Genomic DNA, 144,179 nt, shown 5'->3' on the forward strand with positions numbered 1-144,179 from the left:
GCAGGAAGGGGAGAGAATTACCAAATTCCTCTCACCTCTCTTCCTGGACAACTGCAGAACTTTGACGGGAAGGAAATTCCAGTTGAGGGGACTGCAGAATTGGACATTAAAATTGGGCGACACAAGGTGAAACACCCGGTCATAGTAGTGACTCCAGAGGGATTGTGTAAACAAGGTCCTCTGGACCCAGACTAGCCGACCCATAAAATTAAAACAGAGTGTCAACCATGTCAGTTTAAACGGCACATGCCACATGGTTGAACAAAAATCTGACCAAGTAGAATTCCACTTCCAGAATAACCAAATTCCAGACGTGACAGTAATAGCAGTAGGACAACAGACTGGTGATGGGGGGTCCTCTCTATTTCTGAAAATCAACCTCCCTTCCAGTTTAAGGTGGTATTCCACACTGGAAGGAAACACCCTGAAATTCTTTACTAATCCACAACCAGAAACTCCCACTCCTATAGTCAAGAAAGATGTGAAATCAGCTCAGAGCCTGGCTGATATTCAGCAAATTGGAGAGCAGTTGTTCATCCCTGTTCAGTTAAATGATGGGAAGGACTCTGTTCTCACTCGAGTGTGCGTGAACAATGGTAAGAGCTTCATCAGCGACGCCAGGTTTCGCCAACTCCCAAAAGATCCAGCCATTCCCACCTGCAAACTGGTAGACAAATGGGAAATGGACCTCGAAGCACCTAATTCCAAACATCTCCTGCCAAGCAGGTGTATGCTCAAAATCTCCATTGGCAACAAGAGCATAGTCCACAATTGTTGGGTCGTGCGAGACGTCCCTGCCGCCTTTTACTTAGGCAGTGACATTCTCAATCGCTTTGCCATTAGTTTGGACCTAATAAACTTCAAAGCGTGGTCCCGATTAGCGGATAATCCCATGGGCTTTGATGATCCAGAAAAAGCATTTAGGTCAGCTCAATTGCTACCTTATGCAGTTGAAATTCAGATCAAAGAGGAAGTCACCATCCCAGCAAGGACCCGACAATTCTCCCTGGAAGTGAAAGCTAAAAGAGGACAATATTTGCAAAACCCTGATGCTTACATACATCTAAACGCTTCTCTCCAACAGCAAGGGTTGGGCGTAAACCCAACTCCATTAGTCAACATAGAACATGACACCATTCTAATAGAGGTGGATAACAGCGACTTAAAGAGTATTACTCTAGCCGCAGGCACCATTATTGGAATGGCGGTTGATGACCGACATTTTTCCATCGATTTAGGTAATGAACTGTTAGGACCAATCCCCAAGGACTGTTTTGACAGTGACAGTGAGTACAAAACAACACCAGACAGGATTTTTACCCGGCATGGGGGGAACTTCCTGGTGTACACTTCTTGCCCTTACGGTAAGGAAGATGTGACTTGTGACTTCAGGAGGGATGAGGTGATTTTCCAGGTCCATGAGGGCTGCCTTTCCCACCTGAAGCCTCCAGTCCAAATCAGCACTCTGACCAGGGACTTCTCCACCCAGCTGGAGGAGGCTGCTGAAATAGCCAAAGCAGAAGTCTTTCCAGGCTTCAGGCAGATGGTGGAAGAGAGAGTCAACCTAGCTGATGCCTGTGTGACTCTGGAACAAAAGCAAAAGTTGAAACAAGTTTTCTTGGATTTCCAAGATCTCTTTGCGGTAGACTCATATGACTGTGGTCGCACTGACATCCACACAACAACAATCCCCACGGACCCTGGCATGACTCCTGTGTTTGTGAAGCAATATCGCTTGCCTCTCGCATCAATGGAGTCCCTTACTGAAATAATTAAGAACCTTGAGTCCCGGGGAATAATCCGTCCAGTCCACAGCACCTTCAATAATCCGGTGCTGGGAATATTGAAGCCAAACGGCCAGTGGAGACTCTGCGCCGACCTCAGGGAGCTCAACAAACGGGTCCATACTTCCCGATGGCCTCTTCCCTACATTGACCAAGGGCTGGCCCAGATTCAGGGGTCACAGGTATTCACTGCAATAGACCTGACCAATGGATACTGGACCGTGCCTGTCAGCAGGGAGGACCAATACAAACTGGCTTTTACCTTTGGGGGCCAGCAGTACACATGGACCCGGACTCCCTTCGGATACCTCAACTCCGGAAATGAGTTCAATATTTTCCTACATAAGGCCATACCCGACCTGGGTGAGAGGGGTAACCTGGCTTATGTGGATGATGTCCTCATTAAAAGCTCAACTGTTGAGGAACACATAGCGGAGATCCGTTATGTTCTGACACAGTTGAGGGCCGCCGGAGCAAAACTTTCCTTTCAGAAAGCACAGTGGTGTAGAACCCGTGTTAATTTCTTGGGGCATGAGGTTACTCCTCAGGGTCTCTGTCCCCAGGAAAAGAAAGTGGAAGCACTTCAGAAACTGAAAGACCCCACAACTCTGCGGGAACTAAGTAGCCTCCTTGGACTGACTAATTACAGCAGAAAGTTCATTGAGGGCTACGCAGAGATCACCAGACCCCTGATTCATCTCCTGAAGTGGGGGGTCAAGTGGGAATGGGGTCCAGAACAAGCCAAGGCAGTAAAACAACTCAAGAGAAGCCTCTCACAAGCGCCTTGCCTAGCTTACCCTGTCAGAAACAAGGAGTTCTTCCTGGAGACGGGGTTCTCTAATACGTGCTTGACGGCAGTATTATACCAAAAGCATGACAAGGTCAATAAAGTAATCTCCTATGCGAGCAAAACTTTATCCTCTGTGGAGGAAAAATTCAACGATTGTGAGAAGGCACTCCTGGCAACGGTGTGGGCATTGAAGAATTACCGCCCGTTTATCCAGGGGGAACACATCATAGTGGAGACTCCACAACAGCCTCTGCAATATCTCCAAAGTGACAGAATCCGGGCCGGAAATGTGAGTAATTCCCGAATTACTTCCTGGATTCTGTCAATGCAAGGCTTTCCTGTGGAGGTCAGATATGGCCAAAACAAGAAGAGTCCACTCGCGCAAGGTCTGGCTGACTTGCATGATTGTGCCAGAGAAAACTGTCTCGAGGACGAAAGTCTAAAAATAAAGGACAACATGGAGGCATACCTTAATTCCCCCCACAAAGTCTTTGAAGAAGACAAGTGTGAGGGAATGCCCACTGTGTATGTGGATGGATGCTCTTACCATGTTGACAACGACGGGGAGAAAGAACTGGTGGCTGGCGTAGGAAATGCATGGGTGAATGAGTCCCCAGAACCCTCCGCTGGATACAAAATTGGTCCCCGAAGTAGTCAGGTGGCAGAATTGATGGCTGTGCATCAGGCCATCCTCACTGCTGTCTAGCATCAACTCCGCGAACTGGTCATAATCACAGATTCGGATTATGTATGGAACGGGTTCGTGGAGCACCTGGTTAATTGGAAAACCAGAGGCATGTTATGTGCTAATAACAAACCCTTGAAACATGGGAAGTTGATCCAAAACATTGATGATCTGGTCACCTCGAATGAGATGACCATCTATTGGAAAAAGATCAAGGGTCATTCCAAAATAGAGGGACCAGACAAAACTGGAAATGACTTAGCTGATCAGCTGGCCAAAACCGGGGCCATCCAAGGGGATCTAATTGAGATTGAGTCCCTGTTGGGGGAAATCCAGGTCACTGCTATCACTAGGTCCCAGACAAATGCTCACAATGACCTTTCAATTGCACAATGGAGTAAGGAGACCCCTGATGCTGATTTGATTACCACTCAGAAGGGGGATCCAATTATTGATAAGTTTTACCAACACCTTGAAGACCCTGAGAACTTTCCCCTGACGGATACCGATTATATTGGGAAAGAGGACCTAAGAGTGTTGATGAAATGTCCAAAAATGTTCCGAATCCAAGACGGTTTGCTGGTAAGGAAATCCAAAGCTGGCCACGATCAGTGGGTGGTTCCTACCTCATTCCGAAGCCTGATGTTAAGTCACGCCCATGATGCGGCCACCGCCGGTCATAGGGGGTTTCACACAACACTGGAAATCTGAAGAGAGGTTGCATACTGGCCACACATGGGGCAGGACCTTGACCAATACTTGAAGGGGTGTCTTGTGTGTGCGCAATTTCAGCCGACGTCCCTCACACACCGCACGCCTCTCCAAAAGTGGGGGATGACACTGCCATGGCCCTGTGATTCGCTCGTCTAGAGGAAACAAGTACATGTTGACCGTTACGTGCTTGTTTACCAAGTGGGTGGAATGTCTCCCAGCCCCAAATTGCAAGGCAGAAACTGCAGCTGCCCTGATGATTAACCACATCTTTTCCCGTTTCGGTCTACCTCAAAGGATTGAGTCAGACAGGGGTAGCCACTTCACCAGTGAAGTAATGACAAAGATGTGGGAGATACTGGGGGTCAAAAGGAAGTTGCATATTGCTTACCGGCCAGCTTCTTCTGGAGCAGTGGAGAGATACAACCGAACCATTGTGAGCATATTAAAGAAGTTTGTGGCAGATTCTGGGCCAAGTTGGGATATCCGATTACCTCTGGTCCTAATGGCCATCAGATCTACCCCTTCATCTGCAACCAAAATGTCACCATTTGAGTTGATGACTGGGTGCAAGATGGTGCTTCCTCAGCATTTGCTCTACAGGACCCAAGAGCAGACACTGATAAATGCCTCCACAACTCATGAGTATGTGGAGAATTTAAGGAAACACATTCAAAATGCTTTTGCTTATGCTCAGCGGAATCTAGAAAGATCAGCTGATAGCATGAAGACCCACTATGACCTGAAGACTTCCAGGAGGAATATCAGGTGGGGGACCGGGTCTATCTATACAATTTCCAAAGGAACCAGGCCAAACAGCGAAAATGTTTGCCTACATGGAAGGGACCCTTTGTTATATACAAAATCTCCCCTGTGGCCTACAAGATCCGCATCCCCAAAGGCGGTTTGGCAGAGGGGGAAGACAAGTGGGTCCACATTAACCAGTTGAAGTGTTGCCATCCCAGGCACACTCTGCAACAACTGGAGGAATCCTCTGGAATCCTAGAGGGTACTGTCTCAGATTAATTCAGTTCTAACTTAAAATATCCTACATATCGCCTATCAAATTCTAAGTTTCTCAATGTGGGTGCTTTGGTTTTTGAATGCAAAAAGAAATGTGAATGTCCATATGTTTTGACTATAAATTCATATGCCACCCCACTATATCAATGGTGGGGGAAAAATGTCTATGAATAGGTATTGCCGCTCTTCCTTTGTCGTCCTAGGAGAAAGAAAACCTCGAGACTGGCCAAGGAGGACGATCCGGAGACCGGGAGCAGAGACGCGGTGGGCCCAGGGTACCACCCAATATTCCCATCAGGACCGGCGAGGAGAACCGATCGATCAGTACTGGATGGAGGAAAAGATGCTGAACTGTGCCATTTGCAGAATTGGAAGAAGATTATGCGGACAGACCAGTGCGTGGGTCAAAACCCTTGTGCACCCGACTTCCCATCGACTCAAATTCAAAGGGCAGTCACGTGGGGGGATCTGTTGGGTGTCCTGACCCACGTTTGAGCTATCATGCTGCAACATTTGGTGCTGTGGGCTTAGAAAATCCAAGATGGCCAAAAAGCCCACAAGTGCGCCAGAATCCAGGAGAACCACGCAGTTTGTGCGCACACCAAAATGGTTACCTAACTTGCCACCCACCAGTGTAAAGAAAGATCTTTGTTAACAAAATCCACTGTTACTGATGTCAAAAAGTTGCTGAAATCGTGACTCATTGGACCACTTTAAAGATTCAACCCTTTTGCGGGGTTCCACATAACCATTTTACTGTAAGGAGCCCCATCAAAACAATGTTAAGCAAGGATTTACTACCATGTAAGAACCATTCCTGTTTGGAATGCATTAATCCAAGAAAAATCCCCAAAATGGTTGCATTACCAGTACTCACCACCAACGTTCCCTGTAAGGTGCGCGCCTGTGCGGCCGCGCATCTTTGATTTGGGAGCCGCGCATATTGCACATTTTACCGCGCACTTGCTAATTTTGCTGCAAATCATTTTTTAAAATTTTTTTCCAATTTTTTTTTTATAAAACACATTTTTTTGGGGGGCCCGTTGGCTGGGCTGGTAATGTGCTGAACAAACTAGGGTCCGACTAGGAGGAGGATGGCCCTGTCAGCAGCACTCGGCACTCGGCATGAGTCTGCTTCGGTTTCTAGGGCTTCAGGAAGGGGCCTGCTGGCATGGGCGTAGGATACAGGGGGGGATGGGGGTGACAAATCCCCCCCACAATTTTAAGTGGGGGAGATACAATGGCCTTTATCCCCCCCAGTTTGTGTGTCCTGTGTCCATCAAGTCTATGCACTGGTGCGTGCAAACTTCAGACCCTCTCTGAAGTTTACACGCAGCAGGCGCAACCCAACGCTGTGGATTAGATTCCCCATGGCATGATTGATTTTATTCACACTGTACAACAGTGGGGGAGGGGGAGGAGAACGAAGCAGGACCACGAGCAAGAGTTGTTGACAACTCTTGCTCTCGTTCCCCTCCTCCCCCACCCCCAGGGAATACGGCACGTGCCAGTCCAGGCTGGGCTGGAGTGCGCAGTGCACTTCTGCGCAGCTTGCCAGCCTCCTCCTCTCATCTTCAGAATCGGAAGCCAGCAGGCAGCAACGCATGCTGTGGCTTCCGAGACTCTTGATGGTGACGATTTTGTCTGCTTTCTACTTTCTGCTGCACAGGTTAGTTAGTACATATATTCTTGCAAATCTAAAATGAATTATTTATTCCTTCCGTTGTCCCTGACGTTACATGGAAGGAACCAGTGAGGCCCTCTCTGCTGTTGGCCGAAGCTGTGCTCTGGTAATAGTGTGCCCCTCTTCTATCAGGGGCCTGTTGGTTCTCATGTGTCTGCTACCAGCTCCCTGAAGTGCTGCTCTTGTCGTAAATCTTAGCACTACACTTAATTACACAGACCTTTATCTCTTTATGGAAGCAGAAAAGCAGAGGGCACAGAGGCGGGGGTTCAGTTTACAAATACTGCTATTTCTACAGTCGCTCGCTGCTAATGTTGTTATTACACAGTTATTTAAATCCGGAGTATTGGTTCATCAGCAATACTGCCGCCTTTATCCCAAAATGCACAGCAGACATTTCTTTCATTCTAAATTGAAGAGCATCATGACTAGCATAAATTGTTCCAGAGGACTTTATGTTCTGTGTCACAGAGAAGATCCCAAAGACTGCATTGAACGTGTACTTATTGCTAAAGCAACCCCTGCCCATTGAACCTTAGATGTGTAGGGGCATGGCACTAATCAACCCACACATATGCCAGTCACCGTTGTAGATACGCTTCTTGGCACAGGGTTTTATGGGGCCTGTTGGATGAGTAGGGTGCAGGGATCCCTTGTCTGTCTGGCCGTTTGTTTGTGCCCCTCTTCAATCCCTCAAAATAATCGAGCCAATGAGTCAGTGCATACATCCGTAATGGCATGCTTTGATATTTTGGATTTAGAAAGATATACAATAGCAGGAATAGCAGGAAAACCTACAACATGTAGATTGAACAATAACATGCACCTTTCTAGTTGGGCGCAGGGCAACACTTTTACGTATATCCTCCAATACACGCATGCTTTCAGTGAGCAGCAAGACTATTTGTGCTATGCGTTCTTTCTGAAAGGCCAGCGAAAGGTCCTGCAGCCTGTTCCGCTTATCAGCGCTTAAAATGAACAGCTTCTCACACAGGGTGTGGGGGGTCGACTCGTTAGCCGTGGACTCTGGTTGGTATATGTGTAGGGGCGGTGGGTGGGAGCACATATCAGTTGGAGCAATAGGAGGAAAGTGTTTTTGCACCCGAACCCAAAGGCTTTGAAAAAATTATGAATTGCTTTCCTCAACACCTTTTGGGTTCGGGTGCAAATAATGACACGCATTTAAATAGTGCATCCAAAATCTGAAGAGCCTGAGCTAACACAATGTTTGTAATAAAATCAGGTCCAATCGTCACTCGTCCTTAAGCTGATTGTCAAGCATAATACATTCCAATTTCACATGCTCTGCCCACGGAGTATACACACACTGGCAATATACAGACATCACAAACACATAGTTTCACAAACCAAAAATCCACTTACCTTTTTAATTGGTCTCCTCGTAATGGCAGCATGCTGTACACTAGAGCGTGCATGACACACAAACAGAGCGATGCATACGATAAGTGTGAATCCATATAGATATCACGTTGAAAAGATCGGTCTAGCTAAAATAAATGGTTTTGCTTTTTTTTTTTTAATCGAAGGATGTTTGGGGTTTGTAACCACGTACTAGGATTGCACTGTATATTATGTATTCATTAAAAGAAATCAAACTTTTAAAAAAAATGAACTATAAAATGTTAACAATGCAGTGTGCCCCTTCCATACACACATTTATTTATTGTGCATTTGTTAGCCGCTTATACAGTTAGTGAGTACATTGTGTTTCAAAGCGCCCAATAGAAACTGCCTGCATTGGCCAGGAATCGAACCAGGCCTCCCACAGAACCGCCAATGCCTTGTCTGCTTTGAGCTCCAAGTGCCTGCCAGTTTTTTTCGTTTTTTTTTAAAGCAGTCTTCTGAAACATAATGACTTAATTGGAGCTGTAAACTGCTACTGATGTAATAAACATGTCTGAGCCAGGTCTGCCTTCAGCCACTCAATGAGGTCCTGTTAAAAACAAGCATTGGCAAAGCCAACAGTTTTGGCTTGTGGATAAATATTAGACATTTGCCAGGGACTGCTATTATATACCCGAGCACTCTCACCATTTTGCAGCTGCTACCATCAATGGTCAGGTAACACCACCATGACATGGCCTGGCAAATGCATTACCCATGCCTACTCAAAAGTCAAAATGTTTGACATTGCCAGTTTTCTTGCATTATGCAATAGTTGAGTAGCGCTGTAACTTTGTGTTTTGTACTGCTTAGGCAATACAAAACAGAGGTTGTTCAAAAAAGTATGTTTGGCTTTTAAGCATTTGGAAATGGTTTGAAAATACAAAACCAATTAAAAAAGTATATATACCTTTAAATAAATCAGCTCAACAAAACGTATATGCTTCTCGTTGTATTTGTCCCCTATTGAACAGAAGACATAGAATGCACAGTGATTGGGCCCATACAAAAATGCGCTGATTTATGGCGATGTGCAGACACACAATGAACACAATTGGTATAGTTGCTTGCTTGAAGTCATTTTTCAGCACATGAATGCATATGCTGGGCGGAAAATGTCCCAGGGGCTGCTTTTAGCTCCAGGTCAGGGTATCTTTATTCGGATCTGTTCACACGGGTGCGATGGCCATCCCTGTAGCAGAGCACGTTTGCACATGCATGCCCCCAATATGTTTTCTCTGGGCTCAATTTTGTTGAGGAAGGCTAGGAACTAGCGGCGATTTGGGCAAGTTAGTGGGAACTTGGTCAGTATGTGTTGTTGTTTGCACAGGTCTCTTTACCCCTAAGGCCCAGGCGCAGTCGCTGCAGTCTGCAGATTAGTGGAACAAAGAATAGGAGGAGAGGATGGATGGAGAGGGAACAGATTTTTGATAAGCCTGAGAGATGAGCTAAAGTCTTGGGAGGAGAATAGAGCACCCAAATGTCCCTTGAAGTAGAGCTTTTTGTGCCGCAAATTTGCATTCCTCGCTTGCACACTGTGGAATCTGATCACTAAGCCTTGCTCACTGGTGGGGCGCTGCGCCGCCGCAGCCGCTGCGCCACCGCTGACCACCCCCGCTCTGACAGCGCATCACTCAGTTGCGCACATGACTGAAAAACAGCCCGCACACAACTATTCTTTGGCGCACACAGCCCAGAAAAATTAGAGGGAACATTGCTCACCACTATCAGAAAGCCGGCGTTTTAAAACCACCAGACTCTTTTGTGTAAAACTGAATAAATGAACCCAAAGCAGACCAAAGAAAGACTTACTGAGAGGTGGATACAATGTAAAGTTATATTCTGAAGTGACTTGAAGGTTTATAACAAGACTGGCTGAGCTGTGGATTTCAGCAGTTTAAGTAAATTTGGACTGAAAGACACTAAAAACCTAAATGTTTAAAAGAAATGAGTGACCTACTTTTGAGTGTCACATAGGTTTCAATTGTTTAAATGTCATAGTTTTAAACTTAGAATCAGCATTCTAGCTGCACATGTAAAAATGGTTAGTTTTATTTGAATGCAGAAAACTGGGTAACTAAAAGTGACATTAGCTGGGGCCTGGCTCAAGGAACTGAATTCTGCCCACCAGCTACCCCCGACAGGAGTTGAGACTTGCACAACAGCTGTGTTCCCAGGCCTAGCTTCCTTTTGCTATTCCCACCAGAAGGGATATGACACTTCTCTGATTGAATTACCAAGTGACTGCTAGAGACTAAACATAGGACCCAGGCAGAGGGTTTATTGAAGTGGCCATAAATGGCTTCCTCTTGAACAATGGGCCTTCCAGGGCCCAGGCAGATGGTTTATTGGGGGACCGTAAAACAGCTTCCTCTTGGCAGAAGCTGGGAGGGGCAGGGCCTCTGAGCCTGACAGAAACTGGACAAACTGGTTTCTACACCATGTGACTTGGGAAACCACACCCCTGTAGCCAGAATATGGTTTTAGAAAAAGATGAATAACTCATAGTACGGACTTGTCATAATTATTTAAATGATACCATAATTCTTGTGATTTTTCTGCCCACATTTTAAGAGGTTTTTAGAACCGGTGGCATGATCTGGGGGCAAACTAGCAGTTAAGAGGGTATTACTTAAAATGTCTGCATGTGAAAAGTCTGATACTTCATCAATTAATGCCTGCATGCCTTGCACACATTTGGGTAAATTTGAGTAAGAATCTGATATTGGTAACTTGACCAAAAAGTGAAATATGTTGCCATTTCTCAATGCAAGCTCTCAAGAAGAGCAGATTTTAACAGGGTATATCTCATGTGATATGCATGATGGGTGCATGTAATTTCAAACCACTGTGTAGCTATGAAATATGTCTTTTTGATCAAACATAGATTGTGTGTAAAGTTGACAGGGGTGGATTCTCTGTATCATAAACAGACCTCATCATGATGACACTTCATTTCATTCCCCCAATCAAGGGGAAGAGGAGGAAGTGGCCAATGACAAGTGGAGAGGGGCTGGCTAGTGATGCTGCTCACACACCCACTTTCAAAACACATAAAAGCAGACAGACAGGACAGATAGGGACATTCAATTCCATTTGCTGCAACGCGCTCTGCCGGACCACACAACATCCAGAAGATACTAAATTCCACACTTAGACTTTAAAACTCCAAAGAACTTGATTCAGAACTCAAAGCAAGGGCCTAAACCCACAAACTGAGAACTCTTCTCAGTGGGCCTCAGCATCCAGCAAACCTAACAGCGATAGCAGCATCCAGGAGCCGTGCAGATCAGCGCTGGGTCCAGAGAAAGCTGTGCAGAAAGATCCAGAAGTAGAGCTGACCCAGACCGCTGTTCGCAGAACCAGAGAGCTGACCCAGACCGCTGTGCGCAGAGACCGTCCGTGGCGAGTGAAGAAAACCTGACCAGATCAGTGGCGAGGCCCATTCTATTTCTAAATATATTGTGAGTACCTAGCAGAACTGTGCAGAACCAATCTCTTAGTTAAAATAATATAATTCAATCTATTTTAATCTAACCGGAACTGTCTCCTAACTGTCACCTGTCATTTGCAAAGCTGTCACCTGTCATTTCTAGCTGCTAGCTGTCACTTGTCACTTTGAACTTTTAAAATTTCAAATCTGAAAAACGACCTTTACCATATCGCTCATATCTCCATGACCGTTTGTCCTAGAGACTTGCAGTAACTTTCCTCTGAAAGCTGGGAATCTTGGCTTTTCAACGAACCTAGAACCGCATTCCTATTCCCTATACTTCTGCTGCAATCGCGAAAAACGCACTCGCGAATTTGCCGCGATTTGCAAATTTCTCCACGTGTGAAAACAGCAGCTTCCTTGCTTTCCTTGCTAAAAATTCGTTTGCCTCTTAAGAACCATCCCTGAATCATTGCTAGAGTGAGCCTGGACTAATATTAACTAGATACCACTCACCCTGAACCTCTAGAAGGAATTAAAAGCATTTTAGCATATTTTTCACTTCATTGCCAGCACATATAAAAGCATTTTAGCATATTTTTCATTTCATTGCCAGCACATATAAAAGCATTTTGGGCCTGTGTTTCAAACTTCTGTAGTCTAAGCTTGCTGGGGTGAACTGAATTACATTTGATTGCATTTCTGAGAACTGTGTGCTTTCCTTCCATTTCCTTGCATTGCATAAAGGGGGGGGTGGATTGCCAGAGAAAAGTGATTACATTGTTTTGTTGAAATCATATTGAGTATTTTCTGTATTGCATTTTCATTCAACATTGCATCCATCTGAACTTATATAAAGCATTCTCTACCACCTTATTCTTCTGTTCCTATTCACAAGTGTGCTAGTGCCAGACTATCCATTATTGATTACTGATCAGATTAAGTGTGATATTCAATTATTAATTTATTATAAAGTGTGATATATATATATATATATATATATATTGTTTACATTCTCAAATAAACCTTTTAACTTGCAAAACAGAACTACTTCTTGGCTCAGTGGGGTCAGGGGGATTCCAAGAGAGGGGTGCTATATAGGGGTAGTCATCCAGAACGCATGAACTGGACATAAAGATATATCAATAAGGGTTTCCATTCAGTATCCCAGACTAGGCATTGACTTAGCTGTAGTGTTGAATTGAATCCTCTTACAACCTCCACCTGCAAAAGCCAGGGAAATTGCTGCGCGTGCAGAAGCAGGTGTTAACTTTTGCCCAAACCATTTACACTGGGTTTTTACACCTGTTTTTGCACTACAGGAATCCGAAAATGAGACTGACAATGTGGATTACGTTTGAATGTGAAAATAAATGCATGACACATGCGTAGAACAATCAGACTTAAATTTAGTTACTTAACCCCTTAACTGCCAGGCTATTATGCAAGTCTATGCAAAAAGGACGAGCATACTCGTCCTTGGAACTTTTACAAAGTGCAAGTGTTGTTCACTTTAAGTAAATGCCCTTACCTGACAGTGATGGCTCATCGTTGGAGTAGTAGGGCCCCAATGCCTGCTTTGTCCAGACGCCACTGTCATGAAGTGCGTCCTTTAGTTTGGACTGGCAACTACCCTATTCCTAATTGCTATTATTCCTTGCAGGCATGTAATCTGAAATATAGTTTTTATTTTATTTTTTTATTTTTTTTATTGTAAAAGAAAACTACAGTTCAATAAATCAATATCAAACTTTTGTTACAATTAAACCTCTTCCACATCACGTCGGTCCTCCCAAGTCTTTAATCACAGTCTATTCTTTATGATGGTGATAAGTTTGGGTCACTATTGGTTAGACTTTTAATTTTTCTTATCACAAGTTGTATCGCAGAGAATCATGGCTAGATAGTCAATTAGCCTGCATGATAGTTTGATGTTATGGCCGGCGCTTACATATGACCACCAATCATTCATGCAATGGTTCAGAGGTTTGAAGCTATTCAAATGCGGGTTCCGCTGGGTAATTGTGCCTATGCATTCAAGTACCAAATGCTTAAGGGACTCTATTGCACCCGAGTCACAGAATCAACATTTATTGTCTACGGTATCTTTCTTTTTTCTTATCCAGAGCATTTCTCGATTGTTTAGGGCATTTAGACTGAATTTTAGAAACATGTTCCTGTGATATCTTGAAGGACAGTCTAGTAGGTATTTCGGTGGCTTGTGTAATTTGATTTCTCCTAGTCCTAAAGGAAGACCTGTTTTTAGTTTCCTGCATTTTACAATGTTTTGCATCCAGTCCAATTCTTCTAGTTTTTTTTTCGCGTATTGCGGTTGATTGATTAGGTCGATTCGACTTATATTTGCGGCATCCATGATGGCTTCAAGTTTTTGTTTCCAAATTTGGATTAATATAGATTGGGTGTCGTCATTTCTGATCTTGAAGATTTCATATGCTGGTATTTTTTTGCTACAATACATTTTCCTAATGGTGGAGAGGGATTTCCAAATTACTGTCATGTACAGCAAGTTGAGTGCAAGTTCGTATCTCAATGCCAATGTCGAGATGTAGTGGGGAAGCCTCAAGGCAAGTTTCCAGAAGGTACCTTCTAGTCTTTGCCATAAGCGAAAGTCCAAGTTCCAACCGGCTTCCGCTCCAAATACAATGGTTGGAATGACCTTCTGTAGGTAGAAAGTCAATATTGGTGCAATAGTGAATTTCTGTCATGACCACTGCTTCCAAGGAGTCAGGACCAACCCAACACCCTTGGAAGCAGGCTCATAACATATACCATCAGCGCCAGCAAGTCCCAATGGGGACCTTTTGGACCCTGTCCTGGCAGGCTCATAAAATGGACCGGTCCCGGCACAGGAAGCGCCGGGCTCATAACAAGTGTGAAAGTGCTTGGGTGGACCTACCTGCAGCAGACCATGCTGCTTACTTACCAGCAGAATGATGTTTCATTCTCTTCTGGCAGGGACTACTTTTTCTTCTGGGTGGGGCAGGCACCACTCCCTGGATCATTGATGCTGGAACCCTTCTGGAAGCAGGAACTCTTTTTACCTGGGCGAGGCTGTGGAAGGAGACACCTAAGCACTCCTGTGGGCTATTTAAACCACACCCGATTGGTGCAACGTGCTTCGCGTTATTCTGCATCTGCAGCAGGACGCTCACCGTGTCAGCTCCAGGGAATCTTCAGCTCCGGATCCTGTGAATAAGAAAAGTACCTGCTGGAACCAATCTGCAGTCTTCAGCAACTCCTGCAAAAACAAAAGGCACAGGTTAGGCAAAAGCAAGGTTGGCGCTTCAACTTACCCGATCCATCGGCAGCATCCAAGGCCTTTTTTCTGCATTTCTCATCCGGCATCGGGCCTGCAAAGACAAAGAACATTGGTTAGTAACGCTTAGTTGCAAAACGACTTACCTGCGTTACGCTCGCCCCAACTCTGCTCGCGCCGCATTCCATCACCTGTAAAGACAAAAAGAGACATTAAGGTGCATTCTACAGCCCTAGAGCAGCCTTTCTTCTTACGTGCCATCCTATTCTCCATCTTCTTGCTTCGTTCATTGCCACGAACCGGGAGGGCATCTTCTTTGGCACCGGCAGCAACTGAAAAGGAAAAAGACATAGACATTAAAAGAGAGCAATCTAAAAAGAACTTTAATACTTACAAGTCACGCTCGTGCAGCAAACGGCGGCATCGCTCTCAAATCACCCTCTGCAATCAAGAGGCTGAACTCAAATCCAGTGAAGTAACTGGACCCAGCGCCCCTGCACAAGACGCAGGATGGAGAGCCCGGCATTCACCTATTTAAGGTGAGCGCAACTACAACCCAGTACCACGGGGAGAGAGGGAGAGAGGGGCTTGGAACTTCTCCCAACCTTCCAGCCACTAATACCTTGATTTTCCACTTGCAGACACCTCACCCTTCAGGTCAAATTTTCAGTGAAGAAGGGGCCTAATCCGGGAGCCAAACGAATCCTACGCCTAACGCTGAAGACGGTTTCACCGCCCAGTCAAGACCCGCGCCTCCGAGGGAATCAGGTGAGCGTTACAATTTCCCATAGTCATGGTTGATTTTTGCTCCTTGTAAGCCAAGTTTGAGAGTTCTACTGGTCATGTCATTGACCCATGCTGTTTCGCAGATGGAGTTGTTGAACATCACGCCCAAGTATCTTATGGATGTTACAATATTGAGTTTATGACTGGCGATTCGCCATTTGAATTTTTTTTCTGCGTTCTTGTGAGTGTGACTGATACTCATGATTTTTGTTTTGTCTGTATTTATCAGTAGCTCATTTGATTTCATGTACTCGTTCAGTCGTGTCAGAAGGCGCTGTAGGCCGATCTGTGTGTAATCGATTAGTACTATATCGTGTGCATAGATGATGCATTTGATTTGGGTGTCCTTGATCCTCGGCGAAAAACATGGTACTGAGTTTAACCGTTCCGGTAGGTCAGCTATGAAGATCTTAAATAGTTCAGCTGCCAATGGGCAACCTTGCTTGACACCTTTATGAGTTATTACTGGTTGGCTCAACTCACCTTGTTGGTTTAACCTGATCTGTATCGAGGTGTTAGAATGGAGAGCTTTCAGTGGTTCCAGGATTGTTGATGGACATTCCCACTTTTTTAGCTTAGACCAAAGTTTCTCGTGGTTTACTTTTCTCGTGTACTTTGTTTTTCTTCAACGTGATATTCGAAATCTGATCGGGGCCTGCTGCTCTTGAGTTTTTTAACTTCTGTATTGTTATTTCTATTTCGTCACTTTGAGGAGTTATATCCCACGGTAGTTCTGAGACATTTTCTTCAACTTGTATGTCTTAATTCGGGTGTTTATATATTTTCTTGAAGTGCTCAACCCATTTGTTGCCATCAATCGGGTTTGAGATTGTCGGTGTTGCTTTTGTGTTTCCTTTGTTTAGGATGGCCCAAATATCACGCGTGTTTTTTGTGATCAGCAATTGAAGCATCAGCTCCGCACGGTTTTGTTCTATCATTGCTCAGTGCGCTTTTAGCCAGTGTCGGTATTCTTGATGTCTTGTTTTTACTTTAATTGCAATTTTGTCTGGTGGTAACTTCAATTTCTTAATCCGCCGCAAGTCTTTCCTCATAATCCTTTTTGCTTTTGCGATGACATCGCTGTACAGGTGTTTATTTGAGTACCCAATTGCTCTAGAGTTTATGACTTCCGGCCGGCAATCTGTCAACAAGGGAACGTAATTCATGGTGTTCTCTTTGGTTATGTCGGTTGTGAGTTTCCTTATTTGCGAACGGTTGAGCCTCAAGAGATTTCCCTCTGCATTCGATGTGACTTGTAAGTCATATTTTTCAGAAACGTCTCCCCAGTCCGTCTCCAGAACTAGGCGGAGTAGATCATGGTCGCTTTGAGGCATTGGTATGACGTTTAGGGAATTCACTTGGTCAAAAAGATGGCTAGAGACCCAAATATAGTTCAGTGTGTTTTGGCTATATGGGCCGTGCCATGTTGGGTTACATGGTTGGTCTCCTTTGGTTTTCCCATTGACCATGGTACAGTTTCTTATTGCTAGGGCATCAAACCAAAGCTTTCCTCTCTGTTCGACCTCATCGGGTTTCTTCAGCGTATTTGTTTTTGTAGTTTTATCGAATTTGTACCAACTACAATTTAGATCACCACATACCATGATGTTTAAGTTGTTGTATTTCAGTGATGCCTCATCAATTAAGGTTGTCACTGATCCAATGAAACTATTTGATGAGATCTTGGCGGGATTCCAGTATCCATTTATTAGAAGTAGGAATTGTTTCACCTGCGTTGTTGTAGCAGTTATTTGTACCAAGGTGCCTTGAACAAAAGGATTCGGGATTCGGGATTCGAGCGGCGTCAGCCAGTTTTGGATCTTCAATAAAGTGACTAGCCCAGAAAACGGACGACCAGTTGCGTTTTTCCCGGCAGGATTTAGGAATGTGATAAAGCCGTCTCGATTTGGCAACTCGCGTAGCCAAGTTTCCTGTAGACATATAGCGAGGATGTTATCCATAGGCACCTCGAAGTTGTTAAATAGGTGAATGAATCCTCAAGTGTTCCAGGATAGCACAATTTGGTCCGCGTTGTTCTTCTTCAATCATTGTTAATGATGATTACCTTGTTGGAATTGGTTTCCGGACCTACTTCGACCAGGAGAACCACGTGTCTTGTTTCCATTGTGTTTTGCAGCAGGATACGCTAATGATTTCCGCAGATTAGCACGTTGGATGCTTAATCCTACCGTTTTTTCACGAGCATTGTTCTCCAAGGTATTTTGTTGCAATTCGTGTTCGGGTTCCAGCGTTAGATCGAAACCAAAAATTAGTAGGTCTTCTGTAGCTCGTAATAGCATGTTTTTCACCGCTGAAGAGCCAATGTGTAGTAGTACTTGGTCCGAAGTTAACGCAGTTGGGTATTCAACGATTTTTATGTTGTCTGACGATATTGTCTGTAGCACTGGAATGCATGCAAACAATTTCATGACATTTGCTCTATTTAAGTTGACCTCATTGTCGTCAGATTGGATATTTTGAAGTCGTAGTTTCCAAAATCGGTTGTTATGGGTTTGATTTTTGCCTAAATGTACTCTGGATGTGTAACGGGTTTTGGAGTTTCTTTGATTAGACGTTCATTTTGGATTTAGCTTGGATGCGTGTGGTAACATTGGTCTCTCGCCGATCTAGTCACTTCTTTTTGTGGGCCAGACCTGCTTTGTTTTTTTCCCAGCCAATGTTTTATGTTGTTTCTACGTGCGAGATCTCAAACTTTCTTTGGGATGGGATATATTTATTGGCTCACCTATGTCATCACCTTCTGCTGAGTATGTGGAAAGATCACATAGAGCAATTGTCGAGGCGTTCACAGAACTGTCTCTACTCAGCTCTTCGGAGTCGAGACGCCGACGTTTTGTGGATTGTTTGTTAGGCACATAGTCCTGACCTTTATCTAGATCTTGGTCAGGCACGTCATTTGACTTCTGCTTGGATGTTCCCGTTGAGCGGTCGAACAATCGTGGTTTTGTTGGCGTTGTGAGATTCCTTATACATTTTTTCACATTGGGATGTTTTGCCTTTGTTTGTCTTTTTTTATTTTCTTGGAATAGTGGATTGTTTCCTTGCCCTGCCGTTCTGATAGATTTTTCTGTCGTGGAAATGGTTCTAGATGACCCAGTAAATATGTTAAATGAGCTCTTTATGATATTGGAAGGCATTGCAAATGACGTGTTCTCACGATTAGTTGTTGAGGCCGGTAGCATGTGAGCCTCTGTTGTCGATGAAGACTTTTCGGCACCAATTTGCAAGAGGGTTTTTGCATTTGTAGTGACTTCAATGGTTTGATGATGGTTTGTTTCTGGTATCTTGACATCAGTTTTGTCAGCACAGTGTGGATACGACCTTGCTTGAGACTCAGGTTTTTTGCTAGGCGCTGGCAGCGGTTGATTGTCATGGGGGGCATCGCCAGTGGCCGTGAGCTTTCAGCTATTGGGGACGTGGTTGCCAAACTAGGACCTTGAGCCTTTAGGATCTTGTTTCCGCTTTGTGAAAGGGACGTTTTTGGCGTATTGTCTCGTGTCGAAAGGGAGTCGTGCCTTTGGATTTTCTTGTCTACCTCTTCAGACTGGTGACGCATCCATTTGACTGCATCCAGCAAACCTTCGGTTAGGTTGTCATTTTGGCAATGATGTCTTGCAGCCAAATCGCATAACCGTTCCTGCCAACGAGTAGATAGGTCTGCCTGTAATTCAAGTTGTTTTTGTATGAAGCTTGTGAAAGATTCGAGTTCTTTCCATTTTAAGCATCGCTCCTTGGTCACTTATTGTCCCATTCAGAGATTTGTACAGTTTGGTGAAGGGTAGTAACACAATTGAGGAGGCAACTACAACGTTAGTGTGTAATTGGGTTAGAGTATCAGCAGATAAAATCACTTGTTGCACCGGAGAGTTGGTTCCATTAGATGTTTGGTGTGAGTGTTCCATATCAGACTGATCATCTTGAAGTGAAGAGTTTAGGGCTTTTTCAATATTTTTTCGGTTTGAACTGTTTGAGTTTTTGGTGCATGGAGTACTGACGTTTGTAGGTGCTGACACTGAATCGTCGAAGGCTGACTGGTTTTGTTTTAATTTTAATTTGATGATTCGTTGAAGGCGGCAAGCTCTTGAAATGGAGCTTGAGTCCTTGCTTGCCAGCTTCGATGTTGGGCTAAATCGCCTTTGGTCTGGGGCCATCGAAGTACTGCCTGATTTGGCCAGGTTGTTTTCACCTTAGTCTTCGGGGGCTTAGCATGCATATGCGCTTTGGTTTTCACTTTCCTTTCTCTGAATGGTTTTTCGTGTCTCCATGTTTCCGTAGGTTAGATTTCCTGCGAGGTTACTTCGAGTTGCTGGCGAGTTGTTCCCTTTATATGGTTTTTGGACATCCTTATGTGTTTTTTCGGCTTGTTCACTGGGTGCATCCAGCACTATGTTCTTGTTATTTTTAATGCTAGGTTTGGTTCCGATTGTGTCTTGTGGCTTTGCATTTGAAGACAGTGGGCCTCATTACGAGTTTGCTGGTAAAACCATGTTCATTACCGGCATGCCGGAATGAGCGGGTCCGTGCATGTATGAACCCGCCAATAGCGGGTGACTACGAGTGCGCGAGCAAGCGCGTTCCCCCATGCCGGTAGTGGCAATACCGTCATGCCGGTAAAGGGCCTCCAGGCCCCCTATACCGGCATTGCGGGGCCCGCCCATTGCGCTATTGCCTCACATTAACCCGTAAATACCGGCACAGTAATACCAGCGTGGTATTACCGTGTTCGCAAAAAATGGACCCGGAAATTACGTCATCGCACAGGAACGGGAAATGGGCCGGCGGCCATCTTTAAAAACACAATCCATTGCAATCCTCCACAACCAACACTCCTCCCGTGTCGTCGTGTGTCAGGAGAGCATCACCATGTCCAAGGCCAGCAGGAAATCCACCCAGAGGAAGAGGAAGCAGCGGTTCATGGACGCTGAGCTCACCATGCTCGCCAACACACTGGAAGAGCATGCGGACGTAATACGCTGCACAGACCTCAAGCATGCGGCCCAAACCCGCAAAAAAGAGGTCTGGCTCGAGTTAGCGCAGAGGGTGACAGCAGTGGGGTGCGCCCCAAGGAGTGTGCGCGACTGCCGGAAGCGGTGGGACGACCTCCGCCTCCGTGTCCGGAGGACCCTGTCCGAAAATCGGAGAGCCGCAAGGGCGACAGGCGGTGGGCCACACTCCCCAGTCCAATTGATGCCATGGGAGGAGACGGCAAGTCGCTTCATCAACACCAAAAGCATTGAGGGGATCGGAGATCAGGAGGTCGGGGCGCAATCACCACAGAGGAAGGTGAGTGTACCATCACAACCACGTACCACGACACATGATGTGGCCCAACTGATGGGGAAGTTAGAGTGGGCAAGGCGATGCATCAACATACCCATAGATCAATCATCGTCACTTCCCGCACCACATGGACGCAGAGTGACGACCCCAATCCCAACAGAGGTGCCACATGACCCAACCATGCCCATGCACCCACCACACAGAGACCAAACTAATGCTACACCACCAGCCATGCATTGATCCCCCACATACCCCCTCAGTACACCCAAAGCAACAAACCAGAAATGAAATGATGGCTGAATGCATGGACACATCCCACCACAATACATCACAGCCGCCAATTGACCACATCACTGAAGACCCGCATCTCTTTTATCCCCCAGGCACTGACGATGAAGGTAGACCAGTGGACAGGGGTGCGAGCACGTCCAGTGCACAAAAGGGGTCCAGGGACACCCCAACAAAACCGTCCAAGGAAAAGTCATCTGCCAAAGCCAGCATGCCACACAAGGCACCAACCCTGCAGGGAACACCTGCACCCACTGACCAACAACCAAAAACCACACAGTGGTAGCCCTGCCGCAAGCCACCAAGGACGTTGTGTCCACAGAGGTGGAAGAGGAATCAGACATGATGCCTGGCACACCCACCCCAAGCCCAATTGCCAGCCCCCAACCTCTAGCAGAGTCTGAGTGCCTCGACAAACCGTGCCTGTATGATTCAGACCTCAGTGAATCAGATACTGCGCTGTTCGAGGACAGTGCCCCGGAGGATGGCTCCGCGCAGCTACCTACCACCACCCTGCAAGGCACGACTCTGCCCTCCTCCACTCTGCCCTCCTCCACTCTGCCCTCCTCCACTCTGCCCTCCTCCACCCTGCCAGCAACCTGCAGACCTGTGGACGTCACATCATTTGAGACCCGCCTGACAAGGGTCGAGGCCCGGCAGGAGTCCATGCTCCAGATCATGCAGCAGCAGGTAGAAGCAAGCAGAGAGGCCATGAGTGCCATCGTGAGGGCAATAGCAGCCAATACTGCAGCAGTGGAGGCATCCACGCGTGCCTTCCAGGAGTGCATGGGGACACTCACGGAGGCCATCCGTGCAGGTAACGCTCCAATGCAGCGGCCACACCTTGACACAGGCAGTCCATTGAGAATTGACACTTCCGCCACAACTACCCCTGCCACCTCGGCCCAATCCAGTCCGGTGCGTCACATGAGGAGGAGCGCACGACGGCCGGCCATGGCACCACCCAACACCAAGATGCAAAAGAAATGAATGCACGGACAATGACATTGTGGCAGGACACATTGTGGAAGGGAGCACTGTCCGATGCACACATGGGGACACTTAGCATCTGTGTGGAGGGAGAGGGATTTCACTGGGGTGTTTGGAGGGTTTGTTGGTGGGAGGGGGGGTTCACTGGGGTGTTTGGAGGGGAATGTTAATATTATCACATGTATGTGAATAATACACCCGTTGTTTGCAAGCAATTCAATGGCTGGACATTCTTAATTTTGTGCATGTACATTCAATGTGTGATAGCGTAAGGTTGTGAGCTGCTAAGTATACAAGTGTGCATGCCCACATGCAGCCAGTGTGTCACTGGAACATTCCTTTCATGGTCTGTGCGTTTCAGATGTACACGTGGATTAGTGCTTGGCGTACAGCATGGCCATCCCGTGCATCATGTACTGGCAGGGGGGCTCCTTCGCCTCCGTCTCTATCCCCTTCATGGTCACCTGGCCCATGCATGTCTATGTCAGTTGGCAGTGGTACATTCCTCCGGACGCACATGTTGTGCAGCATGACACAGGCCATGGTGATATTTGCCACCCCCTCAGGCCTATATAGGAGTGCACCACCAGAACTGCATTGGCATCGTAACCGCGCTTTCACAGGCCAAAGGTATGCTCAGGCAGAACACGGGTACGAGTGTGCACGCGATTGTACTCCTATCCATGCCAGTTCAGCGGTTACGCATTGGGGTAAGTAGCCACGGCCTGAAGGTATATCCTCCATCACCTGCAGGCAGATTGGAATAGGTGTGTGTCACTCTGACTTGCCAACTTTCAGGGCACTCAGTCATGGCGGCAGCTATTTGCTGTGGGCATGCACATGTCCCTGTACGTATACGCAATAGTCACATAGATGCTATGGATACTGTAATGAGGTGTGGGACACTAGATGTGGTTTGATAGATGATGCAGGGTGTAAACATGCATGCTGAGGCAGATGTGCTGTGTTAGTGCGGCAATGTTTGGCCTCCAATTCATGATGTGTATTCTATGCATGCTCACAATTATGCATGCTCACACTGGCCACATTGCCAGGGTTACCATCCTGTTCAGTCCTGCATTGCTTGACATTGCCATGGTGGCCTGGTTGTGGCTCTTACTTGTCGTCATCCATATGCATAGTTTGGCATTTGTGGCCCAGTGATGTGTCGGGTTCGGTTTGGCTAGTTCAGGTCTGGAGTGTTTGGCTCGGCATGCACTCTCCACTCACTGGCTACTGCCACCCAGGTGCACTATTCCCCCCCTTGCCACCCAGGTGCAGTAGCCCCCCCCCTTCTGCACTGATCAGGTCCCCACAGCACAGCCATGGAACAGTTGTGCAACTCACCAGGCTGCCAGGTACGTGGTCCAGCATGCGTGAGAGTAGTGGTTGCGAAATGCCATGCAGCTGGTCCACTGTGTGTTGGTAGGTGCCTGGGGCCAGGAAGTGTTGCACAGTAACCACCTTTATTGGTGGGGGGATGGCAGTGCGTATCTCGATGTGGCTGGCAATGTCATTCTGTGTCATGTCCACTATGGTGGTGATGGTGTCACGGTCCTATCGGTCCAGGGTGTGCGTCTACTCAGGGGTTGGTTTACATGGGCTGGGTCTGGTGCAAGGGATTGGTGGCTGCCTACGTGGCACTGGTGGCTGTGCTGGTGGTGATTGCTGGCCATGTCTCGCCCTCCTTCTCCTCCTGCGTCTCCTCTGTGCTGCCTGTTGTTGCTGCTGTGGTTGTATCACTATGGGCGGGTCCTCCTGCAACATGTTTGATGGTGCTAGTGGTGGCATTTTGGTGTGGGAAGGGGTGTGGTGTTTCATTGTGCGCCTTTTGTGGTGGCCAACTCTGCATTGGCTACGCCGGGGGGGGGTTGCGGTGTGTGGGCGTGCTCAGTTCATACTGGCACAGCCTCCTTTGACTCCACCTGTGGGGATTGTGTGCACCTGTGGCAGCTGCCTTGTATCTTGGTTGCTGTTTGCGGGTGGTCCGCGATGCCTGTTTTTCCGGCATCATGCAGCCCGTTATTACCGTGTTCGCGATGCCGGTATTTGCATGTTTGCGTGGGTTGTGATTGCCCCCTATTACCGGCATGCCGGTATTTACTACCTGAGGAGGCGCGTGTGCCGTTAATACCGGGTTTGTGGGTCAGAATGCTACGGAACGTTAAATGATGCCGGTATTTACATACCGGCATCATTTTTCCCTTACCGGCATAACTCGTAATGAGGCCCAGTGTCTCGATTGTGGTTGCATATCTTGCCGGCAGAGACGATTGTATAGGAACAACAGGGGCGTTTTTGCTCAGTATTTGTGTAGATTGATTTTCATTTTCGTCAGAGGTGCCTTTTGGCATAGCACCTTTCTCCTGCTTTTGGGCTTTATTGAAGGGTGTTTCTTGGTCCACGATCGGAACATTGGCGGCATTAATTAGCTCAGCGTAGGTGACCTCGATACCCGGAAAAGGAGGGTTGAGATTGCGGAACGGGTCGCCAAGATCACTATTCGTTTTCATGGACACCTTTGTTTGTGTATTAGATGGATTGAATAAATCAGGCGGCGCTCGCTGGATGGAGTGTTTAAGCGCCGGAGGTAGTATTGTTGCCTGGGTTGTCGCAGTTTCGGGTAAATTTGTACTTGTTTCCTTTTTTAATTGCGTTTACTTCAATTGCCAATTGTTGATGATCTTGTAAGGTGGAAAGTGATCGTAGGAGTGGCTGTCCGTGCAATTATTTATGTCTAGATTCGCAAGGGGGGGCGATGGACATACGCCATCGTCACATTCAACAGGTAAGTCCTTTGACAAGTGTGTAGTATTCGGTTCAGTGGTAGATATTTCCTGCAGATGTGCAGAGGAAGGCCAGGGTGCACTTTTACTTACCTTGCCGCCTCCATCCGCGGGGGCTTTTAAGGCAGTCCATGGATTTGCCATTCTGCGGTAGTGGAGCGTCTTCCTCCGAGTCTGGGGGCCTTCAATGGTTCGCGTCATGTACCCAGTAGCACTTTTTTTTTTTTCTCTCGAGCGGTTGCACTAGAAGCCTTGCGGTTGGCAGACGGCAGAAAAGCAGCAAACAGCCAAACAGCAGGAGTCTCAGTAGTCACCCTTAACGCGTCTGGGCTTCACGCCGCAAGGGTTACTGGGCTCCTGTTTTATGCTTCTGCTTCCTGAATGGGTGGAGCTTGCAAAGTGGGCGGGGCTTCAACCCGCGTTGCAGCGGTTTGCTCGCTCGCTTTCAGCCGCCCTCACAGAGAGCGAGGGGCGCTAGGGGAACACGCTGAATGAAGGAGTGTAAGTAGATTTTCCAAGAAGGGTAGACCAGCAGCAGCAACAGCCAAACTGCAGGAGTCTCAGCAGTCGCCCTTAACGCGTCCGGGCTTCAAATATAGTTTTTGCCCCATAGCAGTCCTAGCGAGGACCAGCTCACACTAATCCAGAGGTCTGTGGCCACCAACAGGTGAACACTCTGCAGGAGTCTCAGCAGTCGCCCTTAACGCGTCCGGGCTTCACGCCACAAGGGTTGCTGGGCTCCTGTTTTATGCTTGTGCTTCCTGAATGGGTGGAGCTTGCAAAGTGGGCGGGGCTTCAACCCGCATTGCAGCGGTTCGCCCGCTCGCTTTCAGCCGCCCTCAAAGAGAGCGAGGGGCACGAGGGGAACACGCTGAATGAAGGAGTGTAAGTAGATTTTCCAAGAAGGGTAGACCAGCAGCAGCAACAGCCAAACAGCAGGAGTCTCAGCAGTCGCCCTTAACGCGTCCGGGCATCATGCCACAAGGGTTGCTGGGCTCCTGTTTTATGCTCGTGCTTCCTGAATGGGCGGAGCTTGCAAAGTGGGCGAGGCTGCAACCCGCGTTGCAGCGGTTCGCTCGCTCGCTTTCAGCCGCCCTCACAGAGAGCGAGGGGCGCGAGGGGAACATGCTGAATGAAGGAGTGTAAGTAGATTTTCCAAGAAGGGTAGACCAGCAGCAGCAACAGCCAAACAGCAGGAGTCTCAGCAGTCGCCCTTCCGGGCTTCATGCCGCAAGGGTTGGTGGGCTCCTGTTTTATGCTCGTGCTTCCTGAATGGGCGGAGCTTGCAAAGTGGGCGAGGCTTCAACCCGCGTTGCAGCGGTTCGCTCGCTCGCTTTCAGCCGCCCTCACAGAGAGCGAGGGGCGCGAGGGGAACACGCTTAATGAAGGAGTGTAAGTAGATTTTCCAAGAAGGGTAGACCAGCAGCAGCAACAGCCAAACAGCAGGAGTCTCAGCAGTCGCCCTTAACGCGTCCGGGCTTCAAATATAGTTTTTGCCCCATAGCAGTCCTAGCGAGGACCAGCTCACACTAATCCAGAGGTCTGTGGCCACCAACAGGTGAACACTCTGCTGCCCAATAAGGTAGTCATGGCTGGTGGCCAACAAGAGGCCAGCCTGCTACCATGATGCTGGCTGTGCTCAGAAGCTGGATGTGCACTTTGAAATGGCCTGAAGAGGAAATGTATAGCAATACAAACACCTGAACAGACAACAGGTGTACTCTTTTTGTGTGTGTGTGTGGTGTGTGTGTGTGTTCGTGCGCACGCGCACGTGATGGTCCATGTGTGAGTGTGCAATGATGTTATTTGGCATTCTGTTTTTGTTTTGCCCACATTATATGGAGCAAGATTGTCTTTTGTGAATGGCCACTGTGGCTTCACCTGGCCATGCACTTTAAATAGGCATGCAGCTCCTCGCTGTGCATGTATTTTTCTGAAGCTGGACCTAGGGGACTCATGTTCAGCCTGGCATACCTTGAATGTAAAGCATAAAAATAGGACTTTGAGGCCTTCAATTCATGGTGACCCCATGTTCATCAATTTGTATGGTGGAGATGAGGTGCATAAGGCAACTTGCGTTTCTGCCACCTCCCTTCCTCTCCACCATACAAATGCCGCAGCATTTGAGCCTGCATGCATTTTCATGCCAGTGCAAATGCAAGGGATCCCATTGGAGCTCGCCGGCTCTATGCGGTAGCATACAGCAGGTGGACGCCATAGGGATCCATTGTAAACACTGCCTGCCGTGCAAGCATGGTAGGCAGCGTTTACTCATTTGGACGGTAGAGTGGAAATGCTCACTGAAAAAGGCGGCTTGCTCGCGTGTACACCGCCATTTGGGCTGCACATTTTCACTCTGGCATGCAAATGACCAGAATTTTCCAGTGGGAAGCACCCTACATTTATGTCTACACTTAACAGCTCGCCACCAAATCACGTCATGGAGCAAAATGGGCTCCTATATGTTTCTGTACCTGCAAGATTCTTCTCCTGTTTGCTGTGGATTCCCCTCTGCTCAGATAAGTATGTGCTGCAAATACAGGCTTTAGCAAACCCGTGCATTCATTCATTCTTACGCTCCCGATTCCAGACCAATGTTATATGTTGCTTGACGTTTTCTCCATATCTAGTGCATTAACATCCCATTACATCATATGTAGGGCTTGTCTGCAAATAGGCACGGTTTCGCTGCCAATCACTGTATTCTGCAGAGTCACCTACACACGCAATGAAGCGCACAACAAACTGGTGTTTTGCTATCCCACTTGCCACCTTTTTGTCTACACAATGCACTGGATCCCCTGTTTTCTGCCAACCACTGCGTCTGGGCCTACACCAGGTTATCCCATTAGCTCTCATCCCAAGGGTCGTCCAGGGGTTTACTAGTCTTAGGTGTGAAGCAGTGTAAGGGACGTTATTGAAATCCAAGTCGATCCCAGCTGCCACTCAGCCATGGTCTATTTCCCTGGTCAACCAATCAAAGAACTCAATTAGATTTGTCTGCTGAGTCTCTTCCCCTAGGAGACGGCGCTGCCGCCGCGAAACCCGTAACCCGCTTATTTCGGAGCATGAGACTATTCGTTCCTTCAGAAAGGATTCTATTAATTTGCCCGGCTCTGGTGTCAGGCTGACTGGTCTGTCGTCGCCAGCCTCCTGCTTGCTCCCTTTTGTTGTCGAGTGTGATTAATCCACCTTTCTCTCCAGTGCTCCAGGCGCTGCCACCGTCCCTGGCGAGTGATCGTAGAAAGTTGCCAGTGGCGCTTCCGAAAGCTCGCTGAGTTCATTTGAACATGTGTGCCATCTGCCCCCTGCTTTCCTACTTTCCTCTTTTGATCTATGTGTTTTCTTTCAAAATACATGCATGCTGAAAAGATATAAGCGAAATTGATTGGTTTCAATGTAAACGCTCTCTTCCTTTTTACACTCTGAACCTCCCGCCCCCCCACTCCACAATCATCTTGGGACTTCTTTCTACCCCTTCCATCTATAGCTAACCCTATTTTCCTTCTAAATTTCGGTTTTGTTACAAAAATACATTGTTTCTTTTTTTTAAGGGAACTTTGCTCCTTTTCGTTTTGTGTTTGCTGCCCCGTTTGTGGACATCAACCCTTCATTGTGTTCCCAAATGCATGCACCTGGCCAGCACCCGCCAATGTGCTCATACCTGGCGCCTTGTTCGCTTCCCTTCCTCAGAATCAAACACGTGCATTTTTTTTTCTCTGAAAAAAATACAAACCTTTCATTGAAGGAAATGTTTTGTTGTGCCATATGGAGTGTGCAGTAGTATTGCTAATGCACGGCACACCGTCTATGCCGCTGCTCTTCAAAATAAAAGCATTTTCCATGCAAATTATAGATGTGCAACACGCATTTGAATATTATAATTGGATTAGGATTTTATAATTTCCAGTGTAATTCTCACATCCTGCTCTATTTCGAAGCCACGCCAGTTCAGAAGCAGAGAATGTCCAGCTTTAGTTGAGAGAGAGTCGGAGATTATCCGTTCTGCTGCACGCGAGGCCCACCCGGGGAACGCCGAGCGGAGAACCATCTCCTCAATTAATACTTAGAATTCCGAGCGCAGCTGAGGGTGGAACATGATAACTGGCTCGGGACGAATACACTCGTAATTCGATTGCCACGCCGGGTCTCCCCCTGGAGCCCCTCTGCTGCACCTGGATTTCGGGGGTTCTGGAGGAGGAAGCGGGGGGAGCACTGAGCAGCCACCGGCAGAGCCTGGCGAGCAGTGCCAGCTGTCACCCGTCTAATGACCGACCACGGGCATGAAACCAGCGAACAGGAAGGTAATGGGCAAAATGGCGCAGAGCACAGCTGTCTTCAGCTTGTGTCTTTGAAAGTCGAGGCGGAAAGTGGCTATGCAACCATTTCACTTACTGTGCTTTAATGGATATATAAGGCGTGAGCCCTGAGCGGGCTGAACGGTGTACCTGTCCCCGCTGCAGTCCAGCAGAGTTTAGAAAAAGATTCAACATGCCTCGGCACTTGTGTGTCCAAGCACATGCACTAAAGTGATGGCGCGTGCGAACTCCACCGATTCTCCAAGGGATTTTCATATCCCAGCGCGTTGCACTCATGGGTGAAACCCCATAGCGCTGACAGCCCACACGTGTGCCCTATAGGGAGACAATTCTTCATCCCCTGAACAAAGTTAAACCGTTCACACCGAAACATTGTATCCCCAGCCAGCATACCCCACCTGAGTCTCCATGCTCACCCCTTGAATAAGGAGCCAGGACCAGCTGTCAAGTTGGCAAAGTTACATTTGCTGCAGGATGCTCTATTGAGCCAGGAGTTATCTTACAGGTGATCCGTTTCTCCACCACACCTCGGGATTCTGCACTGGGTGCGGCTTACTTATTCCCTCCCTTCCCCGTCTGGTCCTGAGGATCCGGTCGGTCAGACCTTTCCCCACCTGGACCTTATCATATTTTACATTTTTTATCATCTTTTGTGTTCCTGTTCGTTCTAGCCATTACTCCCGGAGACTTGATTTGTAAACTCCCAAATAAGTGCCCCAGGTTGGTATCCCAGTTGTCCCCTTCTTGCATGTTGGCCCAGGCACTCCCCTAAGCCTGTGTGTTGAACTCCATCAGTCCCCTATGCCCCCTTTCTTGCCCCTACATTGCTCCGACAGAATCAGGTCCTACCATCTGCGTCACCCCTGTCATCCCTCCTTTGCTGTGGGCGTCACTCGAACTTAACCCATAGACTTCCTTCAGCCACTGCCCCCTCTTCTCTTGCTATTTGCTCTTCTCCCCGTCACCCCGCTCTGTACTGTCGCCCTCTCACCGACATCAATAACCCCCTACATGGCCACACTGCTGTTTTGTGCAACCCGCTCCCACCACTGAATACCATTTCCGCTGTGAGTTCCCCAAGGTTACGTGTTCCCTTCTGAAACCATTGCTTACAGTTTCCCCCGCTCCTTGGTTGACAAACATCCTGTTGAATAGCTTCCCTCCTTTGTTTCTGCTTCCATTCCCCTCATGTCTTATCTTACCAACCCATTCCCTTCCATTCTTCCATTTAATTCCATTTCTTCATTCCATTAGTCATAACTTGCGCTTGTAGTCTTTCCCAAGCATGACCAATCGTTTTTGGCCAACACAGACATTGCAGCATAAGTGACATTCTCTTAATGTTTCCCACCCCTCTCCCACGTTGTTGGAGTTGGAAGGACTTCCAAGCCCACTACCCTGCCCTTTTTTACATGCCTCCTCCCAGAGTCTTTTACCCCCACGTCCCTGTCTGCTAAACTGTTGGCTGTACAGTACCCTTGTGGTCCCTGCCAGTACTTGAGGAATACAACCTCTGACTCCACATTGACTTCACTGGGGAGTACCCACCCCAGTCACCTGGTCGTGGCTCAGCGTAATAAATACATTGGGAAATCTGAATAAGGCAACAAACATTTATTCATAATCACACACATACTTTGCTATCGAGCATCAGTACAACCGGAAGGCCCTCCGTCTGTGGACAGTGGCTTGATGAACTGTGGATGGGACAAGAAGCCCAGGCCAACCCCCGAGTGAAGAGGTCTCTGTTGCCATTATTTACTGACCACTCTTTCTCGCGCTTCTATGGCCATGCTCCTTTACCTTCAACCCACTCCCTCGAGGGCACCCATTAATTCCATGATCATTATGGCAACTCCAACGTTTGACAGGTGTATTTTATACCCCCAAATAGCCCATGTGTTCCCATTTTTAAATTCTCTTTCCTCCTAGACTCTTCTATTCCTTTGTGGTAGTATGTCCAATGCCAAGATTTATTTTGTATGATTTCAGACTATAGTAACTCTGTGCCCTGGAAAAAACTGCCCATCTGCGTCAGTTTTCCCAGCATTCTACTCCCTTCTCCCCAGGGTTACCTAGTAATTTCCTCCCAAATGTATAAAGAGCACATCTGGGGGCTCATGGCTCTGCATACTCATGTTCAAGACCCCCGCAATTGCTCCCATAGCAACCCTCTCTGCAATCCACAAAAACTGTGTCCGCGAGAAATACGAATTGCCATCCTGTCTTTCCTTCCTTGCTACCTTTGCTGTTCTTGCAATTAACGAGAGGCCGAAGACCCAACCAAAGGGTAATCTGTGAAGAAATGAACACGTGTTACTCATGATAAGGGCTATTTCCCAATGATTATTGGTCTGCCACTCCCTCCCCCTTAGTGCAATTCACCTAGTCTAGCCTTCTTTCCAGCCCAACCCCTCTGTCATGCCCAACCAACCCCCCTATCACAATCTCAAAAACTGATCCCCTTCCTCCTCTGCCCTCCATCATGTCTAACATACAGCTTACCTCTATCCAAGTCCCATCTACCTATGTCCTTTATTTCTTCATCACCTAGGCCTTCCCTGTGCGCTGTGGTGGCCGCGCCTATGCAAAATGAGTGTGGAGTCTAATGACCTGGGGCGCACCCTGATCTACCTAAAGTCGCCACCATTACTTTCTTAAACTGAAATTGCGTGAGGGGAGAGCTGTCTGTGTGCAAGAAAAGGTATGTTTATGCTTCTGTCCTTAAACTGAGAAATTCATCCATGGCCACCACGAAGCAAAATTCATCCTCGCCCTCTTAACTCGAGTGATCTCCCCTTGCCACCTTGATCATTCTTAAAGAATCTTATCCTTATATATACCGTGCCCCTTCCGATAACCACAACCTCCCTCGACAGTGCCCTGAGTTCGGAATCAGCCCTTGACTGCGGTATCAATTCGCTGACACGTAAGGCCCAAAAAAAGGCCAATGTGAAGCAGGCATTGAAAAGGACACATTCATAAGGTGAATAACAAACCACCCTAAGCCAGGAAAGCATTCTTTTAACAGACCGAAATCAATAGGCAGTCTGTTGTCCTTGCTTGCTGGTATTTCTCTGCCCCAACCCCTCAAGGCTGCTTTCACATGGAAACTCTTAGTAGGGTCCCCCAAACCTGCCAGCTGGCTGTGAAAGGCAAAAACACTAAGGTGTCCTGCCACCCATGACTTTGTTCTTTGTGTCTCCCGTGCCCATAGCAGAAATAACTGACCTTTTCCCTGCAAATTGTATGTCCCCATGTCTTTTCTTGCAAGCAAAAAGATGTTGAAGCTCCTACTGTATCACGCACGGATAGTGCCTGTGCTACCAACCCCCCCATGCCCTTTTACAGTGCAATAAATTCCACAGATTGTCATCAAAAGGAGTCATTGTGTCTTGTGCCATTGGATGAGCCTTTTTTGAACCTCCCCATCTGTGACCGAGAATGTACATCCTCTGCAACATTAAGCACTCCTGGGATATGCCTGGCCTTTATATCAGTGGTTATCAGCAAACATATCTTTACAAGATGCCTGAGCAAAGTCACAGTCTCTGGGCAACATACTGAATGAGTGTTAAACACCTACACCACCGCCAAGCTATCTGACCACACGTCCAGGTGTTTGTTGGACAGTTCCTTGGACCACAAGTGCAAGGCTACTAGTACTGGGAGCAACTCCAGATCATTGATGTTCTTACACCAGCCCTTCCCGTTCCATGCATTGGACCAGTCCCCCCTGCACTGTTCCCTCTCTGGGAGGACTCCAAATCCATGTCTCTCAGAAGTATCGGTGAAGAGCTGCACTTGAGAGCAAGGGACCCAAGGAGCTTGCCATAAGCGCACACCATTGAAATAATTCAAGAAGTTCAGCCACACATGGAGATCCCCCTTTAGTCCTGAACTCAAACACACCAAGTGGCAACACTTTGTAGCCCCTGCAGTCGCAAAGTTGAGATGTCTCGCAAATACCCTGTCTGCAGGAATAACCCTACCTGCAAAGTGTAACTGACCCATTAAGGATTACATACTCTTCAAAGGTGCCCTGCTGGATGTAAAAACCACATTGATGTCAATAATGGACTTGCATATCTTTTCCTGTGGCAAAAGGCACACCACTTCTGCTGTAGCAATCTGTATACCAAAATAAGTCAGTCTTGTGCAGGGGCCCTGTGTTTTTACCCTGTTAAAGGTACACCCAAGTCCTCTATAAAAACGATGAACTTGCTAAGTAGTCATCCACATACATCTGCTTCTCCCTCTCCGATAAACTGGAAATCTTCCAAATAATGTGTTTTGCCACCCTGCTCTCAGCTCATTCAAGGCCCATTCCAAGAAGAAGCTGAAGGCTTCAAAATATCCACAGGATATGCTACAACCCATGGGCATACGTTTATCCACAGAGATATCACCCATCAAAGCCTATCAGGTGAAAACTTGATGGGTGACTGGTAGCAATCTAAAGGCCACCTCAACATCCACTTTTGCCAGCAGTTTCCCCTTTCCTGCCCTTTTTGTCAGGCTGAAGGCTTGGTCAAAGGAAGCAAATGTCACTGATCACGTCCCTTCCAACCAACCATTGACTGAGTCCCCTTGTGGATGTGATAAATTGTGGATTAAACGGAATTTCCCTTCCTCTTTCTTCAGAACAACCCCAAGAGAAGAAATTATTAAGATGATCGATGGCGAGGTCAGGAATGGACCTGCCAATCTGCCTAATGCCCTATCCTTATTGATCTTCTACCTTACCACCTCTAGGAAAGCCCTGGTTGATTTCAAGGTCTCTGCTGAGCGTGCCCCAAGAGGACTACAAACCCCATTGCAAAACTCCTTCTCAAAACATCCCTCTCATGTAATAATGGGTGCAGACCAAGCCGAGAGAGTAGCTTCTGTACTTTAATAGGGGAAGGGTGTAACAAAGTGGTATGGCACATCAACACACCTGAGCTAGCCAGTAAGTTACTGTGGGTTCATTAGTTAAGTAGTAACAGCAGAAACACGGGCACGTCCTTGCTAGCCAGCTCTCCTTCTCCAACTGTCCCCCATGGAACATTCATTCAGATCACAACACTCCATACACAGTGACATCACACTGTAGCTTGCATTCCACACTGACATCACCGCACTAAGGGATGTGGAGGGAGACGTACATTATAACACCTCTCCCTCCCTACATTTCTGATTACCGAGAGCATTTTAATCATTAGTACATTCCTACACAACAAGAACATTCCTACACTATACCATTACAAATAGGTGTGGCCACCACATACCTGCACCAGCAACACCAAGCCACAAATGAACCCAAGAACCAACCCTAGGAACTGTCCACATGGAGCCCATTCACACCCCAAAGGCCACCAATTGACCATAAAGTCAGAATACTCTACACAATGCAAAAAAGCGTACTGAAAACACTGTGCTACAATTATAAAACCGCAAATGGCACACACTAGATGGAAACTCTACCGTGCCCAACGGCACCATCAAAATTGGAAAATTGGAACTCAATTCCAGCCAACAACAACACCATAACTCCACTCCATTGATTCACAAAATCTCACAACAGAGGAACCCACCGACATGTAGTAAGGGCTGCACCTCCCCTCAAATGAACTGGAAACACAACTCGAGGAACAAAGACAAAAAACCAAGAACTCCACCTGTTTCAAGCTGCCCCTTGAAACCTAGGGCCTGCCACACCCAAGTGTTACCCATAAGTTACATTAAACTAACAATCAAAATACTTCAGTGCACCTAGATCCTTCCACCCTGGTCTGCACCCCAGGGCACCAGGGCTGCCACCCCCGGGCACTAACCCAATTTACTGGCAATTCTTTCTCCAATGCTTTTTTGTTTCATAACCGGGGACCGCCGCTCATCTTTGCCTTTTTCGTGAAGTGTTCAATTTCGATTTAGCCCCTTCAGATAACATACGTGACTCAGAACTGGTATTGGGGCTAAGGAAAATCATGGCTTTTGTAATGTTCGCATTTCCTTCAACTGGGCGACCTCACATTTTTGCCATTGCTGTTTCCCAGCCCACACTTCTTGATAAGGAAACAAATTTCACCCAAGATTGCAAGTTCATCCGGCCTGTTGCTGGAGTTCCCTCAACCTCCTCGTCGATTACCCCCTCCTCTACCTGGGTGTGATCGACTTTATTGAGGTATGGGCTTCCTTGCTCAAACATAATGAAGCCTGATGAAAATGGTGAGATGGAGGAGGGTCATGAACTGCTAACTGACTTTGCCTCTTCATTCATCCACCCTGACCTCAGACTGCACCTCAAGGTCCTATGCTTATTTATGGCCCGCAAACCCCCTTCCCCTAAGGCTGAACCTTTATTATCATAGAACCTCACTGTACCTTCGTCCTGAGCTCGTCAACCTGGTCTCAAACACCCGTCCTCTTTGATGTGTATGCAAAACTTTGATCCTGCAACCATGAGAGAGCAAACACACTTGTGAGAATGTTACTATCCCCCTCACCACCACTGAGGTCGCTGATAAACCTCTACCACCCGCCTGAAGAACTTGGAGCACAATCTTTATTATATGCTGTTGTCAATCGCTCGATAGCGCCACCTCTCTACCTTCATCTAACCTGTTTGCCAGTGCTAATTCCGCTGTGGCCTATAACATTGCAATACATAGTTTGCTGACATATTGCGTGGGTAGAGGTTGTAGTGGCACACTTAAGTGAAGGGGCCACTTTTCAGCACAAGCCTTTTGCTCACTGTACCTTTCACAGATGAGAAATAGCCATTTGCATATCAGTCTTTTTTCCGCCCACATGGGCAGTTCAGCACCGAAATGATATGGCAATTCCTCTCTGAACAAGAGTACCAACAGGTACTGAACAGGTTATCATGCCATGTTTTTTCGAGAGAGGGGCGCCTGCTAACTTGTTTTGTATTTTTGGAAGGAACTTGGGGTTGGTCACCCTAAGTTACCTGGGGGTAACCAGACGTGGACTCCCTGCTCACTGTACTTATAGAGGCACAGCTTCACCTCACTGATGAGGCCCAACAAGACTAAAACACGTGTATAGGGGTACTGTTGGTACTCTTGTTCAGAAGAGAATTGCCATAGCATTTCGGTGCTGGACTGCCCATGTGGGCGGGACAAAGACTGATATGCAAATGGATATTTCCCATCTGTGAAAGGTACAGTGAGCAAAAAGCAGATGGCTGCAAACTCTCAAAGTGGTTAATAACCACTTAACAGGTTATCATGCCATGTTCTTTCGAGAGAAGGGGGCGCCTGATACCTTGTTTTGTATTTTTGGAAGGAACTTGGGGTTGGTCACCCTGAGTTACCTGGGGCAACCATACGTGGACTCCCTGCTCACTGTGCTCAGAGAGGCACAGCTTCACCTCACTGATGAGGCCCAACAAGGCTGACCCAAATAGGGGGCGGAACATCTAGAGTCAGGAAGAACACACAAAAAGTGGGCGTGCTGAGGGATGGTCCACACCCAAGCAATCGCACGCCCATACCAACGCAAATACAACCGTATTCATGGATTTGAACTCGGAACACTGCATTGTGAAAAATCACACGCAAACCCCACGACGACCCATATGCCATATAAAGTCCAAAGGCCCATAGGAAAAGTGCGAGCCAAGCGACGATCACACGGGTGACGATACATACAATCGCAGGGATGCACACAAGTTACAAGCACTCGTAACCTGCACGCACTCTGTAAGTTACGATCAGCATCACTCAATTTAAGATCTGCATCACTCAACTTGCATGCCCTCTGTAAGTTACGATCAACACCTCGTAACCAAATTGAGTGATACTGATCACAGCCCCAACACACAACAAAGGCAGAACCTTGGACTGGTTAGCGGATCACAATTGCTCCACAGCCATCCTTAAAAATGAGCCAATCGCATGGTCAGACCATCATGCCATCTCCTTCTACATCCAATGGAAGACACAACCAAACACCCCTCCAGATACTATCCCACAAACCCTCACCAGGAATAACTGCAACATCACCTTGCTGAACCTTCGCCCTCTAATCCACAACATCCTTACTCCCGCAAACTATGCCAACCTAGATGCAGATAACTTGCTGACCATTATAATAACACACTCAAATCAGCAGTAGATATCATCGCTCCTATCAAACTCACTAAAAGTAAACCAGCAGCCCACCTGAACAAATGGTTCACCCCAGAGATTAAAATCCTCCGGAACGCCAAACGAGCAGCAGAAGCCACTTGGAGAAAACACCCAACCATGCCAACAAAACACTACTCACAATAGCAGCCACCACCTACAAAACCTCTATCGTCAGGGCCAAAAAATAGACCTATGAAACAGAATTGAGAATGCCAAATCTAAAACAAAAGAGCTCTTCACCATCCTCAGGGAACTTGAGTCCCCCTCCACACCCTCAGAAACCTGTATGAACGATGCAGACGGGTGTGAGAGGATCCAAAAAGCCTTGGCAGACAAAATTGCAATGCTACAATCCAGAATTGAACAGAAAAAGCTCAGCCTACCCAAAAAAGCAAACCCCCACTACCACCCACCTATGAAACTCCAACATGCCTCCCTTCTCCTTTACCCCGGTGTCAACAAAAGAAGTGGAACACATCATCAAAGGTCTCAATCCCTCCAGATGCCAAGGGCACTCCTGCCCAGCTCCCATCATCCAGGAAGGCGCCAACAATCTGGCCCCTTTCATAACAGCACTAATCAACGCCTCCTTCAAAACGAGCTCAGTCCCTAGCAGCCTCAAGGAGGCCTGGGTCATGCCCCTTCTAAAAAAAACCTAACCTAGACCCCAATAACCCAACCAACTACAGGCCAATTACCACCATCCCCTACATCCTAAGGATCTTAGACAGAGTGGCCTACCTGCAAAACTAGAAGAACCTGGAAGCGAGCAACCTCCTGGGCCTTAGACAATCTGGCTTCAGACCAAGGCAAGGAACAGAGACAGCCCTCCTGGACTTCAATCAAGATGAACGAGGCAAAGGATAAGGGAAATTTAGCCATTCTCCTGCTGCTTGACCACTCGGCAGCCTTTGACCTTGTCGACCATCAGATCCTCACGGAACATCTGATGGCCTCAGCTGCTTTCTCTAACCAGGCGACTGCCTGGGTCCAATCCTTCTTAGCCGACCGAAGCACCCGGGTCTTCTCTCCTGGGGCTTCAGCTCACCCCATCCCCATCCTCTGCGGTGTGCCACAAGGTTTGTGCGTCTTGCCGACCTTATACCGCCTTGATAACCTGGGTGTCACATACACAAATTATGCTCACGATACCTAGGTTCTCATCACCCTATCACGTTGCTATGAAGAGGATTCCACACGGATCAACAAGCTCTACCTGGAGATACAAGTCTGGGTGGCAGAACACAGTTTATGCCTCAACGACGAGAAAACTGAGCTCCTTTTCGTCGGCTCCCAACCACGGCTAAACAAACTGGACTCCTGTTATGCTTCTATCAACATAGACAGTAATCTAATCACTGTGGTCAAAGAAATTAAAACTCTAGGGGTCTATCTAGATTCCACACTCTTGCTCAAAAAACAGGTGAATGCCACAGCTTACACAAATAAGCTCATCAATGAATGCAAACCCTTCCTCTCGCCCTCCAGCTGCATTACACAACCCAGAGCGCTAGTGCTTTGAAAAATTGACTACTGCAATACTCTCTTTCTCAGCTCTTCAGAACGCAGTTTGAACAAACTGCAGGTGCTACAGAATAATGCCCTCAGAGCCGCTCTGAGTATCCCACGACACTCACACATCTCCAGCTTTAGACAAGATGCCCATTGGCTCCCTGTACGAGACAGAATCACCCTCAGATCCCTCGTCATCATCCACAAATGCCTCTCCAATGACGCCCCCAAATACCTGGCAGACAAGTTCTTCAAACACACTTCAACCAGACCAACCAGAACTTTGTACTCACACTGCCTATCCATACCCAAATTCTCCCTAAAAAAAGCAGGCGGCTCCAGCTTCCTCGTCCGAGCTGCCAAACAATGGAACGCTATGCCGCTGAACCTTAGAGCATAACCCTCCTTTTGGACCTTCAGAGCAAAAACAAAGTCCTGGCTCACCAACAAGAATTCCACCACTATCTGACACACTCATTAATGTACTTGTTTCCTTTTTATCGACCACCATGTAACCCAGTCAACTGCACTTACTGTTATTATCTTGTATGTCTATACTCTGTTGTAACCTCCTCTAAGTCTCCGGCGCCCAGTTACCTCAGGGTTCGGCGCACGGTATAGATAAAGAAACTAAACTAAACTAAACTAAACTTACAGAGGGCATGCACGTTGAGTAATACTGATCGTAAATTGAGTGATGCTGATAGTAAATTGAGTGGTACCGATTGTAAATTGGGTGCATGCAAATGAATGGGGAGCGCATGCACTTCTCAGGGGTGCTGGATGGTCAGGTAAAGGTAGGCGCAAATGTTGTGTGGTTTGCGTGAGGGTGTGTTGTGGGTGTTCCAGCTGCGACTTGTGTATACGGTTACTTTGCCTGAACAATTCCATGAATGCACAAAGCACACAGAAAAACATATGCACAGGCTCACGCAGAGTTGTTCTCGGTGCGTGGGATCTGCGGGATCGATGCACCCGTTTCCATGAATAGGGCCCTATATGGTTATACAGACCACGGTAGTTGTTTCCCTTTCAAAGATCCATTCACAATTGTTGGAAATCGTGTGGGGGGGAAGGGTGAAGAAAAAAGAAAAGGAAGAGGGGTATGTCTTCTGTGGTGTGCATGCAGGGGGATCACAGTGCTGACTTGGTTGCCACTATGCCAGAATGGGTCTCCCTGGCCAGCTGCCTGCCGGTTTGCAAGGGTTGTCCTTCATGGGTCGAGGTGGGGCTCCACCAGGCGGGAGTCTATGCACATGAGGCCTCCAGTCTGGCAGCCTGGGTGAGTGAGCTGGGGCCGAAGGAGTGCGGGGGGCGAGGTGCAGGGAAAGCAGTTTGGGTCCAGGGGCCATGTGAGGACCCTGTCTCAGGAGCACATTGCTGATGGCCGACATGCCACGCACGGGGGATCTGCAGTCCAAGAGGCTGAGGGAGATATGGAGACACGGCCCAAATGGGAGGGAAGTTCTAATGGTGAGGTGAGGGGAGTGAGTCCAGTGATAGAAGTGAAACAAGAAATTAGTGGAACTGTGATTACGGCAGGAGACAGAGCAGGAAGGAATGGAGCAACATGCAACAGATTTTTCAAGGGTTGCCATTATGCTGGTTGACAGCCAATTGAGTTGAAACAGATTTCAGTTTAGCTGTAGATGATAGCCTGTCGTAACATGGAGATGTGTGCTTTAATTTCACAAATAACAGTTCTGATGAAAATGGTTGCAAAAAGTAGTGGAGCTGTTAACAGTACAAAATAAAAGTAGTGGAACACTGCTCCTGACTGTTCCTGCTCACTTCGATCATTGGATGGGCCGGTCCGGGGGGGCGACTGCAATGATCCAGCACAGTGAGGGAGCGAGTGCAATAGTGAGGGCAAGTAGCAGGGGGGGGTGCATGGTGATCAGATGGCCCGCAGAGTGGTGGCTTTCAGCCACGGGCCCAGGAGCGGACACAGTGGGGTGGAAGAAGGGCCATGGTGGACTTTGAGGGGCTGAGCACATGGGGCCCTGCCAGCAGCACAGCAAGGGAGTCTTTACCTACCCTGTGCGGGTTTAATGCAACTCTGGTGGGCAGCAAGGCATTGGCCTCTGATGCAGGGGGAAGCAAAGCTACATTGGGGGCTGGGGGTTGAGGAGCACCTCCTCAGGTGAAAGGCGGAGGGGTAACCATGGGAGAAGGGAGAGGCAAGGAACATGGTGCCCGTTCTGCTGGGGGGTTGATATACTTATCAAATTTGTAGTCCCAGTGGAGTCTAGATGTCGGAGTCTACGTGGTGAGCGGGAGTCTTCCAGAAATGAGAAGCAGAACCAAAGAGGGTGCCTGTCTTGTCGACAAGGCCTTAAGTAGGCTGCTTCTTTGGCTTGGGTTCCGACCAGTGCTTAATTTGTGGGGGTGTTTGCCAGGGCTCAGCCCAGGCACCTATTTCTAAGCCCTGGCACATATTGTCTCGAGCTCAGATTGATTATGAAGCAATTTATTTATTTTATTTATTTATGCCATTTGTTATACACCCAAACCCACAGGAATCGGGGCATAGGCTACTTCGATGCTTAGTTGGTTACAGGTTGTATCACAACACTGAAATACATTCCAATCAGATATACTCACATGTTAGGCATAGCAAGGTAGAACAAGAGACAATAGGAGAGGTCAGATTATGCTGCTAGTGTCCTGGTTGTATTTATCGAATAGCTATGTCTTAATCAGCCTCTTGAAACGTTGATGTGAAGGTTCATTTCTAATGTAGATTGGGAGGGAGTTTCAGAGCTGAGGAGCTACTATGGGAAAGCTGGAACCTCCTGCTCTTTTATTCTTGAATCTGGGAACATTCAGATGTGTGCTGGATCCAGATCTTATTTATCTGGTAAATCTTATTTTAGTAACACATTTATTCAGGTAGGAGAGGGACATCGTTGGAAATGCATTTGTGCACTGTAGTCAGAGTTTTAAAAATGATTCTCGCTTGGATTGGGAGCCAGTGTACTTCTCTTCTGGTGTTTGATATATGTTTATATCTTTTCAGACCATAGGCTGCCCGAAGGGCTTTGTTCTGCAACAGTTGTAGTTTAGCCAGGTTTGTTGTAGTAGTTCCTAGTAGTAGGATGTTGCAATAGTCCATCTTTAGTAGGGGCTTGGGCTACGCTAAGGCAGTTCTGTGGGGTGAGGAATTGTCAGCTGAGGGAAATCAGTTTGGATGTCTTTGCTGTGGAAGAAGATAGGGTGTTGATGTGTTTAACTGTAGATAGGTTGGCATCTAGATAAACGCCCAGGGTTTTTACTGTTTAAGGATTGGAATAGACCTCCCATTAAAGTGATGATAGAGAAATCATTGTGTAAGGATTTAAGGTCGGCAGGGGAGCCTATGATGAGAATCTCTGTGTTTTCATCATTCAAACAGACACTGTTAGAAGCCATTCAGTTTTGAATGATAGCATAGATTTTGTTTATGGTGATGGTATCTTGTTCATGATCTCCTGTGATGGGGATCAGGATATGAGTGTCATCAGCACAATTAGTATAAATGACTCCCAAAGAGTCAAGTGCTGTGAAGAGAAATTTGGTGTCGGCGTTGCGCAGAGTAGGAGAGAGGCAGGATCCTTATGGTGCACCTAAGGGTACTGGGATAGGGTCAGTGGCATCCTCACTAATGGAGACTCTAGAGGTGCGCTCAGATGGCGTCGGGGCAGAAGTTGAAGTTTTCTGATAGGGTCGCGCATAGTTTGTCATGATCTACCAAGTCAAACGTGGCTAATAGGTCTAAGAGTAGGAGAATGCCCATGTTCCCAGCGTCTCGAATCCTATCCATCTGGTTTTTAGGTCTCGAAGGGCTGTTTCGGTACTGTGTCTAGGTCGGAAACCTGATTGTGTGGCTCCGAGTAGGTGGTGGCTATCCAAGTAGCCTTGGATTTGGGTATATGCAGCTTTGTCCACTATTTTTAGAAAGAAAGAGACGGTAGTAGTAGGGTGTTAGTTAGTGAGAATGGAGGGGATCCAGAGAGGGTGTTTTAAGCAGCGGGGTTACCCAAGCTGCTTTAATACTGGAGGGGACGGAGTTTGTGGTGAAGGAGACATAAATTAAGTTGGTGATTAAATACGCTAAGGCTGGAGTGCAGAGTTTGATTAATCGGCAGGGAAGCTGTCACCTTCGCAATTAGATGGTTACAACGTGGAAATGGTTGCTAGTACCTGGTCTTCAGAAACAGGAGTAAATTTGAATGGGGTAATGGGTTTATTCACAGTGGCGTTAGGTGTAACGGGTGGCATACTTTTGACGGCCATAAGTTTTCTTTTGTTTAGTATTTTCTCTTGTAATCTGGTGATTTTGTATGCTAAGGCGTTCTGAATGGTGGCTTTGTCAGTGTTTACTGAGGTAGCTGGGGAAATAGGAGATTCTAATTCTCTAAAACTAGAGAATAGCTCTTTGGAATTGGAAGAAGCGCTGTTGATTCGGGTACTGAAGGCGTTAGCTTTATGGGCTATAACAGCTGATTTATAGGTTTTAGAGGCTGCCAGGAGGGATGTGGCAGAAAGATTCTTTTTGTGCATGTGTGTTCCACTGCTCTTTGGTGTCTACGCAAGAGATGGAGCTCTTTGTCAAACCAGTGTTTACTTTGTTTGGGTTTCTAAGGTGTTTTAGAAGTGATCGGAGCTACTGAATCGATAGTGGTTTTGAGACAGTTGTCGTAAAAGATAGAAATGTTGTCAGGGTTGGAATCTACCGAAAGGTAGGTCTTGAGGGATTCGGAGAGAGTGGGCATGATCTTTTCTAAGTTGAGTTTGCGAGTGTTTCTGATAGATATTTGGCCCGAGCTAATGTATATGTGTAAAGTATTGATAGCCAAAGCATCCATCAACCCCAATGAGCAAGTGCGAGCTGTAGTTTAACCCCAAATGTGGCAACCACTGTGTGGGTGGTGGCAGCAATGTTGGGGAACTGCCTGCCCACAGTGTCACAAATGTGCTAAAAAATATTTGGGTGATGGCACTTATTTTATTACAAATTAAGCACTCCCCCTTCTTTCGCTCCACTGTGGTGTCACTTCCCCAACTCTTATTGGTCAGGGCAAGCATGGTCCGGCCCCCTTGCCTCTAACTTTGTTTGGCTGTCCCCACTGTCATCTTGTTACGGCGCGGACACCTTGCATTGGTCTAATTGGGCTGCAGCTTCCCCCACCCTAAATTCTGGACAACCGGAACCGTCATCAGCAGGTTGAAAAGCTGACCAGTCCGAGTTTGCGTAATTATTTTCCTTCTGTTCTCAGCAGTGCTGTTCGTAGGACTGAAGTGTCAGCAAACAGGCACTGACATGGGGCATTTCCAACTGAAAGGCCCCCTTTATTACATCTCCAATAAACTAGCAAATCCGTGTGTTCTTCCAAGACAAAGGGCCTGATTTACAAAAGGGTTTTCCAATGGTAAGAACGTTTTTGTAAATCAGGCCCAATATGTGTAAAATAGAAAAACTACCCTTTAAAGGTGAGTTTATCCCCATGATGTTCACAAGCTTGATATGCAAACAAAAGTTTGCTTTTATGTGGATATGAAATATTCTTAACATCACGCATTGCTGCTAGCTGGAGGTTTATGGCATTTGCCCTTTTACACAATTTCTTTTAGACTGGGGGCCATGTTCATTGTGATGAAGCGTAGAAATCATGTGTGTGTAAAAGTTTTACGCATGATTTTTTTGCCGTGCCATATTTGTATTTATTTGTATGGCAGAGAGGGTTCACTGAACGCAATTGCCTTTTTTCCACAACCTCCATCCTCTGCGTCATACAACTTTGGATTCTTATGGAATATGACCGCTTTTTACAAAAGCTAAAATCAAGCAGATTCCGAAGAAATCCATAACAAAAACCGCCTGCCATGCATACATGGCAAGTGGCATTCAAGCAACGTACTCGACAACGTGAATAAAGTAGAACATGCATGCGATTACTCTTGCACGTACACCTTGTTTTGCACGTTAAGGTGTCAATGATTAAACTTGCATGCAGGAGACCTGTTTGCACGTAAGGTCCCCTTTATTCCCTTTGGGAAAACGGGTATGGGGCACGATACAAATAAATGTGCCCCTCTCACCACAATGTCTCTGAAGGTAGCTCCCCCCTCGGCCACCAGAAGTAGCTCAGTTAGTAATATTGTGTGGGGAGGAGGAGGAGGGGCTCTGGAGGTTGTGGTAGTTACGAGACGTCCCTCATTAACAGCACTGGGTACCCGACTAAAAGGGACAGCTCCATGAGTTTGCCACTTGCACTATAACGTACTTTGACCGCTGTGCATTCCCGCCTCCCATTTTTATTCACTATATTTGTAGTATGGGTATGGTCTCAAAGAAGGGTAGGTTTGCTTGGCAGGGGGACAGGGAAAATGTTGGGCAGCTTTGCTGCTGAGTTGCTGAGCGCAGTTCGCAAGTTTATTTTAGTGTATTAGACCATGCTTGACTGATTTAGTTTGTGTAATTCTCACTTAAAAGCAGAAGTGCCACCTTTTGAACCTACAAAAGCATCACATTAATCATAACCACTAGCGTGGCTCCATGCTGCATCCATAACGTCATTAGTTCATCCCTTTTGAGCCACTTTAGAATGTAACTTTTCATTGGCATAACCGTCTTCATCCAGCCACCCATTGGTGTCTTCTAGTCAGAAATGTTACTGTCCTCTGCATGGAAAACAAGCAACTCCAGACATGTTTCAGCTTTCTTGGAATACATCAGGGAAGTGCGCTTGAGTCCATAGTTGTAGCAAGCAGGGGACCTAAGTCTGCGTGTACCCTCTCTCTCTTAGAGAGACACACTAAAACCAAAATGTGATGGTTGGAAGGCTTTGAATCAATCATAACCACTGGCATTGTGCTGGCTGCCATCCATGTCATGGTATGCTAATCAGTCTTTGTGCTGCCACCAATGTAAAAAGTATGTCTCAAATTCCTAGGACACAAGGCGGCACCATGCCTAGGGCTGCTTTATGTTCCAGTGCAGAGGGGACCTGGCTCTGCAGTTCGGGCTACACTTCTGCTGGTGGCAGGACCAAAACTAATTTGCATATGACTAGTCCCCTTCTGGGATGTTGCAGATGGGCTAACAAACAATGGATTTGAAGATTTCCCAAAGAAATGATAGCGGCTATGAATAATTAAAATACCAGCATCCATTATTTAATTTTATTTTACCCTGCTTTCCCTTTGAGAATGACATTTCACATGCACCAACCCTTATTTGTTCACCTCTCCTAAATAAGTAAACCCACAGAATGGATTAGCCCAGTATATTTTGTAATGTACTACAGTTAGTTGATGTACTTACTGCAGGTATGTCAGTGGAAAAGGTGCAGGTCACAGGTTTATATCCTTGATGAACTCACAATGCCTTTCATCCTTTTGAGGCTGATCCAATGAGTAACATTGAGGTGGCTCATGCCCCCTGCTTGTAAGTATTGGGGCGCTCAGCAAAAAGAGCTATCTGTGTGCTCAGCAAAAAGAGCTATCTGTGTGCTCATGCTAGAGGGGAGCGTTCCCCATTTACCAAGTAGGCCGAACTGTGAGTGGCAGGTGGCACCTGCATGTCCGGAATGGTGGATGAGGGAGAAGAACCGAAGCAATATGTGACATGTGTCAAATGTCTGGTCTATGCAACCATCTCCCATGTCCCTCACCACGCCATTTGCAAACTGTGTAGCACATGGTGGGGCCATGGTCACAGCTCCCAGGAACGGGGTGGGGGTAAAAGAGGTCATGCTGAGATAAATCCATGCCCAAGGGAAGCCCCATCACCCCCTACCATATATTTCACTTTTCTGTACCAAGGTTCGCCAGTGATGAAGTGCTGAACAGTGATCAAGCTTAAGGTCAATGCAGCCAGTGCTTTCCACTGTATACACGATCTTCATGTTCCTATGTATATATACCTGTCTCTGCACGAGCACAACCAGCCATCAGGGATGCCCCATTCAGCCCCTCCTCTTCCCAAATGACAACGGATTCATAATCACATCCTCAGTTCAACCATACTTTTCACTTGTTAGGGCGCCCTGAGCCATGTGGTCTGCACACGTGGCCATGTTGCCTGTTGTCCCACATAGTGCACCTCCCAGGACCAGCTCTGCGCCTTGCCCATGTTTGCCTCTCCATGGTGCTCCCACGTGGTAGGTTTGTAGGGGGAACACGAGTGGAGGTGTTCTACTACTCACCCTAGGGCCGTTACTCTTGCTTGTCCAACGCTGATGTGCATACCAACCCTTCCTCGCATATGGCACACTCTAGGCTTTCCTTTGGAGGGCTTTCAAAGACTTGGGCTGCATCCGACTGTCTCTCCCACACTCCATGTGCCTCGCACATGTTTGTCCATGGGAGACACCCCCATACCTTCCTGTGCTCGGTTCTGGGCCTGTTCGATTCCTCGAGCCTGTTGGCACTAGGTGCTTTGGGTTCATTTCACTGTTCCATCAAAGGCTGTGTCAGCCATTTCCAATATGTACTTGGATCATTCAGTCTGACATTACATTTTATTTCCCAGGGAACTTTTCTGGTATTAGGGGGTCTTCGCACAGTTGACTCTTAGAAATGGCGTCCATGGGGGGGCGCTGTTGCGCACAGCTAAGATGGCCGCCTAGGTGAAGAGCTCCGGCTCGATCGAAATCCTTCAACTTATAAATCCTTCCAGGTTCGCGCTGGCCGTCGCGCTGCTACAGAATATTGTGGGGGAAGGTCCTCGGAAGACACCCTGTGAAGGCGGTGCGCAAAGACCCTGGGACGGCAGAGATATCATTGCCTGCATCTGCAGCGCCTGTTGAGCCGTGGCGCGGCCGCCAGTGTGCTCCAGGTGACTCTCACTCAAGCCCGAGGCTCGCAACGGCGGATCGGCCTGGTGGGGGAGGGGCAGCCCGCCGAAACACAAGTGCGGCGACGTTCCGCTTCTTCTCCTTTTCATCTGTGCGGAAGCAGGAGCGCAGACCTCCCCACACTGGACTTCAGGCTGCAGGAGAAGCCCGACGGAGTTACGTCGAGACGACAACACTTGCCCCCTCGGATCCTGGTCCGCCCCGCGACTAAGCCCAGCTAGGACTAAGCTGATGAAGTAAGTGGGCCGACCGGGGTGGCGGAGACACCGGGGGCCAACACCCCTTACAAGATACATCCGTGCTACGGGAGTGGGGGCGAGCGGTACAGATTTAAGGGCGAGGCCCTACTATAGACGGAGGCTGCCGCTGCTGCATTGGTGTGAGCGCTGCAAAACCCGACGCTGCGAAGCACTCCCGAAGTGAAAATCCTACTCTCAGGACCTCCCAGGAACAAACACTGTCTGCCACTGTGGCCTCGGGGAGAAACTGGGTGTGCCGCGAGACGGTAGTTAAAGACCGACTGATAGCCAAAGACACTGTGGTAGAATGCCCATGCGACGAGACAGACCCTGGGCTCCTACACACGTTGTGACACACTGCGGGCAGTGGAGCTCGGAGGGCCGCCAAACCCCTTCCCTAATACCCGCTTACCCCTGCATGGAGGACGACGGTGTGGGTGGCGGAGGCACGGCATCAGACCCCGGCTGAGGAGCGCAGCCGACACATTGAGAGCTGCAGGATCTAACGCAACACCCCTGGGCGAGATTGTACGCCCGCAAAAGGCAGTGTCAACCCCCATACCTGCATTGTGGTGTGCTAACAACATACAGCAAAACTGCTGTGGGCAGTCTTTGACAGCCAGCAACACACACACGTGGGAAAGCACAGTCCGCCCTGGAAGTTGCGACGTTGCCTAATGGACCGCACTAAGAAGAAAACTGCAGGGGTAAGAAAGACCAGCCCAATGGATTCCTACACAAGCTCCCAGCAATAGGAGACACCAGGAGGTGCAGCACAAACTTCCGAAGGCTAAAACATAGACCCCTTAGACCGCTTGGCAACAATTGTGCAAAATGGGTTCCTGGCCGTCAACGTGAAACTAGATGACATAGTGGCGACGATTGGTTCCTTGAAAGCGGGAGTGGAAAAGGAAAGTGCATGCATCTCGGAGGCAGAAAACAGGATAGGTGTGAATGAAGACGTGCTTACACAACACGGTTGTGATATAGCCCTACTCCAGACGGAGCTCCATAAGACGCAAAATAAGTGCGAGGAACTTGAATCCAGGTCCCGCAGGAATAATATCCGCATTGTTGGAGTGGCAGAATCGTTTGGCAAGGGCTGCATGGAAAGGAGTGTGGAAGAATTATTGAAATCCGTATTAGGGGAAGACTCCCTGTCAAACCACTTCCTCGTCGAAAGGGCCCATCGTACCCTGGCACCAACCCCCAAGCCGGGCGCTCCACCCCGAAGCATCATTGCACGTCTCCTGAATTATAGGGATAGAGACACGATCCTTCGACTAGCAAGAGAAAAGGGGACACTACACCATGAAGACAACAGGATACACATTTATCCGGACTTTTCTGCAAGTATACAAGCACAGCGCAGATCCTACGAGATGGTCAAAAAACAGTTACGACTCCGCAATACACCCTATGCCTTGATTTTCCCTGCGAAAATAAGAATCCAGCATGGGGGCAGAGCCCACTTTTTTGAAAACCCTGCAGAGGCGATGGCATATATTGAGGCCTCTATTCCGCTGCCCCCTAGAGATCGTGCAAGAGACCCAAATGCAAGACCCTGCCCGGGTGAAGGCAGAGGCGATCCGGTGGATGGATGAGGCATCCCCCCTGCTAACTGAAACATGCTCTCTTTGCTGTGCAGTCGACACAGCTAAACTGGACCAAAACCCGATGTAACCGGGCCGTAGAGTCTCCCGCGTGGGCGGCCAGACGGCTGGGCATTGCTCTGCGACGAAGCACCCTCAGGAACGTTCCAATCAGTTACTTGGGTTCATCGTCAAGTTGGGGCAGATGATGTGGGTGGCGGGCGGGAAAGGGCAAAAGGGCAAGTTTTCTTGTTGTGATCACCGCCCAGATGAGTTTAAGTCTGGGAGGAGAGTTTGCGCAGTTGAAGGTTGCAGGTCTATTGGAAAAAGGTCTCACAGATGCAGCCACCATTCCAGTCCTGATTGCACATGCATCTATGGTTGTCATAATACAATACAATGCATATACGTAGGAAATGGGTGATGGGTTAAAGGTTAAACTAATGACATGGAATGTCCGAGGCCTAACCAATCCAATGAAAGCCAGAAAGGTGGGCAATTACGTTAGCAGGCACGGGCCCCAAATTTTAATGCTACAGGAAACACATGCGCAGGGCTCCATTAATGATCAAATACTGGTAAAATGGGGCAAGCAGCGCTATTATACGAAATACTCCTCACAATCCAGGGGGGTAAGCATTTTGAGTCACAAATCACTAGGGTTCATCGAGAAAGGCCACCTGGTGGATTCAACCGGCAGTTATGTACTTGTTTGGGGGGAAATTTCTGGAGAACAGACAACCCTGGTAAATACCTATGGTCCTAATCTTGAAGATCCAGACTTTTACTTACACTTATTTGAAATCCTTGCTAAACATGAAGCGACAACCATACTATGTGGGGGGGACTTTAATGTGCTGCTAGACCAGATCTTGGACAGGTCCGCCAAGACACCTGGCCATCGTCTAGGACGGCACTTGAAACAGATAACACAGCAGCTGTCCCTGCTAGATGCCTGGAGAGTGCTCCACCCAACAAGCAAGCGCTACACGTTCTATTCCTCCGTACATGATAGTGAGTCACGTATAGACTATTGGTTTGTCCCCTCAAATACAACACACGCCCTACAGAGTTGCAAAATCCTCCCCCGTACATTATCTGATCACTCCCCCGTGACCATGGAAATTACCCTCGGGGACGTCCCTAAGCCGGCTAGAAGGTGGAGAATGCCTATTGGTATATTAAAGGACCCAAACGTAGCGGAAGGCCTACACACAGACACCGCCAATTTCTTTGCAGACAACATAGGGTCTGTTGACCATATCTTGTCAGTCTGGGAAACTTTCAAGGTGTGGGTAAGAGGGGTCCTAATATCTAAAACAACGGGCCTTCTAAGGGAGGTACGCCGAGACATGGAGAGGGTGGAGAGGGATCTGAACGTACTGGAGGAGACATATGGTCGGACACATGGAGGAGACACCCTTGCTGAAAAACATAAATCTCTCAGGGAATTTGACAAACTGGTGGTAAGGGAAGTACATTATATAGCAGCCCCTTCCAGAGCTCGGAGGTACGGGAGGGGAATAAGGCAGGGAAAATGCTGGCCAACCTGGTTAAGCAGGAACATCATATGGCCCCGATTGCATCGATCCATACGGCACAAAATGTGATGGTAACAAGCGAACAGGGAATAAACGATGAATTTGTAGAGTTCTACAAAACACTATATGCAAATAAAGATAGGAAATCCCCATACGAGATCAAAGCTTATTTGGCCACCTTGGAGCTCCCCAAACTCACAGAAGAAAATAGGCTGTTATTGGAGCAACCTGTCACGGCAGAGGAGCTCACTGAGGCGATCAAAGGGCTCGCGTCTGGTAAGGCGCCGGGCTCGGACGGCCTGGGAGTGGAATTCTACAAGGAATTCCGGGAAGAACTGGTCCCTGTTTTGCTGGAGGTGTGGGGGGAGGCCCTGGGTAAACAAGCGTTGCCACAAACAATGCGCGAGGCCATAATCACGGTGTTGCCCAAACCTCGACGCCCGCCGCAAGATATGTCATCCTATAGACCCCTGTCCCTGATAAATGTGGACGCAAAAATCTTTGCGAAAGTGTTGGCAAACCGTAAGCTACCCATCACGCCATTATTAGTACACACAGATTAAAGCAGATTTATCCCCCAAAGATCCACCGCCCTAAATTTGCATAGGCTATTCGGCATAATGTCACAGATTAATCCGAACAAACAAGCAGTGGCAATCTCCCTTGACTCCGAGAAAGCGTTTGATTCGGTTTCCTGGGAGTATTTGTTCTTGGTGTTGGAGGCATTTGGGGTTGGCCCATATTTCATTCAATACGTCAAATTGCTTTATACAGCTCCATGTGCGAAAGTATACACAAATAGAACTATGTATCAAAGGTTTGAAATGGGCAGAGGTACCAGACAGGGGTGCCCCTTCTCCCCTATCCTTTTTGCTTTGACAATTGAACCCATGGCAACGGCGATACGGTTGAGACATGGCAACAGGGGCATAACGCTGAAGGGAGCCACCCAAATAATATCGTTATAGGCGGATGACACGCTACTCTATGTTCGAGAACCCGATAAAAACATTGTCCCCATCATGACAGACATCAACGAATTTGCAGAATACTCGGGATACACGGTCAACAGCTCCAAATCAGAAGTGTTCCCGCTCACCCCTCCACAAAATGCCCAGCTCACATGTGTGGCCTTAAATGGTCTGAACACCACATCAGGTACCTTGGGGTACTGGTCTCTTGTAATAAACAAACATTATACATTGATAACCATGACCAGGCGCTGCATACGCTTAACATTAAATTGCAGGTCTGGAGGCGTCTCCCAATTTCATTACATGGTAGAATTGCCATTCTTAAAATGATTGTACTTCCGAAACTATTATACTTATTTGTAAGTATCCCTATATGGCCGTGGAGAGAGTTCTTCTCTAGACTTCGCTCCATGGCGGTGTCCTTTCTGTGGAACGGGAAGACGGCCAGAATCAGCTGGGAGAAGATGACAGAGCCATGTGAGAATAGCTGCACCAGACTTTGAGCTCTATTACACTGTGTCACAAGCACAATTTGCAAAGTACTGGTACGATGAATGTGACAACTCCCCTCATACGCAAATAGAAGAATACACCACCGAGCCCACGAACATCAGTTCAGTGATTTTTAATACTGGACATAAAGACTCTTGCGAATTCGACCCTGTGAGTTGTACGGTGAAAGCCTGGGGAGCAATACACAAAAGACTGAAAATAGAGACCCTGTATAACCCCGATGCACCCCTGTAGAAATACCCTGGCCTCCCCCCCATGTTTGATACCGACATACAGGAAACCTGGGACGCGGGCATGGAGATGAAAATAGGTGGCATGTAGATAGTTTGCGACCCTTGCGGAGTTCAATAGAGGCATGGGAGGTGGGCAGCTCAAGACATTGCAGTATTATCGAATGAGATCTGCATATCAAAGGCGCTGGCCGTCATTTCCAGATGAACCCCCTTCTCACCCGTGCTTGCGGTTGGCCACTACACAGGGCAGGTTGGGAATTTCCAAACTTTATAAGGCAATACAGACTCACTCCGTTGTGGTAAACCAGGTGAGGGAGAAATGGGAAACTGATATGAAAATGCCAATACCAGAAGAAAAGTGGGGAAGATACTGTGCACTCACGAAAAGAGTCTCCCTTAATGCCGGGCTTCATCAAATACAGTTTAAAATTCTAAACAGGCTGCACTATACCCCTGCTAGGACAGCTGCATTCACGCCTGACGACCCAGGCAAGTGTCCCAAGTGTGGGTCCCCGGCAGCGGGGTCCTGTCATATGTACTGGGAGTGTCCAGCCGTGGTGCGGTTCTGGGGTGGGGTTGCGAATATGCTAAATGAAATCACACAGATCCCCCCACACTTGACCCCCCAAAAATACCTATTCGGTGATATTGGTAAATGTTCCGAAAAACTCAGAAGGCTGTTTAATGTGTCATGTGTCATAGATAAACGATGTATATTGAAGGCATGGAAGAGCCCGGCCGCCCCCACAATGAACACCTTCCTACAGGAGTTAACCTACATAAACGAATGCGAGGAGCAATATGTACTGACCCAACCGAGCATGAGTAGGCCAAAAGACATCTGGGGCCCATTCAAAGCATACCTCTGTAATATGCTTTCAGATACTGAAATGACTATTTAAATGACAACTGTTAATCATTTAACAAAGATATTGTTATGTATGCGATTGTATATTGTGTTCACTGTGCGCCAATGCAACTGTTGAGACCATCAATAAAAATATGTTTTAAAAAAAAAAGAAATGGCGTCCATGAAGCTATACTCTGGGGTTTCACAGGTTTTCCTGAGTCGCTTTCTCAATGTACTCCCCACACATGTTTGGACCAAACTGTGCCTTGTCATGTGCATCTGACAGAAACCTCTTTGCACAGTTGCCTTGCGTGTCTATAATTGATGCCTGCAATACAGCTGAGTGTTGTGCAAAATGAAAGGAGCACACTACAATGTACTTAGTGATTCAAGCATAAAACCCTTTTTATCGCAGGCATAATTGTCAAATAAAAAGATCTGTAGCCAGTCTTATGTTCCAAAATGCTCTTTGATGGTATGCATAACAGTCATGAAACCTCACTGAGGCTATGTCTAATATGTGTATTTTTTAAAGAGTGCAGTGGAAAATTATGCAAAGTTTTGATAATGTTCTTTGCCCTAGAAGACACTGGGACGTTATTTTTATGACTACAATATACTGGAAGTGATCATAAGAAATGAACATTATTACATTTAAAAAATAGGCAGATTAAAATCCTAGGAAGATCTAAATATCTTTTAGACAATATTCTTTTACTGAGAATGCATAAGCTTTTGTCTCTCAAAATGTCCTTCCGTCTTGGAAACGGGTGCATTCAGATTAAAACGAGTGATCTGTTTCTTCTGGGAACACCAAGGAAATGTTTAATTGTGTGTACTGGCTGCTGATTGGTTGTTAGTGCTGTTTTACATGCACATTAGTTACTGTATGAAAAGAAAAGAAAGAAAGAAAGAAAGAAAAGAACAAACGCAGTTGCAGACCCTGCAACCTGGTCCCCCTGGTTCTTAACACGGTCTGTTGGAAACACAACACACCCGCAAAGCTCTCAGACTAATACACAAACAGAGGGGAATGGATATGGAGAGGGAGGGGGGCCAAGAGCAATATAATCGGTGCTGATACTCAATGCACAGCTAGTTGTTATTATTATCATAATCATCATCATCATAATTATTATTATATGGAGCAATCCAGGAAGTCTAGTAAAACATGTATGCCTGAGTCTTTTTTTTATAATGCACACTTGATAGTTTAATTTGAAGAGGCTCGGAATTTTGGAAGACCCATTATTAAACAAATTTGAGCAAGCAAGGGCCAAGATCACTTGTATGGGTCAAGTGGGAAAGAGTAGTTGTAAGCCCAGGTTTTCTGATTGCAAATGTTGCAAATTTTTAAAATTCCGAAAACAGTTTTCTGTGGTAGGTTTAGTTTTCCACCAACATACACGATGGGCCTCATTTACAGGTCGGGCGGTCCGGAAATAACAGTGGCGGTAAACCCGCCGCCACTGTTAATTCCAGACCGCCCGATCCCGAGTCCCGCAGGCGGGAGGTGGCGTTCTGACCTGGCGGGTTGAACACCTCCCGCCTGCAGGCGGAGGAGGAAACACCGGCACCATCACGAGATGGTGCTGGTGTTTCCATGATCCCCATTCCCATTGAGTCCCATAGGACTCAATGGGAATGGGGATTTATACACCATTCCGTCTCCGGAATTCCCGGGACACCGGGGTTGTAATGCCCCAGTAATTCCGGGAATCACAGAGGCAGAATGGTAATACGAGTCCGGCGGTAACCAGGCGGTTTTACCGCCTCGGTTACCACCGGACTCGTAATGAGGCCTGATGTCTATGTAATAGACTGACAAGCGTTAACTAATGCTCTGTACATAGGTAGGAACGTATAGATTGTCTGTGTTTAGGACAGAGCTCAGTCTGAGCCCCAAGTAAAATAACAGCAAGTAGTAGTATTGCTAAAAAGGCAGGATGGGAATGTGGGTTTGCTCGGTTTGGAATGTGTCCCATTTTATACTGGACATGAAAATGCTGCCTGTCACAAATATCCCAATTCTCTGAAGAAAAGGAAACTAAGGACTGATCCATTGACAGTCCTTATATTTGCATTCTAATTGTCTGCAGCATGCAGAACTAAGCTTTCAAGTTTTCCTGAGCAGGGGTTGATATGTTTTGCAAGTTAATGTGTTTTAGCTAAAGCCAATCTGTATTTTTTTTACAGTATTTAAAGAATGATTATACCACTGTAAAGATTGAACCACAAAAAACGAAAATGCAATGTAATAAAAACCTAGAGGCCATTGCTGACTAAGCATCTTACACTTGACTTGCGACAACTCGCGATAGCTTTTATGTCTCTTATAGGCCATGCATGTGTGATAACATCATCTACTCTTAGGGCCCGATTCATGGAAATATTTGAACAGGAAATAGGGAACTTGCATGCCAAACTGCTTAGAAAATCTATGTCTGCTGATTCATGGAATTGAACGCACCGGACTTTTCAAGGATTTGCGTGGAGTTTGCACGGGCTCTGCACATATCTGCGAGCTGTCAACCACCTTCTGCAAGACCCCACCCAGAGCGTGGCTGTGGCTTGTGCACAGGGCTGTGAAGGGGGCCGACCACAGAAAATGGGGAAGAACATGCGAAAAATTGGCCATTCAGAGGGACGTCCCGCAGGCAGTCCCTTGCACGCCCACAATTGCGCCAAATGACACGAACCACCCGCGCAGCATCTTGGCATAGAAATGGCCAAACAAATCCGCCGATCTCTATGCCTCCCGAAGGCAGGCATAAAGACACTTGCGCATGGAAATCGCAGCGCAGAGATGGGTTTGCATGTCGGATTTAGGGGTGCGTGTACACAACCAGGGTTCTGATCTAATTTAGGGGGTTGCAGGTACGCAGTGGAGTGGGGTGCAGGAACGGTTTATGGGGGTTTGCATGCAGATTTTCCTAATTTAACCTGAGTTACGAATTTTCATATACATGTTGTCGGGGTGCCGGCAACAGTTACCGGGGACCCTGTGCAGGGTTTCCGAGATGCGCACTCTTCCATGAATCAGGACCTTACTCATTTTTGGTACATTGCTGTGCATGATTGGATACAAGTTGCAGTTCCACACGAAAAATTAAACATGCAGTAAGTCATGGTATCAAATGGTGGTATTAAGGTATTCATTTTAAGAAGTTATTTTTCCTTTGTAACTGAATCAACTTCTTCAAGAGGGTGGACTTCTCTGTTAGTAACACGGACAGGTTATATGTAATTTTACAGACCACAATTACAGTGGTAAATGTAATCACAGACAAAATACCAAATTAGTTTTTTTTATTTTTTATTTGGGGGTCCTTTATAACGCCACTGCAACCCAATTCTGACCCAGTCTAACCCCTTTACCCCACTACCCCAATATTTGCAGTGTTTTTCGGTATGACTGGATACCCACGAACATTGCAACATGTTTTATTTTTTAAAGCGAATCAAAAAACAAACAGGTTTTTTCAGAGGTGATCACTTTGGTCACACGTGTAAGCTGTGTGTTTCAGTAAACATCTGAGTGCTGCAGCAAGTGGTCATTTCACTTTGAGGTTTCATAACCCAAGTAATCTAACCATGCCGTATGTCAAGTATGTGTGGTGCATAACATAGTGTTTGTTCCTGCATTTTGGTACTTGTAGTTTTGCTTTCCCACTATGCATGCTGGATTACAAGCGGAAGAATGCAAGAAACGGCAACAAGGCTTGATCTGCTAATGATGCTTGCAAATGACATCTATAAATGCCTGTATTTGCTTTTGTAGTTTATATTATCAGGAATCATCACTTGCTTTTTTCAGTGGTGGAAACTGGGTTGTTGCTTGTTGTAATGGAGCATGTGAATAAAATGGGCGACTCTGCAAAATAAGTGTTATTTTCTACTGCTTGTTGAGCAGACAGACATGCAAATTATTAGTTGGTTAACCTATTCTTTTGAAATTGGCCAATGTGCTGCAGTTGCCTGTGGTGTATCGTTGACTTTAATAAGTATTTGGCCCATCACAGTGATGAAAACAGAACATTAAGGGGGTAATTCATAGAATTCAGCGCACAAGTGGCGCACGAGGCTGGCGCACACTGTGCGCGTGCCGCAGTCTGCGCGAGCCACGTGCGCCAAAATTCATTTCCGCGCACAGCGTATTCATGGATTTTAGCATCCAAAACCAGCTGTGGCACAGAGTGGCGCAGCGACCCTGCAGCGGCACCAGTTACGCCCCCAACCCCTCCCTGTGCGCCATGAACAGCGCACAAATTCCATACATGGAACACAGGCCAGTGGACCAGCATACAGCCCCCCAACCATGAAAAAGTCAGTAAAAATCCCTGCGCACTCCTCCGAATACACGTACTGAGATGCGTGGGAAGTATTACACGCGATTGGCCCTGTGCGAGCGGTGTACGTGTATTTTGGGGGTGCGCGGGAAGTTTCACACGCAATTGGCCCTCTATGAGCGGGGTACGTGTATTTCGGGGGTGCGTGGGAAGTTTCACATGCGATTGGGTATCCGCGAGCGGGGTACATGTATTTCTGGGGTGTGCGGGAAGTTTCACACGCGATTGGGCCTGTGCGAGCGGGGTACCTGTATTTCCAGGGTGCGTGGGAAATTTCACATGCGATTGGCCCTCTGCGAGCGGGGTACGTGTATTTCTGGGGTGCACAGGAAGTTTCACATGCGATTGGGCCTGTGCGAGCGGGGTATGTGTATTTTGGGGGTGCGCAGGAAATTTCACATGTGATTGGCCCTGTGCGAGCGGGATACGTGTATTTCTGGGGTGCGCGGGAAGTTTCACATGCGATTGGACCTGTGCGAGTGGGGTACGTGTATTTCTGGGATGCGCGGGAAGTTTCACACGCGATTGGGCCTGTGCGAGCGGGGTACGTGTATTTCTGGGGTGTGCGGGAAGTTTCACATGCAATTGGGCCTGTGCAAGTGGGGTACGTGTATTTCTGAGGTGCACGGGAAGTTTCACACGTGATTGGGCCTGTGCGAGTGTGGTACGTGTATTTCTAGGGTGCGCGGGAAGTTTCACAGGCGATTGGGCCTGTGCGAGCGGGGTACGTGTATTTCAGGGGTGCGCAGGAAGGTTCACACGCGATTTGGCCTGTACAAGGGGGTTACGTGTATTTCTGGGGTGCGCGGGAAGTTTCACACGCGATTGGCCCTGTGCGAGCGGGGTTCGTGTATTTCTTCGGTGCCCCAACAAATTGGCAGTGTGTGTCCTCCCAGGTTTGTCCTCTCCCCATCCCCAGGGCCTGCAATCATACCCCAACACAGGGGTACACACTGCACGCCTGGCCATGTCCCACAGGCAGCCCATCCACCCTGCAGAAGCCCCTCAGCCAGCCCACATGTCACCATGCACAAGTGAGCACTGACTTATGTCCCCAGCACCCCCAGCACCCCCATCCACCCAGCATTGAGGACCACCTGCCATCAGGCCCTGATTCATGTCCCCCAGCACCTCCATCCACCCAGCATTGAGGGGCACCTGCCAGCAGGCCCCGACTCATGTCCCCCAGCACCCCCATCCACCCAGCATTGAGGGCCACCTGCCAGCAGGCCCCGACTCATGTCCCCCAGCACCCCCATCCACCCAGCATTGAGGGCCACCTGCCAGCAGGCCCCGACTCATATCCCCCAGCACCCCCATCCACCCAGCATTGAGGGTCACCTGTCAGCTGGGCCCGACTCATGTCCCCTAGCACCCCCATCCACCCAGCATTGAGGGCCACCTGCCAGCAGGCCCCAACTCATGTCCCCCAGCACCCCCATCCACCCAGCATTGAGGGCCACCTGCCAGCAGGCCCCAACTCATGTCCCCCAGCACCCATCCTGCAACACGAAAGGAAGCTGCACAATCATGGCCCTCATGTGCACCACAATTCCGCAGCATGCCACCCCAGTCTTGACATGCAATGATTTCACCAATCCACCACACACCGACATGCCTATGTCACGACACAAATCAAAAGTCAATCATGTACATCAACACATGTCGGTCACACACACACACTGTTTGCCATAGATTGTGCTAAACCACAATTTGACATGATTGAACACAATGAGCGAATCCCACACATGGAATTAAAATATCAAAATGTATTATTAACAAAATCAATGTAATGAAATGAAAGTCAAAAAAATAATACAAAAATGAAATGCATGTCCAAAAATATGAAAAATGAAATGTAGATGCAATCCAAATAAATCCAGAAGAAAAATGGTCCAAAATCATTGTGCACCAAAACAAATCCAAAGGAAACGTAAAAATGAGAGCTGTGAGGAGGTGCAGTCTGGCAGTCCGGCTGCTGGCGTGCTGGGTGACTGGATGACTGCACCCTACAAAGTTCATTAAGTCCATTGAGTCCAAGAAACTTAAGACTTAAAATTTGCGTGAGAGACTACGTATAAACAGCTGTGGATACAACACAGAAACATCTTAACAACATCTATTAATCACGTGTTCATAGAGGGCCCCCCCTTGGTAGAAGGGCTTTGGCCAACTGATTCCGAAGAAACTGGCCGTGTGCTAAGAAGTGGCATTCTCAAAACAAAAATGCCAACTGAATCTCATGCACGCATAAAACAAGAAAACACGTGTAAAAACAAAACGATTGACACGCAGCAATCAGGAAACTCCAAATGTTCACCCCCAATCCCCCCATCATCATGGCCTACCTTGGAGGAAAGTCGCGCTGTCGGAGGTCGAACCCGCCACCAGTGGTGCACCGTGGACTTCTGGTGGGAGCACTCCCTCCTGGGACGGCGTGCCGCCGTGGGCCCCTCACCACATAATTGACTGCAGGGATGGACGGGGGTCTCCGGAAGGGACAGAGACGGTCTTGCCGCCCTCCGAGCTGGACTCCATCGGGATCGTCGGCGGATTTCGAGCTGAAGACCGAGTTGAGGAGGAGAAGGAGTTGAGGGAGAGCCACATTGAAAAGCACCCGGGGCAGAGCTCGATGCTCCAGGAAGGGAGAGAGGGAGAGCTCGAGAAAGAACGCGGCCGTGGTTCGCCATCTGCTGGTGTGATAGAGACGCCTCGAGAAATGACTAACAGAGTCAAAGTAAATGACCAAAACCTAACCACTGAAAAAGGATTAAAAGAGTTTTTAGATAAAATTCTCTTAAATAAAAACACTGGGGCAGGAATAAAAGTACCCCCCCAAAAATTGAAATTCGAAAGTGAGATCCATCCAGTGACAATAAGAGCTGATTTACCAAGCCCTGATTTGAACTTAATGGATAGCAGAGACAACAACTGCTTCAACAAAACTCTGTCATATTCGGAGGAACTGGACGAAGAAGAAACAGATGAATTAAACATCTTGAGAACACAATTGGGTTTCAACACACACTTACTCAACAACAGAAACTCAAGGTCAGAACCAGCGCAAAACAGAAGTAAATCACTTACTTAACGTCCAAAAAGACGATGAGGAAAAAGAAAATATCCTTGAGTTCAAACCAAACGAAACTCTACTTAACCAAAACTCAAAAAGACAAGGAATCAAAAAATCTAATCCAACTGGCTCATCGACACCTAATAATAGATTACCACCAAAGCTACAAATGAAAAAAACAGGCAAACTGTCAGCTCCGACCAACAACCTGATTGGAAGATTCTTTGAAAAATTAGGGAAGACCCCCACGGTAAACCGATTTGAACTTTCCTGTTTGGAAATTTTGGAAGGGATTCCATCATCTCCCCAAAGTAACGTATTCAAACAACCGGTTTCAGTACATCCATTTGAAAGTGACGGTTTTCTACCTCAAATACGCTGGCACTTCAACCAATCTATCCCTCAACTGAAAACGGAATCAACTAAACTTAGTACAGATTTCAGAACCATGGAGCAAAGGTTGGAGAGCCATGACAAAGAGAGAAAAAACATATTGGAAAAAACAGCTGTACCTACTGAAGGGGAAGGGAATAAACATGAAACTGTATCAAAGTCAGATTCTATTGATGAAAGAAATCATGAAGAAACAAAAATGGCAGAAGGTACCTTAAACCAAAAACCACTGCCAATACAACTAGAATTGTCAGACGAAACGAACAAAGATGAATCACCCAACGAAATTAAAATTTCAAAGGAGAAAAAAAGAGAAGACAGCTCAATGAAGCACCAACCAAACCAACAGAGGAATCAGGAAGAAATCAAATTGGCGGAGGCAATATTAAACTATAAAAACATGTTAAAACATAGAGAGACAACTTTAGGTTGGAAACCCACTCCTCAGCAAAGAAAGGACGACGCTTCAGTGGACGCACTACGATTACTTCTCTCTACTCCACATAAAATTAAGATGGAACATGAGACCCAAAAGAGAAAAGAAAAAAATACACCTATTAAAAATGCTGATATATCATGTCAGCTGTGACCATCGCTCTTGCACCATTTGGGAAGCTATATGAAACCATCAATGACACGCTGAAGGACCATACTTCATTATTAGCAGTGTGTAACTTGAAGGTAACCCATCTTGAAGGATATATAGCGGCCTTAGAAGCATGGAAGGCAAACACAAAAGAGCAAGGCACCATGACTGAAAATCCAGAGGTGTTTCAGTTTTTAAAAAAAGCAGTGACTACCAGTTCTCAAACTAACCAGACTGAGAACAATGAAAAAAAGAACGAAGAAGACCAACTTGTGACTTCAGTTAAAACCAGTGCGAGACCGACATCTACTTCCAACAAAGAATAATTTGAGGAGTATTCACAACAATCACGCACTACAAAAAGCAACAAGAGCTTAAATGCAAAGTCACATGAAAGGGAAAAGAATACAAAAGACCGAAAGGAAGAAGTTCAGTCCAAACCGTATAACAACGAGAAGAACCAACAACAATCAAGACAAAAGATTATAAAAAACAGCTCATCAGTGAAAGAAAAACAAAGCACAAAAGCACAACAAACACAGAAAAAAAACGATAACTGAAAGTAATACAAACAAGCTAATGACAAAGTGGATAACTGTGATAGATCAAAAATCAAAACCTATGGAGAACGATCCTCAACAGAACAACGAAATAATAGAGTCGAGTCAAGGCTGGGAGGACACTTTGCTCGATATATCCAACTTAAGTGTCTATTCTATTGAAAACTCGGAGTCAGAAATACCTCGAACGACTACAAAAAAAAGAAAGGTGTCCTTCGCGGATAAAAAATCTCCACATCAGGACCCAAAAGACAAACAACATCAGAACCAAACAACAATCTCAACAAAAGAGACAGGCAAAGCAGAACACATAAGCGATAGAAGATGCCGGATTACTCCAGAGAGGAAAATGCTGTTCCGATTGGCCAATACAAGGATAAATAAAACAGAATTTAAACATGGAGGAAACGAAGACTATCATTCAAAGAGCTTTAAGAAAAAACTAGAGGTTGAAAGGCCCGAAGAAACGGCAAGTAGCGAAACCCGGTACAGACAAAACCATCTGTCTAGCCAAAGAGCTAACCAGAAAAAGATCAATACACCAACACACAGAAAAACCAGCCATTGGACAGAAGAAAATAGACGAAGATATACATTCTTGGAAACGACAACCAGATCAAACCGAAGATTTTCTGACTCATCCTCACAGCAAAACACTACTCGAACATCTAGCAATTTTTACTCACAAGAGTAACGCGTCATGTACGTTGAAATTAGAAAGACGCGATAGTACGGGAGAAAAAATTATCCTAAACAGAAGAGCTACAATGAAGCTTTTAGAAAAAATCCACAAAGGAGACCAAATCAGAAGTGTGGATATAAACATAATGGAGTTCGCACATAAAGCTCCGACGGACAGAATCTTTTTGCACATTACGTCCCAAACAGTGAAAAAACTTCTGCTCTTGGCGGCTGGAGAATTGTCAAAAAGAGGGTACCTCTTAAGAGAAACAACATCAGAAGAAAGAGGTCATAGGAGAGACAACTCAAACACAACAAAACAAGAACGTAACAATGAGGCCAATGAAAAAGAAAGATGGAAATTGACACGAAGAACGCCAAATATGAAAGACTCATCTAGAACAAAGAGAAAATATAACCAAACATCAGAGAAAGACGAGCGAAAAGAAACAGATGAAAGACGAGGATCTCGGGAAACCACAGGCTCAACCTCGTCATATACCAGAAGAGATAAAGAAAGAGTAAAGACTGGAGAAAACTTCTCCATTAAAGGTCATTGGAAAACAAACAAGGAGGATACAGAAAGAGTGTCAACTAGAAGACCAAAGGGCGTACTTTTTACGCAGTCTGCAAGAGATAAAGAAACATGCATTGAGAAGCCTTCGACTCTGAAACACATAGACAAGGCTGAAAAAGACCCTAAAAAGTGGGCATGGATCCCGTCGGTACTGACGCGCTATGCCAGGAAATAGCAATCAAATTGTCCCTTTGCGAGTTAGGGAAGGGACACATCAAAGGAGAAACACTGTGTACAGAAGCCGGAACAAAATATCATAATCAGCTCATGGAACACCAGAGGCCACATTCACCTGACTCAACCAGGTGAGAGAAACCTCGGACAATTTCACCTAATAAGTTTACAAGAGACTTGCCTGCTTCTTCCACCCAGTTTGGATGGCTTTGAGGTCTACTTTCTCCCGCCCAAAAAGGGGAAAGAGGTCGCCATACATCAGGCCTTTTAACAGCTGTTTGGACAGGTGGAACCTTGCGCATAGCACATAACCTGATATCATCCTTGGCAATTCAGGCAATATTGTTGGAATGGGAGAAAGATGAAACATCACAAAAAAAACCTAACCATGACCCTAACCTCCTATTGAACATTTATTGGAACCCAACAGCAACCAAAACGAACACATTTTTGAACAACGCAGAAAAAATATTAACAGACATCTCTGAAACTTATGACATGAACCACATTTTAATATGTGGTGATCTGAACGCTACTTGTCCTACTTCCAACGCGAAAAAGACATTTCGAAACAAGGCTAGCTCACAATCAATAGTTTGGGCCTAGCACGGCATGAGCCGATGAAATCGCGTGACCTGCACAACCTGAATTCCCTAGAAACTGCCAAACCCAGGATCCCAACTTGGGAAAGTGAAGGAAACAAAAGTACCATTGACTACATCTTCCAAAGAGCTATACTCAATAATTAAGAGTTTTGAAGTAGTGAAAACCACCTGCAGCGATCACAACTTACTAACTGCGACATGGTCTGAAACAAAAAAACAAAACACTTGCCAGTGACAATGTCACAAAAGATAGAAACAAACTCACAAGGGAACCGGCTGAAAATGTCAACAGACGCCTTAATTTCCATTACAGCAAATTGTAAGGGACAAATCAGTGCGAACGACTCCACAGGAAAACTGGATTATCGCCCTCTTCTCATTCCTTACTTATGTCCAAGACATAAAGGAAGACGGGAAAAAACCCACCTGCATAAACACAACGAAGAACTGAGGATAAAGAAATCCAATTTACGAAAAGTTACACGGCGGGCACAAACAAATCCAACACAAGAAAACCTTAAGTTGGCAACCACACAGAAAAAAGGTTATAAAGCATGGCTCCAATCAGTTCGTTGGGAACTGTATCAACAAGATGCAGAGACCATGTTAAGAGCAGTGTGCAGAAAGAACTCGCAAGATTTCTGGACGATAATAAAGAACAAACTATCAGTCACGGACATGACAATTAGCAACAGTGTCTCAGAAGAGAAATGGGTGGAACATTTCACTGACTTATTTAAAGAACCAACGCCAACAGAAAACAAATTAGTCAAACGAGACACATCCAAATGGATAGTATGCTCTGAGCAGGCCATTCTGGAAAAGATCAAGAGGTTAAGCAATTCTCGTGCCCAGGGTCCAGACGGAATTTCCAATGCCCACCTCAAACAGGACGCTAAAACTTGGGCACCATTAATAACGGAAATTTTCCAAAGAGGCAGGATCTCAAGATCAATTCCAGACATGTGGAAAACAGCAAACATTGTTCCAATTTACAAGAACGGCCTGAGGAACGATTGAAAAATTATAGGCCAATTGCATTATTGAATGTACTCGGTAAACTTTTCGGCTCCTTGGTGTTGGACGAATTTCAGACATGGCAGAAGGAGGCAAAAACAGCGGATCCACTACAATCAGGGTTCGAAAAGAACCTAGGTACCTCTATCAATATCATGCTGATCAGCATTTTGAAATCAAAAGTCTTCGAGGGCCACCCAACAATATTCATTGCCACGATTGATTTGGTCCAAGCTTTTGACCGCGTAAACAGAGGAAAACTATGGAGAACATTGGGAAAAACAAAAATGTCCATCATTCCTCCTAGAACCTCTGAAGGCCCTGTACAGCGACACTTCAATCAGAGTCCGGCTTAATGAAGCTGGCTTGTTGTCAAAAATCATAAAGACGGCCAGAGGGGTCAAACAAGGTTGTCCCCTGGCGCTGGCGCTGTACAAGGAATATATGGCAGACATAGAGAACACAGAAAACGACACCCGCTCATTTCCTCCCCAAATAGGAGAGATGAAAGTGACACGCCTGCTATACGCGGATGACATTCTACTGCTGGACCAAACGGCCATTGGACTTCAGAGACAAATTGATAGTCTCACAACCTACCTAAAGAAAAATTATCTGGAACTGAATACTTCAAAGACTAAAATCATGATCTTGGAAAAATCATCAGGACCTAGTAAAAGATCACAGTGGTTCGCAAACTCAGAAAAACTGGACACAGTAAAGAGTTTTACATACTTGGAGGTGAAACTATCTTGCAGTAGAATCGAAATAACGATGCAAGAGCACCTTTTCTCTAAGGCAAAAACATTAGCAGCCCAAGCACTGTCTTTGGAAAGAAAATTTGGAAAATTTTCAATTCTACCGACAATAAAATTCTTTAAAGCAAAAGCCACCCCAGCCTTGACCTATGGAGCAGAGGCAATGCCATACCTCCCGAAGACATTGTGGACAAAATTGGAAGGCATATTTGGCGCAGGGTGTTACGACTGCCGAACTCTACTCCCATGGTAACCATCCGACGAGAACTGAGTTTGCAATCACTAAAATCAGTGGTAGAAAGAAACAGTCTATTACTCTTAGGAAAAATCTTAAGACACCCTCGACCAAAAATCTTGGACATCATTTTTAAAGAAATGAAGAGAGAAAAAAACCTCATCATAACAACTTGGTACAACAGCCTACTGGAACAAGCAGAAAAAATTGGATGCTCCGAATGGGACATAGAACGCATCCCAGGAAAATTAAAGAAAAAACTAAAAGTACAAGACTGGATCGAGGCGCTAGAAAAAGCGGAAGAACACACAGCTTCGACCCATCACACAACTAATACACAAAAGATAGACGAAGTAAGAAACTATCTAAAAAAGTTCCCAGATAAAAGACTGCGAACAATCTTTCTGAGAGCATGTCTAAACATATTGAAGACGAACGAGATCCTTTTCCTCAGAAAGCAGACGAAGAACAATAACTGTCGTTATTGTAACAGTGCAGAGATTGAAACATTACGACACCTACTTCTTCACTGTACAGGAACGGACAAACTCAGACAAACTTACCTCAGTCCACACAGATTAAAGCACTTGACTGCAAGCGAAGAAATTTGGTGGAATAATCTAATGTGTGGAGATTCCACAACTTTGACTGTAGCAACAGCAAAATTCCTGGAAAGCCTGAAGTTGGAAGAAAAAATAACTGGAAACAAATAGAAAAACTGCCAACTTTTAAGAAGTAAAGTATATAACAGAAGACTATCGGAAGATATAAACAAACAAATAACCAAAGGGAACTTGCTTGGAAGTGACGGAAAGACCTTGTAAAAATTGTAATACAATTAAACACAAGTAAAATAAAAATTAAAAAAAATGAAAATCCATTGCCCCATGGTGAAATTCAAAGAAAATGCGCACATAAATCCAAAGTCCAACTATGTACAATCAATTTTGAAAGGGTACATGAGCCCAACAAAAGAAATGAAACCTATCTAAAAAACTACCTAAGAAAAGAAGTATATACAAAAGTGTGGGGCACAGTCCAATCACCCCAAAAGAAATGAAAACGAAAAGGAAACCTAACACTAAAAACTATTTACAATGGCGGCAGGCTAGTCCTACGGCTCACTTTCCGATGTCCCGGGCCAGGGCATCATCGAACTCCTGGTCAATGTCCTGGAGGCGGTCCTCTTCCATGGCCCCGAGGGTTCGCAGGGACGATGCCATGTTGGACTCCAACTCCCTGCGAATAGCCTCGAGGCACTCGGCCCGCCTCAGTGCCCTCTGCATGGATTTTTCCGCACTGACCATTGTGAGCCGTGCCTCTTCTGCCCGTCGCCGCTCCACATCTATACGCCGGCCCAACCGCAGTCACACGGAAGACACACCCATTCCAGGGTCCTCCTGCCCTCTGGCCGATGCCTGCCCCTCTGATGTCGATGGCCCTGAGCCATGATTGCTCCCACCTAGAGCCTGCTGCTGCTGCTGCTGTCCATGTGCCCTGTCCGATGATGCCTGCACATCCTCCGACTGCTGGTCTCCAGTTGCTGTGGTGTCCACCCCTGCTGGACCGCCGACTCCCTACTGTGGCAGCGTTGGGATCTCCACCAAGCTGGCTGTGTTGGTCAGGCCAGGTCCACAGGGGGCCCTGGTGAAATCTGGGCCGGGAGACGGTAGGGAGAACGACTGGTGCATAGTCTCCACAGAGAAGGAGAGGTCTGCCAGAGTGCGCGACACATGTAGGAACCCACCAACCAGGGCCCCTCCCAACAGTGCCACGTCGCGACGCTGCTCTTCGTGATGTCGTGCGTGCTCCCCCAGGAAGCACGCACGTCATCACGAATGTCACGTGTGCGCAACGCGACACCAATCAGGAGGGAGCCCATACGGTCATGGGACTCCTCGTCCGCAGGTAGTGGAGAGGCAGATGACGTGGGCCTCCCCACTACCTGCGGACGAGCCTGGGACGGGGCATCCCTGCTGGTGCATGGTGGTGCAGTCACAGGGTCAAGGACAGCAACATGCACAGGCCCCTCCGCGGTGACCTGTGCTGCCTCCTGACCCTGGACTGCACCCCTTGCACCAGTGGTACTACCCCCACCAGTCCCCATGTGCGGCTCAGTAGTGGGCTCCTCCTCCTCTGTGGAGACCATCAACCTGGATGTCTCTGTACCGTCTTCCCCCATTGCAAGCCCCTCTGGGGGCTCATCCGGCCCTTCCGCTACAGCCGTAGTGGCAGACACGGCAACAGTCCCCTCGCTCCTGGATGATGGCAATTCCTGGGAGGGTGGTTGGGCCTTGCGTCGCCGCCCGGTGGTGGCATCCCCGCCGCTTGGCTCCACAGTGCCATCTCCGCCCTCTTCTTCACTCGACGCTGCATAGAGGGAGACATAGAACACAAACATCAGGGTACAGTACAATATTCCCCTAAACAGGAAGCAATAACACATGAGTGGCACTGTCAAATGTCACTTCCATCCTGTCCCTCCACAACACACGGGTGAATGCACGCAACACACATCCAGAAACAGTCATGGCGCCTGCAATCAACATCAGCATCCATGTACAAGGGCCTCTTTTAACCAAAATGTTGCCTTAAAACTCACATGCATCATGGCTCATACTGATCCCATGCACACACATCACCGGAGGGTCATGCATCATGGCTTGTACACCACAGACACAGTGGATACAATGGTGACCGCACTGCATGAGTGAATCTACACTTCATCACGGACATGTGTCATGCATCCACACTTCTCAGACACACACACATGTGCACCATACATGTACATGAGAACAGCACCGATCTCTCACCCCCCCTCCCTGTCCAAGAACAGAGACTGGCATGCATTTATGTGTGCATTCCGCATACTACTTCCCATGTTGCATTGGAACACATGCACCATCCATGTGGTTCACACATTACTGGTCTCACATGCATGACCATGATGTCCCTGCACACACACACATCAATACATGGCCTATGTCACACATACAGGCAAGTATCAGACTACCAGCACACTGCAACATGCCCTGTCTCACACAGCAATTCTTGGCCACTTACCGCTCAACTCCAGACGGGTCTGCCTCCGAAGGATCTGGGCATGGCGCGCTGGGCCTACGCGTTCCAGGACCCTCATCTGGATGTTGCTCATGCTGACCCGGCACCCCTCTGCATCCTCTGCCGTCACGAGGCACCGGGCCTTGTAGAGGGTCCTGGACTTGAAGTCCTCCCAGCGCTTCCAGACGTGCTTGATGTCACGGGTTGCCACCCCCTCCGCGTTGATGGCAACCACAACGTCCTCCCAGATCCTCTCCCATCCTTCCTTGTTGGTGCGTGATGTTCCGAAGAGGGCATCATAATGCACCAGGACATTCTCCACCAGGACACCAACTTCCTTCTCACTGAAGCTGGTGGCCCTCTGCCTCTCTGGCTGGGGGTCGCCAGTGGTCTCAGATGGTGTTTGCCCCGACATGGCGACCCCCGCGGCAGGTTTGGGTGGGCAACTGGGTCCTGGGGCTGGGCTGTGGAGCGATGGTATCCCAGTTGGGAGTCTTCTGTTCCAGCAGGGGTGGACACAGCAACTGGACCCCTGCAGATGACGTGCAGGTACCAAATAGCAGGGCACGTGGGCAGCAGGCAGGCAGCAGCAGATGGCTGATGGGAGCGTGCTTGGGGCTCTTGGGGGTAGGAAAATGGCCTTTTGGGCAGGAGCGTGGTCTCCGTGTGTTTTCACGTGGCCAGCTTGATATGGAGTGGTTTGGCCGTGAAAAAAGTGCATGTCAGCGTGAAATCCGAGGAAAGGCCCTTAGCGCGAAAGCGCGTAAGTGACGTTACGCGCGCGGGCACTCCCCACAACACGATTGCATAGTGAGTCAGCACATGAGAAAACTGCACGTCACTGTGCTATTGAGGAAAGGGCCTTAGCGTGTAAGCGCATAAGTGACGTTGCATGTGTGGGCTTGCTTAAAAGGTACGAGTATCACGCTATTTTCTTGTACTTGCTTTTTGTGGAGAGCGAGCGGGTGATTCTTGTACTTCTTGTTGGTTCACACGCAATTACTTCACAACGTTTCCAGTTCGTACTCCCTGTTTCCTCAGACTGCATTCTTTTTCACGTTCTTTTTCAAGACAGACGGTGAGTTCCAACTGTGGTTGCCCCTGTGTGTCGCGTACCCGTTCAGAGGTCATTGTAGGCTGCGTGTAACATGCGTACGCTTATTTTTGTCTTTCTGGGTGTCACAGCGTAGAGCGGGTTCGTTTTTCCACGCACGTGGTCTACCAGGTTTTGCATGCACGTGTACTTTAGTTTTTGGGGTGCCTGTGCGTTGTGTGACCCGTCATCTTCCCCCAAGGGTCACAGACAGCCTTGCTAGAGCACTAGGGTATGAATTCCATCTAGTAGCCTACCCCTTTCACCCCAATTGCCCAGGACAATTGTTTACTGCAACTCCCATACGCACAACAACATCAGTGCCATGGTTGGGAGGCGACCAAGCAGGAAGGGAGGCAAAGGTGGCCGATCTCAAAGAGGTGGGCGTGGTGGGCGCGGTAGGGGACGTGGCCAGGATTTGCAGGGTGCCCCTAGAGCTCCATGTGTGGAGGACCAATCAGGGCCACATATGCCCCCCCCAATGGTTGTGGGAAACGTAGCTGACACCATCCCAGGTTAGCCCTTGTGGGATGAGCCCATTTTGTCAACTGAACCGGCACAGGATGACTCCCAGGCTGACTTCCAGGTCATCAAGTCTAAGCCACGTGTGGCGGTGAAAGTTGCTGTCACCAGGCTACATGGATCTTGGGCAATGTCATCTGCTGCCACAAGTAGCCAGGATGGGGAGGCTGCAGGGGCAGCTGCAGCTCAATCCAACCCAGCTCTGAGTCTCCCAGCTGGGACAGTGACGGTCCAGGTCCATCACACCGCCGTTGGCCCTGCCAACATCACCCTGCAGCCAATGCCTGCATCAAGACCTTTGGTCATTGTGCCTTTACAGGCCTCAAGTACCCAGTCCACCTCCGCTTCTTCCCCTGCTGTCCAGAGCGGCATAAGCCACTCAGGATCCGCACCACCTTCAAAGAAGAAGAAGAAGGGTGCTCTAGCACTACAGGCTGAGACCCCAGACACGGCTACACACTCTGGCACGTCAAGGAAGCCTAGCTTTAATGACACCGAACTTGATGCACTTGTGGCCTATGTGTCGGCACATAGCCGCGAAATGGTGGTGACTGCAGGGTGCAAGACTATGCCTGGTCAACGTAGGGCCCATTTGCAGACCATCGCGGAACTCATTAGTGCCCTTGGATTTGTGAGGCGCACAGCTGATGATTGCTACAAGCGGTGGAATGACCTTAAACGCAGAGCAAAGAACAAGCTGGCTTCAAATCATGCCTCTAGTCTGGTGACTGCCGGTGGGTCTCCACCAGAGGAGGACCAACTCACTGAACATGAGTCTGTTGCTGGAACCTTCGTCTCGTCACAGTGGAAAAGATCCAAGGCATGGGAGACCTACCAGATTACGAAGCATTGTCCGGTTAGTGCCCATAGATGTGTGTGTAATCCATGTGTATGTTGCTTGGGTGACGTGTTCTAATTGAGTGCCAGGTGAGGGCGTGTAGTCCTGAGTGGTATGGGTCACCCATGTGCTTCCTCCAAACCATTCACCGCCCTTGGATTTGGGTATAACAGAATCCCTTCTGACCACAGTAGCCAATTAGCACCACATTACTGCAGTTGCCCTTGAACTGTCATCTTGCAACAACATTGTTCAGAATTTTCAGTGTTCATTTAGCATGATTGTTTCAATCCTCCCATTTTTGCAACACATTCTTCAGCCCTAATGCCACATATGTGACATGCTTCTGTCATATATTACACCCCACAATGGGCGACATTTATTACCTTGTTATGGGAATGATTTGACCATTCAGGCTGATTGAGTAAGGGCCTGCTCACATTGATTTTTGGGGCCTGTTTGAATGTGGAACATGATTGTCGTTTCCTGTCATGTTGAAGTGACCAGCCATTGATGTATCCATCTGCCTGCCATCACTGTATAATTGTACACTGGATGTGTTGCAGTGTGTGGCACATGCATATTTTGTCACACAATTTAGCTTTTTTAATCTCATCATGTCCATCTCACATGGCTGGGTGACAGTACTCATTCAGTAACAAATGGCTGTACTTGTCAAATGTACCATGGCTATGCTACGTGCCATCTGTGTGCTGGCATGTGTCATGTATGTGGATTGCCCATGCCACTCACAGGCTAATGTGTGCTGCCAGTGCTATCCAGCATGCAGCACATGTATTGCTTTGCCATCTTGGAGACCTCAGTGTCTGCTTTTTGCCTCCCCTTCCAACTCATTGACAGTGCATGCATGCCAGGGTTATAGTCATGTGGGACATGTGTAATTCATGTACTGGATCTCTGGTTTGTCAGGCCTTTGTGTGTGCTATGGTGCTCATGCCTGTTTCCATTTGTTGTCTTTCATGTTTTTGCAGGTGATGATGCACTTGATGCTGTTGAGGTGGAGGAGATGGTGCAGACCCAGGAGGAATCTCAGCCATGACAGGGCACCAGTGGAGGACGTGGGGTGGTGGTGGGTGAAAACCCAATCCTCCTGCAGACCATACAGTCCAGGGGTGTCTCTTGGTGTACCTCCCCAGACCTCTATGATTCAGGTGCTGAATCAGACAATGAGACTTATGTGCTGTCGCAGGTGAGTGTTTCTGGCAGCGATGCTGTTCTGTCCAACCCACCTGCACCAGGGGTAGACACCTCTATGGGAATGTCAGTGTTGGTTACAGATGCAGGGTCACACTCCACAACATATGATCCTGTTCCTGGGCCAGCAGATCAGAGGGGGAATGCAGTCCTGCAGCCTCAGGCAGTGCCAGCACAGCAAGGTGCAGATCGCCTTGCCCCAAACAGGTGTGGTGTCCACCGACGCGGTGGCCATGCGCCACCAGGCAATACTGTATGGGAAAAGTCCATGTACAGTATAACAGCACAACAGGGAGCATCGGTTGAAATGATGGCTCGGGCAATGTATAGGGTGGCCAATTCCATTCTCCCCCCTGAAAGGCAGATGGAGCTCCAAAAGCAGGCAATGGAGTCCATTTGCCAATCACACAGGGACGACATGTTGGCGTCCAACAGGGACCGACGGGCAGCACTGGAGACTCTGCACAAAGCCATATCTGTAGAGTCCCAGGGCCACAGGGAAGCCCTGAGGTTAGAACTCCATTTCCTCAGGGAGAATCTGGTTGAACTTGAGGTTTCCCGAAATTCTAGGGCAGAATAGCAGCTGGAGCAGCTCACACGTTCGCTCTCAGCTGAGCTCCAGGCAACACGTGAGGAGATCCGGGCATCACGCGATGCCATGCATGCAGAAATGCAGGCAACCCATGAGGTGCTGCATGGGGATCTCCGTACTATCATCCTCCAGAACCAGACCTTCCACACCTGCATGCTTGGTGCCATGGAGGACCATATCAGGGCTTTGCGTGTGCTGCCTCCCATAGCACCGGCACCTCCTGATGTAGCAGCAGAGGATGAAGAGAGCGACAGCAGTTCTCCCACATTAGCGTAGCCGTGGAGGCCATGAGCCCATGGAGGTATTTATTTTTCTCGCAACATCCACGCAGGTGGGTGTTGGGTGCACCCTGTCCTCGAACCTCCTGGGTGGCCTCCCCCCGGTCCACACATGGCCATTTATTTATTTATTTTACAGTGTGTTGCCTTGTGTGGCTTCCGTAGGCATCCACTGTGTATTCCAGCTGGGCACATGCAGGCTTGTCCTGTCTTTGGGTTAGATGCTTGGGTTCCTGACACACACACCACTCCTGCTTCCCCTTTCCATGGGCTTGCAAAGGGTGTGACCAAGTGACAGTAACTTACACAGTGACATTGGGCTCCCATGAGCTGCTGTGTGGGCAGTCTGTAGTCAAAACTGTGTGTACATCCCTAGTGGGGATTGTTTTTGAATTGAACACTGCATGGTGTATTGATACGTGCTTGTGCATCCATGTCTTTCTCCTTATTCACATGTACCTTCTTCATGTCTTTACAAGGCCGTCTCCTTTGAAGATGCAGTTCATGTTGTATGCAGTACACTGACACATTTGCTGGACAGCAACACTCTGCAGTTGGAAGGGGTCGATGTGCTGGCTTAGTCAGGTTGTGAGACTTTCACTACTTTGATTTTGTACTGTCGTATTTTGACACTGTTTCATCCTGTGTTGCTATTCTGTGTTGCTGGTAAGTATTTGTTCATGTGTGCTGTTTCTTATTGATTACTGGGAGCATATTGTCTGTGGCCTGTTTACATTTGGAACAGTGCACTTTGTGACACTTCTGTCATGTGTTGTGCATTCATTTTGTAGCTTTCACATTGCATGACACAATGTCCATTATGTCATCATTGCTTGTCAGATGGTATGTGCCAGGGCTGTGTGCACTCCACAGGGGTAGTATTTTAGGTGAAGTAATTAGCCACTAGCAGCCACCAGCTGTGTAAGGGCTGCCTCACCACATACCCTTTCACCTCCCATGCGCAGTGGCCGTGCATGTGGTTGGGGATGTGGGGGAGCCACCATGTTCACCCGCAGGCCCCGGCAGGTTGCAATGTTGTGCAGGACACATGCTGCCACTTTGATCCTGCACACTAATGGGGGTGTGTGTAGCAGCTGCCCACCAGAGCGGTCAAGGGAGCAAAAGCGTGACTTGAGCACTCTGAATGCGCGCTCCACTATGCCCCGGGTTGCAATATGGGCTGTGTTGTATCTTACCTCAGGTTCTGTGGTGGGGTTCCGAATTGGCGTCATCATGTGGGTGCTCAGAGGGTAGGCACTGACCCCTGGGGAGGTGATGATGGGTATCATTAGTGGGGTTGTGACATTACACAGTATCTGACATGCATGCATGTGCAGAGGCAATTATACTCACCAAGCAGCCATGTATCGCCATGCCGCCCAGCTTCTAGGTCCCAGTTTAGGGGTGACATTCTGAAAATTAAACTATAATGGGTGGAGCCTGGATAGTTGGCATATACTGAGGTGATGATTCCCTTGGCATCACATACTACCTGCACGTTGATGGAATGCCAGTGCTTGCAGTTTCTATAGATGTGCTCAGTTGCCCTGGGTGGACGTAGAGCCACATGGGTGCAATCAATGGCACCTAGCACTTTGGGGAAGTGTGCCACCCCGTTAAAGTCCTGGACAGCAGCCTGCCTTTCTGCAGGTGTTCTGGGCATGTATATGTGCCTACGGAACTGAGGGGCGTGCAGTCATGATGTCCAACACCTGGTGTAGGCAGCGTGACTGCGTGACCTGTGAGACCCCTCCCCCCCCCACTATGGCACTTGTCTGCTGAAATGAACCAGTGGCCAAGAAGTGCAGTACATTGAGCACCTTTTCCAAGGGGCTCGGTGCTTGGGAGCACATGGTGGGTGATGTGAGGTCATCCTCCCACTCACTCACCAGGTCAAGTATTATGTGTGGTGGAAACCTGTACCTCCCATACACCTGGTCATAGAGGCATCCCAAAAAGGCTGGTCCTGGGTGTAAAAATGCAGGGCCTGGCTATCCTCCTCCTCCTGCGGTGTCCCACGACCACTGCTGCGAGGAACGGTATATTCATCGTAGCATTTGAGCTTGTTTGTTGTTTGTGCGCACATTTATGCTGCGCAGGGCCACATACGCCTGCTTCCTGCTGGCGTATGTGTTTCCGGATTAGCATGTTTTGGCGCACGCGTTTCCCCTGTTCGATTTCATGAATACGTATTGTAGGCGTGCGTGTGGGCATTCTGCGCATTTTCCTCCTGTACTTCCCTTGTAACGCCCACATTTTTACGCGTTGTTCCCCATTCCGCGTGTTATGCCCTGTTTCGGCCCACTTTTGTTGTGTGCGCCGCACTATGTGCGCTTTCTTTGTGCACGTAGCACACGGCGTTTGATGATCGTGCGCGCCCGCGTGCGTAACGCACGATTTTAGCACACATCCCAGGATTTGCACTTGAACGGACTACCATGAATCGATGTGCGCGGCTTTTCCACACTTGCGCTGCGATTCGCACGCTTGCACTGCGATTTTTGGCACACATTAATTCCATGAATCGGCCTGTAGGTATTTTCATGTAGATTTGGAATGTTTCGCATACAAGTGTTACTGGAGATGAACTTGTCCTCACAGCTAATTTCCTACAGAGCACTCTTCAGCCATCAGTAGGGTACACCTGAGAAGGGTGTGGGGGGATGTCCTGCATGCAATTTGAAACTTTTGCAAAGTTACATTGACAAACAGATGAGGGTGCATTTACTTATTGCTTTTACACCAGGGTCTGTAAAAAATGTAAATGTTGCCTGCGGATTAAGCATTTCTGACAGTATTTACAATATAATTTAATGGAATCCACCTGTTTTTGACAGGTGACTAGTGGCTGCGCATTCCATAGCAATCCATTAGTTTTATGTGTAGGTGCAAATCTCACATAGGCATAAAATGAAGTGCCCTTTGAAGAAAGAGGAGGAAAGCATGGTAGAAACATGAATTCCTGTGTGTGCCTCTTCTTGTTTGTGGAGTCAGGGATGAGGGCCAATGACTCCCACCCCCCACGTCCTTAATGCCCAGTGTACCCCACTGCCTCTGTGTGCCATGCTGGAGCAAGGAGGCAGACAAAGGGGTGGTGTGGTATGAACGCTTCTTTATAAAAGAATAAGCAAAAATGCCTAGCTCTCCCTATTCTGAAGAGTATTTGATTTTATTTGATTTGTGGGTTTTATATTGTGCCACATACCAAATGCAATCGAATCTAGCCGCAGATGACTTCAAATCTGGCATATCAACGAAAAGTAAAAGTCCATCGCAAAGTGTAATCATGACTCCTCTGTCTATTTAAACAGATAGGTTTTGACTGCTTTCTGAAACTGAAGAAAGACTCCAACCTCCTAATCTCACATGGAAGACTGTTCCATAGTTTAAGTCCGAACACAGAACGTCTGCAGTCACCCCTATATAAACAGGAAGATTAATGAATAGCCAGAAGGAGTTTATCCTGTGATGGAAGTGCCCGAGTTGGCTAATTAAAGTTCAATGTTTCCATCAAATATGCAGATGCCAGATTGTTGTCTCCAGGCTTCTCTCATGTTTAATGTATATGTTCCACATCCTGCTAGTTTCTGTGGTTCAATGATACTTTGCCAAACTTTGTAACTGGTATTGTGATGTGCGCGATCACTCCAGAAGTTTACTTCACTTTGGTTGACTTTGTCACAGTCACTGAGACAAAGGAGATTACTCCTGATACTTTGGTTATTTTCACAACAGTTACTGAGACGAGGGAGGTTACTCCCGAGGTTTTGGTTATCTTCACCACAATCACTGTGATGAGGGAGATTACTCCTGATGCTTTGATCAGCTTTACAATAATTGCTGAGAGGAGGAAGATCACTCTTGATGCTCTTCTCACTGACAATGTCACTTTTATCACTTCTCTACCAACCATTGTGACGAGGGAGATCACTCCAGAGGCGTTGATTGACTTTGCAAGAGTTACTGGGATGTGGGAGATCACTCCTGATGCATTTGTTACTCTCCCTGAAGCATTATCACAAAGGAGGGCAAGTACACCGTATGAAAGTGCAATTCAATACACTCCACATTCATACACAGTTGGAGAGGAGGTGACTTAACTTCTGACTGATGTTACCTCTGCCTATTGGCAAAGGCAGCGCTGGACACAAAGAATAGGGTGAGTGTCTAATTAATCCTACCTAGTAGAGAACTAATCATAGTTTATGCTGATATGCCGCCTATCTGAAAGTGGATAGAATAAGAAACAGCAGGAATGTATTTTTCCCATTTTTTCATGTTGTTCTAGGTCACTGTAAGGAAGGCATGGTATCAACAATAGATAGACACAAGTGATCACAGTTCAAGGGTGTGTCTTAAACTGTATATTCAGGTTGGACAAACACCTAATCTAAACCTAAATCTAATCTGGGAGCAAGCTACGACCATCAAATAATAATAAGGCAGTCCTAGTGGTGTCTTGTCACACAAAATGGCCTATACTAAGAAAAACCTATTGTTAATCCTTACACTAAATACAAACAAAGAGTGTGGGATAGGATTCACAGGAAAGAAAGAAGTGTTCACAAATAATGAGTCAGGATGTGGTAGTCGGGGTCTCCTTTCCCCATCATTTGAGCATGGGACAAGGTGGCACTCTGGAGCACAGCAAACACTATTGCCTTCGAGGAACTGATCTGTTCCCAAAATAATAAACAAAAGTTCCTTTCTGCTTGCACATTGGGTGATGCCTTTTCACTCTTGGATCCCCCTCTTCAGGGCTCATATCCACAAAATGTTTTTGGCAATATCAGGACCTTCGATAGTTACGTTTCTTCCTTCTGAGGCCCTTATGAGCTCAAAATAATAAATAAAAGTTCTTTCCTGATTGTACGTTGGGTGATAATTCATCACCCTTGGGTCCTCCTCTTCTGGGCTCAGACCCCTCTCGAATCTCAGCCTCCCTCCGTCGGTTCACTGTGGCTTACATTCAAAAGATTTCTCTGTTGTACTACATGTGTCGGTGGGTGATGTCTTCTCAAACCCTGGATCTCACTCTTCCAGGCTCAGACCCTTCTCGAATGTTTGCCTCCCTCCATCGGTTCAATACAGCTCTCATTCGCATGCTTTCACCTTTTGCTTTCATGGTTCTTTGGGTGACAACTTTTCACCTTTGGATGCACATCTCCCGGGCGCAGACCCTTCTCAAATATCAGCCTCCCTCCGTCAGGTTCACTAAGGCTTGCCAAAACAATATGATCTGTGACATTCACGAATCTTAATGTATTTTTAAACAGTTCACTATGGATATCCCTCAGCCAGGTTCACTCTTGTCAACACACTATCCATTGGGACTTCAGGCTTTGCCCGCTTTACATCGGCATCCCTCCGTCGGGTTCACTTTTGGAAACTTTTGCCAGTCACACAGATCCTTTTCAACAGTTCTTATGATGCGGGATACATTTCCCTTAGCTTCAAAGACTTTTGACTGACCAGAGGATTTTACTGGACCTCGGTATGACCACTTTGCCCCCTTTCTCGCTCTTCTCCCAAGGCCTTCTGGTAGCGGTGCCTTCAACAATAGGCTAATCGCCCAGAGGTTCTCCAGTGAGCACCCATGTGGTGCCTGACTCTTCTGTAGCTGCTTTTCCCCTCTCGTATTAACAGTTCTTTGCACTTTCTTCAATAAGCCGTTTCATACTTTTGTTCAACACAGTTCAGTTTCTTATCGGCTCTCTCCTAGACTCACCGGCTGTGATGAACCGCTTGGTTTTTCTTGTCTCTGGAGTCAAGGCCGGTACCACGGTGGCAAGCGTCTCTCCCCCATTTGTTATGAGCAGAGGAGCACCCTGTGTACTGTTGACATCTGCTGCAACACAAGCTTGCTATCGTTCGCGGTCTTACAATTCCTTGCATGTAGGTTTCACGGGACTGGCTTGGAAAGGGAAAGGTTGCTTCTCTCCTTGTCAGCATCTCAATTTGTGCCGTCTTTCTCCTCCTCTTGGACTGCAGTGCTGAGTTAGCTCTCTCCTCTTGTCACCCTCTCGTTCGTGCCATCGTTCTCCACATCTTGGACTGCCATGCTAAGTTAGTTCTCTTGTTGTGCAGTCTGCCTTGCTCGCCTTCTGCTCTCGTGCTCCACCTTTTCTCCCTGTGGGGAAGGGAGAGGGCCATCAGGTGTGTGTGATTCTGGTGAATTGCCTGACTCTGAGTTTCCTACGTGGTAGGATGTGGAAAAGTTGTCATAAGAAGGGGGAAACTGCTTCTCACCCGTTGGTTTCCCACTTCCACTCCCAGAGGGCTCCCCATCCAGGTGATCCTCCCGCACTGCTCCACCCCCAGGAACTGGATCCAGTAGTGATATTCGTGTCCTTACCACCTGGATGACAGATCCCTTGGGACTAGTAAGTGAGACACCTTCACATTTCTTACACCACCAATGCACTGTTCTCAAAGCATGATGGGCTCTATTTTCTCATTCTCTCCTCCTCTGCAACCTCTATGTGTCACTCATACATAAAAGAGATTATGGAAGGTCTGCCAGGCTATTTGTGCTAAAACCTGATGTATTCACCTATAGTCTTGAGGGTCTTTTTTTTCAAAATCATCAAAGTTAAAATAAGTGCAAAGACACTGTGTCTGATCAGATTTAGGACACCTGGTATCCTGTTGGTCCAAAATCGATCAGTTCAAAACTGCATCATTGGGTAGGTTCCTTACCCCCTGCCCCCCACTACAGTTTCTATGAATTTAGCCTGTGAGATGGGGTTAATAGATCTTAACTGAGCAGGACCACAGATTCATCTGAATTATTTTTTTAAATGTTCACCCCCTAACATACACACAGAGCCAGTAATATAACTGAACATTATAGTGCAGTTGCCTGTTTGCAAGATGATCCTGATGTGGCTGGGCTTCAAAGAGTTTATTTTCTTGGGAAGGGATGGTTTCTATCCTCCCATCCTGTATGCTGGGGTTTGGATTTATTTGTGAGCTGGAAGATTTCCATATGTCCGAATTCAGTGCTGACACCATTTATAGTTGGTGTCATTCACAATTGCAGCTTTTAAGTTGCTATTTTTCATTAAAACACCACAGTTCATATTATATTAGCTTATCATACTCCTATCAACAGTCCACATTCTCAACATCTGTAGGTTTCCTAATCTTGACTCTTTATTTCTGTAAAAGAAAATGAACATACACAGAAACAGAAAATTAAAATCAATTTTTCTTTCTATAACAGGTTTAAGGGACTTAATTGTCCAGATTTTGACTGCATGTGTATTTTTCTCAAACTGCTGTGTGCAAGCCACAGCCTACATGTTGTCTTTTGAGTTGGCACTTGTATTCATAGAGATTTCTTTACATAAACCCCCCCCCTTGCTCGTACTCCTTGCTGCAGCAAAAGGGGGTTAGCAAGGGAGCTTTGGAATACTTTTTCAGATGGATCTTCATTCCCTCTCCATTTCTATCTTTCAAGAGATTTCCTTGGAAGCACCCATTACCTTTCCACAGGTACTGAAAATAATTATTTATTTACTAAAGGAAGTGATAGAAAGGCTGATTTAGTAACACACAATGAAACACATTTTGACAAAAACAATACATCCTAGCAAAAATTGTTTACCGGCTCCTTTTCCATTCATTCATTTTTCTGCATTCTAGTTGTATTACTTACCTGTTATTTTTCCTGTTTATTCCTTTCCTTTTCTTGTTCCTCAGGTTTCATTTTTCACCACTCTCTTCAGCTTTGGCTTCAGATGACTCCTCAACCATTCTCAAAACTTATTGAGGGTTACAGCTTTTCAAGTGATTGACATGGACCCATTTTTCCTCAACCATATCTCCTTTTGGGATTCAGATCATATTTGCAACAGGAGAAATCTTTTCTATGATCTCAAAATCACCTCACAGAGAAGGTAAAAACCTCTTCTTCTTGGTGTGGTTTCTTTGAAAATTGTATAGATTACCCCTGTCATCTACTGCATGCTCCTGTTTTGTTGTCTTGAGGTTATAGTAAGACCTCATTCCTTCAGCAGACTTCTCCAGATTGCATTTGGCATATAAAAAAGAATGTTGTATATGCTTCCTCAAGTTCCCAATGTATTCATGAGTAGTTTAGGATCTAACTAATGTCTGCTCCTGAGTTCGGTAAAGGAGATGTTTAGGCAATACAATTTTTTGGCCAGTCATCAACTCAAATGGAAACATCTTGGTAGCAGAAGAAGGTGTAGTTAAAATGACCATCAGGACAAGTGGATATCAGATGTCCTAACTTGGTCCAGAATTGACTACAAACTTCTTCAGGATATTTACCATTGTTTTGTTGTATCTTTCTGCACCCCCGTTCGATGCTAGTTGGTAGGCGATGTGAAGTTTTCTGTTTACTCCTAGAATTTCCCACATCTAAGTCATCACCGCACAGGTAAAACGACTACCTCTGTCAGACTCAATCCTTTGAGGGAGACTGAAATGAGAGATGATGTGGTTAATCATTAAACTTGCGGCTGTCCTTGCCTTACAATTTGAGGGAGGCAGGCAGGCACTCAATCCACTTTTTGAAGAAGCATGTTACTGTGAATCTGTATTTGTTTATTCTGGAAGAATTGGTTACTAGTTTAATAAAGTCTGCTTGCAAATCAGACCGTGGTAATGTCATTCCTCTTTTCTGTAAAGGAACTATGTGTGGGGAGAACTCAGTTGGAACTGGGCACATACAAGACATCCCTTTAAATATGTATTTAGATCTTGGCCCATGTGTGGGCAGTAAGCAACTTCTCACATAATCCCAAGAGTGAATGGTAGCATCATGGGCATGGTTTAGCATCAGACTTTGAAATGTGGTAGTTACAACACAATGGTCATAACCAGATTCAGGGTTCTTCATCAACAGCCCGTCTTGAACCTTGGACATTTTCTAAAATATCATCAGAATGTAAACGTTTTCCTTGCCATCATAGTCTGAGTCTACCAGAGGAAATCTGACCGGATTTTCTACATATTTATATAATTTCCCAATAATGGGATCATCTTTTTTTGAGCAGTGATTAAGTCTACATCAGAAGCATGTCTACTACACTGAACAGCTGTAAGTTCACTGTCAGCACAAGTTTGTGATTGGGTCAATGCAATTACCTGGATTTCTCCCAGGAGGTGTTCCATAAATCCATTTTGCAAATAATCAGAATCGGTGATAATTCTGTGAGTTTGTGGTTTCCTGCAGTATGGACGGCTTGATAAATTGCCATCAGCTCTGCCACCTGACTTCTGGGACCTATGTTGTAACCAGCAGAGGGTTCAGGAAGATCATTTACCCAGGTCTCCCCAATGCCAGCAAGCTATTCTTTCTCCCAGTCTTTTGTAATATGGTAGAAACACCCATCCACATAAACTGTGGGAATCCCCTGAAACATGTTTTCTTTATGTACCTTGTGCAGGGATGCCAGGTTTGCCTCCATATTACCATTGGTGATTAGACTTTCGCCCTTGAGACAATGTTCTTCAAAACAATCATGTGAGTTAGTAAACCCTTGAGCTGGAGGGCTCTTCTTATTTTGGCCGGACATGACCTCCACAGAAAAGTGATTCTTGAATTAGAGACATTCCCACCCCTTATTGTATCACTATTGTAATAGTTGATGGGAGGTCTCTACCATGATGAGCTCCCCATGGGTAAACCGGCAGATGCTTTTCAATGCCTACACCGTTCTTCTACGGAGGATAAGGTTTTGCTAGCGTAGCAGATTACCTTGTTGACTTTGTCATGTTTTTGATATAACACTGCCATCAAACTAGTATCTGATAAATCAGTTTCTAAGAAAAACTCCTTATTTTTGATGGGGTACGCCAAACAAGGAGCTTGTGATAGGGTTCTTTTAAATTGCTTCACTGCCTCGGATGGTGCTTCTTATCACTCCCACTTTACTCCGGCCTTCAATAAGTGCACCAAAGGGTGAGTGATATCTGCATAATCCTCAATTAATTTTTGACTTTCATTAGTCAGTTTGAGGAGGCTTTGCAACTCACACAGAGTTGTGAGGTTCTTTAATTTGACTAAGGCCTCTACCTTATTTTCTGGGGATTGAGGACCTCAGCTGTAATTTCATGTCCCAGAAAGTTCACTCTGGTTTTACAACATTCTGCTTGCTGGAAGGACAATTTCTCACCAGCTTTTTGTAACTGAGTAAGAACATGTCTGATGTCTGCCAGATATTCTTCCAAAGTTGAGCTTTTGGTCAACAGAACATCCACATAGGCTAGGTTTCATCTTTTTCTCAGATCAGGTATGACCATGTGAAGGAAAATGTTGAACTAATTTCTGGAATTGTATACCCGAAGGGAATACCAGTACAAGGCTATTTCTGCCTCCGAAGGGAAAGCCAAGTTAATACTGATCTTCCCTATTCACGGGTATTGTCTAATAACCGTTTGTCAAGTCAAGGGCTGAGTACACTTTTGATCCTTGGATCTGTGCATGTCCTTGGTCGATATAGGGAAGGGACCACCTTGACATGTGTACCCTTATATTCAACTCCCTCAGACCAGCACAAATTCTCCATTGTCCATTGGGTTTTAGGATCTCTAGTAACGGGTTGTTAAAAGTACTGTAGATAGAACAAATAATTCCATGGTATTCGGGATTTCTGATAAACACTGTGACTGTTTCCATGAACACGAGAGGCAACCAGTATTGTCTTACAAACACGGGAGAAATTTCTGGTTCTGTTGGTATTGCCATTGCATTAACAGTTGCATGCCCCAATCAAAGGAGTCAACTGAGAAGATACTCTGGAAATTCAGAAATACCTGTATCAGTTGTTGTAGTTGTTCATCGGATTCACAGGCCTCAGCTAGACTGATCTGTTCTTTGACCATCTGCCGAAAACCCTGATCCTTATTTCAGAAGTATTCCAGTTGGGTGGAGAGATCTCTTTTAATGGTAATTATGTGGACAGGGGTTTCAATAAATTTGAGATAGTTATTAGGAACTCTAAATACTACCTCGTCTTCCAAGATGCCACAGGAAACATCTCCTACCCCATAAGGGCATGCAGAATACACCTTTTCTGGTTGGATACCTTCTGTTGTATCATAGCAATTTTTTAGGAATTGGACCTATAATTTTGTTTTCTAAGTCAATAGAATAATATTGGGAATTGACTGCTGTTACAATAGTGGAGTCTGCACCCAAAGTAATAGTTTGAGGGTTGGTGCTATCCACCAGTATTCGAATGATGTCATCATTTAGATAAACTAAGGGTGTTGGATGAAGGAACATTCTTTGATGTTGTAGGGTATGACTCAAATTTATAAATGCTTGCTGATTTTTCAGGATTTTTCCTCTTTTTGTTTTGATTGGTGCAGTGAACTGTTGCACCTGTCATGGGATAGTAACCTCTCCTTTTACTTAGACATGAAAAACATAATGTAACAATTGAGCTGACCAAAATGCTTTTTCAACATCAACAACATAATGTAACAATTGAGATGACCAAAATGCTTTTTCAACCTTGTCATAGCCCATTGAGTTACCCCCGAGTCCTGTCCATACTTTATCATTAATAAGATCCAAATTAATTGAAAATCGATGGAGAATATCAGAACCTAGATAAAACTCAGTAACAACATATCTATCGATACAACAATTATGGTCAATAGTTTAATCACTAATGGAAATGTTTAACATGCACCAGCTAGGTCGTACATGTTTTGAATTTTGACTTTTCAGACCATCTTCCATTTATTTGTCACATTAAAAGAGGGAATGGCTTGATCCTTTCGGAGTTGCTGAAACAGTGCTTCAACTATGAAGCGATTTCCATTATTTAGACAGACTGTGGCTAGCACATGATCCTTCTCTCCACTTATCTGGATGGGCAATAATGTGTGTTTGCCTTTCCTCCGGATGTTGGTCAAATTATGAATATATTTATCAGGACTATTTTCAAGAGTACTTTGAATTTCTTTAGGGTACTCCTGAATATAGAAATGCAAGTTATCTCCATCAAACATGGAAGACCACTTGTTGTTGGGAGGGAGATTATTTATTAGGAGTTGAGAGGAGTTCCTCTCACCACTCTGGTCTCCTTTTCAGATGATGGTGATCACGGTAACCTGATTAATTTGAAAATGTAATTCAATTTAATTGGGTTGTTGTTCAATCGAGTGACAAGTACCATTCATACTAACATAATTGGTACTTCTCTTCAGCTTGATGGAACAGTTTCTTTGGGTCCACAGAACCTGGTCATGCAATCAATCAGAGGGGTCAGCCTCATACTCAGAGTAGATAGTATGCATAGTAGAGGAGGTATACAGATAGTGGGTATATGAGTGTAGGCAGTTAGTTGAAGAGAATAGTTTTAATATTTTTGCGGAAGGCATAGAGAGATGTTTCAGCTCTGAGCGTAGTAGGGAGCACGTTCCATAGCTTGGGGGCAAGATAAGGGAAGCTTATACCTCCTGCCTTGGCCTTATTTATGCGCGGCACCATGAGTTGGTTGGTGTAGCATAGTCTGATAGGCCTTGTTGAGTGTGATCTGGATAGTGTGTCTGATAGGTATGAGGGTGCTGAGAGGGTGATGCATTTGTGTATAGTTGTGAGGATTTTGAATCTAATGCGGACTTTGACAGGGAGCCAGTGTACCGTCTTTCTTGCTTGGGTATACTGAGTGCTGCTCTAAGTGAGTTATTTTGGGTAGATTGGAGTCCAGCTAGGTTTTATTTGGAAGTGCTAGCTAGGAGTGCATTGCAGTGCCAGCTAGGAGTGCATTGCAGTAATCCAACTTGGCTCCTATAGTTTCTCTGGCAATGGAGAGGCAGTTTTCCTTGGTTAGGAATGGCTTAATGGCATTAATAGGTTTAGTGCTCAGGGTGGAGGCAGAGACAATAACGCTGACTTGTTTGTCCATAGATAAAGTAGCATCAATGTGGACTCCTAGAGTTTTAACAGAGGATAAGACTGGGATGACACAGTTGTCGATGCGGAAGTTGGAGTAGAGCAAGTCGATATTAGCTAATGTGGTCTTTTGACCAAGAATGAGGATTTCTGTCTTGTCCCCATTGAGGCAAAGGCCATTAGTGGCCATCCAGGCTTGGATGGTGGAGTATATTTGCTGTAAGGTAGTGGCATCTTCGTGATAGATACCTGTAAGGGGAAGGAGCACTTGGGTGCCATCAGCATAGTTAGTGTATGTGATCCCAAGTGCATCCAGTTTATCGAAGAGTGGCTTAGTGAAGAGATTGTAAAGAGTGGGGCAGTACAGGATCCCTGGGGGACACCACAGTGAATGATAGTGGGCTCTGCATTTGCTATATTAGAGAACACTTTCATAGCTCTGCTTCTAGTAAGGAGGTGACCCAGGTCACTGCATGATTGGAGAAGTGGGCAGAATGCGTGAGATGATTGGTGAGGGTATAGTGATCAACCAGATCAAACGCCGCTGAGAGCTCTGAGAGGAGGAAGAGGGCAGGCTTGGCCTTGTCAAGGATATGGGTGATTTGATTTTTTAAGTCTAATAAAGCTGTTTCAGTTCCGTGCACTTTGCGAAAACCCGACTGTCTCTTTCCTAAGATGGAGTCAGTTTCAAGGTACAGTTGGATTTGCCTGTGGGCGGCCTTATCTAGTATTTTAAGGAGAAATGGGATGGTTGTTATGGGTCGGTAGTTATTAGGTTGTGAGAGTTCCAGCTTAGGTTTTTTTAAGAGCGGGCGCACCCAAGCATCTTTAAGGCTGTCAGGGACTGAGCCTGTATTGAATGAAGCATTGAAGAAGGCGGTAAGGATAGGAGCAAGTGGCTCTGCACATTCCTTGATGATTATGGGAGGGGGCACACATCGCCCTTGCATTGTGATGGTTTGAGATGTTTAAGGATGTTTATGACATCTGCTTCTGAACATTTGGGAAGGTTGCTGTTTTTGGAATTAGGCATGGTCCGGGTCTGATGATTCTGCTTAGGCAATGCCTTGTAATGTTCTGAGATTTTGTTTTGGAGAAGGTCTATTTTTTTAGCACAGCAGTTTGTATGCTGGTGCACCAAGCTTCATCTTTAACGATCTCATCAGTGCAGATGGGAGGGACTGTAAGTTCTTTAAAGATAGTAAAGAGTTCTTTGGTTTGGGAGTTAGCATCAGTGATCTGATGATTGTAAGCTTCGGATTTAGCATTGAAGATGGATTCTTTATACTTTTTTGCAATGGCTTGGAATTTTTTTTAGTGATGTCACAGGGGTTGCTCTGCCATGTTTTGAGCGCCTGATGCTTACTTTTGAGCAGGGTATGGAGCTCCTCTGTGAACCATGATTTGGAGTGAAATTATTTTTTCTCTTTTTTATTTTCTAATGGGGCAACAGTGATAATAGCACGAGTAAGGGTGTAAGGGTGTTGAACGTTTTTGTAATCTTCATTTCTCGGTCTCCACTCCCCTTGATTCTGTACTCTATTGTCCTGGAATCTAGGAGTAGGAGTAGGAAAAATATTTTGAACATTTTGATTTGCAGTGGGGAGGGATTAGATTTCTTTCCCGCAAGAGGTTCTGATTAGGATTTCCCATGAGAACGGTCCTCTCATTCTGATTTGACCCATGTTGTGGGTGCATGCATCTGTAACCCACGGTGGGCCTAAAATCCATGTATCATGAACTTCCGTATTTTCTAGTGTCAGAATGGTTTGAAATTTGTAACACTGGTTGAGTGTCACTGGATTGGGACTGGGCAGAAGGTCTCCTCCATCAGTCATTCTAATTGGTAGGATGAGGAGCATTCTTTGTTCCCCTGACTCCAGTTCCAATAGAGGAGCACTCTTCACATTGGCCACTTTCGCTGTTTTAGATGTTGAATTATATTTGGGAGTTTTGAGATTATTTTTGTTTTCTGCAGGTTTTTGGATCTCACAAATCCTAGTAGCCTGTGAAATCATGCATTCGAGAGTTCAAAAATCATCAAAGTCCTGCTGAGCTTGAAACCCTTTAGATAACCTGCATGCAATGGATGGGATGCAGAATAACTCTGACACCAAATAATCAAACCAACTCAGGAAGGTGGCAAATGTGTCTGTTTTATTATCAATTATCTAAAACAGTTACAATGGACATCTAGGGATGTTCGCTTGAGCACTCATTACATTTCACACAAAAATCACATTGTTATACTAAAAATTAATCATAAGTGATGTCACACTATGTGGCAAATAAAAAACACTTACGAGGGATTGTGATAGGATCAAAGGGAACATCTAAGTATACTTTCTATACTCGGTGGGATTGTGATTGGATATCTACTTTCAGGTGGACAACTGATGCCTAACTCTATTGCAAGTCATCTTCAAAACTATTAAGTACAAAGTATATTATTGGCTTACAAACTATAGGGCCCTTCGTTATACGGCCCTCTACAATTGGTTGGCACACTTCTGCTATGTCTGGAAAATTTGGTTCACTAAGCAGTACACAAACTCAGACCCAGGTGCCAGGATGTGGACTTGACTTTACCTCCCCAGCCAATTAGCCCAACGTCTCTCATCACCCATGCCTTCTGCCATGAAGATTGCCTTTGAACTTGGCCTTGCAGAGAATTCTTGTCCCTGAGAATATAAGGGAGTGCGAGTACGCACTATCGTTGTTCTAGAACTCCAAGCTCAATTCTATTTCCATCCTTTGCTCACATGACAGGAGACCCTTATTTGGTCCATTTTGCAGCAATTAAATGTCTTAAATTAATAAAACTTGGCACGCATTGGTGTTCTTTCTTAGCACCGTAACAAGGGATGATTCAGCTTTGTACATTCTCCGCCCTCAAGAATAGCTAACCGGCCTTGGCTGCCTTCACTTTGACACCAGGCCAGATAGCCTTGCCATTCATTTACACAATACCAGCTTATTCTTACTGCAACACAGTTGTCAGCCTTTCCTTTCCATAGGTCTGGGCTTACTAAATTCATGATACTGATGTCCAGGTTCTATGTAATGCTGGCTCTGCCCATAGTTATTGACTACGTATAGCCAGCTTCTAAGAATACGTAGTCTACTTGCGTTACAGCATCTGTATAGTTAATTGCTTGCATTTTCTGCAGTGTGTCACTGGGCAATGTTCTCTTCGGCTTATAGTGAAAAGACCGAAAAAAATATCGAAAAAAAAGGTTGAACCAAAAAATCTCGAAAAAAAAAGATTTTATTTTTCAATACGTTTTTTTTTCGAAATGGGGGGGTTCCCCCCAACCCGCCTTTTTTCATTTTTTTTTATTTTACCCCTTTTTTTTACTTACCTGACCCCAAAAATACATATAAATAAATAAATAAAAAATTCAATTTTTTGTGAGATTTTTTTTTCGATATTTTTGTCATTCAATATTTTTTTTCGGCCTTTTGACTGACCACCGTTCTCTTTGCATATGAAGGTTTACTCAATTCTTTACTTCGTCATCAGGTTCTATAAAGTCTATATGTTTTCTTCAGTCAGTCTTATCAGGGTGTCACGTTCCCTTTTGTGATGTCACCAGCTCCTCTTTCACACTTTTCATATTCCTTCGGGGAGTTCCTACCTCAGATTATCATCTCTTCGGGAATACATCTGGTAGGGCTTTCGAAGAGAGTACATTCTTTAGAAATATTCTCTGTGGTATGGTCAAAAATGTTAGTGTCAAGCATGGCACAATCTCAGGCTTCCCTCATACAGGAGGAAGGGGGGTGGGACTTCCTGCAGAGGCATTCCGCTGCTCCTCTACACCACGCTGTGGTGATTATGTATTTTGTGCGTGCATAGAAAAGTGTGCTGATAAACTCCCTACTGTTAGTATTTATCCGCCAAGAAGCCTGTGAAAACACAAGATTAAACTCTTGGCCTAACTATCTCAGAGAATGGGCCTCTCTACACACCGTAATTGTATGCAGCTTTGCAGGTCTCTCGTGTGTTTCTAGAGGTAGAAAATGTTTGAAAATGACTGCCTAATAGGTAGACCATATTTGTTAATGTTTGAAAAACTCAGGAAAAAATGTCCATTTGGCATATTTCATGTTGTTAAAATCATTCCTTATTCCAAATGAGGACATAATTTGCTCATTAAGCTTTATATGTTCCCACACAGAATATTTGGCGTTTTTATGATAAAGGGTCATACACATTTTGATTTCTTTTATTTGTTTTATAGGGTCTTTGATGAAACCCTTTTGGGATCTGCCCTTCTTGTTTCTATTAACCTGAGTCCATTCTTCCTCTGAGTCAGAGCTACTACTGGAACCCGATTCCCTATTGTCTTAAGGGCCCTCCCCACTGTTCTGATTTTGGGAATTCCTTCTAGATGCATGGGACACATGCCCCTCTCTTTATTCTTTCATCTGGGATTTGTCAAGGTTATTTTCCCAGGAGCCCTTTTTAGAGGTCAGGTAATATGGGGTTTCTGCTTATGAGGGGTGAAAATAAATAGTGCCTCTTCCCCTAGATGGTCTAGACGAATTCTCCCAGTATCCCCAATGAGAAGATACTTTTAAAATGTCCTTCCTTAGCTGAAGCTTTTGTGCTTCCACGTCAGCTAACTGGGCTAAATGATTTTTCTGCAGAATCGTTTTCTGCAGTTTCAGACCCCTCAACCCTTCATGATATTTTTCCGCAGGCCTAGTTGTATCTTCCTTTCCACTCCTGCTCCCTTCTGGCATGCAGAATAGGGCACCTGCACCCACTTCTCGCTGGCAATGGCGAGAAGTGATCTATATCAGAAAGGGAATGCTCTCCTTACTGGTCAGAAATCTTTGGGAGAGGGGATGTTATACCCCTCTCAACTCCTTGTTCTCTAGAGGAGTCAGGCACATTACATCACTCAGCGTGCCCGTAGGAAGGATTAGGTAGGTGTAATGTGCCCTTTGGTAAAATGGAATGATCCCCCCCATCCAAAGTTCTTGTCTCTTGTGGTTGTCTGCCGGCCATTTTGTAGTCCCTTACTTCCTAATATAATGTTTCAATAATTTCTATTTCAAGAATCAGTTTCCGCTTACACTGGACTAACTGCTCTATTAAGTCACACATGCTAGCTTGATTAGGTTCCAGCGTTTTGCTCTGGTACATCAATAAGTCCTTTATATTTTGCATATTTTGCATTTCCTGCTGTAAACATTAATTCTCAGGCTGGCAATGTTGAATGATACTAGACGTTTTCTGACTTTCCTCTTATCGGTGTAACATTTCTTGTCCAAAATATCTTTTTGGTTGAATTGCCTATTTCAGCTCACTCTCTATTTGTTCCAGTTTGTCCTGCAGATGCAAATTTGCATCGTTCACATTGTCTAATTCTTGGGAAGAGACCTGGTTCAAACCCTCATTTTCCTGCACCTGATATAGATTCTGCACCAGTTGCTGTTTCTCATGTATTGGAGAATCACACTCTTGTGCAAGCCGATCTCTCTGCCATTTTGTGACAATTAAACTATGGTTGATTTGGTCTGATTAATTTTTGGACTCAACTTTCTTAAGAATTAATTTGTTGTTTCCTCGTTTTAATTCTGCTGTGGTAGTTTTAGTGTCACAATGTTGTCTAATAAGGCATTAGTATAAAACGGTTGGTCATTCTATGGCCCTTTGAACTGATTTTGGGCCTACATGCACTGATTATAAGTGTCCTGGTTACTCAAATATTCTTTCGCTTGATTATGCACCTCATCGCCATTTTACCCCTGCTTCGGCCGTAAAGAGGCCTGCTTGATGACTGGCAACATCACTACATCTAAGGCGAGGTGAGTGCGTGAGCCTTTCTTTCCCTTTATTTTACCAGGGGATTTGCTCACTGCATTATGGCCGCCACCTTCATCAGGTACAGGAGTGTCTTTTCGAGCCCCACCAGTGCCCGCCCGCAGTGCCCTGATTGGCCTGCTCAATCTACTTTTGGTCTATCAGGGAGTCGGAAGGCTGAGCTGGCCCTCGCTAAAGCCCACAACTGGCCCCTTTGTGTGTTCACAGGCTCCATTTTACCCCAGCTTCAGCCGTGAAGAGGTCTGTTGATGACCAGTGACATCACTACATCTAAGGTGAGGTGAGCGCGTGAGTCTCTCATTCCCTTAATTCTACAGGGGCATTTGCTCACTGCATTATGGCCACCACCTTCACCAGGCACAGGAGGGCCTTTCCAAGCTCCACCAGAGCCGGCCTTGCAATACCCTGATCCAGCTGCTCAATCTACTTTTGCTGAGACGGCCCCCTCGGTAAGGCCCACAACTGGCCCCTTTGTTTGGACACAGGCTCCATTTTAGCCCCCGCTTTGGCCGTGAAGAGGCATATTTGATGACCGGTGACATCACTACATCTAAGGAGAGATGAGCGCATGAGCCTCTGTAGCCCTTTATTTTACTGGGGGATTCGCTCACTGTATTATGGCCACCACCTTCACCTAGCACAGGAGTGCCTTTCCGAGCCCCATCGTAGCCCGCCCTGCAAGCCCCTGATTGGGCTGCTCAATCTACATTTGGCCTGTCATGGAGCTGGTAGACTGAGCTGGCCCCATCGCTAAATCCCGTGACTAAGACCCCTATCTGGCCCAGTCAAGCCTGGGCCAACAGGCCGCTATGCATTACCTAGGCACACTTATGGTTCTCAAATTAAAGTTTGTTCTGCCACAAGGTAAGAGTGTCATGGTGTGCTTCACCCACAGTCCTCTCCCCAGCCTGCACATCTGTTCTATCCCTTAGTGTGTAGCGTGGCATCTGCAGGCTCCACAAACCTTGACTACGTTTCTGCCTGCCTTTTCACTGCAATCATTTCTTTAATTGAATTCTGAGCCTGCATTCTAGTGTTCTGCGAGATAAAAGCCTCCAAATGAATTCCCCTGCCCCTCTAATTGCTTTCCCATAGCTTTCTGGTGTGCTGCCCTCTATGTTCTGTCTGATTACTCTGATTAATGTACTGTCTAAAACTTGAACCCTGCTGCATTTTAATACTTTGTTGGGAAGTCATATTTAGATGTACCTTTAAACCTGTGCATGACTGTTTTCTGCTGCATTTAGTACGTGGTTGGAAAGTCATATTCAGATGTGCCTTTAAACCTGCGCATTGACTGATTTCTGCTGTATTTTAGTTCTTTGTTTGAAAGTCATATTCAGATGTACCTTTAAACCTGTGCATTGACTGTTTTCTGCTGCATTTTAGTACGTGGTTGGAAAATCATATTTGGATGTATCTTAAATCTCAGCATTGACTTTTTTCTGCTGCATTTTAGTACTTTGGTGGAAAGTCATATTTAGATGTATATTTAAACCTGTGCATTGGCTGTTTTCTGCTGTGCTTTAGTACTTTGTTGGAAAGTTGTATTTGGATGTACCTTTAAAACTGTGCATTGACTGTTTTCTGCTGCGTTTTAGTTCTTTGCTGTAAAGTCGTATTTAGATGTACCTTTAAACCTGTGCATTGACTGTTTTTGCTGCATTTTAGCGCTCACTCATTCTGGGTAACTCAAATTCTTCTACCTTGTGCATATCTTTGTCCAAAGCACCTCCTCCATCTGTGCCTGCTTGGCTTCTGCCGCCTGGTGAGTTCTTAATGCACTGTGCAGCACCCCTGTCTGTCTCACTCTGCCCATCACTTGCATGGTGCTCTCTATCCCCCTATCTATTCTAACTGCTACTCTATCACCTATCCTACCTTGCTCACGAGTTCTGGAAGAAAAAAGCGTAACTCTGCTGGCCTCTAAACCAGGCCTACCTATTGCTGATACCTACGCCAATGCTACTTCTAGTCAAACTATTACTGACAACCTGTTTTCTGACCCCTCCCCGGATTTATGGACTAACTTCTCGGTCTCTGCTCTCTCCCCTTTCTCATCTTCATTAATTAATGGTGGCACTAGATGGGAAGTACTCTAGGCATACTTCTCTTCCTCTAGGTGCATCATTAATTTCTATCACAATGGCACTGTCATAGCCCAATGTTCTCAACCTACTCTTCTCCTTCTTGACCGGTACCTGCCCTCTCTCATTAACTTCCTCACTTCTCCTGCTACTCCTCTCTAACCTCTACACCACCACCAATGGGAGTACCACATCCCTGTACCCCTCGTTATAAAATGTTCAAAGATGGTAATCAGCTTGACTTGAACGCTTGTTCTGCTCTCAACACTCCTCGGACATCTGTCTCCTTCTTGAAGACTTTGACCTCAATGTCCTAACCCTTCCCGAGACGGGATTCAAAGCCAGCTCTCTCACTGCTCTTGACATTTTCTTTCCAGAGGGCTACAAACTACTCACCAAATCCAGGCCCAACTTGCCCTGATATTTCCTAAGTGTGTCCCTGCTTTTATCATACATACTCAATCCTACACCTCTTTTCAATGCCTCATCTGTAGTCCATCTGCCTCATCATTGGTCCAGCCTGTAGGCTTGGGGTCCCCCCTACTCTCTGACTCAGCTTTGCTACCATCATTTTTTTCGGTCTTTTCACTATACCAGCCCCCCTAGCCATAGCCCTCTCTGAATGGGCTGACCTCACCTCCTCCCACTTGACCTCTACTTCCAAACTCCTCCTCCTCCTCAGTGACTTCAATATCCAACTCGACTCTCCTGAATCAGCCACTTCACGGTTCTGTGACCTCTGTGACTCCCTCTCTCTGTCTTCCTTCCAGTCCAGCCCACTTATCTGGATACACTCTGGATGCTCTCATCTCTAGAGACAACCCTATTTCTAACCTAGTCACCTCCCTCCTCTCCTGGTCTGACCACTCTCTCCTCTCCTCCCATGTTGGACCCTTTGGCCCTGTGTCCAAGCCACCTCCCACACTGCCAGCCTCCTTCACCACCATTTGACTGGTGAAGCGAGTGTCAGCCACTGCTTTTGCCTCCAATGTCCTTCTTCTTCCCACCCCTGCTTCTGACTCCCCCACTGACTCTGTCCTTGGTCACCTTCACCTCTCCATTACTAACACTCTTGACATCCTTGCCCCTGTCATAAGGATCCACCTGAAGCCTGCCTCCAAGTGCAATGGCTGGTATGATTCTGATCTAGCTTCCCTGAAATGTAAGTGCAGAGTTGATGAACGGAAGTGGCAGACCCGGGTTCATCCTCTGACAAACTGACCTGTCGCCTGCTCCATGGGCAATATCGTTTTTCTATCCGCTCCAAGAAAAGGGCCAACATCAAAGCCCGCATCTCGGGAGCCACTAACAACACAGTTGAATGTTTCAAAATCTGCAAGGAACTACCAAACCAACTGCAGTCTTCACCTCTCTACTCTCCTCCCAGGCCTTCTGCACCGCCTTGGCCTCCCATTTCACATCTAAAACTCAGAACATCCTGTCCTCGCACTCCACCACCCCTATCTCGACTCCCGCTCCCATGCCTCCCATGGCTCACCTCCCCCATCCCTGCACCCCCTTCCGTCCTGCCCATAACATCCGATCAGTTCTTCTGAGTTGTCCGCGCTATGAAGGTCTCTTCCAATCAGGTGCTGTCCTGCTCTTCTACTACCATAAAGGACAACATCTCCTTTCTCATACTGTCAGCGCTAGCCGAAATTGAACCCCCTTCTTTGTCCAGCCCTTCAGCTCCCTCCTCACCTGAAGTCTCGAGGTCCGTTGGCGGTTGAAATCTCTTCTACCACAGAACCTTTTTCTTTTGAGGCAGATAGGGTCTGCCTCGGTAGGAAGCCACCCTGACCTGAGTCAGAGAGGCCTGGGGGGGACCCTCTACCGGAACAAATTATAGGGGGAAAAAGCCTTACGGCATGAAAAAAACCCTCTGGGTGCAGCCTTGTGGACACATTTGGAGCCAAGGTGAACAATGCTGGGAGAGCCCAAGTAGACAGGGAAAGGGAGCCAAGAAAGAAAACCAAATAAGGGGGGAAATAATAATACGGAATAAATGGCAAACGGGAGAGAACAGAATGGGAGGCAACAAGGGGAAAAAGAAAACACCAGAACTAGCGAGAGAGAGAGAAAGAGAGAGAGAGAGAGAGAGAGAGCGTGAAGGACCAAACGGGAAGGAAAACAAAGCAGCGTTTCACCCGGGAGCCTAGCGCGAAGGGTTGCAACGCACTGACTTCGGGGTGGAACTGAAAGAAAAAGGCGATTGGCGGCGGAGGTCGCCAAGACTAGAACGCTGCAGAGCAACGTGAAGGTACGTGACGGAAAGGTTCAATGGCTGCCTAAGCGCCATTGAGACCATTTTCGCCATGGACTTTGGAGTGTGACACATACTGGCTTTATTTGACTTCTGTAACCACTGTTCTGCCACTGTCTCTTTCCCTCCATCCCTCAAGCACTCCCTTGTGCACCCTCTCTTTAAAAAAGCCATCTGCTGACCCCTCCTGCCCAGCTATCGCCCTATCTCCACTACCCCATTGCTGGGTAAACTCATTGAGAAGCTGGTCCTCCCCTAATTGACTCTTCACACTGAACATGTTGGCTACCTCCACGACTATCAATCTGGATTATGGGCATCCAGAGGAAAGGAAATTGCTCTCCTGAACACTGATGAAGACATGCTTGCAAATCTTGGCTCTAGCTCTCCTGCTGTTCTTATTCTCCTTGATCTCTCCTCTGCCTTCAAAACGGTCAACCATTCTATTCTCTTAAAACAGCTCCATGATACCCTCAGCATCACAGACCAAGCACCGGACTGGCTGACCTCTTTCCTCACTGAAAACCCTTCCCAGCTGCAACTGGACCCTTTCTGCGCTCTGAGGCCTTCAGCATGTAGCGCCCTACCGAATAATTAAAATAAATAAATACATTTCTCCTCTACCTGCAGCATCCCTCAGGGCTTTATCATATCGCTGTGCCTTTTCAATATGTATCTCGCCCCTCTTGCTCACCTAATCTCATATTTCTCTCCTAATTTCCAGTGTTATGCTTATTACACACAGCTCTACTTCAATCTTCCCTCTACTACCTCCTCTTCCTCCTCTCTCATCCCTGACTGCCTGACTGCTATCCGGGCGCAGTTTGTGGCTAACGATCTCTGTATTAATGCAAGTAAGACAGAGATCCTTCCTACCCTCTGGTCGTCCTCCTTGGGCCCTCTACAAACACCATCTTGTGAGGCCAACAACCTTGGGGTCATCTTCGACTCCTCTCTCTCCTTCACCCCTCACGTCTTGGACCTTGCCAAGAAGGCCCACTTCCAGCTCAACCTCTATAGAGGCATTCTCCCTTTCCTCATCTTTCCCCAGAAGCTCAATGTCTCCAGAGCTCTGCTCCTCTCCAGGCTGGACTATTGCAACATCCTCTTCCTCAACCTTGTCCTTTCTTCTCTGCGCCCCCTTCAGCTAGTCTAGAAGGGGGCTGCAAGATGTAGCCTTGGCATTAAGCCCAGTGATCATATAAAATCTCTTCACTGACTCCTGGTCACTGCGGGGGATCAAGTTCAGGACCTTCTGCATCATCCACAGGGGCTTCTGGGACTTGGGTCCATGCTATCTCCAGCTTTTTCTCCCTAAAGACTCACCTGCTAGAGCCCTCCACTCATCTAACTCCAACTCTCTGCATGACAAATGCTTTTCCAAGCAGAGAGTTGGGGGTAGGTCTCGCTGGTGCCTCTCTTTGGAACAGCCTCACTGCCCCTCTCAGACTTGAGCCGGACCGCCTTAAGTTCCGGAAAATCCTCAAAACCCTGCTCTTCGCTAACTCTTTCCCTCTTCCCCTTCCCAGCTAGTCACCACACTGCCACTGAGACTGGCGGCCTGGTCCTTCATGAATCTCACAGGTTACCATGCACTCTACCCATTCAACACCAGCACCCTCACCCTCCCCTCTCCCCTCAGCACTGAACTTGCAAACCCCTGCTGGGTGGCTGCTCATCCCACCCTGGGGATTCCTCCACTATAGCACTTAGCCCGTGGGCTCCCACCTTGGCACCCTTTGACACTTCCCTCCTGGGCCCCCACAAGCACTTTCCCGTACCCTGCTCCCTTCCCCCCCTCCCCTATCTCCTGCACTTCTCTTCACTGCACCTGCATGTCTGAATGCCACAAGGCCTAGTAGGACAACGACTGTATATTTACTGTTTTTGCCATTGCTAATTACTCCCCCTCACTTTGCCTTGAAGCACCTTGAAACACCATTTTGAAGTATAGGCGCCTAACAAATGCTCAATAAATAAATAAATACATTGCGAGAGGTCTTAATTTCAGCCTGCATTTGTTCTGTGACATTTTGCTGTTGCAATATGTAAACCTGACTTTCTTTCAGTGTTTTTTGCAACCAACAATGTCTTCTTGTTTATGGCTACACAATTGTTTGGCGTTCAGCAGGCCTTCACAATGTATCTGGTTTGTTTCTTGGCACAGTTTAATTTGAGCATCCCTTTTTGCTAAGTAGCCTTCCACCAATTGAAGTACACATAAGTAGAAAGAGAGATCAGTTGAAGGTTTTCCTCCTTGATAGTTGAAGTCATATATTACTTCTGTAGGGACTGATTTAGTGGTTCTCGTGCATCTGAAATATCCTTACTCACAGAGGCTAGTTCGTCCAGCATCTCTCTGTTCTACATGCCAAAAACTGTGGCTGTCCAGTCCCCCTTCAAATATAACTTTGAAAGAGCATGGTCCTTAAGAATAGATACTGCTATGTCAGATATATTTATAATAAAAATATAGCAATCTACCTCCCAAGTACTTACTACCCCAAGGATGCACACTTTGCTTACTCCCTCTTTACCAGTGTCAATAGATTACTTAGAACTCCAATTGAAATCTCTAATAATTTTCTATGTAACAATTTCTACTTCTGTGTACACCTGAGTGGTATCCGTGCAAAATATCCCCACCAAAAATATCGCCGTACATATGGCCGTTTGCCTCGCCATAGGCAATATTTTTGAGGGGGATATTTTGTGGGAGCAGGGGATGCGGGGGTGTCCCCCGCACATTTTAAAATAATGAGGCGGTGTGCCCCGCATGGTCCATGGGTCAATATCGCCGCAAAAATATGGCGATATTTTTGTATTGCGATATTTTTGCGTGGATCTTAACACATGGAACCACCTGAGGGGGATCAATAATATGTAATTCAAGGCAATATAAAGCTTTTACACACATTTATGAGCTCTGTACAATTTGGGTAAAAAGGGTCTAGGTTGCATTAACACTAGTAATCCCAGAAGTTAGATCTCGGTGGGACCTCCAGTTTTATGGGCTGTTTTAATAGGGCAACATCTAATTCAGGGGAACGTTCTCCACACCCCAAACCAGGTGCGCACAATTTTCCTTTCTTTAATCAAGTTCTTTTTATGAATCTAGAACCCCCAATTTAATAATATAGATCCTTACAGCTTCCCTCCCCTTTTAGGACAAGAAATACAAGGGGTTGCACAGAAGGTATATTTATTAACCAAATATAAATAATTGATCAGATTACAGATAAGCAAATTGTATCTTCATAAAAGTGTAAAAGTATTATTATATTTTGCATGAATACCGCCTGATAGTAAACATTGGACTAAGCACATTCACATCGGACTGTAAATCGCATTCGAATGAACCTGAAATAAGTTGACTACGCCATCATTTTAAGTTATCCGCCATTTTGATTAACTCCTGCTTTCTGTCCCATGTTAGAAATTGTGTTTTTTGCTCCAGCAGAGCGAAATTAACTTTGTACTGTGTCAACATAGATAAGCATGCTGAAGTGTCTAAGGTGGATTGTTTGTCCTGCACTAAGGGAACCTTGGAGCTAAACAAGAGCCATGCTAATCAGGAATTTAGATACCATCTGTACCAACAGTGTCTTCCCCGTTCAAATAGTGAAACAGAATAATGAATAGCTGTTTTGCACAAATCTTTGTTTTTGCTCCTTGAAACCAAGCTGACTTTAAACTTCAGAACACATGGTAGACAAATATAAGCAAATGAAATATCGATTGTTACATTTGTGTCCAATGTTTAACAGAAAACAACTAGCTATTCAAGAATGTTTAAACTTGTATTAGTTATATGGAAAGGCTGTGTACCCTGGGTAAATGTGTTACACGAAGAGGGGCTGGACGATGTGTCCGGGATTGTGAGAAAATGTATAAATACTTATGTTTTTGAAATGTCCAGCACTCTCTCATCTCACAGTGTCTTTTTGCACACATTGCAGGGTGTTGAGAGCCAGAAAGCTGTTCTGATAAATAAAAGTGTACTTGTACCTTAGTACTCGTGATTGGCGTATTTCTGGCGTATTTCTATTATGTGGTATTAAGCCTCAATATTCTTTTAATCTTTCAGATGGCACCCGAATAGGTTGTCTAGACGAAGACGAGGCTGCCTGACCGGGTTTGGAGTGTGACGGGGGGCCCTGCAAAGTGAGACCTAATTTCTCTGCAGTACTGCACGCCCGATCCCTGGACGGTGAGCAGCGTTTAGTAGAACCTCATGACGAGGGTCCCTGTATCGAGGCATGTTTTGCGAAAATGCCAGCCATTTGTAATCCGATCGGACCCCTTTGAAATTTGAAATCAGGTGAGTCGTGCCCCGATTCTTAAAAGTCCTGATATTGGTTGCAGTTTTGTTTTTGCAAATACAAACGACACCAGGTAAAGACAGTGATTCGATATGCCTGGTAAATTGTCATCCTGTTTCAGGGTATTATTCCGCAGAGAGTGATAATCTTTGAAACAAGGCCAACCAGCTCCACCCGATGGGTCGCTGGCTTATTTAATGTATTTTAAGTATGGCCTAGGAACTATAGTATTTAATGAAATTTGGCACAGACAGACCAGACATGTTTCCGAACTTCAGTGGCCAGTCTATGGTAGTTTTGAAATTGCCTGCCTAGAGCATTTAGAATCTGTATTGTTGAGAAAAAAGGCTGGGCCTGCAGCATTTGATGCAGTTAAAGATTGGAGGAAGGATGCTATGCAGCAACACAGAAGTAGAGAAAATCATGCACGTAGACACATGACGAATAGTGAGAAAGCATTGTTGCATGATCAGCAGGTGCAGTCAGACTCCATTAGAAGTATGGATAGGGCTTTTCAACTAGATGTGCAAAAGATATATCCCTCTAAGGATTTCCATACATCAGATGAGTTACTTAATACATTATTGAATGAACGTAGAACTGTTTCAACTGCACCACCTCCTTATGTGCCTTCTCCCGTTGTTGTCCATCCTCTTCCCATTGTTGTTCCCCTTCCTCCCATTGTTGTTCCCCCTCCTGCACCTGCACCCTTGCCAACAGTTGCTGTTCCCATAGCTCTGTCGAAGACCCTTGCGCATGGAAACAAGGCACAATCACCATACACAAACTGATAAAACAGACACGAGGTTCGATTCCCAAAATCTAGGGTTTATTGCAAAGCAAATAGTCTCAGTCAGCAGACTGGATCTCACGTCTCGCAACGTGTGTCACCCAGACCTCATGAGACGCAAGAGAGTGAGCATTCTCCAACAGTATCATATATACCAAATGACAAGCATACTATCTTTTTATGACACATCAAAACCACCCATAATGTATCTTCTGGAGCTAGGGTTCGGTAATTGACAATTATGACAAATATGACACATTATGACACGTTTCTGTCTTAATCTATATTACTTGGCTTAGCAACAGTTGCAATGTGCAGTAAGCAGACATGGTTCTTTGTTATTGAGAACACAAACCGCTTGTTTAGCGAGCAACTGTGTTCATAGAAGAGACACATTCCAAAGCATGTTATCGTCTAGATTCTATTCGTGAACTAAGGGTCACCTGATCTAAGAGGGCCCCAAAATGGGGGGCCGCTAGGAAAGTATAATTCATGTCTTTAACAGCCTGTTTCTACAGTTTCTACAGCTTCAACGAGACCAGCCGGCTCCTGGCCTGGTGATTAAATGCCTCTCTGCTCACCTTCAAGGACTTGTGAGGGAGGAAAACAATGTATTTCTGTGCTGCTTGGCATTTCGGTCTGGGCCGGTCTCTCAACATGTAATCTGTGGCCTTGCTTCGTGTAAGAGCAGAACAAAATGAAATACATTTTGTTAAAGTGTTTGAACAGAAATGCAAAGGAAAGCAAATGGCAGATTTTGCAGGCACAAAATGGACGCTCTATGGTTATGCTGACTATTCTGTATCTGGTGATGTAGGGCATATAATGCGATTGGTTTTCGGCCAACATAATATACCATCTATGCTCTGGTAGGGTAATTTTCTAGACTCACACATCTGTACCGCCAGCAGTATTGCCTCCACTATCTATTGACTCTTTGCCAGGTGGTTCTGATCCACCTGTAGTGGTTGAAGGGGCGGGAGCTGATCCAAGAATAGTGACTAAAGTATCTAAAGGCAGAAAGAGAGAATTTTATACATGGGCTAAAAAGTACATAGAAGAGGGTGTTCAATCGGCTGTTTTAGTTGTGATTTCTGACCAAGGGGGTATTTCTGAACAGAATATTTTGACAGAATGGATGGGAACGTATTTAGTTGATATATGGAGTGATTTAACGGACATGAATGTCCCTCAGGGGTTGAGGGATTTGAATGTTGTTGCACGCTCAAGGAACACTGCGGAGAAAGTATATGAGCAAGTAGAGAAGATATTTGAGTTTAAAAGGGAGCTAGCAATAATGAAGTGTGCCACACACCAGAAGGTTGCGGACGATGTAAGAAAAGGGAACACTTTTGCTGAAAGAATAGCCAAACAGACTGCTATTGATTTGCACTCAAAGATGTACGTGCTCGATCCAACAAGATGGGTTACTGACACTTGTATGATGGACAAAGGGATTAGCTGTATAAAAGAAATTCAGGCTGAAACTACCCCAGAAGAAATCAAATAGTAGGCTGAGGGGCCAGCGGGTCTAGATGATGAGGGTTGTTGTGTGGATAATGAGAAGCAAAGATGGATGCTACCCAATGCCCATGTCACTGCCATGGTCACCATGGCTCATGGCCCAACACACATATGTGCCAAAAAGATTTGCAAACAGTTAGATCCTGTCTGGTAGAACACTAATATCCAGAAAACTGCTGAACCTCTGGTCCAGAGTTGCATGATATGCTCACAACATAAGGGAACACTGACACCGAAGGGCAGTTTTGGTCCCCCCTCCATGCCTTTTGAGGTGATCCATTTTGATTTCATTGAGATGGAACGTTGCCAAAACTATAAATATGTCCTAGTTGTGATCTGTGCCTTTAGCAAATGGGTTGAGGCTTTCCCACTGAAATATGCCACAGCAATATCAACAGCAAAGACCATGCTTAAGGAATATTTTCCAAGGTTTGGCTTGCCGAGAGTAATTTGGTCTGATAATGGTCCACATTTTATCGCTGCTGTCATTCTGCAAATATGTGCGGGATTACAGATTGATAAACAGTTCCACTCGGCAAGACATGCTCAGAGTGCCGGCCTTGTGAAACACCATAATGGAATTCTAAAGAACAAAATTGCCAAGGTGTGTGCGCACAGCAAGCTGAAATGGCCTGACGCTTTGCCAATAGCCTTACTATCAATGCGGATGACCGCACAATCAAAGACTGGGCTCTCCCCCTATGAGATTGTCATGGGGAGACCAGCCAATGTATGGAATGCACCGAGGCCCAAGCAGTTGAAAGAAATTGAGTACCCGCTTTTGTCTGACTATTGTGATCAGTTGACTCAAAACTTGCGTTTGATTCACCAACAGGTATGAGCAGCCCTCCCTGCAAAATACGTGGGTCCAGGTCTTCAACTCTGACTCGGTCAGTGGATCCTGGTGAAGAATTTAAGAATTTCGAGAGGGGCACCTGCCTTGCACCTCGTTGGAAAGGACCACACCAGATCCTTTTGGCTACGCAAACCGCAGTACAAGTGACCGGAAAGAACCACTGGATCCACGCGACACATGTGAAGAGGATTGCTTTTCCTCTACCCTATGACGAAGGGGAGGAGAAGGGAAATGATGATCCTGATGCTGACAATGAGCCTGCTTTGATTGACACCGAGGGTGTCACGAAAGTTCTTCCTGAGCCTGTGGGACCTGAGGAGATTGTTGCTTCTTCTTCAAAAGTCCTTCCTGAGCCTGTGGGGCCTGGGGAGATTGCTGCTTCTTCATTTTCTTCTTCACCATCGATCGATTTTGTTTCTACTTCTTCATCTTCTTCAGGAAATGCAACGCTTTGTTGAACGATCATTCAGTACCTGGAGTTGTAAGGTACGATCTGCGACCATGGAACAGGATTTAGATTTAGGGCATGCTGACATTACATTAATGTAATAGAATAGGAAAGTACAGCTAGGATTCTGTGCCCACAAGAAACCGACAAGAAACCACTGTTGAGCCAGTCCCTCGTCATTCCTCTGCTGCATACAATAAGAGGCAAGGACCGTCATGTTACCTTCAATCAAGATAGGCCACGTGGTCAAGTGCCACCTATGGGTGAACTAAAAGAGCCTAACAGTGAGGCTTAACGGACGCTGAAAAAGTATGCCTATTGTAGAGGCCACTCATACTAAAAAGGATACTGATTGTTTTGTTGATAATGAGTCCGCCCATCAAGGGTCATGGTCCCCGAGGACCAAATGGATACTGATCACAATAACAGCTTGTATTAGAATTACATTGACATTTGGGTTTTGGTATCAGGAAAATACACATCTGCTTGATGTTTTATTGCCAACTGCAACTGTCTCCACTTTGTCTCCACCTTATGTGCATTTGCACACTCTTTGTCCTCGAGACCTCCAACATAGAGGGGGTTATCATAACAACACCCTCTTGATGATCATGAAAGCAACCCATGCCATTTTGAATAAGACCAATTGTTGGATATGTTCACATCTGCCACAACATGGGGAAAATGGATTGGGCTGGTATATACTTCCACTCCCTCTAACTACTGCATGTTATGCTTCACGTAGGGCATTATTCTTTGGCCAATGGAAAGATAGTGTCACTGGGAATGTTGATGTGACTAATCTCAATGAGATTGATAAAACGAGTTTTAGCACCTTTAGGATGTTCTCTGTTTATGAATAGGAGCAAGCTAAATGTTGCTTCTATTAGGCCTTCTGATAGACTTTCCAGACCTTTCTAATCAATGATTATCTATAAAATGGCTCCCATTGGTAATAGGGATGCCATGCCTCCTTCCTATACTGTTAACTATAGTCCAAACTCTGTTCCATTTTGTATACGAAGAGAGGGTTCCCAACCAATGGGTACATTTGAGGGCTGTACGAATATTGCTGTGCTAACTAGTGAAGATAGACCTCTATATGTAGGAGATCCTGTTTACTTTGTTTGCAGTAATGAAGCTTATCCTTGGTTGCCAAGAGATTGGGAGGGTACTTGTTATTTAGGAATACTGTTACCAGGAGTATATGTTGCCACCACTGCTGAAGTTTCTAGAACTCGACATAGGCAAGATGATGATGGCGACACTCCCTCAAAGATTCTGGGTGACGTTGCTAAATCCTTTGTGACATTTTGGGAACAGATACTAAACTCCCAAGATATTAGAAAATTGGCGAGGGCTTTGGAGAAAACCATTAATGAAACCACTGACATCCTATACAACATGACACTAGAGCAAAAGGCTATTTGATAAGTGGCTCTTCAAAATAAAATGGTGCTAGACATCATTCTAGCTGAGCGTGGTGGGGTGTGCAAAATGGTGGGATCTGTGTGTTGTGTTTTAGTGCCCGTTTCTCCCCCACCATATTTAAGGCAATTAAGAAATTGCACACCTTAAGTACTGAAGTACACGTTCCAGTGGGAAACTGGGATATTGGCACATGGTTCTGGGACTTGTTACGATCTTGGGGCTGGAAAATCTTTGCAATTCTAATGGTGATCCTTGGCATTGTACTGTTTTGTTGCTGTTTTATACCGTGTCTTCCTGTCATTTGTTCTATGATAGGGGCAAGTTGTGCACAAGCGGTTGGTAAACTAGAACCTAAAACACATATGTCCAGAAAGATTACTAAAGCCTTCGTAATGCAGGATATCGCTATAAACGAGTGGCGATCAATGTTTTTGAAGATAGCGATTCAGGGTGTTCTGACGATGATACATGATCTTCAGATGATGCTAATGTTTGAGTAATGTTCTTGGCTTAGGCCAAAAGGAGGGTTTGTAAAAGTATATTTTGCATGAATACCACCTGATACTAAACATTGGCCTAAGCACATTCGCATTGCACTGTAAATCGCATTTGAATTTACCTGAAATAGGCTGACTACGCCGCCATTTTAAGTTATCTGCCATTTTGATTAACTCCTGCTTTCTGTGTTTTTGGCTCCAGCAGAGCAAAATGAACTTTGTACTGTGTCAACGTAGATAAGCATGCTGAAGCTGCTAAAGTGGATTGTTTGTCCTGCACTAAGGGAACCTTGGAGCTAAACAAGAGCAGTACTAATCAGTAATTTAGATACCATGTACCAACAGTGTCTTCCCCGTTCAAATAGCAAAACAGAATGATTAATAGCTGAACATGTGCTTTTTCCGAAATCTTTGTTTTCGCTCCTTGAAACTAAGCTGACTTTAAACTTAAGACCAAATGGAAGACAAATATAAGCAAATGAAATATGGACTGTTACCTTTGTGTCCAATGTATGAAAAACATATGAAGTGTTTAACAGAAAACAACTAGCTATTCAAGAATGTTTAAAGATGTATTAGTTATGTGTAAAGGCTGTGTACCCTAGGTAAATGTGTTACACGAAGAGGGGCTGGACGATGTGTCCGGGATTGTGAGAAAATGTATAAATACTCATGTTTTTGAAATGTCCAGCACTCTCATCTCATGGTGTCTGCTTGCACACATTGCGGGGTGTTGAGAGCCAAACAGCTGTTCTGAAAAATAAAAGTATACTTGTACCTTAGTACTCGTGACTGGCGTGTTTCTATTATGTGGTATTACGCCTCGATATTTGTTTAATCTTTCAAATGGCCAATGATAAGAAATAATCAGCACACTAATCACTTCAGTTTTCAATGCCACATTTATTGAAATAGAAACATTTGTAACACACACTTCACCATAAGTATCTATGTATTAATTTCACCCAGAGCACACAGGCACCATGGATTGGATGCATAGGAGTCCAGGGGGAATCATTCATTGTTGAAAACAACAAATTAGTTAAAATATACCTGCCTAGCCAATTCTCGCTGCTTCCTCTTTATTCAAAAAACCCCCCTTACTCAATAGACATGTCTGGTATTTAAATGGCTTGAAAAAAAGTATGTTCAGTAGTATGTTGGCAAAAATCCCTTCTGTGATGTTTCTATTCAATTACCAGGTAGAATGTACATTTCTACCTTTCAATGGGCACCTTGAACATTGAAAATACATGGACTACAAAGAATCACCCGCTCAGATTGGTCTGGAACAACTTTGCTTTAACAACAATATTCTGCTTGATGGCATACCCAGGAATTACTTCAATTATATTCTTTTTATGTATACATACAGTCAGATGTCCATTTAACTCCCAATAATTCTTCCGTGCTACACGTCATTACACAGATAAAGAGTGAGAAGATCTAAAAATAGACACACCATGTGACCTAATCATACACTTCTGAAATGTTCCCTAACTTCTCGGAATGCACAATCATTTTTTATATTCCCATGCCTCAGTACTAACAAATTATAGGGGCCAGAATTTACTCTAATTCCCTTTATTGGATCACTACCCACAAGATTACTTTACTTTAAGATAATACTTACATCCAGATTTCTTTTGGCTGAATCACAGACAGGTGGGCAACCCCTGTTAAGGACTGATTCAATACTCCCCATCCAGGAACAGGCGATCATCAGGCAGTAAGATAGGATCCATTTTTTCCAACAGCCTGTCTGCTTTCTCTTCCACTGAAAAAGGCCTGAGACTTTAATTCCTTCTAGGCCACACTTTCAGGGCTCTGGTGGTAATACAACATGGGTCCAAAAGTAGAGCAATCTATTCCATCTCCTTCTGGTTGTTATGAGTGCTCCTTTCTCTCCTTCTTCCCCATCAGTCAGTGACTGAGCGAGTTAGTTTCTCCAGTGAGTGTCCATCAATGAGTGCCTGAATGTCCCTTTGTGTGTGTGTTTGACCTTTCATAGAACAGAATCCCCACCTTTTTGAGATGTGTATGATTTTCCCAATCTAATTGGTCAATGTTTGGGATTGGACAATGTTCCCGCAGCCATATCACTATAGCCATAGCCCTCCAACATTCATTGGGCATATTAATGAAGAGGGCATTCTGATGGTAACAACATCTTCACCCAGTTTCCCTCCCATTTAATGAGATGTCATCTCAGGGATGTTGTGCATTAAATATTGCCACATTATAGTATAATTAAATCCAAACATAGTATCACTTTACTAATTTGCTCACCAGATTCCTCTCTCTGGCACAAATCAACTGAAGCATTTCTTATCATAATAGCATGAATACTTACTGAGTTATGGATGTTTCCATTTAACTCACTTCTTCATTTATATTCAAAGCGACAGGCTCATCCCTTGGTATGCTGTGACATATCATTAACTCGAGTGTGCCAATTCTTTGAGACAAAATACACATTTGTCTAATTTGAATAATTAAAACTACATATGGAAGAACATTTTTGGGTCCATCCAATAGAGGATGTGTAGTTTAATGTGTCAACGCCTAAAGGAATTCTCTAAGAGGTTTCAGTGTTCATTCAAAGGGCATTTTCCTTTTGCATTACAATTCCAGTTCTTCTGCCTAGATACAAAGACTAGGAACATGGTATTTATTTTCTGTTGAGCCAGGTATGGAAATATCTTGTTGACTCAAGCCTGGCTCAGATGGTATTTAAGTCTCGGGGCCTGGCTGATAATAAAAGCCTTTGTAATTTGAATATTTGTGGTGTTATCATGTTTATTCTGTCTCTTCATAAGAATTTTCGAGACCTGTAGTTACAAGTGTTACATTCTTTCATTCAGGAGAATTTTCGAGACCTGTAGTTACAAGTGTTACATTCTTTCATTCAGGAGGGCCTTTGAGATGGGGTTAACACATTTGAACTGAGGAGGACCACAGATTAATCTGAGTTTAGGCTCAGCTTTATTAAAATGATTTGATATGGCCATACAGGCATGGATAGATTGTGACCACAGCTTCATGCAAGTGATTTGTAAACTGGAAAGCTTCAGCCACAATGTACTTATGCATGTAACGCTCACTGTAAAACACTTTTATTATTACCGTAGAAGGATTTATGCCGAGCATTACTTGTAAAGAATGTGTGTAGCCAATGAGTAACTGTGACCATATCAGTCATGGAAAGGTTATAGCTGCAACCTCATACAAGTATTTTATGGTTGCCATTAATTGCACAGATTGTTTCTGTGGCCCCATGCAAGTGATTTATAGTGTCCATACTACCAAGACAGATTGTGGCTGTAGCTTTATGAAAATGTTGTCAAATGCTCCTATGTACTGTTGGTGACATGGCATTTACTGGATTTGTTCATGTACTGCCATAAAAACAATTGTAAATCATGGTGCTTTTTATTCCTCTGTGCTGTAGAATGCATCATTTTAACATATTATTTACATCATTTTCTTGGTGATGGGGGGGTGACCCCCCATCCCCTGTACATTATATAAGATCCTCCTGCTCTGCTCTGTTGCTTGCACTAATTTGGGAAAATATGTAGGCTCCTCCATTGACAGTAGTCACTGACCAAAAGTCATTTCAGATCCTGGTGCCTCCTCATGTTCCCCCCTGGCACTAACATCTGCCTCTGAAACTGATCCATCTCTGCTTTCAAAGGAAATCAAAATGACCAAGAGGTTAAACCAATCCGTATATTCTTTACACCTGTCTTTTACGCCTTGTTTCACTGCTCAATCCCATACAAAATAGACTCTCAAATGATTGTAATTTTTTCAAACACAGTTAAACTCAAACTAACTTGCAGTTTGTTCACCTATTTCATAATCTATAAAGACAATTAGGAGACCAAGAGTCCCATTCGACTATTTTGATGTATGCTTCCTGTTTAACCCAACTTTCCCACTGATGAGTCCTTGTCTGAGGCCTCATTATGGATGCAAATAATCAATGTGCCCCTGAGGAGCCTTATGCCGCTAAGGATTAGGGGGTCCCATGAACCCTACCTATTTAAATGTCCTTGCACAGCTGGATTGTCTGGGCTCCACTGGTTGGAGAAAGACTTCATGATTTTAGTGGGTTGCATCCTGATGTACCCTGGCAGTGTCACTACCGGGAACCCTTCAGTAAATATAGTTCCAGGTTCCATAGACAGACATTCCTCCTATGAAAACGTAAGTGGGTCACAGTTGAGAGCATATATGGTTAGGGCTGCTGATTGTCTTGGAGAACAAGAGTTGTTTTTGACAGAATCAGATCATGCTTATATATGAATGACGTCTGGGATTCAAACCTGAATTCACACCTTGGAGAAATCTCTGAAGAATGCATGCAGAGGATGATTGTGACAACCCCACAATCACATAGTGGCAGCCCAAACTTTAAAAGATTGCAGTTGTGTAATTGGGAACCTAGTTACCCGCTCAACCATCAGTGTCTCACATAGCCTCTTGCTCTACCTCACCAAATCTGGAGATGAGCTCCCATGCACAAAAGCAGACAGCCACCCAAACATGAACTGTGAGGAAGCTTTGCTGTCCCTGCATTCTTCCAAGAAATTGTTTCTGACAGTGATGTTGAGCCCGATATCAGCAGACACTGGAATTCTATTGATGCTTGGTAAAGGAACACTGGCAATTCCTTTCCTTCACCAAACAGGCCAATCCAAGTCATAAGCTGTTCTGGATCTCCTCCTTCCAGGAAGCATTCCTACCCAACCCTGTGTGGTCCTGACATAAACAGACAAAGCTCTTGTGAACTCTTTTGGATTTTGAAAGAATTTGGAGGCAACTCACACTCAACCCTTTCATGTAAAAAAAACACTGATTGCTGTCAAATGATTCAGGGTGAATTTAATCGCAAAGTCGCTGGACATCAACATGCATTAAACAAAATAATATTTGCCTAAACAGTAAGTTTAATTCACATGTTACTGTAGATCAACTAGGCATAGGAGTGAGAGAGCAGCAGCCAGTACTGTTTTTGAATGTAGTCCCTGTACGGATGCTCACATTATAAACATTGTGCCAGGCATGAAGCCCACCACGTGTTTGGGGGATAGTTGCCCTGCCAGCATATTCAAGGCAAGCATGGTTACCCTTGCCCCATCGGTCACCAAACCTGTCAACTTGTCCTTTGCAAATGCTGTTGTTCCCATTAGGCTTAAGGAAGCATGGATTACTCCTCGCCTTAAGAAAAATACTCTTGATCTTAATAACGCAAAACATTATTGACCTATCACAAACGTACCATTCCTGCTACCAAATCTGCACTGTGTTGCCTATGTATAACTAAGGGACTTTACTGAGAATAACAACCCCCTTAATACCAGACAATAAGGGTTCAGTGCCAGATATGGGACTGAGACAGCACTGTTGGACCTTAAATCCAACATTTCAGGTATTGTGGACCAAGGCAAGCCAGCATTGCTTATGCTGGGGGATTTGTCCACCGCGTTTGACCGGGTAGGTCATCCATTGTTGATCTTGAGGTAGAGCACCCAGACGCATTGTTCAAGCAGTGCCACCCAGTGGATTGCTTATTTTTTAGGTCCATGAAATGCAAGAGTGGCTGTGGAAAAGGCCAGATTTACTATTACATCCATTACCTGCGGAGTCCCCCAGGGATCTTGTATTTCGCCACTGCTCTTTAACATTTATATAATGTCTCTCTTTAAACTTCTGGATGACCTGGATGTCCAGTATACAAATTATGCTGATGACACCCAGGTCGTCTTTGAATTGTCAAGCTATTATACCAAAGATGTTTCTGTTATTAATGTGGTATATAAAGCAAATCAAGAGTGGATGTGCATGAACTCTTTAGCGCTATGAGGATAAAACAGAGCTGTTGATTATAGATTCGGGAAAAAAATATAATAAATTTCCATCAGAATATGAAAGTTTCCTCATAGCGGGGAATAAAAGCAAAGTATATGGGAAGGTAAAAACCTTGGGAATCATCTTAGATGCATAACTGTCAATGAAACAACATGTAGCCCAGGTCCGTGCATCCCGTGGATATGTTACGAAACTTCTTCACCATATTTACCCACATATATCCCAAGAAATAGCACTCTACTGGCCTCAGCCTTGATTAATTCACGGCTAGACTGTTGCAATAGTCCATTCTTGGGTACAGCAAAGACCAATATCCAGAGCTTGCAAGTTACACAAAATGGGGTGGTGAGAGCGGTCTGTGGCCTTTCTAGAAAAGAACATGTCACGGAGGCTAGAAGAGGTTTACACTGGCTCGAGTAAAACATTGAATAACGCATAAAGTACTCTCCATTACTTTTAAAAGTCGCAATTGAGTGGCACCACAGTATTTGTCAAAACGCTGTACCGCTGCTGTCCCTGGTCGTTGTCTGCGATCCCATGATCCATCAACGTCATCTCAGCTGAGATTTGAACACCTTTGGAGGTACCACATTTGACTGTCAGGCACCAATCTTTTGGAACAAACTCTCACCTAAGCTTCAGCAAAAAACTTCCTTTACAGATTTTAAAAAGGGGGCCTTAAGACCCTTCTGTTTAATAAAACTCCTGACTAGTCACTATGAATGCTCGGATATGCTCCTCCCTTGACCCCCCAAGATTCTTTTTTCTCTCCTTGTTGTGGCTACCCACTTTGTTTTGTCTGTTTTCTTTAAGCACTTGGAGGCCTATGAGCGATGTAGCGCTATACAAAAATGAAATCAATCAATCAATCAATCAATCAAGCACTGGACACTGAGCACAATCCCAACCGGCAGAGCCTGGGGCCTTCAGTTGCTAACTTCAATAAACATGGAAAAACAGTTAAACTCATGGGAAAATTCATTCAACAGGTTGACTGGCCTGCCCACCACTCACAATAAGGGGCTGGGGGAAAAGGGTAAAATGGCCAACAATACTGGTTATTAAGTAGGACAGGCAGAGCCTAGAGACCCACACGGGTGCAAAGCAGTTCAAACCAAAATTGAGGATGCAATGTGACTCACTAAGTGCCCACATAATCATAATTGCCATTTTCAGCACACTTTATGGTGTTGACCTGAACAATGGAAGCCCTAAAATATAAAATGGCAGGAGGAGGTTGGTGGATAGCTTGGCAAGGACTGCATTAAGTATAAGCAAGTCTTCGGAGAGACACAGCTAAAGATTACATTATATGAGAATCGTCCCAGGCAAGGAAATTTACTCCTTACTCCGACCTCAGATGTGAAAGGTTGCCTCTCCTTACCACCTGAAGCTGACCGCCTTGTGTTGGCTTTAATAAATGCACTGCGATTGCCATCCATGAAGCAAGAGGGTACCCAGGGCTAATTAGAAAATCTGCCCACTCTGTGGCAAAGAATTATAACTGTGGTCCTAATGTGCAGGCAGATATCCTGATGGGGCAGATAACTTAAACTGTCCATCTTGATAAACAATGTTTTGGGGATGTTATTGTTCTAATTTTCAGCTCCTGAAATTTTGTTTATTTGAGACATGCTACACCACCTACACACTATTATAACCATTCCATAATGAAGCTGCAGGATCTGGGTAAATTCTATCCAAATCGAACTTCAAGTCATCCCCCGTAAAATGAACATGGGCAAAGGAGAGGGTGACCAGGACCAAGAGTAGGGGGGTGTTGCTCTATCCTGAATTCACAAATACTGAGGGTAAATAGTCAAATACCTCTTTATGATGGGCTTGGGAGACCTACCTCCAATGATTTGCATGTACAGGGATTTGTCTCAAATTCCAGATATCAAGTTCTCCTCACCTTAGATGATATTCACTAACCAGATGCCCCTTCTTCCAAATGCCCCTTCCTCCTTCTTTTTGTGGCATTTACCCTCTGGGACTCACTGTAGTACCGAGACATCTCTAGGAATTGTTTCTTGGAATATCACAGGCATACAGGATGTTGGGGGTCGCCTGCCATGGTCATCCGGCAGGCGCCCCTGGGCGCTATCTCTGCTAGCGCCGTGCAGGCCCACGATGTGTGGGGTGGGGGCATGCCATGGACATCCGGCATGGCCCCGGGTGCCATGGGCCTCGGCACCCTGGCGTGGGGTCACAGCCTGCCAGGCCTCTGACTGAGGGGACCTCGGCTGCCATCCTGGCATGCGGGTCCCTCAGTGTCTGGGCGTGCAGGCCTGTGCCTCCACGTGTAGGCCTGGGGCCTACATTGATAATGAGACACGGACTCAGTCGTTCCTCTTTGGGAGTCTGCAGCCGCTCTGTCTCACGTGCCTGCAGGAGCTCCTTTTATTAGCTTGGGCCATGACACAGTCATGGCCCCTCTTAAAGGGGCAACACACGTGGGAGGAACACATCCCCTTAAAGGGGCAATGCACATTGGGAGGGTCACCTGTAACACTCCTCCTTTTTCATAACAAACAAACAAACGTGGCTGAACATACTTGCGTCCCAGTGGTTACAGAGCGACAAACTACTTCTTGCTTCAGACCCTGCTGAAACAACCACATGCTAAGCTATGACACGGCCACATGCATAAATAACTCAAAATGATAACAAAACATCACACCAAACACTTCTAAACCTTCTCCATGGGGAAACAGTCGCGGGGTGAGCTGCCGGTGGAATGTAGGCATTTCCCCACAGTTTACAAACCCTTTATTGACCTGGGGTTAGAACCTGCAACCATTAACAAAAACACCATGTTCTGCGGCTGGCGCTATGTACGCCTCGTATGTGCGGGGCCACCGCTTCACCTTATGGCTCACTATGGAGACCACTCTAAGCATGTTAGTAATATACAGGTCCACAGCGGTAATGCACCAGATTACAGAGTCCTCTTTACGCAATCGTAGGACCGCAGGATATCACCTCTCCTACTACTGGCGTCAGCTCAGGATTCACTTCCCGGGTCCAGGTCCAGTGACAGTACAGTCCATGGCCGGCAAAGCCGCACCTGGGGGTACCAGGGGCCACATCGGCCTCGTTCCCTGATGTTCATAGCCGATCAGCGGGACACCGGTCACCAGTCATCGCGCTTCTCCTCGGGCTGTTGGCGGGGCACGGTGCTGTTGATCGGGCACGGGGTGATCGGTCATCACCTGCCCCTTCTCCGGCGATGTTCCCCGGTCCGAAGTTTCTCCTTCCACCAGGACCGCACACAGACGCACAAACCCTCATGCTGAGCTGCGACTCACTTCTCCCTGAAGTACTGACCCCTAGGGTTGGGGTCTAGGGCTTTCTGGTTTGCTGGTAAGTCACACGGACCTTCGATGTCGTAGCATGCAGGGTGTCCTTGGCGACCCGCTGTCTGGGCCCACCAGTCTGGCAGGCAGGGTGGCTCTTGTTCCGCTGTGTTCCGCTGGCACTGTGCCGGGAGATGACCACCTCACTGTGGGTCGACCTCCCCTTGTCCTTGTTGTTACAGTGCCCCTTCCTTGTCTGGCTGGCATCGCTGCGGGATTTCGCGTCACCGGTGCATAGTGGGATCCGCCATCTCGGATCACCTGACCGCACCCAGCGCCCCTTCCCCGGAGTTGGGGCCCCCATACGTTGTCAAGCCCTGCAGCACCCAGAATACTGGACGTCCCGGTACTCACAACTATGACCCGTGAGTGGCGTGAGGGTGAAAAATCGCACATAGGCCATGGTGAGACCATGGTTGGCGCTGGGTCAATGCCAGCCTTCAATGGTACAGGGCAGTCATTGGTGCACAGTCCTTCGTCCCTTCCGCATAGTGCAACTTACTGAGGCGCCCTGTGCTCGGAGTGACGCTGTGGTGCCAGCGGATTGCTGCTGCCCCGCCGCTGGTGCTGTGCCGACATGGCATACGTGATCGCTCACATTCCGCTGGACTGAATGGCCTCACCCCGACCTGCCCAGTGCACCACCTCTTCATGGGAGTGTCACAGCCAACCTCCACTCCTTGGTCCTCAGGTGGTCCAGTGGGGACTTCCGTGGCAATACGTCGAGGCCCCTTGCAGGGCGGGCACAGAGTCCTCCTTGTTGGTTTGTCCTCGCCCTCGATGATGCTGACATCCCGGTGTACAATGCCCAGGGATTAGGACAATGAAACGATCTGGAGTACACTGCACAGGGCGTGGGATGCTGATCTGTTCCCGCTCGGGTTCTGATGAACATGAGGGTGGAAGTCCCCGGTTGATCACAACATGGCTATCCAGTGGCCACCTACGGTGTTCTGGGGTCATTTATTCCTCAGGCCGGAGCACGCACCTGTGGTAGTGCACCACTCCTGACTGGATGAGGCTGGTACTGCGGCGCCGGACGTGGTGTGGGCAGCCACCTGTTCCTTGTTGGCCATGATGGGCTGGGCTCTTCTTTCACGGCTCCCGGCCTGAGCAAGTCCTTGTGGGGCCCTGGATGATGCTAGCAGGCCGGCAGGGCCCCCATCTCCTTGATCCTCCGATGGTCCAGTGGGGATCTTGGTGGGAGGGTGTCGAGGCCGTCTGCAGGGCCGGCAAGACGTCTTCGTTGTCACAGTGATCTCTCTTTCTATGGCCCTGTCACTAAAGTGTCCAGAGTGCTGGGCGTCGGATGCTGAAATGTCCTGGCTTGGAGTTCTGAGGAGTGTCGATCAGCAAATTGCCACCGTTTGTGCGCCGAGGCCATTTGTTCTTCAGGCAGTACGGCTCACCCATGGCCGTGGGACACCCGTGACAGTTTGATGTTGACAGCAGGGTTCTGTGAATGGTGTCGGCAGGCACCCGAGTCTTACTCAGTTCCCGGGGCAGGCGTCTGCGCTTTTGATGCATTTAGATTATCCATGCACTGCCACATGACCGCCATCGCTTCCCTTCCTGATTTCTTGCTGGCACTGTGCATGGAGCTGACCACCGGTGCAGGGCACAGCACTTCCCATCATTACTCGTGTCCCCGAAGTTCCATTGGACAATCCTGCCCTCAATCACTTGCCAGAGGGGCCCGGGATTAATGAAGAGCCGTCACTTCACGCCCTTCTGCGCCGATGACTGGCGCCGCAGTTACTTTTAGTAATTTGTCTGGTGCCGCCGTTACTTTTAGTAATTTGTCTTCCCTTGAGGCCTTCCCCTCCATGAGCCCTCTCCTTCCTGGGGGGAGATGCGGCCTCACCTTCTCCGGGCGGGGTTTGTTTTGCGGGCAGGCTCCCTCCCTCAGGGATTTTCTTCCACACTGCAGCGGGGCCAGCGGCAGCACTCGCGGCCGATGCCGCTTTCCTTTGACGCAATTTCATTGTTTTTTTCTTTTTTTTTTTTTTTTTAGGGCCCGGGTGAATGTTGGGGCCGCCTCTGGGGGGGGGGGCGTGGCAGCTGTTTGGCGACTCCCCCTTTCTTTTTCCTTTTTTTTTTTTTTATAGTGTCCACGCGGGTGGGGGAGGAGCACTCAGCTCACCTCTTTGTTACGGCTCCCGAGGGGGGGAGGCGGGGAAAGACATTGTCACTACAGGGCAGCCGGCAACCATTCTTCTCCCGCGGGGGAGGGGTGGACAGCCGCCTTCACTTCGTCTGTCTTCTCTTTTTTTCTTCCTGCTCCGGTTCCCGGAGCACCGTCCAGCCCCCCGTGGGCCCTGATGGTGGGGGCCTTAAGGCGGGGCGAGGCTCTGTCTCCCCACGTCCGCGGCCACCTCCACCGCCAGACATGTCCTCACGAGGAGAGTGCATCAGCTGGCACCGCCCCCTTCACGCGGCACGGTGCCGCTCGAACAAGAGGATGTTTTGTCATTTTTTATGTGCCCATGATATAGTTTTTCTTCAGGAAACATGGTCTCTTAGTATGCTGAACATGAGCGGGTTTATTGTCCACCAAAACCCTGTGAAGAAGACCAATAGAGGGAGGATTGCTGGAGGTTTATGAACATGGGCGATCCACCTCTATGGGAGGATCTTCTGAGGTTTTAAAGTTTGATTCTAAAATCGTACTTATTGTAAGGGTGAAGTTTTCCTCCAAAGATAACCTTCTCCTTTTTAGTTGTTGTAATGCCCCAGCAACTAAAGGGAAGAATATTTCTGATATCTTATTTCAGTTGCTAGATTAGTTTCTCGATTTGATACATCTCATGGATATTTTGATCTTAGGGGGGATTTTAATTTAAACCTTCTTAGTGGTCCATTAATTGACCAATCCGATGTGCTTCAAGATATAGCTGCAGACATACAAAGAGTTGTTATGCTGGAGACACAGGCGGGGGCCTACGAACTGCTAACGGTAGAGTGATGTCAGATATACCAGGTGATATTACTTTTATGAGTTCTCGTTTCGCATCTCCAATAGGTTATTTTATATTGAGAGTATGTGATTGGCCATGTTTGAGATCTTTTAAGGTTATAATGATAATGATGTGTTATTTATATAGCGCCTTAATCCAAAGTGCTTTACAGAGCACATATTTACATACAATATCACCCTACATACAATTTCACCCAACCGAAATTGGTACTCATTTATCGACCTCGGAAGGATGAAAGGCTGAGTTGGCCTTGCCGGGATTCGAAACTGCGACCTGCAGATCACGATCAGATCGCAGCAGTGAGCGCTCAACCCTCTGAGCTATCTTACTGTTATTCCATACCAGAAAGTGACGATGCAGCCTTTTCACTCAACTTGGTATGAGAGAAAAAATTTAGTATGAGGATATCTTACTCTACTGTGTCCACATTGCCTATTGTAGTGCCTAATGTGGGAAGAATGCTAAATTGGGCTAAAATGTTACCAGGACACATTACCTATTATATAGTTAATGATTTCCCTTGGTGAGATTTAGTTTTGTCTGGGGAGAGAACTGTGGTTCTAGATTAATTATATCAAATGTTGAGAAGTTTGTGGAGATTGCTGGCCATCACTTAAGATCCACACCTACAAAAGTAAGAAAGAATATAGTTCAAGGTAGCGCAGGCTGGTTCTCGCATAAGTGTAAGCTAGCAAAACGGGCCGTAATAAATACCCTTAAAAAACATACACCTTGAATGAAGTGTGAGCCAGTAGAGCAGTGTACAGGAATGCCTGTCTGGTTGCAAAAAATATATGGTCAGAAAATAAGTTGTTCGAAATCGAAGAGGCTGTGTCCTTGATAAATCTTGCAAATTGTGGTCACTTGTGTCACGTTCATTGGGCAAGACTACTGACACCTATAGGGAACCTAATATAGGTTATTGGGTTTGGATAGACCATTCTCGGCAGGTTTATTCTATGGAAGGATTGGATAGGGAATTCATTTCCAATCAAAAACATTATCACCATCTTATTGGGCAGGGTTCCAAAGCTGAGGTCACACTAAGGAAAGTTACTCATGTGATTATTGCACAAGCAGCTTTTAAAAATCCTGGCTCAATTAAGTCTGACCTTTTTAAGTTTAACTTAGATCTCTGAGTTCCCTTTTTAATGAATGTTTTGATGCTCTTTGGGCTCCGGACAGATCCCGGGGAGCTGGAGAAAGGTCCTCATTGTGCCAATATATACATTTTGTTACTATATACAGTTAGCAAATATTTTGGCTAATTGGTATGTGCTAGGCTAAATGAACGGGTCTCAGCTCAGGGGACATTAGCAGAATCACAGGGAGGATTCATGTTATGGGTTAGGCAAGAGATAGCAAAGCCTTAATGTATACACTTTGGTTGCCAAATATTATTTGTGCAAAGCTCTAATTTATTTGGATTTCATGGTTCTTTTCAGTGCCTTTAGTATGGTGGACAGGGCTCTGAGCAGTGCAGGAAGATTCAAAATATTGTGTCTCCTTTTATATGTATTAAAGATTATGCATCAGAACACTGCGGTTGCTATAAACTCTGGATTTGCAAGTGAGTGTACTGATTACTTCACCAGAGGTAGGGGTGTGAAACAAGGATGTGTCTTGGCACCACACCTGTTTAACCTCTACACTAAAGCTTTAGAGTCGGAGCTGAAGCCTACACTAGCCAATCTCCCTGTGATCGGTGGCGTATACACCCTGGTACTGAGGTATGCAGATGATGTTGTTTTAATTGTTAGTATGCCCGGAGGCCTCCAGGCTCTTATTAACAGATACACCGATTGTATAGGATCAATAGACCTGATGGTTCACGCCTCAAAATGTACGGTGATGACGATTGGGGGTAAAAAAGGATAATCTCTGTCTCTTACGCAGAATAATGTTAACCTGGAACAGGTGGACATTTTTAATTATCTGGGTGTGGTATTCACAAATAAATGGCAGGGGATGGATCATGAGCACAAACAAGCTCAGTTGACAGGCCAAATATGTGAAGCAATCATTAACACCGGAAACTCTTTAGGGTATCAGTCTATTGCAATAAGTTTAAAAATCTATAGGGCAAAATTGTGTGCATCTGCATTCTATGGAAGTTTGGGGATTTGAGGATATTCATACCATCCAACTAAAGGAGAATGGCTTTCTTAATCATCAGCTTAGTCTCCCACGCTCAACTCCACATTTTGCTATGCATTGGGAACTGGACCATGCTTTTGTTAGGTATGAGCTTAGGCTATGGCTGATTTGCATCTGGCTAAATTTATGGACTCATTTGGAAGCTGCTTTCTCTCATAAAATCCTCAGTGACATTCCTAAGAGAGAGAAAGCCTTGAGGATCCCTTGGCTTAACTATGGCCCAGAGTCTCTAGTGAAAATAAATGCAGGGGATCTTTTTAGGAACCCAGGTACCATCAGGAAAAAAGCCAGGGTGATTAGTGGGAAATTAAAAACTAAATGGGAAATAGAGAGGCATGAAACCGCTCTACTTAAACAATACAATTTGAATCATGCTAGTTTTTCCGTGTCAGTAAAAGGATGGCTTATTTGGACTGGATCACATCACATAGTAGTAGGTCTCTTATTGTCACGGCTAGCTGGCACCGGCGTTCCCTGTGGCAACGCTGGAGATTGCGGGCACTCGCCGCTTTTCCCTCTTCCAAGATGGCCTCTCATCCTCTGGGTTACGGTGCAGTGTTTTCACGTTCGCGAGTCAGATGTCCTCTGACGTCATCGCGTTTTCTCATGGATTCCGGATATGGTCCAGCAGAGCCGAAGCCCAGAGCGTCGCTACTCTCTACAGACGCTACGTGAGTTCGAAACTAGGGAGTTACTATTCTATACCTCATACCTATACTTACCTTTCTTTTCTACTCTTTCCTACAGCCTTACCATTCCGCCTAGCCTTCCCGTTCCACCGCCCACAGTCCCCATCTTCCAGACAACATAGGTACTTACCCAATCAAGATATTGATTCCTCTTGAACCTAGTTCCTTCTCTCAACTCTCGTTCACTTATTTTCAATCAGGACTTCACCGAGGTACAGTGAGCAGACCCGGTTAATCCCGCAATTCGTGAGGAGCTGCAGCTAGCGGAGACGCGACCGATCCAGCTTCTCATCCGTTCCAGCAGGGTTTTTTCCCCCAGGAGGGTTTCCCTGGGATCCCTTGCACACCCCTTCGGTTCCCTAATTAGGGAGGAGGGAGGTGTTAGGGTCCTCAGGGGACTCCCCAATTGCCTCGTAAATTGCTGCACGAGACAGGTTAGTGCAAAATCATTACAGCTAGCGACGCCCAAAAAAGAAAAAGAAACAATAATTGAAGAGGAATACCTATATGCACATCATGACAACTTTGCAAGCAGCCTTAGATCAAGTGCAGCAGTTGACGACCGCAGTACAAGGATTGTCCCACGAGGTACAAGCCTTAAAGCATGAAAATGCAATCCTTAAACAGCAAATGCTAAATAAAGCCCCCACTAGTTCAGAAATTCCTCCTGGTCCTCTGCCAGGCGGGAAATATGACGGAAACCCGCATTCTTTAAGGGAATTCTTGGATGCTTGTACGGTGCAATTTGCTTTTAAGACGTCATTCTTTCCCTCCGACAGAGATAGAGTGGGATACATGATTACTCATCTCACGGGCCCCGCGCTGGCATGGGCCACCCCTATTGTCACTTCCAATAATGCCATATTGGATTCGGTGCCTGCTTTTACGGCAAGTCTAAAAGCTATGTTTTCACGGAGAGAATACAATGTCTCCTCTCAAGAGAAACTCCTAGATTTCAAGCAAGGATCTTTAGGAGTCTTAGAATATGTTACCCGCTTTAAACAAATGGCCCTAGGCACATCCTGGGCCGATGATGCACTTATTACATTATTTAGGAGAGGGGTTAACGAGGAGTTGAAGGATGAATTGGCTCGAGTTCCGAGACCAAACACCTTAGCTGAACTTGTCTCATTGACTATGCAGCTGGACTATAGACTGCAAGAAAGGCACGCAGAGAAGAGGAAAGGGAGAAGCCATCGCCCTGCGCCTGAATTAGTATCCTTCTCCAAAACAGCTACTGCAGACGAACCTATGCAGTTAGGCACCACACGGGGTCCTCTGACTCAAGAGGAACGCGCCCGTAGAAGATCCCGAGGACTCTGTATGTATTGTGGTTCTTCTGACCATATCGTGCACGAGTGCCCAGTCGCTCCTCTCAGAAAACCATTTCGTTCGGGAAACGCCAGACCTCAACCGTAAGGGGACCTACGGTCGGGGTAACTGATACCGGTTCCCAATCTCCTACAAAGTTGTCTCCTTCGCTGGACATGGTAGTCTTGCGCGTAACTTTTTCTTTGCCAGATGAAAACCTTGTTTCTGTCCCAGCCTTGGTCGACTGTGGAGCAGCTGGTTTGTTCATGGACGATTTTTGGGCGAGGAAACTGAATATTCCCCGTACTCCCAAAGCTATCGCGATACCAGTTGAGGGCGTAGACGGAACCCCACTAATATCGGGACCTATCCGAGAACAGACTCACACTTTGACGATGCTCCTTGGTTCACATAGGGAGGAAGCCGTATTTGATATAATAAAAGCAGCTCACTACCCTGTCATTCTGGGCTTGCCCTGGTTAAAACTACATAACCCATACATAAATTGGGCAGCCGGTTCCATTTTTTTGGGATCAGAATATTGTACCCGACACTGCCTTACTGAAGGGTCAGTGGGATTTTGTGCTCCTTCATCGAACCCTGTGGCCTCTCAGAGGATTGTAGACTTGCTTACTCTTGTTCCTCCTGAGTACGAAGAGTTTCAGGACATTTTCTCCTCTTCCCAATTTTCTGAACTTCCACCTCATCGGAGTGATGATTGTTGCATCCGGCTAGACTCCTCTCAACCACTCCCCTTTGGAAAGATGTACATCCTTTCCGAGAAGGAAAAATTAGTCCTACGGCAGTATTTGGATACCCATCTCAGAAACGGTTTGATTACGGAATCGACTTCCCCTGCAGGCGCATCGTTATTCTTCATAGCTAAGAAGGACACGGATGAATTACGTCCCTGCATTGATTATAGGGGACTTAACAAGATCACGATTCCCGATCGATACCCAATGCCATTGATACCGGACATCCTAGAAGCAGTAAAAGGGGCAACTATTTACACAAAGTTGGACCTCAGAGGGGCATATCACCTCATTAGAGTTAAGGAAGGGGATGAGTGGAAGACCGCATTTCGTACCCCTTTTGGACATTTCGAATACCGAGTAATGCCCTTCGGACTCGCGAATGCCCCGGCAGTGTTTCAAAGGTTCATTGATCATATATTCTCAGACCTCCTTCTTCATACGGTAGTGGTGTACCTTGACGACATATTGGTATTTTCCAGGAATCCAAAAGAACATCACCGACACGTATGTCAGGTATTACACCGATTACGGAGTAACCAGCTCTATTGCAAGCCTGAAAAGTGTATATTCCATCAGACTACAGTCACTTACCTGGGGTTCGTTTTGTCCCCTACTGGAATATCCATGGATCCTCGTAAGGTGACCGCTATTCTGGAATGGTCCTCCCCTAGTTCTGTCAAGGAACTACAGAGATTTCTGGGGTTTTCGAATTTCTATAGGAAATTTATAGCTGGATTCTCATCAATCGTTCTGCCCCTTACAAGACTACTCAAGAAAGGAAAGCCCTTTTGTTGGACAGAGGACGCCCAGTCAGCCTTTGATACTTTAAAGACACTCTTTACTTCTGCTCCTCTCTTACGAATCCCGGATCAAAACTTACCGTTTATAGTAGAAACTGATGCCTCCCATTTTGCATTGGGTGCGGTGCTTAAACAAGCTTTTACTCAAGGACCAGAACACCCTGTGGCTTTTCTGTCCAAGACTTTTTCTCCCTCTGAGATCAATTACACGGTGTTAGAGAAAGAGTTGCTGGCTATAAAACGGGCCTTCCAGGAATGGAGACATCTCCTGTTGGGTTCCCAACATCCCATTGAGGTCCGCACCGACCATCAGAATCTCAAGAGTTTGCAGTACGCGGAGACACGTAACAGCCGGCAAGCAAGATGGGCACATTTTTTCTCTCCCTACAATATCACTTTCACTATTATTCCTGGTAAAATCAATCTTCAAGCTGATGCTCTATCACGTAGAGATCCTGATTGCAAATCTGGTTTTCAGACCGAGAGATTGTTTCCTCATGCTACGTTCATATCTATGGTTCAGGACTTTCTCCACTCTGTCGCAGCCCAAACTCTAGTCTTAATGGACTCCATTAGAGGTCAGGCAGACAAATGGGGACTAAGTCTCGAAGACGGATGTTTCTACCGGGGTCATCTGGTGTACATTCCCTCACTCCAGCTCCGAACGGAAGTCATGCACATGTGCCACGATTCTATGGTGGCTGGACATCGTGGAATAGCCAGTACCCAAGAACTCATACTGAGACATTTTTGGTGGGAAACCTTAAGAAGGGACGTGACTGATTACGTCTCTTCCTGTGTAGTCTGTTTGCAAGTCAAGGTTCCTCGCAGTAAACCATTGGGAAAGCTGGCTCTAGTCCAAATACCTACTCGTCCTTGGCAATTGATTTCCACAGATTTTATAGTTGACTTACCTGTGTCTAAAGATCATACAACCATTATGGTGACAGTGGATTATTTCACCAAATTGGCTCATTTCCAATCCCTACCCTCAGTACCGACAGCACCACAGATGGCAAGACAGTTCATAGACTCCATCTTTTCCCGGCATGGTCTTCCTGACAGCATAGTGTCAGATCGAGGTTCCCAATATATTTCACGATATTGGCAACAAGTCTGCTCTGCTTTAGGCATAAAGAGAGCCTTGAGTTCGGGATACCATCCTCAAACTAATGGGCAAACAGAACGTTTAAATCAGACTCTGGAGACGTATCTGCGCTGTTTTGTATCAGCGGCACAGGACAATTGGAAGGATTTGTTACCCTTGGCAGAGTTTGCCTACAATAATGCTCCTCATGCGTCTATCAAAACCAGTCCCTTTCATTGTACCTATAGGTACGATCCTTCTTGCTATTCATCGTCTCTTCTCAGAGCTTCGGCCTTTCCAGATGTGGACGCCCTAATGGGCGATATTCAACAGGGACATCTTTTGGCCAGAACCGCATTACTAGAAGCTCAAGAGCATTCTAAACGTTATGCTGACTTGCATCGTTCATCGGCTCCTGTGATTGTTCCGGGGAATTTGGTCTGGCTCTCAGCAAAGTTTCTGCCCAGACATCTGGTTCCCTCTAAATTGTCTCCGAAATATTTTGGACCTTTTACAGTATTAAGAGCAAAAGGTCCTTTGGCTTTCGAGTTACAGCTCCCACCTTCTTGGTCCAGGATTTACCCAGTTTTTCATGTTTCGCAACTCAAACTTCATAGATCGGATCGTTTTGGCCGATCTACAAGGTCCGACCCGCCTCCAGTAGCTACTACGGAAGGTCCGGAGTTCGAAGTCTCGGGCATTTGTGATTCCCGTTATCATCGCGGTCGACTTCAATATTTGATCCACTGGAAGGGTTACTCGGTGGCCGACCGTACGTGGGAACCAGCTTCATCAGTTCATGCCCCCTTACTGGTTCGCCGTTTTCACAGGTATCATCCGGGCAAACCTGGAGGTGTTGCCCTCGGAAGGGGGCATACTGTCACGGCTAGCTGGCACCGGCGTTCCCTGTGGCAACGCTGGAGATTGCGGGCACTCGCCGCTTTTCCCTCTTCCAAGATGGCCTCTCATCCTCTGGGTTACGGTGCAGTGTTTTCACGTTCGCGAGTCAGATGTCCTCTGACGTCATCGCGTTTTCTCATGGATTCCGGATATGGTCCAGCAGAGCCGAAGCCCAGAGCGTCGCTACTCTCTACAGACGCTACGTGAGTTCGCAACTAGGGAGTTACTATTCTATACCTCATACCTATACTTACCTTTCTTTTCTACTCTTTCCTACAGCCTTACCATTCCGCCTAGCCTTCCCGTTCCACCGCCCACAGTCCCCATCTTCCAGACAACATAGGTACTTACCCAATCAAGATATTGATTCCTCTTGAACCTAGTTCCTTCTCTCAACTCTCGTTCACTTATTTTCAATCAGGACTTCACCGAGGTACAGTGAGCAGACCCGGTTAATCCCGCAATTCGTGAGGAGCTGCAGCTAGCGGAGATGCGACCGATCCAGCTTCTCATCCGTTCCAGCAGGGTTTTTTCCCCCAGGAGGGTTTCCCTGGGATCCCTTGCACACCCCTTCGGTTCCCTAATTAGGGAGGAGGGAGGTGTTAGGGTCCTCAGGGGACTCCCCAATTGCCTCGTAAATTGCTGCACGAGACAGGTTAGTGCAAAATCATTACACTTATACGATGCTTCAGATTTGGCTTCCTGTCGATTGGCCAAGTATATACTTGGAGATTTCATCTTCCCCCATAGGTTTATCTGCCCGTACTGCTGCCACACAGAGGAAGACATAACGCATGTTATGTTGTTGAGTAAGTTATATGCGAAGATTAATGCAGAAGACTCTCTTCCCATTATTCAGGCGTGAGGAAATTAGAACAACTAAGTCTGCTCCACATTATTTATTATTGGTCCCAGACATGTCTGTTTCATCAGTATTACAAAGGTACATTTGTATTGCCCTGAGGTTGAGAAATTGTTACATAGCTAGGACATCAACTTAGTAACGGTTATTTTAATTGCAATGTGATGTATTGTGTCTATGTTCATTTTTATCTCATTTTATCTTCTTTGTATGTGCGTATGTATTTCTTGACTTTTGATGTACTTTTAAGGCTTGTGCCAAATAAAGTTTTACAGTGCTGATACAAAATGACTGAGAGTAGGATTGTAAAAAAAATCACATATGACTTACGAAACTTCCGGAGTCTCAAATGTGGTTCAAGGGATTTTAATGTATGTTTATTTAGGGCCATACCCCTCTCTCTCTCCTAAAAGGTACCAATTCATCCTAACTCGGGCATCTCTGCTCCCCATGTTATTGTATACTGCAGGTTTCGACCTACTACATAGTTTCTGAATTCGCTACATGGGACAACCTAAAGGCAAAATCCTTATCTACCTACACACCCTCAGTGATTTCCTAAACGGACCCTAGACTACCGATGTTGTTAGTTAACTCAAAAAGATTGTGCAGTGTGGTTTTCAGACAGACTTGCCAATACGGTCTTCTTCCTGTCACGCCCCTGTACACCCCTCCATCTCTCTTTCTGATGTTTTCTTTTTACTTCTTTCCCACTCACTTCTCCAACCACCTTCACTACAAGCATCTTCCACCTCTGTCGCTCAGATGTCTCTCACTCCTTCTTTTCCTTGCCTCAACTCTTTGATATTACTACTCCCTCCTTCACAATAACAACCCACCTCCACACAATGACTTCCCCACACCTTCTCCTCCAGTCACACATCTTTCACTCTCACAACCACTTCACATTCACTTCCGATACTCCCTCCAATAATATCTCTCACTAGTCTCACATGCACACTCACAATGCAGAATCACTTGCACAAGCCAACTAGTAACTCGCCTGCTCTACAATTGGCCTCCATGCTTTAGTCCACTCCTTCAGCTGGTCTCTTGGTCTGCTACCTTCTCCTCATCCTCTGGCCTCACCCACACAACCCAGAACATAAGTTTCCTAGGATCTCTTTTAATTTTCTCCCTGTATTTCTGGTTGGGGGTCCTGGCCAATCTGGGCCTGTCATCCCCATCCCGAAGGTCTCACATACAGCAAATATTTTAAATAGTGTGTTAAGTCTCACCCTTTTACCCGCACTGGTCCGCTGCGCAGCAACAATGGTGGTTCGTTTTGTACATTATCTGAGTTCACCCAAAGGAAAGGAAGGTGTTTGTGGCAGGGGAGGGGGTGCATGTGACATTTCTAATTCAGTGCCTTGTGGTCCAGGGTGTTTGCAAAGGTTCTGCTGGTGTTTGCTTTTGTGTTGGGGAGCTACATCACTCTCACTCTCTCTCTCTTGTTCCTTTGCCCGTTCATCGCTGCAGGGCATATGGTGTGGGGGCGCTGCTGGTTTGTACTTTATCTGTTGGTTTCTTGCTCTGGCTGTAGTGTTGTCTTTATTTCTGAGACTGCCCAAGTATAAGCAGGCACTGGGGAAGGGACCAGGAGGTGCAGCATTCCCAGATGACACGTCCCCCTCAATAATAATAATAATAATAATTCAGTATTACATATAGCGCTTCGAACCCTCAGGTATCTGAGTGCTGCTTATTATTAGCCATGGTGTGTGGTGCTCATTAATTGACCTCAGAAGGATGAAAGGCTGAGTTTGGCCCTCCCAGGATTCGAACCGGCGACAGCAGGCTCTGCACGGATGTCAAAGCGAGCACCCTACTCGCTGTGCTATCGGACTGGCTTGAGTTGGGCTTGATTAGTTGATCACCGGCACCACAAAATGAGCAACATCAAAGCTTAAGGGTATAGCAGGCATCTAGGTTTGCGAGGTACCCCGAAATATGTAACAGAGTGCTGCGATTATTTTGTATCTTCTGGTGGCAGTGATGGGAGTCCAGTGACAGACCACAGGCAACACATAGTACAACAAGTAAAGCCCTGACAGATCTTCAGAGCAGGGCAGGCTGCAAGAGTCAAGAACGCTGTTGCAGATCCTTGCCATTGCTGACCACACTGAAGGTAGATCAAGTTTGAGGGCCATGAAAGGCAAGAAAAAGTAGAGGAGAGTGCATAAAAACAAGGTGAGAGGGAGACAATGGGCCTCATTATGGGACCGGCGGTAACCGTGCCGGTAAAACCACCAGGTAGCTGCCAGACCCATAAACAGTTACTGGCTCGTAGCTTCCTGGTAACACCAGGACATTACAAGTCCCAGCGGTCCGGGAGCTAGGTGCCGGTAATATGTTGTTCCCATTCCTATAGAGTCCCACAGGACTCTATGAGAATGGGGACCATGAAAACACTGGCACTGGTAATAACAGTGCTGGTGCTTCTGTGAAAGTCTGTGGGTGGGTCCTGGGCCACCCAGCAAGTCAGACCTGCCGAGTGGGAGGTCAGACCTGCCGAGTGGGAGGGAACCCACCCGAGGGAACCCACCCACCAGACGTGTACTTTGCCGGTCCAGAAACAACGGTGCGGGAAGCTTACCAGCACCGTTGTTTCCGGACCGGCAACATTTTAATGAGGCCCAAGGAAGCAATTGAAAATTTTAGGAGTTGCAGAGTCTGAAACACTCTCTTATGCTACCTCCATCTATTGGGCACTACCTCCATCTATTGGGCAGGTGTTGCAGAGTTTGACGTTCCATATGAAGCAAAGATCCACTAAGGGGAGTAGCCAGGTGTATTTAATGATACAGGTAATTACGTACCCCGGAACCCACAAACTTGCTGCTCTCTGGGCTCAATCCAACTGCCTTCAACCTCCTCCTTTAGAATTAGTCACCACAATAATACAACATTGTACCATACCCCGTGATGTCATCCGAGTCCAAAATAGGTGAATATCTGAGACAACACAAAACCACCACCCTCTGGTTGGTGAAAACTCTACCCTTCAATCTTTTCATTCACTGTACTTTTTAGTAATTCCAAATATGTTGTGATTCCTAAAGCCTAGACATAGCCTTCTTGACCTGCCTTGGTAGTTGGATTTTGATCACATCCCCAACTTGAAACTGCATTTCATCACACACATAATACTTTATCATAGTTTTTTTTTCCCCATCAACAATTTTCCATATAAAGTCGACCTGCAACACCAGCATTTGCACCCATTCCATCCAAAGGGACATCCTTTGGTATATGGTTTTTCATCTTGCAGTAATTCAAATGGAACCTCCCCTTTGGTTGTGTGACGCGCAAGTCAATACACACAGCCCTCAAGATTCCTCATCCCATGCATGTATAGGTCATCCTTTCCTGAGTTTGTTCTTGCCATTCTGGAGCTCATAGTTTTGTTTTCACATTTTAAATTCAGGACTACAATTCCCAGAGTTCAAAGAAAACATTCCACTGCACCACTCGCCAGGACGGCGAAATGATTTCCTGCAATGTTGTTTCATATTCAATTAAAATAATTCGGTCTGTGTTGGGAACGGGATGGGGGGAGCCCAGGAACTGTGGTGGGAGCAGGATGGGCAGGAACCATGGGATAGTGGTGGGATCAGAGTGGGGAGAGCCCAAGGTGTGTGATAGGGTTGGGAGAGCCCAGGGACTGGGTAGGAGTGGGATGAGGGAGCCCAGCGACTGGGATGGGAGCAGGTGACGGCGCGCAATACATACTGTCCAGTTGGCATTTTTGGGGTGGGGGGCAGCCTGCCCAAATTTTGCTACGGGGGGCCCAGGCAAAAAAAGTTTGTAGACCACTGCCCTATAAGCAAACAAGGATGTTTGCTGTGGTGAAAGAAGGGGAACAACAGATGGGGAAGGGAGCCCTGAGTTGTAAAAGATTTGTGAAAAACCAGTGTACAGACAAAGCTTCAAGATACTTATTTTTGTGTTATCTTTGAACGGTGAACTTGGGGAAGGAAAACCTAAGTATTGGTGCCTTGGAACTGTGTAACCATGGAACTGTATTGTACTTGGAGAAGGACACCCTATTCTTACAAAAGTATGCAACTGTATTTTCTTCAAGTCAAAATTAAGGTAAATTGAACATTGTGGTAAACGTATTGACGTTGGGGAAAAGGGAGCTGAAGGGTAAGCCAGAGCAGGAAAACATCTCAGAACTTCATGCTTGAATAACTGCTTAGTTCATGGTTGACATCCATACATATTGTTTTGTATTAGATGTGAGGGCAAGCATAGGTTTTGGACACAGACATGGACTTTTCAGTTGAACATTCTGATACAGACTTTCCTTAGATTCTTTAGGTAGGGAAAAACCACCTTAGTATAGGGCAAGTTAGGCCTTACTCCATCCTCACATTTTCTTAATAAAACATTATTGTTAAACATTGAATCTGTTGTTTGTGTCTACTTCCATGATGCCGACCTCATAATGCCGACCTGCAAAACTGTGCAAGGTCCCCCATAAGTAATGGTTGCACCCCTGCAAAAATGCTAGAGCTCCCCGTAAATAACAGCTGCCCTTCTGCCAAACTGTGAACCATACCCCTTACTTCGAAGGCACCCAAACTGCTGGCATATACCCCTAATGCACAGCTGCACCTTCAAGCCCAGACACCACCCACCAGCCGCCCTCACCTCCACCAATACCTCCGGGCAGCCCCCTCAAGCCCAGACACCACACACCAGCCCCCTCACCTCCGCCAATACCCCCAAGCAGCCCCCTTAAGACCAGACACCACTCACCAGCCCCTCTCACCTCTGACACTACACCAGGCAGCTCCCTCAAGTCCAGGCACCACCCACCAGCCCCCCTCACTGCTGTCAATAGCCCCAGGCAGCCCCCTCAATTTCAGACACCACCCACCAGCACCCCTCGCCTCTGACACTACTCCAGGAGCCCCCCCAAGCCCAGACACCACCCACCAGCCCCCCTCACTGCTGCCAATAGCCCCAGGCAGCCCCTCTCAATTACAGACACCACCCACCGGCACCCCGCGCCTTTGACACTACTCCAGGAGCCCCCCCCCGAAGCCCAGACACCACCCACCAGCCCCCCTCACCTCCAACACTTCAACAGGCAGCACCCTCAAGCCCAGACACTACTCACAAGCCCCCCTCAGGCTGCCCCCTGACAGTATGCCACCCTACCAGTCCAATGTGTACCTGCAACTCACCTGAACGTCTGTGCTATGCCTCCACCATGAAGCAGAGCTCCTACATGTCCACCACCAACACAATCGACTGGTAGCACTGGTGTTTAATCCACGACCGGAGCATCTCCGGTCACTCCCAAGCTGACCTGAATCTGTAGCACCTCAACTGGACAACACAATATTGCACCACCATAACTGTGGCTACCCCATCTACATTTGACATGTGAATGCAAAGCAAAGTGGCATGTGCATATTGGCCATGTGTCTTTTCAAAGGCCTCAAAGCACAGCAAGTGAATGCCTGTTAAGGACAGAAGCATGCAGAATCATAGATTGGGCATATCCACAATAATGACTGGGCGCATTAGAGTCTGTGCATAAATAGCCCAATTGGTACCGGTGGCAAGGTCTGTATCCTTGTGGACCAAGTGCACTAAGTGCAATAAGTAGGCAGTCATATGTGAATTGGTGGGATGCCAGGGAGAAAAACAACCTTGACAGCGGTTGTACTAACCTATGTAAGAACAGCAGATGCCCACAAACTTGTGGAACTCTCCCGTCCGCTGCACACCCAAAGATTATTGTATAAACAATCAATACATCAATTATTGTAATATATTCAATAATGCAACCTTTAACACAATTTATGTAAAAAGAGTACATTTTTTCTTCAATTATATGTATTCTCACATGAAGCTTAATTCGTTCCCCATAGAATTTGAATACTGTTTAGGTTCAAATATCATTGAATATACAAAATGCACATCAAATTCGATTTCTCACATTTTCAGTTTTTTAATTTCCTGTGGTCCCCTCAGGTAAACAATTAAACACATCGGATTCCAATCATATGTTAAAAAGTTCATAAATCATATGTGGTCCAGCTGATCCTTATGTGTTTCACTCTATCCGTTTCGGGGTAGGTAATACCCTTTTTCAGGAGTTGTTTACCCTCTTCTATGAGCCTTTAATAGATCTATAATGTACAATTAATAATAGCGTTTTAGATTCACATTCCATCTGTACTGATAATCTTTCATGATTTATGAATCAATAACTAAGAACCACCTGGATGTCCAATTCTTCCAATATGTATTTCTTTCACTTTGATTCAGTGTCTATTTATGTTGTTCTAACTCGGTCCCGTGTTCTGGGCTGTAGAGTGGGCTAAAATCATTAAAATTGGCTGTATGTAAAAATATGCGTGCAGAAACGTGCATATGCCTCGGTAAAAAATTAATCGTGGTGAAATAATCAATGATCACAATGTGTCTAGTTCTTATTGTTAATTACTAGGGGGAGATGTTTGTAAATCCAGTGAAATATCACAATCATAAAATATACAAAGTATTTACATTTTTGTATATGGTATCAAACAAATCTCTTAGTAGGTGCCCATCAATGGTGGTCACTTGTTCTTAAGATAGCGTTCAAGATGATCTGATCTTCAGTAAGCATAGGTATATGTGTGTTCTTGCGACATATCTAAGAGAAAAATAAAGCAAGGTTGCTTTATGATTCATCCTCTGGTATTAAACATTTAATATATGCATCATGCCAAAATGTCTATCATGATGTTAAGAATATTCCAAGAAATCTTACCCCCTGTCCGGTGATTGGGGCTTGAGATAATAATGCTCTGTAAGTAGTTAGTCCAAGCGTTGTTTAAAGCTGTGTTTGGAGGTTTGCCTGTAGAAAAACAACCAAAGTTTGTATAATTTTCATATTCTTAGACGCTAACCCATCTGGTTTAAGTAACTAATTACTTAGATAGTCACCATTATGAGGGAAGTAACCTTCAAAATAGAAATATTATACCTCGAATGGTGTAGTCACTCTCACTAACGCATTCAGCTCGCTGCGGGAAAAGCAGCGTCCCAAGATGGCTGTCATTTAATACGTGACATCCCCACGCAATGGCATGATGACGTCACGTTGTTGTTATGCGTCATAGCGTAATGTTATGACCTCATATTGTTGTCCTTTTTCATAAAAAATAGGAAAGAGAATCGAGTCTCATGACACTTAAAAATCAGCCTCTTTCTATATGTCAAAAAGAGGGAAGTGCAGCCGTGGAACAACCTGTGGTGAGTATATGTTGTAAGGATCAAGTCTATGTTCTTACAAGGGATCATTAGGGGCTGCAATGCTGGGTGTTAGAACACTGCGGCTGCCCAGTGTGTTAAAATACTAGACAACTGAGAAAACACCTTTGCTTGCGCCCTCTTAAATCAAATGAAAGGTCTTGATGTCATTTGCTTCCTGAATAATAGTTTTATTTTCATTTCACTTTCTTGTTGTTTTACCCTCAACACATGTTTCTCCTAATTAATTCATCAGGAGGGTTTTTCCATACATTTCCAATAATAGAGCTGAAAGTAAAATTAATCATGCAGTTGGCGAGCGACATGTTGTGGCACAAAAAAACTGAAAAAAAGCACTTGATTTTTACCCAAGTTCAATGTAGTGGATAAATGGCATCAAGGTGAACTCATTCTTAGAGTACATTTCAGACAGTAAAAACAGAAGAGGAGAGGATGGAAGAGGCTTCAAAAGGATATGTATGATAAAGTTTGAAACTAAATACTCACTTGTGTTTAATGCTTTAATGGAAGGATATGTGGATAATTAGTTAAAGGCGGTAAGTGCAAGTTATCCAATGATGGCCAATGATCAACAACTAGTGCTGAGAAAGGTTTTGGTCCTTCTAGTTGCAAGTTATTTGAAGGTGGATAGTTGCTTAAATTGTCAAAAAATAGAAAAGGGGCCAAAAAGAGCATTTAAAGTTTGGTAGTGCAACAGGAAAGCATTGATCTAGAGGTAAGGAAACAATCATTCTTACCTTAAGTAGAAGTAGGGTAGCTTGGTAGGATCAGGCTTGATAACCGCTATGTAGCTACAGTGTAGGACTCAGTACCGCTGCTTAATATATGTGAAATATTGTGATGACGTCATGCATACGAATGTAACGCCATGACGTCTTGCGTACGAACGTAACGCTATGACATCATCACGTCACGCATCATCCCGTGTGAGCCTGATTTTTTTTACATTTTTTTAATTTTTTACTTTTTAGAATAGGGTCACGATATACATCAGGGCAATATTCCATGATAAGTACAACTAAAGATAAAGGGAGCACTATTGTGCTCCCAAGCACAACTGTTGACAGTTTGGTGACTGCTGTGCGCTGATGACAGTTAAGGTGAATGGTAGGACAAATATTGTGGAGCTACCTAATGATGTACACAGCATGGCAATCCTTATTGTAGGACAAGTGTACTTGGGATACTGGTTGTGGTTAATTTGTTACAGTGGACAATTAAGGTAATTAGTTAAATGTAAACTTTAAAGCTACCCTCTGGTGCATCCAACATTACTATAATTTGGTGAAATTAAGAAATGGTGTGTATAAATTATGTGCAAGAATCCTAATAGGGGTATGAATATACTGAAATTATGACGATTGTAGTGAGAGTCAGAAAAACAGATACAAATGAGCAAATTAAGTATATGAGAAAAAAAGGTACAATAGAATCATACACTTCATGAGAAACTTTAGGGTTTACTTGCTGATTATAGTTAAATTAGAGGAAGTGAAACATCTCATTGTCCGAGTTTAAGCCACTATGACAACTGTCTCTAAGGCATATCCATTTTTCTTCACACTACCAAAGTTTCTTTTCCCTGTATGCTCCTCTAGGCAATTTAGCCACTCTTTCAATGCCAATGAATGCAATGCCCTTTACGTCTTCATTGCAGTGTTCCTGAAAGAAATGGTTTGCGAGCGGATATCTGATGTCTCTAAGTTTTTAGAGTTCTCACATGTTCCAATATCCGTATTCTGAGGTGGCGTATTGTACTGCTAATATGTAATTTCTGGCAGGTGCATTTGATACTGAACACTACAAACTTAGTGTTGCAGTTAATGAAGTCTTTAAGTTGGTAGTTCTTTCCATTCGGTAGTTGAACAAACTTTTTGGAGTTTTCTGAGAGGTTAGAAATTTTACAGGATCCACATTTGTAGTTTCCAGTAATAGGAACGAATGCTCCAAAGTTGCTTATGACCTTGTTGTGCTTGTTTTTGAACTCTGAAGTACGAGGGACGTAGTACATTTTTGAGATTAGAAGCTCTGCGGTATGTAAGGCAAGGGTGTTTGTCCAAATAAGGTTTAAGGTCATCATCTGTGGTGAGTATCGACCAACGTTTGTTAAGTATTTTGCACAGAGTAAGAGCTTCTGAATTGTAAGTTGTGATGAATCTGATATCCATTGGCGTTTCTGCCTTTTTTGGAGGTTTGTTTTGTAGTAGTTCCCTTCTAGTTGTCTTTTGATACGCCAGATTCAGATTTTTGGGTTTGTAGCCTCAATCAAGGAATTTCTGTTTTGCTTGGTTAATATGTTTGTCGAATTCTTGAGTTGTTGTGCAGTTTCTCTTAATTCTCAGGAATTCCCCATAGGAGATGTTAGTTATGATGTGTTGAGGATGATTGCTGGTTGCAAAGAGTGTACTATTGTCTGCTGAGGGTTTGACCTGCAGTGTTGATTGGATGATGTTGTTTTCCACATAGAGTTCAAGGTCACGGAACTGTATCTTCTCCGTGATTGCTTGCATTCTGAGCTGTAAATTATAGGTATTATTGTTCAAATATTGGTGATACTCTTGGAGTTGTTTTAATGAGCCATTACAAATCAACAGTATGTCGTCTATGTAACAACCCCAGAAAATGATGTTGTTATGGTCCGTGAAAGCTGGGTGTTGCCAAGCATGCTGTAACTCAAAGTGCCCCATGTAGAGATTGGCATATATAAGGCACATTTGGCCCCCATCGCTGTTCCTTGTTTTTGCTTGTAGAATTTGGTGTTGAATAGAAAGATATTGTTTTGAAATACAAAGTTAAGCATTTCCAAAATCATTGCATTTTGTAAATAATATGAAATGGAGTGCATTTTCAGGAATAATGAGTGGTCTCAATTCCTTTAATATGCAGTATAGAAGTGTACAATGATGACACATCCAGGGTAACCAGGTTGAAATTTCCTTCCCAGTTAACAGCTGTCATTTGTTGAATTTTGTGCTTTGTGTCCTGTATATATGATGATAGGCTGGCCGCTAACAGTTGAAGATGTTTGTCAATGAATTCAGAAATAGGTTCTGCCTTTTTACATGTCAGCATCTCTTTATATGTGAATCCGTGTTAATCATGGTGTATAAACAGAATTTAAATGTTCAATTTATAAAATACAAAAACTGATTTTCAAGTTTAGTGCTTTCTACTAAGACATACTGGGCATTATGTAGTGGATGCTCATTATACGCATATTTGGAGAAAAGTGCTTCTGCATGATGTAATGTATCGGAAGTACAATCCTATTCGTCATCATGTAGTCAGCTTAAATGTCTCAGAGTAAGCATAGGATCCTTAATTTTGTCCAATTCAACAATGCTAATCACTCTAATCTATCTTAGTGGGTGTCTTATATGTATGTTGATAGGCGATCATATCCAGTGTTAATTCTGATGGTATTTATATCTCTAAGGCACCTAGTTGCATGTTCTCATATTTTCTATCATATTTGTCTTATGGACAATAGTCCTAGTCACTTAAAAGGATGGGTCCTAGATCTCATAAATAGAATCAGCTCTGTGCGCCTACTAAGTGTGGAATTTTAGCAGTAGTATGACCCGGTTCATACCATTCACATTCATAATGTTCATTGGTTGACCCTTTGTGTGCAGATGTGGCCTATAATAATCCATCCAAATGGTTATTCAGTTTAAATCATGCTCCCATTCTTATATGTCTTTTAGGGAACAATGAACAAATCCAATTGACACTATTAAAGCATATATCTCATACATGTCATGATGTCCATACCTTTTAAGGAACATGAATAGTTTAGACATTTAACTTATGTATTACTCACAAAAAAGTATAGTGCTACGAGCCATTCACTATAAGTCAGTATACATCCACTGTAAAAAAGAGAACTTTGATCAGATTGTTCTTAAGAAAGAACTCAAGCTATACTCCTTGTTCATCCCATTTGGTGTCAGGCTGTTCAGTCTTTCTAGCTAAAAGATTTTCTTTTGGTTCATGTGCCTGGCATGATTCCCTCCTCTTGGGAATTTTTTCACTATTTCCAATATCACCACTTTCAATTGGGCAATGTTGTGTTTATTTTGAGCAAAATGTCTTGCTACTGATGATCGTACATTATTTGTCCGGATGTTGCTTTTCTGCTAATTTCAGCGTTCTTTTGCCTTCCTGTTGGTTTGTCCGACATAAAAAATACCACATGGGCAACTAAGTCCATAAATGACCGATTTCGAAATCGCATGTTGCATAATCATGTGGCAACATTCTTATTGCCATTGTGTGGGTGTCTTACGTATCCTCCTTTCATAATGTTGTTGCAATTACCACTTAGGCATGCAAATGTGCTGTTTTTTTTTCTTCCTCAGTGTTTGTTATTTGTCAACCAGTGGTATTTCTGCCTTGATTAGTTGGTTTGTAAAATTATGTCTCCTCCTATATGTAATTATGGGAGGTTTAGGTAAACTTTCTTTCAATTGTGGGTCCAATTCAATGATTCTCCAATTCTTCTTTATTATCATCGTTATATGGTGACTCTGCGCCGAATACCTTAATACATACAAACATGGAATCTCCTCAGGGTTGTTCTTGGCGATCAAGAGGTCTTTTCTGTCCAGTATTTCTGTTTTATCTTTAGCTTTTATTATGATGTCTTCTGGATAACCCCTAGTTCTGTACTTCTCCATTATCAGCAACTTTTTGTTTCTCAATGTATCAATTGATGATAGTATTCTTTTGAGATGTAAAAATTGACTGTAAGGTAAATTATTCCTTAGATGTTCTGGATGATGGTTTAAGTAATGTAACAAATTGTTTACATCCATTGGTTTGTGGTAGATTTTCATGATGATGCCCTGTGGGCCAATTACCAGTTCTACACCTAGAAAATGTAGTTTGGGTGTCCCCACCTCCATTGTAAATTTGATCCATTCATGTGCGGAATTGATATAAATCAGAACATTTTCCAGGTCTGTTCGGGTTCCTCTCCATACTACAAAAACATCATCGATAAATCTTTTCCAAATTATTAGATGTGTTTTCCATCTTAGTTCTGTTAGGATCCATTTGCTTTCCAGGTAAAACATAAAAAGGTTTGCATAGGCTGGCGCCATGGAGGAGCCCATCGGCGTACCTGCTGCTTGTAGAATAAATTGTGTTTTATTCCTAAAGTAATTGTTCACTAATATGATTTTGCTGAACTCTAAAATGAAGATTTTATTGGCCTCACAATTACTGCAAAGCAGTTCCCTTTCCAGTGCTTCTAGTCCATCATGGTGTGGAATGGATGTGTACAAACTTTGTACATCAAATTAAACTAGGAGATCTCCTTCATTAATCGTTGTTAGTGTGTTCAAATGATTCAAAAAGTCAGTAGTATCTTTGAGATAAGTAGATGTTGCCTGTACCAGCGGTTGTAATGCTTTGTCGACATATATTGCCAAAGGATTGAAAATGCTGTTTGTTCCCGCTACTATGGGCCTCCGTGGTGGTGATCTTAGGTTTTTATGAATTTTTGGTAATCCATAAAAGATAGGTGTAATGGGATGTTCATTTGTCAAATATTGTTTCGGTCTTGTCTGATATCCATCCATGTTCTATCACTTTGATAAGAGTAGTTTTTATAATCTCTGCGATGGCGGGGTGGCAAAGTCCCAGTCAGGGACAAAAACATGACAGGTCTGTGAATGGGTGATGAGAAGCCAGTCAGAGAGTGTATAACTCAGTGGGACAGGAAATGTGTGCTGCCAAACAGAAACAGAAATTTGGCACACACCTGCATTCCAGTGGCAAAGATGGAGCATGACATGAGAGCAGGCAGTGTGTGACTGCAGATGCCGGTGTGTGTGTGTGTGTGAGCATGACATGGGAGTGACACAGCAATGAAATATCAAATGCACAAGTGATGTGTCTAGGCCACCCATCCACAGTGAGCCCACTTACACCACAACACCTACAATGCTAGGTACACACTACAGTGAATAGAGTGTGGGCACATACACAATCCCAAGCATGTGAAAAGGGGACACATGAACAACAGTGGACCTGAAATGAAAACAATGCGATAGCATTCAAATACACTTGAACAGGTGGTAATCCATCCCCAATGACAGAAAAAAATAATCATAAGACATCCACACATCACCATAACCATACTCGTATGTACATCATCACACACACATCAGAAGCCTCCACGCCACCCACACTGATACACTGATGGCAAACACTCAGTGACGCTGTACAGGGAATAGAATATGAAAATCAAACAGTGCAGCATCAAATTGGCAGATAGCCTCACCCCCACATGTCAGGCACATGTGGTCCCCTCCATCTGCAAACATCACAGCACCAACATGACACACACAGTCACACACCAATACACATGACCTGCAATGAACAAATCCACTGACAAAATTGATACAATCAAATGCGTAGACAGACAAATGAACTCCATGCAGTGTGGCATGTACTCATGGAAGACTTGTATTGAACATAACTATATACATTAAAAACAGAGAAGGAATGTCTTTGAAGTCCAGGGAAAAAGAAAAAACTGAAATTAAACCTATTCCTACATAACTATATACAAAGGCAGCAGGCTAGTCTTCTCCAATTTCTGACAACATGTTCACCAGGGATGAGGCACAGGCCATGTCCTCCTTCCTCAGGCAGGCCTCTGTTGTTGCCTGGAGGTCTTGCAGGGTGGCCACCAACTGATGCTCTGCCTCCTGTGCTGACCTGTAAATTACCTCCAAGATGGCAGCCCGCCTCTGTGCCTGCCGCAGTGCCACCTCAGCCCTGGTCACCATCACCTGTGCCCGCTGCCTCTCTGCAACCAGCTGCCTCTGATATCACCAGAACATTGAATACAAAGCCTGCAAGTCCACCCTATTTTCCTCCTGCCTCATAGGGGCCACCTGCCTCCTCGGGGTGGTTTGCCCTGTTAGAGTCTGCCTCCTCAAAGTTTGGCAAATGCTACCACTGTGCCCAGTGCACGCTGTGTTCGTACTCCCTCCGACATGATGACAGTTGTCGGGGGTGTACAGCACCTGCACTGCTCCAAGGTGCCTGCTGACCATCCATTGCCTGTGGCTGTGTCAGTGCCTGTGTAGCAACAGTGACCACATCATCCTTTGTTGATGGGAATCCCATCTCTGGCATCCGATGGCCCATGGACAGGATTTTGGGCAGGCACCTCCATGGTGGCCTGCACCGCCTCATGTCCCTGGGGCAGGGTTGCAGCATGAACACCCCCCTTTGAGACCTCCATCTGACCCCATGGGCTGGTATGCAATGGCCACCTCCTCTGCCTCCACCAACATCAACCTGGATGACTCCGGGATGACTTCCCCCATGGATTACAGCTGTGTGGCATCACCCTGTCCCACCACTGCTGAGGAGTCCCCTGCATCTTTTACCTCCTGGGACGTACCCCCAAAAGCCACGCCCGATGATACCGGCACTCCCTCAGCCTCATTGCTTTGCGAAGATGAGCTGTCACAAGGGAGTGGCTCGGGTATGCTCCTTGGTCTGGTGTATTTGTCCCCACATCCACGCTCCACAGCACCGCTTCTGTCCCCTTCTCCAGCAGCACCAACTGTGGTTAAGGAGACACATAACATTGACATCAGTGTACAGTTTCAAAGCATGTGTGGCATACAGAACATTCATAGTAACATGAAGTCGCCATGGTTCAACCAACAACAGCTACACACACACACAGCGCCATGCAATTCCCATGAAAACAGACACACCAACCTAGTGTCAATAATGAGCACAGTCACAACACATTCAAATGCAAACACAGCACAAAGACGATGGTGCACAGACAAATACCAAGAAATATGACATGGCACAGTGGCAATGGCAAGGTGACCAAACTTCAAAATGCAAAATGCTGCGTTAATACGGGGGACATGGCACAGGGGTGGGCAGGGAGTCAACTGGTAGGTTGGCCAAAAATGGAATGCATGGAAGCACAGAAGGACTGGGGTACTGTTGGGTACACATTGTTTGCAAGACACACAGTGGAATGTTGGCTCCGAGTAGACCCTCAAGATTGTACTGCTCACAGCATGGCCATGCCAACACTTGCTTGGGCATCTGTCCACACAATCACATCAAACAACGTGCCTCCTTGACAGCCTGACCTGTGAGCATGCAACACATACATGCACTTATTGCAGAGGCATGTGCGAGTATGCCATAGCGGCAAGCATATACACATAGCATGCTCACACATCAACTCAGAGTACACATGCAGCGGCATTACAAATCACATCAATGTCCCTGAAATGTCAATGCCACAACCTGACACTGCCAAACATCCATATGCATGTGTCACCTCCAGACGTTGAGTGGATTTCCACACATTGCAATGGTCCACACAACATCATATCCATCATGCATGCCCCTCACATGGGCACAACATCCTCATATGGCACCCTTGCGGTCCAAGCACAGCTAACCATCAAGTCACATTGCATGTGCACGGTTGGCGCAACTGTACAACTACACACACTAAAAATACCAGCGCATGTCCAATCAACAGTTGTCAGACTTCACACACGGGGAGCATTGTCTGGGGGTTGCATGCCACTGTGGTACATTGAAACACACATGCCGCCTACATAAGGGAGTAACTACAAACATGCAGGCTCTTGAACAACACAAATGCACTGTAGAGCAGTGCACCATATGGCTAGCAGCAGCATCCAGATGCCATTTCCATTCACAGATATGGGGATAAAGGTTTGGGTAGAACCTCCGGGTAGAACCTTGCCAGGACCCGCATGTTCGTGGTGGAAAACATGCAGCTGCCTTCACAGTGCACCTCCACGGTGGCACCAGCCTTCAGGGCTTGCAATGCCTTGGTGTGGGTCCTTGAATTGAGGTCCTCGCG

This window comes from Ambystoma mexicanum, chromosome 1q (assembly GCF_040938575.1).
Source record: "Ambystoma mexicanum isolate Mex_15411 chromosome 1q, UKY_AmexF1_1, whole genome shotgun sequence".
NCBI classification, from domain to species: domain Eukaryota; kingdom Metazoa; phylum Chordata; class Amphibia; order Caudata; family Ambystomatidae; genus Ambystoma; species Ambystoma mexicanum.